The following is a 144,179-nucleotide window of genomic DNA, read 5'->3' on the forward strand; positions in this document are numbered from 1 at the left end:
TTTGTAAACAGTCAAGGAAACACAGAAAGGAACAATGAAGAGCATTAAAAAAAAAAAAAAAAGTGGCCCTAGGGAGTAGAAACAAGGAGAAGGAAGGAAAGACAGAAGTAGTAAGACACATAGAATCCTTGAACTCTACAGGTATGTTCTACGGGGCTTCCCAGGTGGCAACAGTAAAGAATCCTCCTGCACTGCAAGAGCTGTTGGAGACGTAGGTTTCATCCCTGGGTCAGGAAGATCCCTTGGAGAAGGGCGTGGCAACCCACTCCAGTATTCTTGCCTGAAGAATCCAATGAACAGAAGAGCCTGGCGGGCTACAGTCCATAGGGTTGCAAAGGGCCAGACACAACTGAAGTTACTTAGCACACATGCACATATGCTTTATACCACTAAAATCAAATGTTAAAAATAAATATTATTGGAGGTAGAGAAGGATGCAGTCAAAGAGACAGCAATCAGGCAGTGAAGAGCTTTGTATGCCAGTCCACTGCCTTTACAAGTTTTAACTGGTACATAATAGAGGCTATTGAACATTTTTAAAATAGGAGCGACTAATGATTATATTAGGATTTTGGAAACAGCTTTCCTGTAGTGATATCAGAAGGGATAAAACAAGAGGCAAAAAAATCAAGTAGATGTAAGTAAGCTAGGAAAAAACATATGTAAACATGACAGATAAAAAGTTACCATGTTGTCAATAAACCAGGAACTCTTATACATTACTAGAGGAAATGCATGAAAGTGTACAAACTCACAGTTATAAGATAGATAAATTCTGGGGATATAATATACAGCATGGCAACTGTAGTTACCAAAATTGATTTGTTTATTTCAAAGTTAATGAGAGAGTAGATCTGACAAGTTCTCATCATAAGAAGAAAATACCCTGTAAGTGGATAAGGTGATAGATTTTAACTCAACTTATTGTGGTAATTATTCTGCAATATATACATATATCAAAGCATTATGTTGTACACTTTGAACAAATACAAAGTTATACATCAATTATATCTTAAAACTGGGGAAAGAAAGATCAAAACAATAGAAACAAAAGACATAAACAGAAGTTTCAGAAAATGAGAAATAGAAGTGATAAAGAAAATAGAAAAATATAGAAGACATTCAACTCACCATTAATCCCAAACATAGAAACAAAATAAATATCATTTAACCAAACAAATGACATAAACAATGACAAAAAAGAGAAAAATCTGGCTTTAATGAAGGTAAGGGAACTATCAAACAGTTGTAGGGAGTGTAAATTGCTATAATCTTTCTGAAAGAGGGGCAAAAATACTTAAATCAAGAGATTATGTGTGGTGCAGAGTGCATTCCTCTTTCTATCCTAGGTTTCTGCCCTTCCACAATTGCATTTTGCACATGGCTTTGGCACAGCAGTGCAGTAAACCTACCCCAGCCTCTTAAGATCTCTCACTGCAGCTTCCTTTGACTGACTCATCTTCTATTGCTCTAATTCCAATTTTCAGGATATGAGTTGATCAGCATTGTTTGTGTGATATACATTCCTGGTTGAACACCTTGAATGAAGACAAAGGAGGTTATTAGGTACAAATCTAAGCACCTACTCTTTCAGGTTGTCCTGTGGGTTGGGGAAATTTATCAACAAGGCAGCTGAGGATTGGTAGTTACCTGAAATAGCACTTGGAGATTATGTATTGTGAATGTCTAGTGGTTAGGAAGACAGACTAGGGGCCAAACGTTTCTACCACTTACTTTAGCTGGGTGACCTTTGGCAACACTTAACTTCTCTGAACTATTTCCTCAGTTGTGAAATGGAAATAATAATAGCCAGCTACATGATAGCCATCTACATTGTTGAGAGAACAAGTGACTTATGATAGGCGTTTTTCATCATTTTTACTGTAAACAATCTAAGAGAAAAATGATATTGGTCTAAAATACAGTGTAGGGAATGGAGAAGGGGGACGGTGCAGAAAGGAAAGCTTAGCTAGACCCTTGGCCCTCCTTGTTTTCCTTTAAGTGTAGCTTTAAAGCATTCACACAAAAAGAGGAGTCATTTCACTTGGTGTCTAATATTTATATGTAAGTTTATAAAAATTCCCAAGGGAATATACATTTCTGCGAAGACAAACACATGATAATTCCCTCAGGAACTGATATTTCACAAGTCTACATTCTGAGTAACCTAAAGTGATCTCTCCTGAAATATTTCAGTCTTCAAAACCTTCAGTATAACTTTTATATTGCTTTTTTAATGCTCAGACTATGTGTTAATGTTGTTTCTTGATTCATAATTGACCCTAAATCTTGCTCAGTCTTCAGAAAATGGTTAGTCATACTGATACTTTTAGCAGGTACCCCTGTTTCAGGGACCAGAGGGCATTTGATCCTAAATGAGTAATAATATAATGCAAACTTCATGGAGGTTGCTCTTTGTCAATTCTCCCATTCCTTTCAAATATTTCATTTATTTTCAGAGTTAGAACAGTCTCCAATTTGCCTTTAGCTCCTGGCACTCATGACCTGTATGTTTTGACTCCACTCTTCCCTAACTCTCCCAGTCACAATTATATGCTTTTATCACTCTCTTCCCAAAGTTCATTCCCCTAAGCCTGTCAATGTCCTCTGCCCCAAGTCCTCAGGCATCCATGTGCTTCTCCTGAAAGGTGCTGCTGAAGATTATCTTAGAGTAATAGTTCTTAAAGTATTGTGGATAGTTTAAAATTGTGTTAAGATTGTGGATCCCCTTTAAGGTTTGGCTTCATGACTAGAAGTGTCAGATTCATTGCTTAGAACAACATTTATTAGAAACAACCGATCACTCAATTTTCTTTATATCTCACTGAAGGGAAGTTGTATTCATTCAAAATTTCCACGTGTGCCTCAAGTTATAGAAACTCACTCCAGCCAGCCAAAGAAACCTAGGCTACAAAGATGTAATGTACAACCCAAGAGCAGAGAGGTTCACAGGTCTCAGAACTGAACAGTATTCTTTTAACCCCTCCTTTCTGCCCATTCGTTTTACTTCTTTTTCTCATATTTGCTAGCTCTCATTTTCCCATCCACCCCACCATCCTAACTAGCTGTCACTCTTGTAGACATAGTGGAAATGTGGCCGTAAAGGACCATCCAATACTGAAAACGCATAGAAGGGTCACTGATGCCTCAATTGACACCCATTCCCCAGCCGTGTCCAAGAAAAAACCACCTGGATAAGCAGACAAGGTCAAATGCAGTAGTACCACTGGTGCTTAGGGCAGCACCTTCAGTGAGTGGGGCAGTGTCAACAGGGCAGAACTCAAGAAAGAGTGGCTGATAAGCAATCAACCCGAAGGCTGCACCACTTCCTTTAAAAGTAATAACCATTTGGGGAACCGTTTTGCATCTGGAATGTGCAGCTACTAGGTTGCTGCCCTCCTCTACTGATCAATGGAGGAAAAACTCCTTTGGACTCTGTGGGAGAGGGAGAGGGTGGAAAGATTTGGGAGAATGGCATTGAAACATGTAAAATATCATGTATGAAACGAGTTGCCAGTCCAGGTTCGATGCACGATACTGGATGCTTGGGGCTGGTGCACTGGGATGACCCAGAGGGATGGTATGGGGAGGGAGGAAGGAGGAGGGTTCAGGATGGGGAACACATGTATACCTGTGGCAGATTCATTTTGATATTTGGCAAAACTAATACAATTATGTAAAATTTAAAAATAAAATAAAATTAAAAAAAAATAAGTCACATCAAATTAAAATATTTTTATTTTCAGAAAGAATATGTAATATTTCCTACATTGAGTTTAAATTGTTACTAGGGAAAAAAAATAAGGCTTTATTAAATAAATAAAATGGAAAAGAGAAAGACTTCTAGACTGCAGGATAAAATGGCAGACTGAGAACGTATATTTATTTTCCTTTCCATGCTCTCAAAATGTTAGAAGATGCGTTCATAAGCACAGTCAGGTTTGGATGGAGAGGCAATCCACAGACCAGATATTTTGCTGACAGATGAACTATGCTGGGCAGATGAAGCCATAGTTCAGAATAGGAAGAGAAGAACAGGTGTCAGCAATTGTAGAAACTGTTCTCTCTAGAGAAACTGTGAGAAGCCTGAAGCTAAAAGTTGGCAGGCTTAGAGAGAAAGAAATAATGATAGAGAAGCAATCAAAGGAAATAATTAAAAACTGCCCACATCACTGCAACTTGGCTCCTCCCAACAAACTCCCATTCCCATGTGAATGGTCAATGACGGCTCTTGCATGTTCAGTGAGCATGAACCAGAGGACTATTTTCTAAACAAGCTAAATCAGTTGCTTGGGAACAGCCAGTGTTCTATGTGTGGGATGCTGTCCCAAGATTAAAGTTGTCCTTATTTTGTCTGAGGGAATCCTGTGGAAGGTATGCTTGCCTGCTTCTCATCTACATACCTTAAAATGAAATTTTTGTTTAGCCAACAACACCACATATGAGCATGCACGCACGCACACATGCACACGCTGAGCTCTGCCCTCCTGGATAAGGAAAATGTTTGATGGCTTGATAAAGAAACAAATCCACAGCAGAAGGAACTTATTATAGCAACTTAACCTAATCAACATTGTATTTTATTCATAAGGATGAATGGAAACCTAATTATCATGAGACAAATGGGAAAAATCATCAGTACAAAGGAAACTATCAAGAAGAACAAGCCAAATAGCTGATGCTGGAGAAAACACAGATAACAAGGAAAAAATGTGTGTGTGCAAATACACATAGATAATAAGAAACACAGATAATAGTATATATACATATATACACACATACATATTATGTATATATCTTCAGTTCTGTTTGATAAGATAATAAACCCATGTAACGAGAATGAAATGCCATGAAAAGGAAATAGAGGATATCTAAGAAAAATGCCTTAGAAATTAAACATATTATTACTGAAATTGAAAGTTCAGCGGAAAGGCTGGCTGCTAAAGAAATCTCCTAAAATATATAGCAAAAAGACAAAGAGATGGAAAATACAAAAGAGCCAATTCCTAACAAATAAAAGTTTGAGAAAGAAAGAACAAAGAAAATAGAGGGGAAAAATATGTAGGAATTCAAAATCCCAGAGTTAAAAAGAGAGATGAGACTTCCTATTCAAAGGTGTCATCAAACGCCAAACAATGAATTTTAAGACCTACACCTAGACATATAATTATGAAATTCTAAAAAAACTAGAATGAAGATGAAATGCTAAGGGTCCAGAAAGAAAAATAAACTCAAGTAATAAGTTTCAGTGTACTAGACACTTCTTGTGTCCCTGCCCCTCAGCCACATCACAGTCCGTTGGCTAAGCGTGATTCCAGCTGCATTTGGAGAAGACATTCCATGGGAACTAGGACGCATCACACACAGACAGCATCCCAGCTCAAGCACACATTGTGTCTTTTTCTGCGGGTAAGTCTTCTCCAAGATCTAGGAGCCCTTGTGCTCATGCATAAGCATATTCCAGAGTATAAGACAGTTACACCCAGGAGCAACCTTACTAGCAGAGGAGCTGGTAAATAAGTGATCCAGCTCCCTGTAGTTCCAGAGGATAATTCTAAGTGGCATTATATGTCATTCTCAAAAAATCTTAGCAGACTCAAGCCTCTGTGACCCACAGTAGTGACCTCATTAATGCACCTTAAGATTGTTTTTTCTCCTTTTTTGTCTCACTACTCTTCTCCCTCAGCTCTGTTTCCTGGGATCTCACTGCAAATAAATGGCCTGCACCCAAGTCCTTTACTCAGACTTAGTTTGGGGAGACATGAACTAAAATTTTGGTGCTCACATGCCTGGTGACAATGATGAATGAGTAGTTTCAACAACCACAGCCAGACAGGAGCAAGGTAAGCATTACTACTAAGAAGAACTAAACTCTAAACCTTCTTGGCATTAGTTTTGGGACTATGCAATGGGACAGAAGCTGGAAAAGTCTGCAAAAGACCATTAGAGAAACCAAGAAGGACCTGGAGGAAGCTGTTAGTGAAGGTTTGAATACAGTGACAAAAATGAAAAGCAAAGTAAAAGGGCATTTTTTATGTAGAGACAGAAAATTTGGCATCGCCGTCACCTGCATTAATGAGGAGACTAGAAAGAGGACCCAGGGGAATTGTGAATGCCTGGGGAAATTTGAAGGCAAAATTTCAAACTTTAACTGGCTTCTTACCAGCTGCCTATGATATAAGAAGAGAAATAAAGCAAAGGAAGAATCTTTAAGTCTGTTTTAGCAGAATTTAAATGAAACATAAAGAGTCAAGCTTTAAGGTATCAAAAATAAGACTGTTTTTCATCTCTGATCCCTTCAGAAAAAAATTCTTATAATGTGAATTTCTTAAAAACAAAGATCAAGTCATATGGGAGTGTAAGTTCCTTGATATACCTCAGAAAGAACTAAGACAGTAACTGAAAGACAATTTCAGAAAAAGGGCCTTGTAGACCCTCTGTGTTAAACATAAAGGCTTCTAATAATCTGAAAGACATTGTCCACAGGGAACAAAAGATAGAAAAGACCCGGTCCCCAAAAGAGTCATGGGTGTCACTGTTGTCTGAAGCAAATTTCTCAGCATTGGCACTATTGACATATTGTGTCAGACAATTCTTTGTTTAAGGAGGCAGGAGGAGGCTGTTCTCATGTCCTGTGCACTGTGGGATGTTAGAGCATCCCTGGCCTCTACCAAGTAGTCACCAGTAGTATCCCTCTTTGCACTCTTGACAATAAAAGTTACTTCCAGACCTTCTAAATGTCACCTGGAGAGAGGAGATCATTTGAGAACCACTGATTTAAAGCACTGCAATATAATTGGATACACATAACATCAACAAAGATTTTAAAAGAATGGTATCAACTTGGACTTCAAGGGAGAGAAACAGGACAAAATTAAATGAAAGTCTGTCTTTGGCCGTCTATATAGAAACCAGTTAATTGCAGACATGGGTTATTTCTATGAAAAGGGCAAGTCTCTCACCAAAAGCAGGGTTTATGGCCAACCCCTTTGAATTTGGGCAGGCTGTGTGATTGCTTTGACTAATAAAATATAGTGCAAGTTATGCCATGCCAGGTTCCAGGTCATGGCCTCAAGAAATTGGCAGTTTTCACTTCCTGTCTCTTGAAAAACTTTTGAAACTCAGCTGCCGTATATTAGATGCTTAAGACATATGGAAATGCAATATGTAGGTGCACCAATCAATAGCCCCAGCTGAACACTAAGATAATAATCAGTGACTACTTAGCCATCTTGGACATCCAGGTCAGTTGTGTCTTCTGATGACAGTAGCAGCCTCTATCTGACTGAAACACAGGAGAGATCCCAAGGAAGAACCACCCAGCGAAGATAGTCAATACAAAAAACCATAGCAATAGTAAGGCACTGGTATTTGAAGCCACTAAATTTTACAGTGGCTTATTAAACAGTATTAGATAACCAGCAATCAGGGAAGAAGTTCTGGGTAATCACACTGACTTTTCAGAGATTAAGATTTTGGTTAATTTCCTCAAGCAATGTTGACCAGCTGAGTTGCTGGCCAAAGATGAGAAAAATCTAGAAAGCGTCCTAGAGGAAAGAGTTAATGAATATCCACCACAATCTTGGGAGCAGTGGCTGCACTAGGGACTACAGTTTGTTTCACTAAAGACACTAAATGTGGACTTCTATAAAGATTTCAGCTGGTAATTACCTTGAAATATCAGAAACAGAGTGAACTTATTGTGGAATATCAGGAAATCTTTATGCTGCAAGGAGTGAACCTGGTGCACTGGTCACCCTCCATCAATTCACATGTGATTTAATTCTCAGCTGCGATAGACAGTTCCATATGGAATCAAACATCTAACATCGACAGCATCACACATCATGCATGCATCTTTTGTATTTTGCCTCAAAATCTTCTCTGACATTGTAGGAACTTGGAAGAATTGACAGAACAAGTGGTAGCAGTAAGTGGAAGCTTAATGCATCTAGAAAGAAACAACCAATGAGGATTGGTAGCCTGCATATTAGTTTTCCAGCCTCCTGTTCTCCAGGTGGAAAAATCTGGGCAATATTATGTACATTTTTCAGGAGATGCTGCAGGAATTGAGCCCTGTTGCTCTTAGTAGCTACTTTGGAGAAAGTAAAAAGTGAAAGTAAAGTTGCTCAACCATGTCCAACTCTTTGCGACCCCATGGACTGTAGCCTAGCAGGCTTCTCCGTCCATGGGATTTTCCAGGCAAGAGTACTAGAGTGGGTTGCTATTTCCCTCTCTAAGGGATCTTCCCAACTCAGAGTTCAAACCCGGGTCTCCTGCATTGCAGGCAGACACTTTACCATCTAATCCACCAGAGAAAGTACCTGTAAGTTAAATTTTCTTCCTTACGAAACTCACTCTCCTCCTCTCTGACTTCTGATACTTTCAATGGATAACAAAATAAACTACCTATAGCTAAGCCTTTCCCTTATATCCTGCTTTATCAGGAACTGAAGACAATCAGATTGGTAGCAGACTTTTTAATCAGCATTTCTATATATAAAGAACCTAGATTTCTGGGCCTAGCCTATTATCAAGCATGAAAGCAAAACATATTTTCTGATATGCAAAGATACATATTGCTTACCTCCTATGAAACTTTCCTCAAAAAAAAAAAAATTAAAGTGGTAATCTAGAAATTTTTTAAAGTATTCTCAGAAAGTTCTTCATCAGATTTGTGATTTGCAAGTATATTCTCTCAATTTGGAATTTATCTTTCATTATGACTTGCTTTTGAACAAGGATCTGAATACCTACTGACCTGTCTCTTGCAAGATTCTCATTCTTTTTGGTATAATATATGATTACACACCTTCTCTGTAGATCTATTCAGAATATTTAATCTTGAAGTAGATTATGTGTATATAATCATTATATTATAGAAGCCCTTTCTTCATTTGCCATTTTGAAATCCAACCTACAAGCAAAGCACTGTAAATTAATTTTAACTGAATTCTATTAATTACTGACTTAATAGAATAGAAATGTTACAAACTGGAAAATATGGTATACAAAATGATGGTTGGCTGGCTGGTTTAGTCGCTAAGTCATGTCGGACTCTTGTGACATGATGGGCTATAGCCCATCAGGCTCCTCTGTCCTTGGAATCCTCCTTCTTCTGTGGAATTCTCCAGGAAGAATACTGGAATGGGTTGCCATATGTGGTATACAAAACTGAATAGTGAAGGTTGTGAGGGGTATATGGAGAGTGATAAGGGGGTCTTTCATTTTAATTGTATTTATTTATTTATTTTTAATTAAAAGGAATCTTAATTTTATCCTATTTCATAGTGATATATCTTTAAATAGTTCTAAAACTATGAAACAAAAAATAAAGACTTAAGTATCTTCAGTTCAGTTCAGCCACTCAGTCGTGTCCAACTCTTTGCGATCCCATGAATCGCAGCACACCAGGCCTCCCTGTCCATCACCAACTCCCAGAGTTCACTCAAACTCAGGTCCTTCGAGTCGGTGATGCCATCCAGCCATCTCATCCTGTCATCCCCTTCTCCTCCTGCCCCCAATCCCTCCCAGCATCAGAGTCTTTTCCAATGAGTCAACTCTTCGCACGAGGTGGCCAAAGTACTGGAGTTTCAGCTTTAGTATCATTCCTTCCAAAGAACACCCAGGGATGATCTCCTTTAGAATGGACTGGTTGGATCTCCTTGCAATCCTTAGTGTCTTAGTAAGCAGAATAATTGAAAGCAATAATATTGGTAGCAAAACTTAGGAGGCGATGAGAGATCAATGTTAGTAGATATGAGTTAATTCCTCATCAAATGAAAATGTAATAGAATAGAATGTGCCGTCCCAAGACATTGTCTCAATAGAAAAATATTAGCAATAATTTTTTGACATATGATACAATTTTAAATTGCTCAAACTTCTATGTGCATGTATTAAATAAATATGCATATGTACATTTATATTAAAATATAATTCTATATTATGGATAGTTAGAAGAGTGTAGGAAACTGGAACTTCCCCAGCAGTCCAGTGGTTAGAACTCTGTACTTTCAGGGCCGGGGGCATAGGTTTCATCCCTGATCGAGGAACTAAGACCTTGCATACCACATGGTGTGGCCTAGATGAATAAATAAATAAAATTAAAAGCAACTTAAAAATTTTTTTTCCAAAAAAAGTAGTGTGAGAAAGTAAAAAAAGGATAAAGAAACAGGAGTCTTGAGGCGAGAAGCACAGAGAAAAAATGCAAAGAAAGTAAAAGAAAGACAGGTCCAGGCAGAGGGAAAAAAAACAGTAAAGAAAAAAATTTGGACTGACAGAAACCCAGTGTAAAAAGGAACATCAGTAATGGAAACTGACTTCCGTGGAATAATATTGTCAACTTGTGGCCTTTTAAGAGATTGCAAGTAGAGAATTTTTGGAAATTTTGAAAAACTGCAGAAATCGCATAAAATGCTTTGTGTCTGAAAAAGCAAGGATCCAACTTTCTTTCAAAGTGAAATGCCACTACTTTTGAGAGACAATTTTCAGTTACATGAAAAAAAAAAACAGAATATACCTTTTTATCTATTCCTTTAGAATCAAATGCTGGTGAGTTTACTTATTCAAACAGAACATTTAAATTATTCACAGAGGCTACCATAATCAAACAGTAGAGAATTCCTCTGAACACTCTGAACACTTGACTAGACTTTTTCTGCATAATTGTTGGGACAAGAGCCTTTCCAAATATCTCCTTTGTAACTGTTAGCAACAAATTCCACAAATACATCTCTATGCTCATAAATACTTGCCATACCTCTAACAAGCACCTGCCTCCCAAGCTTCAGTAGTCCTATCAGTGTGGTATAGGAAGAAAAAGAGACAATGTTAACTTAATTTTACCATTTGAACTAAATAGTAAGTACCTTTTGAACCTAGAGTTGGAGAGTAGATTTGTGGTATGGGTTGGGAGGAGCAGGTAAGGAGAGGAGCTGATAGGGGAGAAAAGAAAAAGCCAAGAGAAGGAGACCCTAATGCTAATGCTATCAGTTCAGTTCAGTTCAGTCCCTCGGTCATTTCCAACTCTTTGCGACTCCATGAACTGCAGCACGCCAGGCTTCCCTGTCCAGCACCAACTCCTGGAGCTTACTCAAACTCATGTCCATTAAGTCGGTGATGCCATCCAACCGTCTCATCCTCTGCCGTCCCCTTCTCCTCTCGCCTTTAATCTTTCCCAGTATCAGGGTCTTTTCCAATGAGTCAGTTCCTCCCATGAGGTGGCCCAAGTATTGAAGCTTCAGGTTCAGTATCAGTCCTTCCAATGAATATTGAGGACTGATTTCCTTTAGGATTTATTGGTTTGATCTCCTTAAACTCCAAGGGACTCTCAAGAGTCTTCTCCAATACCACAGTTCAAAAGCATCAATTCTTCATCACTCAGCTTTCTTTATGGTCCAATTCTCATATCCATACATGACTACTGGAAAAACCGTAGCTTTACCTTTGTCAATAGTGGCGGTAGTGGTAAAGAACTCTTTTGCCAATGCAGGAGACATAAGAGATGCAGGTTGCATCCCTGGGTCAGAAAGACCCCCTAGAGGAAGACATGCCAACCAACTCCATTATTCTTGTCTAGAGAATTCCATGGACAGAGGAGCCTGGAGGGCTTCAGCCCATACAGTGGCAGAGTCAGACACGACTGAAGCAACTTAACACGCTCACACAATACCTACCACATTTATTTGCCCATATATATGAAGGAATTATACAGACCAATAAAGAAAAATATATGAATCCAATGTAAAATATCAAAAGAAACAAACAGGCAGTTGACAGAAAACAAAAATCAACTACTAAATTTTATATACAAATAGATGTGCAATCAAGGTAAGAAAGAAGTAAGTGAAGATGAAAACTAACTATAGATACTACTTCACATTTCTAAAAATAATGTCTGAGAAATAACAATAAATGAGAATTTTCATATTACACAACTACTTTTAGAGCAACTAGCAATACCTAGCAATTCTAAAGATTTTATACCTACTACTCAGAAGGCATACTTATAAGTATATATTAATAAACAGACAAATGATCACACATATTCATAAGGAGATAGTCCAAAAAAAAAAAAATAGCAAAATCAGTTAACAACTTAAATGTCTATCAAAAGAATAGGCAAATGAATTTCAACATAATCATATATTAAAATATTAAACAACAATGAATGAATTCACAGCAACTGAATATTCAATATGGATAAAGCACAAATATTTGGAACAAAAACCTATATACTCAATAATTCTATTTATACAGAGATGAAAACATGAAAATCAGACTATATACTATATATATATATATCAAGCAAAACTATAAAGAAATAGATGAAAAATATTAAAATTAAAGCAATGGTTTACTGGGAAATAAACTGATTCAATTATTTTTTCAATTATTTATTTCTTAAATAGATAGTAAGAACATGCATGTTCCATACATGTAACATAAAATTCTCCATGCAATATTTCATAACTTAGATAAATGAGTAGAAAATCAGTATATATATATTTTTGCATGAGAATTAAATCTGTGTAACAATGAAAAAAGCGGATGACTTGGCCTCAAAATCAGTTTCAATATCACCTCTTTCTCTGCCTCTGAAATCTGGTCAACATTTAATACCTGCTTGTTTTTAAATCTTGGTAAAGTTTTTTTTTCTTGTTGTTGTTGTTGTTGTTTTTACCTCTTCAGGCCTGTTTAAGAAGACCTATGAAAGGACAAGATCAAAGCATAGGCAAAGACTTTAGCTTTTGATGTAAGAAGATATTTCTTCTAAGGAAGAAAAAAAAAACATAGTTTTGATACATGCAGTTTGAACTACCTAGTCTACTATTTTTTGCTTGCTGAGAAGAAAACACAATGAGAACATCTTAAATAAATGGCTTGCATTATTCATTTCAGTATTATTTTCATTTTGTTGTAATGAACTGCATGTGTGATCATTATTTCTCATTTTCAAGGTCTGCAGTGAGTACTGCTAAGTCAATTTGTGGATTTAAGTAGCAGGCCAACTACATCAAATACTGCTGGGGCACTGAGTAAATTGAGGAGACAAAAATGTCCATTTAGCTTGCCAACACGAAAGCCACCTCTGACTTTGACAAAGCAGTTTTGATAGAATGGTTGAGTGGGAAGCAAAGCTGAGGAAGAGCTGAAAAGTAAAAAGAAAGTGAATGAAAGGAGATTGAATAAGTTTAGCTATGGAAGAGCAAGAAAAAGTATAAGCTGGTAGCATGAAGGCTGTAAGAGATTCAGGGAGGATTTCTTGTTTTACTTTTAATGGGAACTAAAAGAATATGTTTTGTACTGATCCAGTTGAGTGATAAAAGTTGATGGTATGGACGTTCCACCACTATCTCAGATTCAACATTTCAAATACTGAATTCATCATCGTCCTACCCCTTCCAACTCCCTCCAGTTAGCCTGCCCTGCTCTCATCCCTTAACCAATTTACAGAAGTCCCACTTACTGCTACCTAAACTAAAAGTCATCCTAGACTGCTCCACCTCTAGCATTTTCCACATGCAATCCATCACTGAGTGATACAAAATTTACCTCCTAAATTATAAATGTCCTTCTCTTCCCCATCCTACTATCAATGTTCTGATTCAGACAACCACTGTCTCTCAGATGCACAATCTTCACAGCTCCTAGTTGATCACTCTGGCTCCAGTATTACACTGTAATATCTCCTGTCTATATTGCTGCCTCTGTTGTTGTTGTTTAGTCACTAAGTCATGTCTGACTCTTTTGCAACCTGGTAGACTATAGCATGCCAGGCTCCTCTGTACATGGGGTTTCCCTGGCAAAAGTGTATTGGCATTTCCTTCTCCAATATTGCTGACAAGTCACTCTCTAACATACATGCCAATCATCTGCTTAAAATTCTATGATGGTTTCCCAACAATAAAACCTAATTCCTAAGTTTAGTTTACTGGACATACCATCACTGTTCTTAAGCAAGAGTCCTACTTATGTATGCTGGCTCATAATATATTACTTCAAATCTTCAATTTTTGGCTAAAATTTCCCGATTTGACTTTATTATTACTCTTTAAAAATTCAGCTCAGCCTTCGTCTCGCCCTGGTAGATTTCCCCTCCTCACCTTCACTATTATGAACTCTTCCTCTACATCCCTATGGTAGGTAGAACTCTAAAATGGTCCCTCAAGATTTTCTGCCCAACTCCCAGGACCATGAATTTGAAGAGAATTCATTCAAGCTCTGACCATGTTAATTAATAAAAGGATTTTACAGATGTAATTAAGCTTCTAATTAGTTGACCATGAGTTAATCAAAGGAGATATTATCCAGGTAGGATATATGAGCCTTTTAAAAGCAGAGTTTTCTCTGAATGGCAGTAGAAGAGGAGGTCAGAGAGATTCCAAGAATCAGAAGGATTCAATACACCACTGCTGACCTGAAGATGGAAGGGGCCGCATGATAAAGAACACAGGAAAGGCTCCTGACTGACAGCCAACAAGGAAACAAGAACTTCAGTACTGCACCAGTAAGGAACTAGATTCTACTAGAAACTCAAATGAGACTGAATGTGGATTAGTCACTAAACCCTCCATATAAGAGCCCAGACTGGCTGTTACCTTGATTTTTGACCTTCTGGGACCCTAAACAGAGAATCCAAGCAAGCCTGTCCAGGTATCTAACTGATAGAACTGGACACTGTTTTAAGTGTGCTAAGTTTGTGAAGATTTTTTAATGTAGCAATTGAAATCTAATGAAACTCCATAGTTATATATCCATGTTTGTGTTGGCTGCCTTGCATGTTTTATTTATGGTGCTCTCTTCCTAATTAGTTTGTGCGCTGCTTGGGATGGAAATCATGTTTAAATGATATTTGTATTCCCAACACCTAGCATTCAGTTCAGTTCAGTTGCTCAGTCGTGTCCGACTCTTTGCAACCCCATACATAGTAATTGACATATAGGGTAGGAGATGTTCAACAAGCATATATGAAGTATCTTAGGGGAATGTTAATATATCAGTTGAGTCCTGTGAGAAGCAAACACTGAGACAGAGCTATAAGCATGATGAATATGTGGATGTGGGCAGGGATTCAGGCTTATGAAGCTAAACGAGAGAAGGTGGATTGATCTTGGAAATATTCAGACATCAATGCATATATGAAAAAGTCTTGTCCAACTCATAGCAATGAGTCTGGAGCTCCAGACCAATATGCACCCTTTAGAGGAGTCCCCTGTTGGGCAGAAATGACCAGGCCCAGTACCTCTAATCTACTCAATCGTGGGTCAGGGGCTGCCTAGGAAAAGCATTACCTTGGCCTGAAAGTTAAGATGGGTCCTGATGGTGGCAAAACTAGAAGTATCAGTTAATTGTTCCTCTTGCAAGTGAACAGTATGTTTTTTCCAGAAGGAAGATCTAAACATACTCCACAGCTACCATACTCTATGAAAGATGACTCTCTCTGAAGTAAAACATAAAATAAGCTCTACTTATCAAAGTGGAACTATGAGGTTTTCTTCCAGAAAGAATGCAATAAAGAAAGGACTCCAAAATAATAGTATTCTCAAATTTAGTTAAGAATCAATCCACTATTTTACAATAAAAGTTGCAATGATCACACTTGCTCCTGATATTGATGGTTGTATTTTTCTTAAAGCAGAGAATTATTAGTCAATTATAACCTTCTCAAGGTTTTGGTGAAGAAAAATATTTTCACCTCAAGGGCATATCTTCAGCTCAGAGAAAATTTTGTTTTAATAAACACCAGTGATAACTTGTAAAGGAGTTTAGTTTTCTTAACATTGTTAAAATGAAAGAGAAAACTCTGTTTTCTTAGATCATTCTGCCTGAATTCACATATCTTTGTTCTTACACTGTTTTTCTTATTTGTTTCAACAGTTCTTATTCGAAATTAAATAGGGATGAATTCTAAGCAAAACTATTCAAAGCTTCTATTATCATTTCACAAGTGCCAAAAAGAACTAGACATTGCTCTTTTTTTTAAGAGGACTGAATATTTCAGAGACAAGGTGGTCTGGCAATACACTAAAGGAAGAGTTATTTTCCAACACAGCTGACAAATGGTGTTCTTTGACGATTCTCATGTTTGAAAGTATCGACTTCACATCAGGGGAAATGTGACAATTAAGGATATATTTTTCCCAAATATTCTACATTTTTGTTTATGTATATGAGTGTAAAAATTCCCATTGCAAATTGTTCTTAGAAATATAGTTTTAGATTTAATTATATCAAATGACGTTTTCCAAACCATAAGGCTGGATGAGACTTAATGTCTTTTGATATCCTTAACAACACTGGTTTTCTCTTAAATCTCCAAGATCTGCCTTGGGGATTGGGACACATTCTAATTGGGGTGTTGAGGTTTAATTGTATCATATTATGGTCAAGAGAAGGCAATGGCACCCCACTCCAGTACTCTTGCCTGGAAAATCCCATGGACGGAGGAGCCTGGTAGGCTGCAGTCCATGGAGTCGCTAAGAGTCAGACACGACTGAGCAACTTCACTTTCACTTTTCACTTTCATGCATTGGAGAAGGAAATGGCAACCCATTCCAGTGTTCTTGCCTGGAGAATCCCAGGGACGGGGGAAACTGCTGGGCTGCCGTCTCTGGGGTCGCACAGAGTTGGACACGACTGAAGCGACTTAGCAGCAGCAGCATTATGTTCAAAGATATGTACATAAAGTTTTAGAGGGATTTGTTAGATTAACACAATTTTTAGAGGTGTAATAATTCTAAGAAAAATCTACCTTTAGTCTCATTTACCAGAATTCATTCTAATTCTGGCTGAAATTTCCTACTTTCTTACTAATAAGCAAAAACTGCACACCAAAAAATATTAAAATATCCATTTAAAAATATCTTTTCTGCATCCATAATCAACATTAAAGACAGAAGCCTAGAGCTCTGTGAGTCTGTGACAAGAACTCTTAACTGCCCTTCCATATACCACATTTTCTTAATCTGTTTCTGTTCCACCCCTGGGTGACCAGTCAGTCTTTCATCCCTCAAATCTTAGCATCTCCTTATGTGTGCTCACTTTTAGCTGATGGTCTTATTTATTGTTACTTGGAAGAGTAAGGTCATCAAAAGTGGTTTTTCACATACTGTGATTTCCATATCTATCAACTGCCTGCATTTGAGCCCTTGTTAGGTATACTGCCTTCTCTCCCATTGCTACAGATGAACAGTCTTACTTAGCTCCTCTGTGAGCAGAACTTCCAGTGAAGCACTAGCTCCCAAGAAAATTATTCACACTAGAACATAAACTCAATGTTTTATTTGCATCTTTTTTAAGGCATCTTGATCTCACAACCTTTCTGGAAAATACTCTTTTCAATAGGAAAACTCCTAAGAACATGTTCTCCCTATCTACCTTCTCTCCTGTTTTCCTCTCCAGACTTTTGTTACCACTATACCAAAACAGCTCTCATGAAGGTTAGCATTGTTAAACCAAATAATCAATTTGCAGATCTTACCCTATAAGCAATATTTTGTCATTGTTGACGTATTCTCAGACACCTTCTTCACTTATGTTTTAGGACATTCCTCTTTCTTGGTTCTCCTCCCATCACACTAGCTGCCTCATTTTGGTCTTTTTGCCATTTCCTCTTCATCGCCCATGTTGCTAATGTTGGAGTACCCAGGTTTCAAGGCCTTGGATATTATCTCCTCTACCGTCTATACACATTTCTTAAAATACCTAATCTATTCTTGAGGCTATAAATTATACCTCCTATCCTGATCTCTCTTAGAAAATTCAAGACTATTATGTCCAACTGCTTACTCCCAACCCACACTTAGATAGCTAATAGGAATCTCAAATGTACCATGTGTAAACTGAATTCTGATCTCATCTCTTCTTGAAAATTAATCTTTCCGAAATCTTCCCCAGTTTCAGTTCACAGCAACCTCACTTTGCTACATGTGTCCAAAAAACCTGGAGTAACTTTGATTCTTCCTTTTTTTATACTCTCCATTAACCCATCAGCAAACCCTGTTGACTCTATCTTCAAAATACATTCAGGATCTGCCATTTTTCCCACTTCAATTGCTACTCTCCTAGTGCAAAGCTACCAACATCTCACCACTGAGTTACTGTAATAGACTTAACTAGTCAGCCTGCATCCACTCTTGAACCCCTGCAACTTATTCTCAACCTAAGAAAAATCATATTTCTTCTCTGGTCAAAACCCTAAAATAGTTTCCCACCTCACTTCTATCTGCCAGGGTGGTCCAGAGAAACAAAATCAATAAAACAGAACAAATTATATAGAGAACTGGAACAAAATGAAGAGATTTCTTTAGGGTTATGATGGAAGCTGACAAGTCTGAAGTCTATAGGGCAGTCTAGCAAGCTAGAAACTCAGACAGGAGTTGATGTTGAAGTCATGAGGCTGGCTTTCTTCTCTCAGGAAACCTCAAGGTTTGTTCTTATGGACTCTCATTTGATTGAATGAAGTCTGCCACATTATCAAGGACAAACTCCTTTAAAATCAAGATTATAGGTGCCAGACGCCATCTACAAAATACTTCAACAACATCTAAATTAGTGTTTGATTAAATATATAGGAACTATAGCCTAACCAAGTTGACTCATGAAACTAATAATCATATCCCTCAAAGCCAAAAATCCTTAATATTGCCTTAAAAGCCCTGTGTACTCCATCACTGTGTTAGCTCTGACTTCATCTCTTTTCACTCTCTCTCTCTCTTATTCATTCTGCTCAGCCACTTTGGTCTCCTTGCAAGGTCTCAAGCTCATCAAGTACATTCTTTCTTTAGGAACATTGTTGTTCCCACTGAAATATTATTCCCCAAAGATTTAAAAGGCACCTCTTCACTTGGCTCATATTTTGCTCAAACATCACTTCCCTCTGTTGCTTTCCTGATTTATTATTTTCCATAGCACTCATCACAATCTGACACATAATGCACTTTTGTGCTTATTTATTTATCATGTATTCATCATGTATCTCTCCTCATTAAGATAAGCTCCAGTAAGGCAGGGATCTTTGTTATATTCACTGAGGACAGTGTCTGAAACACAATAACTATTCAATAACCCCTTTTGAATTAATTTTTGTTTTAAAACACATCATAGGAATTTCCCTAATGAGTACATTGAAGTTTTTCCAGTGAGTGCAGTGAAAGTGATTGGAGTGTAGATTTATAAGCCTGAGCGCTAATGTGGCTCTATCACATACCTTACTTCCTCTCTGATAAATCACCTCCCTACTTCAGGACACAGACTGCCCCAACAGCCAAACAAGTGAACTGAATTAGGTTCCTCCCAACCAAGAAATCTCACCATGTTTCTTTCCTCTATATCTTATTTAAATAGGACCTCAAGAAATACTACAGGTCAAGAAGTTGGAAAAGTCTATACATCTCTCATAAGGGAATTGCCCCCTACTTGAAGCATAGATGATATAAATTAATATCTACATGGTATAGGGACCTATTTATGCCAGCCAACTAAAAACACCTTCCAGATGCTACCCACCCCCACTGCAATGTTATAAACACAGATTTCTGTAATGGCCTTCACACTCGGAGGGCCTACCACATACTTGAGAAGCTGAAGATAGATGGTGAAGGTCCATCTCTTCATAAAGACACCACTTCTTCTTCCTCCAAACCTGAAAACATTCTGCTCTTCTGATTTTATATTTCAGTTCCCCTGCTCCAAGATCCCTAAGCACCTACTGTCTTTCTGGAATAAAGCAGCAGTTACATATAAGTAATCACTTTGTTTAGAGCTATCCCAAAGTCTTGTGAATTCCATCATCATAGCCCTGCAGGTGCAAGAAGCCCTGCCCTTCTTCATAGAAAGTAACAACCAGTGTCACTCATTGACAGTTTCAGCAATCTTCAGTGACCCAATTTTCCTCTCTCCCTCTCTCTCATTCAGACACAGAATTATGAGCATTCATTGGCCATAAGATTTTAAATCAATGCAGTCAATACTTTACAATTCTGAACCACAATCAATAAAAGAGGCCTGTACAACACTGCAGTGCATCTTCTTTTGCCTGGGAAACTTTCTTTTCTCATAAGAGAGAGAAAATGAAGAATCTTACACAATAAATAACTCAGATGTTGAATCTCCCTAATCCTTTCAACATTAGAAAAGGAGCCATGTCAGTTATAATCATAGTATGAATTTTTACAGGGTTTTACTGTCACTAGCTTAATAGTAGATTCAATTTCTAAACTTCCCAGAAAAAAAAGACTCAAAGCTAAGATTCAAAAGTTCAGCTTAATTCTAACTGCAGTCATAGGCACAAGTAAATTGGTGCTAATGCAAAAGAAATACACAGAGAGCAATTAAGGGAAAATCTAAGAATGAACATAGCCACAAACGCTTTAATTGAAGTTAATCTCAGATTAAAGAAAACCATTATGTGAACAAGGCAAATTAAAACAGTTATTAACAATGCAGATGTGCTTGACAAGCCAGTCTTAGCCTTTCAGGCAATGCAGACCAGTCCTGTGAACTCTTGCCTCTCTATCTCCATCACACCATTAAAAAAAAAGTAAAAATGCATATTTTCAGTTTGAAAAAATACATTGATAATTCTAAATTAGTTTTCACTCTCACCCTTCAAACTTACATAGATGGAATTGGTAAATTTGAGGCTCTAGAGAAATATTTTATTTTAATTGGAGGAAAATTGCTTTACAATGTTGTATTGGCTTCTGCTGTACAATAATGTGAATCAAGATATATTTTTAATGCTGAAAACTAACTCACTTCTCTCTAGTGGGCTTCCCTCATAGCTCAGTTGGTAAAGAATCTACCTGCAATGCAGGAGACCCCAGGTTGATTCCTGAGTCAGGAAGGTCCTCTGGAGAAGGGATAGGCTACCCACTCCAGTATTCTTTGGCTTCCCTTGTGGCTCAGCTGATAAAGAATCCTCCTGCAATGCAGGAGACCTGGGTTCGATCCCTGGGTTGGGAAGATCCCCTGGAAGAGAGAAAGGCCACCCACTCCAGTATTACAGCCTGGAGAATTCCATGGACTGTATAGTTCATGGGGTCACAAAGAGTTGGACATGACTGAGCAACTTGCACTTCACTCTCTCTAGTGTCTAAAATGCCCCCAACACTATTGCAAATTCCTGGCCATTTTTGGATGCCCACTAAAATCAAGACCTTATCCAAGACCCATTACATACATAATTTCAGCTCAATACTGTAAAGACACTGCAAGGTAGGCATTATTATTCATATGTTATGGATTAGATACTTAGGTTCAGAAAGGTTAGGACAATTTACCTATGGCTATACAACTAATTAGTGAGAAAGCTCAAATGCAGACTTTGGTCTATCAGAATTCACAACTGATGCTCTTTATACTGCTCTGCATAAAAATGAGTTTCAGTTGAGATTCAGTGACAGCGTAGCTTTAAAAAAAAAAAAAAACTATGGGATGCTGGGACTCTCATGGAAGGACTACAGCTGAAAAGTCTTTCACCTCCTTTCCCAGATTCCAGGAAATCAGCGCCCAGGTCCTAGCTAAAGGCACAGTGAGATTGGCAAGAAAATAAAAAACAACCTTCCTGGGCCTAGGTATTGAGGACAGGGTTGCTCAGGGGTCAGAGAATAACAAAAAGTGACATTTTGGTCAACAAAATAGGCATCACGGTTCCCACACCTGTGCATTTCAACATCTTGCATCCATTTTTTTTTGACAATGTAACCAAGAGATTGACCCATGCAGAGTACTTCAGAGTTCAGTCCCCGGGTCAGGAAGATCCCTGGAGAAGGGAATAAAATCCACTCCAGTATTCTTTCCTGCGAAATCAAGACATGGCCAGAAGATCCTGGCAGGCTACAGTCCATAGGGTCACAAAGCATCAGACATGACTGAGCGTCTGCACACACGCAGCACACACAAACAAGTTCATGGTTTTAGTGCTTTTCTGTCTGTTCATCAGTTCAGTTCAGTTCAGTTCAGTTCAGTCACTCAGTCGTGTCCAACTCTGAAGATGCAAAAATTGGGGGCCATTGAAATTATTTATATTAATATCTAAATATGCATCTAAACCATCTAGAGCCAATATCCTAAGCACAGAATGCTTCCTGGTTTTTTCCACCCTGAATTCCCCTCAGTGTATAACTTTGTTGGGCAATTGCAGTGGTGAAGGGTCAATCTTTGGAGAACTGGAATGGCAGGCAACCTTGTCTTTATTCTACTCTATGGGGGATGATCCGTTGCAAAATTGTATCTTCAAAACACCCTTTATACAAGAAGAAACTCAAGTGTAATTTTACTTTCCTCCAAACCCAAAAACTAGTAAAGTAAAAGTGAAAGTGAAGTCGCTCAGTTGTGTCCAACTCTTTGCGACCCCATGGACTGTAGCCTACCAGGCTCCTCTGTCCATGGGATTTTCCAGGCATAGTACTGGAGTGGATTGCCATTTCCTTCTCCAGGGGATCTTCCCGACCCAGGGATTGAATCCGGGTCTCCCGCATTGTAGACAGACGCTTTACCGCTTTACCCTCTGAGCCACCAGGGAAGTCCTAAATCAAGCTATAAATAAATGAATACAGAATAATACAAAAGAAACAATAGCTTTATTTTTTACAAAAGAAAGATGACTTGCTGTGTGATTTTAGTATCAATATGAGTCTCTCAGCTCCTCATTTCAGTCACATTGCTATTCCTAAACACCTTCTATGTAGAACTTCTGGGCTCCCACTGAGGAGAAAAGGCAATCTATGTTTGATTTCACATCTAAAATTAAAGTTAAATCAATAGCATCTGTGTTAGTTTCCTATTACAGATCTAACAAATTACTTAAAGCAACACAAATTCATTATCCTATAGTTCTGAAGGTCAGAAGGGCCTTACTTCATATAAAATCAAAGAGGCAGCAGGTCTGCACTTCTTTTCCATTTCCTTGCCTTTTCCAGCTTCTAAGGGCCACCCGCAGACCTTACTCAGGATCCCATCTTCTGCCTTCAAAGTCAACAGTGTAACATCATCATCCAATCTCTTTCTCTGCCTCTGACCATCATTTCCACATGCCTTTTCTTCTTTTAAAGATGTTTGTGCTTACATTGGGCCCTCTCAGATAATCTATGAAAAATTGCCCAATATGAAGTCCTAAGCTTAACAACATCTACAAAGTTCCTTTCCCATGTAACCTAACATTCACAAGTATCTAAGATTAGAACAGGGACATCTTTGGAGGGCCATTATTATGCCTAGCACAGCATATTTGTCTGGATTTTATATTCACTGATCTGGAAATAAAGATTTAAAAGAGTTTATAACAGAACACGCTATTGCCTCTTCTGTAAGAAAAATGATGATGAGAGTACTTTTAAATATCAAAGTTCTTAGTATGATTCCAAGGAGCAAAACTCTTCAGTTTGACATCTAAAAAAATGGTTTACGTTTGGGGTACATAATGTAATAAACCAAAACATCTCTGATAAGGGGAGAAGAAATTCTACTGTAGTAAAAAAATAAATATAAAATTGGAGGCCAAAAGATACAAAAAGTGTGTGTTTGTCGGGGGTGAGGTAGGGATTAGGGGTGGAGGGCGAGTAGTGTATATTACCATTGAATGACGCACTGGCTTGAATTTTAGGCTCTTCTGCTTACTAGCTAGGTGACTATAGGTAAGTTACTTAAGAAATCAATGCCTTAGTTTCTCACATGTTAAATGGAGACTGTTTCAGTATTATAGCCATGTTTCAAGGTGGTTATGAGAATTAAAGATCATGCCACATAAGTACCTATCACAGAGCTTGGTCCAGTGGAGTTGCTAGGTAAGTAGTAACTGCTCTGTTTCCATTTCTTTTAGCTCTGTTATATAAGGAACTCCCCATGCAAGGATGTTTTCCATTATTTGGTTAAATGTACGACATTTCTACTCCTGAATGGAGTCCAGCTTCAGAAGAATTCCTGCAGAGCTATAACTCCTTCCATGATAATACTTTATAAGACTGCTTGATGAACTGCCCAATAACAAATTAAAGAAATGGTCAAGTTTTGACAATTAAATTACACAAAGCTTCAAATGCCACAGTCACAAAACTGAAAACAGACAACTCTAGAATGCTAACTCAGGTAAAGGAACGCCAACAGGAAGATTTATCATCTGTAGGATATCAAAGAGGACTTAAATAATTTTCTGACTTGAGTTAGAGGTCAGTTGAATAAATAAAGAGCTACATAGATCTTACAATGTGAATATAATTGCTAATCTCTTTCTCTAGTTTCTTTCGGTCATTAAGTACTTCCTGACACCACCTCACCAAGTCAGCATTTGAAATGAAAAAGTTCCTGACCTAGCTGATCATGACAAGTTACATCAATCCTCAATTAAGCTGGGATATACAGAGCATATCTTTTTAAAAATTGAATGCTAAATATTGAGCAGATAATACATTCTTAACAGAAATCTAAAACAAAGCTAATTACAAACAAATATAGGATATTATTTTATAAAAGAAAAAATATTTACTGTTGCTTATAGAAAACACTCTTATTTTTATTGTCAAAATGTCTAATGCTGGACTAACAATTCAACAAAACAAGGTAGTCTCTAATAGGAAATATATCAAACATCAAAAAAGGGGATGTAATAGAAAAACAAGAACACCTTCCTGGTGTGGTATCTGCAACATATATCAAAATGTGTATGCTGCTGCTGCTGCTAAGTTGCTTCAGTCGTGTCCGACTCTGTGCAACCCCATAGACGGCAGCCCACCAGGCCCCACTGTCCCTGGGATTCTCTAGGCAAGAACACTGGAGTGGGTTGCCATTTCCTCCTCCAATGCATGAAAGTGAAAAGTGAAAGTGAAGTCTCTCAGTCGTGTCCGACTCTTAGCGACCCCATGGACTGCAGCCTACCAGGCTCCTCCATCCATGGGATTTTCCAGGCAAGAGTACTGGAGTGGGGTGCCATTGCCTTCTCCCAAAATGTGTATATTTTATTCCAAAATCTATTAAAAATTCTACTTGTAAAGTTTATACCCTCATTAAATAGTTATGTAAATTGCAAATTCCATCTACAAGCTTTCATATTCATGAACATAATATATCAAAGAAACAATGATTTGCTCCTTAATACCATTTCCTATGAGGAAACGACCTTTTGGTTTCCTGTCTTATTCTTGTGAAATTTGAATGAAAACCAGAAAACTTTTAATGTCTCAAATTTAAAATAACAGCTAGAGATTAAGTGACGTATATATACTGTCAGCCAAGGCAAAGGAATTCTACCTGTTAAATCACCAGAGAGTCAGTGCATGCTGCCAAAGGCCTCTTAATTTAATCAGTGTGATTTCATCAGAGTCTGGCAATGAAAAATCAGAGTTTATATTCCTTTGGTTGCTGAAACAATGGGGTTTTAACACCTTCATAGAATTGAATCTTCAAGGGATTTATGATGGGAGCCTTTAGCTATCTACAACTCCAAGTTTTTGAAGTTGGGAAAACTATTAAAATAAGAAGAATGTAAAACGGCAAGTTTTTTGATGTGAGGCCTTTGCAGCAGGGTATGGTGTTAAATGAAGCTAACCAATTTCCACTTTGTAGTTTTGATAGATGTCCAGAGGGCTTTTTGAAAGAAAAACAAAATGAATGAAACAAAAGCTGAGTGATCATTTCATCAAGGGACCCTTGGTTTATACTGTAGTTCAATTTAGGCTAGTCAATATCAGAAAACTCAAGAAATATAAAAGAATTTCTCCTCCTCAAAACTCATTTCATCTCTCATCCAAGAGCATACCCTAATGTGCATTTTGTCATTTTTTCTGAAGTTGTACTCCTCTTGTATTGCCATCCAAGAGAAAATATTACTATGTCCATCATCGATAGAAGCTTTAATCCATGACTTTATACACAGACAAGTGTGTTTCACATACAGTAAATCTACTTAACAATTGAATTAGTTTACAACACATATTTCTGAGCATCTATAGCGTATTATGACCTAAGCTAAGTTCAAAGAATAAAACAATGAACCAGATGGATATACTCTCTGCTCTCATTGAATTTATAGTTTACATGTTGGAAAAAAATAAACAACTAATTATTCATTTCAATGTGATAAGCATTGTGAATCAGAATAGGGTACCAGGGGAGCTTTTAATATATTTGACTCAGTGGAGTCTCAGAGAATGATTCATTGGATATATGAGCTAATTTTGAAGGGTGAATAGAATTAACACGGAAGGTAGCTGGGAGAATTAGTTGGGGAAGAAGGAAAACTATTCATGCTAACAGAACCCAGAGTGGATTGAAGTGTTGAAAGTTTGAAAACTGAGAGAAAACCAGCATGGGGACAGCCAAAAGTGAGGAGGGAAGACCATGACATAAGAAAGAGAGAGAAATAGCCAGAGGTTAGATCATGGCAGACTTGGAAGCCAAATCAAAGATACACGTTTATCCTAATAAAAAGAAGAAACCATTGAAAGGTGTTGAGTGATACATTGATACAATCCGACTTGTGTTTTTAATTGGTCACTTTGGCTGCTATGTGGAGAATGGATTAATTACTATTAATGAAGCAGTTATTTCTCAAAGATTCATGAATTTCCCACACTGTACAGTAATAGTGAATCAAAACAAACATGAATGCAAAAGTTAATTTAAAAAAATGTGCACCAAAAAAATATAAATCCAGAGACTGTAACTGTGATTTGGTAGAATACCACAAAAACTGTCTTGTTCAAATAACTACCTCTGTCTTTCCCAATAGCATACATATTTCAAGGCCACATTTATTACCTGCACTTTGTCCATAATTTATCTGCAGCACCTGAAACTGTGGTTCGCAATGGCAGATCCTCACTAAATACTTACTAAATGAATGAATAAAGAAGAAAGGAAAGTTATTTCCACTTTATACCAGTGGTAATTACATTCCCCATTCACTTGATGATTTCCATAAATATCTTCTTTCTATAGAGTCTTCCTCTTCCACCATTCCTACAGTGTACCGCAGAGGGAGGTAATAGAGTTTTGTGACAAGATGAGCACAGTGCTAAGTGATGTCAAATAATAAAATGTAATAGTCAGAAGAAAAGATAAACTAGGGAAACACAAGATACAAAGAGAATGAGTTAGGTTAGGACATTAAATCATTCATCTAATGAGGTTTCAGACCAATTAGGGCCTGGTGACTCATAGCCACTGATGATAACTCTGCTATTGTCTGGGTGTTTATACTCTCCAGAATTCATATGTTGAAACCCCAACCCCCCAAAAATGATGATATTAAGAGTCAGATATTTTGAGAGGTGATTAGGTCATGAAGGCAGAGCCCTTACTAATGGGATTAGTGTCCTTATAAAACAGACCCAGAGAGATCCCTCAGGTCTTAAGTCTCATAAGTAATTATAGTAAAAAGACAGCAGTCAGGGAAGCAGATTCTCACCAGACATTGAATCTGCTGGCACCATGATCTTACACTTCTCAGCTTCTCTGGAACTGTGGGAAGTGAATGTTGTGATATTGTTGTTACAGCAGCCCGAAAGATCTCCCCGACCCAGGGATCGAACCCAGGTCTCCCACATTCCAGGCAGATGCTTTAACCTCTGAGCCACCAGGGAAGCTAAAGTGACAAAGGAAACATCAAACAAATAAAAATAGAAGTATCATTTTCAATTTAGGAAATGCAAAACAAAAGCAGGTAGAAAAAAGCAAACATGATGCATCTAACAAAATCCAAGAATGTGGAGAGAAGAAACAAAGATACCACGGTGAAGAGAAAACACAAAGCAAGACAGCAGATTTTCAGTGGAGACAGTAAGTATAAATGTGCTTAAGTTAGTTCATCTGTTGAGAGATATTTTCAAATTTGTTAAAACAAGCTAAGCCTCTTGATGAAAGTGAAAGAGGAGAGTGTAAAAGTTGGCTTAAAGCTCAACATTCAGAAAACTAAGATCATGGCATCTGGTCCCATCACTTCATGGGAAATAGATGGGGAAACAGTGTCGGACTTTATTTTGGGGGGCTCCAAAATCACTGCAGATGGTGACTGCAGCCATGAGATTAAAAGACACTTGCTCTGTGAAAGAAAATCTATGACCAACCTAGACAGTTTATTAAAAAGCAGAGATAGGACTTTGCCAACAAAGGTCTATATAGTCTAAGGAAATAGATGGGGAAAGAGTGGAAACAGTGTCAGACTTTATTTTGGGGGGCTCCAAAATCACTGCAGATGGTGACTGCAGCCATGAAATTAAAAGATGCTTACTCCTTGGAAGGAAAGTTATGACCAACCTAGATAGCATATTCAAAAGTAGAGATATTACTTTGCCAACAAAGGTCCATCTAGTCAGGGCTATGGTCTTTCCAGTGGTCATGTATGGATGTGAGAGTTGGACTGTGAAGAAAGCTGAGCACCGAAGAATTGATGCTTTTGAACTGTGGTGTTGGAGCAGACTCTTGAGAGTCCCTTGGACTGCAAGGAGATCCAACCAGTCCATCCTAAAGGAGATCAGTCCTTGGTGTTCATTGGAAGGACTGATGCTGAAGCCAAAACTCCAATACTTTGGCCACCTCATGCGAAGAGTTGACTCATTGGAAAAGATTCTGATGCTGGGAAGGATATATATAGTAGTCCAGAGAAAAACATCTGATGATAAACTAATCTAACAAAGGAGTAGGGAAAACACATAAATTTAGTTTTCATGGTCAAAGAGGACCTCCACATTTTCCACAACATTTTATTTCTAGAAGGAAAACATAATCATGTAAAGATCTGGTTTCAAACAGATTATAAATTACTTTATAGCTTATTGAACTTTGAGCAATTATAGACAGTATAGAGAAAAGAGACAGAGACAGACTGAGAAAGAGATTTAGTAAGAATGGGGAGTGTTCTTCTTCAAATAGGGGGCTAGATGAGGCATCTCTGAGGAATCAGCCTTTGAGCAGAGGTCTGAATTAAGTGAGAAAGTTGACTATTGGGAAAACAGGGAGAAGTGTGTGTTAGACATAAGGAACACAAACACAGTGGCCCTGTGGACAGCATGGTATGTTAGAGGAAGGGCACGGAGAGTAGAGGGGTAAGCAGGAGAGGTGAACGTTGGGACTTTGTAGCCATGAAAAGAAGTATACATTTTATTCTAAGAGTTACAGTAAACAACTGGAGGACTTGAACAAGGAAAGTACATGATTTACATTTTGGTTTTCTTTAAATAAAGTTTACTATAAAATAATAATGAATTTATAGGCTGTTGTAAGAAATAATACAATGAGATCCCATGTACCATTTACCCAATTTTCCCCAATGGTAACATCTTGCAAAACTACCGTACTGTATTACAATCAAGATATGGACAATGATACCACCAAGATATAAAACATTTCCATCACAAGGATCCTTCATGTTGCCATTTAAGAGCAATATATCTTCTCCTTTTAACCTGGCAACCGTTAATCTGGACTCATAATCTTGACATTTCAAGATATTACAGAAAGGAAATAATATAGTATGCAACCTTTTTGGATTGCATTTTTTCCCTCTGTATAATTCTCTGGATAGTCATATAATTTGTTGAGTATAATTAATAGTTTGTTTCTTTCATTGCTGAGTCATAATCCATGGTTCAGTTCAGTTCAGTCGCTCAGTCATGTCCGACTCTTTGTGACCCCATGAATCGCAGCATGCCAGGCCTCCATAATCCATGGTAGTAGAGTTTAAACACTCTCCTCTTAAGAACTAAGAGAATTAAATCCTGTATAATCCATGTAAAGGTTTTTGTGTGAATACACGTTTTCATTATTTCAGGATGAATGCCCAAACATACAACTGGTGGGTTGTAAGGAAGTTGCATGCTCAGTTTTTTTTAAAGAAACTGCCAAATTGTTCTCTAGAGTAACTGTACTATTTTGCGTGCCCACCAGCAATGTATGAATTACTAATCTTCCTACAGTCTTGTCTGCACTATGTGTTGTCACGGTCTTTAGCCATTTTTAGACATTCTCATGGGTGTGCAATGATATCTCATGATTTTAATATCCATTTCCCTAATAATGATGATGATGAGCATCCTTTTTATGTGACTATATTTTCATCTGTAAGCTCTCCAGAGAAATGTTTGTCTCGTGTCCATTATCTAATTGAGTGTTTGTTTTACTATTGAGTTTTAAGGGTACTTTATATGTTGATCCACTAATTCTATGATGGGTATATGGTTGGTAAATATTTTTTCCCAGTCTATTACTTATCTTTTTATCCTATCAACAAGTGGTTGTTTTTTGTTTTGGCAGAGTAAAAGTTTTCATTTTGATGGAGTTCAAGTTATCAATTTTTCCTTTTATGAATGGTTCTTTTAATATAAATTTAAAGAACTCTTTGCCTAATGGTAGAGCTCAAAAAATTTCTTTATTTTTTCTAAGGATGTTATCATTTTACATTTTCAATTGCTAGTCTTTTGATACATTTTGAGTTCATGTTTGTATAAGATGTGAAGGTATGAGACACAGATCAAGGTTCTTTTATTAAAAAATGGATATCCAGTTGCTGCCATTGCTGAAAAGACTATCCTTCCTCCATTGAATTTTTTTTGCAGTTTTGTCAAAAATAAGTTGGAACTACATTTGTGGGCATAAATCTGGATTCTCTATTCTGCTGCATTGAGCTCTGTGTCTATTTCTCCACCAATACCATACATCTGCTGCTGCTGCTGCTGCTGCTGCTAAGTCGCGTCAATCGTGTCCGACTTTGTGTGACCCCATAGACGGCAGCCCACTAGGCTCCCCTGTCCCTGGGATTCTCCAGGCAAGAACACTGGAGTGGGTTGCCATTTCCTTCTCCAATGCATGAAAGTGAAAAAATAAAGTGAAGTCACTCAGTCATGTCCGACTCCTAGCGACCCCATGGACCGCTACATGACCCTCCACCCATGGGATTTTCCAGGCAGGAGTACTGGAGTGGGGTGCAATTGCCTTCTCTGATACCATACATCAGGACTGTGATAACACAGATATTAGATTTTTTTTGTTATAGTTCTGCAGATCATGGAGGTGAGCTGATTTTTCTAGTCTCTTTTCTCATTTTTTGCTCACACTGAGAAATTTCTATTGTTCTGTTTTCAAGTTCATTAAAGCTTTTGTATTTTTGCACCATTCTGCTGTTAAGCCAATTCATTAGCTTTTTTTAGAATTATAGCTACTGTACTTCTTAGTTCTATAATTTCCACTGGATTCTTCTTCATATCTTCTGTTCCTTTATGAAATTTATTGACTTCTTTGCTGAGACTTTTGTTTGAGTAAGTTAATTAGTGCTCACTAAAGCATTTTCTTTGGCATTGCCTTTCTTTGGGACTGGAATGAAAATTGACCTTTTCCAGTCCTCTGGCCACTGCTGAGTTTTCCACATTTGCTGGCATATTGAGTGCAGCACTTTCACAGCATCATCTTTCAGGATTTGAAAGAGCTCAACTGGAATTCCATCACCTCCACTAGCTTTGTTCATAGTGATGCTTTCTAAGGCCCACTTGACTTCACATTCCAGGATGTCTGGCTCTAGGTGAGTGATCACACCATCGTGATTATCTGGCTCGTGAAGATCTTTTTTGTACAGTTCTTCTGGTATTCTTGCCACCTCTTCTTAATATCTTCTGCTTCTGTTAGGTCCATACTATTTCTGTCCTTTATCGAGCCCATCTTTGCATGAAATGTTCCCTTGGTATCTCTAATTTTCTTGAAGAGATCTCTAGTCTTTTCCATTCTGTTGTTTTCCTCTGTTTCTTTGCATTGATCACTGAGGAAGGCTTTCTTATCTCTTCTTGCTGTTCTTTGGAACTCTGCATTTAGATGCTTATATCTTTCCTTTTCTCCTTTGCTTTTCACTTCTCTTGTTTTCACAGCTATTTGTAAGACCTCCCCAGACAGCCATTTTGCTTTTTTGCATTTCTTTTCCATGGGGATGATCTTGATCCCTGTCTCCTGTACAATGTCACGAACCTCATTCCATAGTTCATCAGGCACTCTATCTATCAGATCTAGTCCCTTAAATCTATTTTTCACTTCCACTGTATAATCATAAGGGATTTGATTTAGGTCATACCTGAATGATCTAGTGGTTTTCCCTACTTTTTTCAATTTCAGTCTGAATTTGGCAATAAGGCGTTCATGATCTGAGCCACAGTCAGCTCCCGGTCTTGTTTTTGCTGACTGTATAGAGCTTCTCCATCTTTGGCTGCAAAGAATATAATCAATCTGATTTCCGTGTTGACCATCTGGTGATGTCCATGTGTAGAGTCTTCTCTTGTGTTGTCGGAAGAGGGTGTTTGGTATGACCAGTGCGTTCTCTTGGCAAAACTCCATTAGCCTTTGCCCTGCTTCATTCCATATTCCAAGGCCAAATTTGCCTGTTACTCCAGGTGTTTCTTGACTTCCTACTTTTGCATTCCATCCCCCTATAATGAAAAGGACATCTTTTTTGGGTGTTAGTTCTAAAAGGTCTTGTAGGTCTTCATAGAACCATTCAACTTCAGCTTCTTCGGTGTTACTGGTTGGAGCATAGACTTGGATTACTGTGATATTGAATGGTTTGCCTTGGAAACGAACAGAGATCATTCTGTCGTTTTTGAGATTGCATCCAAGTACTGCATTTCGGACTCTTGTTGACCATGATGGCTACTCCATTTCTTCTAAAGGATTCCTGCCCGCAGTAGTAGATATAATGGTCATCTGAGTTATATTCACCCATTCCAGTCCATTTTAGTTCACTGATTCCTAGAATGTGGACGTTCACTCTTGCCATCTCCTGTTTGACCACTTCCAATTTGCCTTGATTCACAGACCTAACATTCCAGGTTCCTATGCAATATTGCTCTTTACAGCATTGGACCTTGCTTCTATCACCAGTCACATCCACAACTGGGTATTGTTTATGCTTTGGCTCCATCCCTTCATTCTTTCTGGAGTTATTTCTCCATTGATCTCCAGTAGTATATTGGGCACAATTGCACTCATCTCACATTCTAGTAAAGTAATGCTCAAAATTCTCCAAGCCAGGCTTCAGCAATACATGAACCATGAACTTCCAGATATTCAAGCTGGTTTTAGAAAAGGTAGAGGAACCAGAGATCAAATTGCCAACATCCGCTGGATCATCAAAAAGTTAAGAGAGTTCCAGAAAAACATCTATTTCTGCTTTATTGGTTATGCCAAAGCCTTTGACTGTGTGGATCACAATAAACTGTGGAAGATTCTGAAAGAGATGGGAATACCAGACCACCTGACCTGCCTCTTGAGAAACCTGTATGCAGGTCAGGAAGCAACAGTTAGAACTGGACATGGAACAATAGACTGGTTCCAAATAGGAAAAGGAATACTTCAAGGCTGTATATTGTCACTCTGCTTATTTAACTTATATGAAGACTACATCATGAGAAATGCTGGGGTGGAAGAAACACAAGCTGGAATCAAGATTGCCAGGAGAAATATCAATAACCTCAGATATGCAGATGACACCACCCTTATGGCAGAAAGTGAAGAGGAACTCAAAAGCCTCTTGATGAAAGTGAAAGAGGAGAGTGAAAAAGTTGGCTTAAAGCTCAACATTCAGAAAACGAAGATCATGGCATCCGGTCTTATCACTTCATGGCAAATAGATGGGGAAACAGTGGAAACAGTGTCAGACTTTATGTTTTTGTGCTCCAAAATCACTGCAGATGGTGACTGCAGCCATGAAATTAAAAGACGCTTACTCCTTGGAAGGAAAGTTATGACCAACCTAGATAGCATATTCAAAAACAGAGACATTACTTTGCCAACAAAGGTTTGTCTAGTCAAGGCTATGGTTTTTCCTGTGGTCATGTATGGATGTGAGAGTTGGACTGTGAAGAAGGCTGAGTGCCGAAGAATTGATGCTTTTGAGCTGTGGTGTTGGAGAAGACTCTTGAGAGTCCCTTGGACTGCAAGGAGATCCAACCAGTCCATTCTGAAGGAGATCAGCCCTGGGATTTCTTTGGAAGGAATGATGCTAAAGCTGAAACTCCAGTACTTTGGCCACCTCATGCGAAGAGTTGACTCATTGGAAAAGACTCTGATGCTGGTTGGGATTGGGGGCAGGAGGAGAAGGGGATGACAGAAGATGAGATGTCTGGATGGCATCACCGACTCGATGGATGTGAGTTTGAGTGAACTCTGGGAGTTGGTGATGGATAGGGAAGCCTGCTGTGCTGCAGTTCATAGGGTCACAAAGAGTCAGACACAACTGAGTGACTGAACTGAAAGCATTTTCATGCTTAAACTCTTTTTTCAGGTATTAGTAATCATAATATCTCTGCTTGGTGTTGGCATCTATTGGGTATCTTCTTTATTTCAGGTTGAGAACTTCCTTGTTCTGCAAATAAGGAGTCATTTTTATTGAAACCTGGACATTGTGGATGTTATGTTATGAGACACTTTATCTTAACTGTCTTCTATTTTAGCCAGCTTTCTCTGAAACCACCCTGCAAAGAAAGGAGAGGTGTTGACTCATTACTGCCAGGTGGAGGCAGACATTCAGGTTCCTCACTCAGCCTTCATATATGTCCAAGATGGGGGCTAATTGGTACTGTTAAGCAGAGGTTGAAATTCTATCCCCCCAGCAGAACAAACAGTGATAACTCTCTAGTGGAAGAGATGCTGCATTGTTATTGTTACTCCCAACCTAGGTTATACTGACACTGACAGTGTTCCCTATTTCTCAGGCATCCATGAAAGTCACATGGGAAGATCATGAGCTACCAGAAAGCGTCCAAAACTCAAGGAAAAAATCTCTCCCTTCACCCATGGTCTCTTGAACAGTTCCATACTCGACTCTGGTGTGCCGCTAAAATGATCCGAAAATCCAAAGTTACAGTGAGCTCAGCTCACTGCCAAGTAAGCACTTTCCTGAGGCAGGTCTTAAAATACGCTAATAGGAATGTAAAAACACTAAATTTATTTCACATCCATAAGACTCATACTGGAATATTCATCTTCAGCTGTGGATTCCCATCTTAGTGTTTAATTTAATGAAACCAAAGGCATCTGAATAAAAAGTTGCAAATTTTATAATAAACAACTGCTTGTCAAGATAATTTATTACTGGTACATTATATGCCAGAGGATGTAATTTTATGCAGTTTGGATGCAAACATCTAGAACTATTATTCACATCTGCATTATCTACTCTGTCTTTGCTCCTCTCCTGAGATGATTCCCTGAGTTCTTCATTCCCTCAGCAGCTGTGAGAATTAGTAAGGAGCTGATAGTCTCTTACTTTTCTAAGTCCCCAATTGCAGACTTATTAAATAGCTTTGTAAAGACTCAGCAAGTCTGGTAGATAACTAAGGCAAATCAACATACCTCAGTAAGGCTCCTCACTCCACAGTGGACACTGAGACCCAGGAAAGATAAGCAGACTATCAAGCAATCCTTAACTATCACTATCCTTAACTATCATTTCAGTTCAGTTCAGTTGCTCAGTCGTGTCCGACTCTTTGTGGCCCCATGAATTGCAGCACGCCAGGCCTCCCTGTCCATCACCAACTCCGGGAGTTCACCCTAACTTATGTCCATTGAGTCGGTGATGCCATCAAGCCATCTCATCCTCTGTTGTCCCCTTCTCCTCCTGCCCTCAATCCCTCCCAGCATCAGAGTCTCTTCCAATGAGTCAACTCTTCACATGAGGTGGCCAAAGTATTGGAGTTTCAGCTTCAACATCAGTCCTTCCAATGAACACCCAGGACTGATCTCCTTTAGGAGGGACTGGTTGGATCTCCTTGTAGTCCAAGGGATTCTCAGGAGTCTTCTCCAACACCACAGTTCAAAAGCATCAATTCTTCGGCGCTCAGCTTTCTTCACAGTCCAACTCTCACATCCATACATGACCACTGGAAAAACCATAGCCTTGACTAGATGGACCTTTACTTAGAACTAATTGCTGGGAACATTTTCCTATCAATACTTCTTTCTCTGGTCACTCACTTGTTTTCTAGACTGATTTGTGATGTAATTAATTCAATTCCCTTTTACAAAAACTGATGAAGATAAAGCTCAATCTTATCACCACTGGAATATAATTTAGATGTGGTCTTTTAGTTAATGCATACCACCCTTATAGCAGGGAAGAAGGATGTTGCTTTTGCCCTCCCCAACTTGCTCTCAACAAACAAAATGAGGAGACAGTGGGGCCATGAAACTAGGCCCAAGCAGATAAATGTCCCCACTTTTGGGCCATTATCTTTGTGTCTAGGCCCCTACTGTGTCTTCTCCAGTTGGCCCAATCTTCTTCCAGGAACCACACAAGCATGTCCAAGGGTCTATACTCCTAAGGTTATATCAATGATGTGACCTTAGGTACAGTTAAGGATGGCTTTAAACAGAAAATGTGGATGGAGGAGTCCAATAATTCAAATTTGAATTTGGTCCTCCGTGTAATTATGAAAGTATATTTGTTTAAAAAAGGAGGATAGAATATATTTTATTTACCAGTCTGTTGGCTCAATTTATAACTTCTAAATATTTAGACATATGGCAAATAGGCCTCCATCTGTATATTTCTTTCTAGGATCTTATAACTAGTAGAATTAAACTCTAGGCTAAATCTTTGTGTGGTAGAAGTAAATGTCTACAATTATTTGCTAATTATGCATGACAGGAGTTGGTTCCAATGAGAGTATCAATATAAAAATTCCAACTGTGTATCTTTAAGATCCTGGGAAACATAGGATAATTAAGAATGGAAGAGAGAGAAGTATCTCTATAAAACCTGGGCATCAGAAAACACTTTAAGATTATGGGAGTCCTATCTTCCAAGAAGGATTCCTTCACCCCCTACCCCAAATGAGCCAGGTACCCACATCCATGAAATCATTGAATCCTGTCCTACCATAGCACTGTAACTATGTGCTATAACTACTTACATGCCTACATCCCCCACTAGACTGAGTTCTAGGACAGAGATACTATTGATCTGGTTTACTACTTTATCCTGAATACCTTATCAGGTATAATGTACAAAAGGTATTCAATTAACATAATTTGAATGACCAAATTAAAAAGTGAACAAATATTCAGTCTCTCACTCATGTCCAACTCTTTGTGGCCCCATGGACTGTAGCCTGCCAGGCCCCTCTGTCCAAAGGATTCTCCAGGCAAGTATACTGGAGCAGGTTGCCATTTCTTCCTCCAGAATATCTTGCTGACCCAGGGATTGAACCTTTGTCTCCTGTATCTCATGCACTGCAAGCGGATTCTTTACCTGCTGAGCTATTGAGAAATCTGTTCTATCCTAACAGATAAAAGAGAAAATGGAAAACTGACATTTTCAAATCTTCAAATACTGGGCAATGTGAGGAATGCACTCCTCAAAAAATGGGTAGGAACAGGTTATAGCTAGTAAGAAAATACAAATTTGACTCATCAGAGAAATAAACTCTGGAGCAAGAAGTCACAGTATTCTGATAACTAGAGTGAAATTTTCCAGTTTGAGAAAGCTTTAATGAGTTCCCTAAAGACAAGACTGGAGTCTAATCCACCTCTGTACACCCAGAATTGAATGCAGTGACTGTACTGTAGTAGGTACTCAAAAAACTTTTGATGAATAACTAGACTAAGATACTTTCCAAGAAAAAAAATGTACTAAACTCAATTTCAATGTTATATAACCATTGGTCAGAATACATGCTCTAATAAGCACTAAAATTCAGTCAAAAGATACATTTTGATTGTGTAATTTTTATCTTTAAATGTACTGGATTGTAAAGTCCATGATGGTAGCTCATGTGTATAAGGAGTATGAGCACAAAGATAGTATTTGTTTCCAATATCATTTATTTAAATGATAGTGTTCCAGTTATCTACAACTGTAAAACAAATCCCCCAAAATTTTGTAGCTTAAAATCACAATAACCATTCTATTATCTCTTATGATTTCTCTGGGTCAGGTATTTGACCAGAGCACAGTGTAAAAAAATTTGTGTCTTTTCTATGATGTTTGAAGTCTCAGCTGAGAAGACTTAAAACACTTAAATAACTGAATGACTGGAAGGCAAAAATCATCTAAAAGCTCATTCATTCATTTTTCTGAAGGCTGCTGCTAACTATAGACTTGGGCCTTAGCTGTAGGTTTATTAGAATTATCTGCCAAAATACTTAGCATAATTTCTCATGGTTTTTCTGTTTCTTTAGAGCATCGAGAGAGGGTTCTAAGAACAAGTATCCCAGAAATAGGAGGCAGAAGCTCTATCACCATTTGCTGTTTGAATTCAGAAGTTATATAGCTTCATTTCTGCCAGTCACAGGTCCACCAAGACTCTAAGGAATAGGGTTAACATCACATTATACCAAAAGCATAAAGAATAGGTGATCTTGTTGCTGTCAACGTGGAAAATGCAATCTGTTGCAGTCCACCCTCTGGCCACTATAATTCACATCTCTCAAGCATACAAACCACTTCCTTTGCCACCATAGACCACCAAGTCTAATCCATTACAGAACCAGCTCAAAGTTCATGAGAATCATCTAAATCAAGCACATGAGGCTCCTTAGCTGAGATTCTTCAACTGCAGCTTCTTAAGCACCCTTTATTTCCAGCTGGGAAGGCATTAGAAGTCATATTAGGCATCAGTAGATTATCAGAGCAGTGCCTTTCCTGCAAATGTCTCAGGCAGCAAGAGTGGAACAGGCATGGAACAAACATTCTATAACTCTCATTCAAAAAGGGAAAAAGCAGGAGGCACACAGTGGTCAGTAGTCACTCAGTTCAGTTCAGTTCAGTTCAATTCAGTCGCTCAGTCGTGTCCAACTCTTTGCAACCCCATGAATTGCAGCACGTAGTCACTAGTTAACTAGTAATTCTGAAATCCATCCTGATAATTGTCATTTCCTTAATTAAAACATAGTACTACTTCTTAGGAATGATTCTCCACAACTCTTGGTTCTGCCATATGAATTATCTTCCTTTTATGTATAAGTCAGCTCATGTTTGCAGCTGAGTAGTTTTCTTGAGATGTATCGTGTTAGAAATTGTGGGAAAAGGGACCAGAAGTCTCTTTTACTTGTACTCTTTCTGTCCCTTTCAGTCCAAGCTGGTGGAGCCTCCATGAAATTAAAAATCCCATGGGATTTTCTATGACTCCTTTTAGTGTTCATTCATTTCATTAGGCAAAAGCTATAACCACAAATCTCTTCTAGATGAGCTTCACTACCTAGTCCTCCTTGAAACATTGCAGTGGTTCAACAACTGGAAGAATCTTGAAGCCTTATTACTTCACATAGATCTGTAAGGCACACCAATGAAGTCCTTAGAGAGACTTTAGTCTGTCGAAAGAGTCTATGAAGCACCACTTTAGATCTTTCTGAGGTCTTAAAAAAAGGTTATATGTCATACTCTCGGCTTTTTCTTTAGACAATATTTTCCTAACAATGATGTGTATTTGACCTGTATTAGGAAGCCTTTTCTTAATTTTAGAATCATTTCAATTTGGAGAGGTGGGAATGAAAAATAGTTTTATATTTACACATAATTCCTGGCTTCTCATTTTTAACAGCTTGTTTTTTAGCTTATCTTCTTCTTTTAATATTGTATCGTGGGTGGCAAGAATTTCAGTGACACTTTCAACATTCTCCCTGCAAAGTTATTTAACTAGATCATGGAAGTAATTAGATACATACACTATTTTCCATATACTGCAAGTGACAGTGTCAACAAACTTTTTGTCACTACATAACCATGATTCCTTTAACTCTAGTCTCTGATAACATTTTTTCTTACTGTCCTTTAAGGCCTCAAATATACCTTTTCTATGGTCTTTAGGTACCCATTAGCTCATTCTTTAGGGTCCTCTAGGCTTCACTTTACAGTCTTTCCAAAGTCTTTCCAGCTTCCATCTGCCACCCAAAGTCAAAGCCACATGTTTTCATTGCTTAACTGCTCCTTCCAGTACCCAAATCTGTTCTGGTTTTCTGTTACTAGGCAAATGTCTTATGGATATTTATTATAATATCTATGGATATTTATTAGATCTCACAATTTCTGTGCATCAGAAATTTGAACACACCACAGACACGCCGGCTTGTTTCTGCTCTATAATGTCTGAAGTTTCCACTGGGAAGACTCAAAAGCCGGGGGCTGAAATCAACTGAAGCTTTGATCACTCAGGTATCTTGATATTAATGCTGGCTATTAGCTAGGCCCTGGGCTAGGATTATCAGTCAGAATGCCTATATATGGCCTATCCATATGATTTCTTCATCTCCTCACAGCATGATTTGTGTTCAGTCACTGAGTTGTGTCTGAATCTTTGTGACCCCACAGACTGTAGCACACCAGGTCCCTGTCCTTCACCATCTCCTGAAGCTTGATCAAACTGATGTCCATTGAGTCAGTGATGACATCCAACCATCTCAACCTCTGCTGTAACCTTCTCCTCCTGCCCCCAATCCCTCCCAGCATCAGAGTCTTTTCCAATGAGTCAGTTCTTTGCATCAGGTGGCCAAAGTATTGGAGTTTCAGCTTCAACATCAGTCCTTCCAATGAATATTCAGGACTGATTTCCTTTAGGATTGACTGTTTCATCTCCTTGCAGTCCAAGGGACACTCAAGTGTCTTCTCCAACACCACAGTTCAAAAGCATCAATTTTTTGGCACTCAGTTTTCTCTATGGTCCAACTCTCACATCCATACATGACCACTGGAAAAACCATAGCCTTGACTAGATGGACCTTTGTTGGCAAAGTAATGTCTCTGCTTTTCGATATGCTGTCTAGGTTTGCCAGAGCTTTTCTTCCAAGGAGCAAGTATCTTTTAATTTCATTGCATTCACCATCTACCGTGATTTTGAAGTCCAAGAAATAGTTGTCACTATTTCCATTGTTTCCCCACCTATTTGACATGAAGTGATGGGACTGGATGCCATGATCTTTGTTTTTTGAATGTTGAGTTTTAAGCCAGCGTTTTTTACTCTCCTCTTTCACCTTCATCAAGAGGCTCTTTAGTTCCTCTTTGGCTTCTGCCATGAGGGTGGTGTCATCTGCGTATCTGAGGTTATTGATATTTCTCCTATCAACAGTGACTCCAGTTTGTGCTTCATCCAGCCTGGATGGCTCCAGCATCATCAAGCTGGAAGTTGGATGAAGTTGCACAGCGTGGTGATTGTGTTCAAAGAATAAGCTGTATTTCCTTTTATGACCTATCTTTGCAAGTCACATAGTGTGACGCTTGCCTTAGTCAAAGGTATGCCCCAATTTAAGGAAAGGTCAGATGGTGACTGCAGCCACTCAATTAAAAGACACTTGCTCTGTGAAAGAAAATCTATGACCAACCTAGACAGTTTATTAAAAAGCAGAGATATTATTTTTCCAACAAAGGTCTACATAGTCTAAGCTATGTTTTTTCCAGTGGTCATGTATGGATGTGAGAGTTGGACTGTGAAGAAAGCTGAGCACTCAAGAATTGATGCTTTTGAACTGTGGTGTTGGAGAAGATTCTTGAGAGTCCCTTGGGCTGCAAGATCAAACCAGTCAATCCAAAAGGAAATCAGTCCTGAATATTCGTTGGAAGGACTGATGCTGAGGCTGAAACTCCAATACTTTGGCCACCTGATGCGAAGAGCTGACTCACTGGTAAGGACCCTGATGTTGGGAACGATTGAAGGCAGGAGGAGAAGGGGACGGCAGAGGACGAGATGGCTGAATTGCCTCACCGATGCAATGGACATGATTTTGAGCAAGCTCAAGGAGTTGGTGCTGGTCAGGGAAGCCTGGCATGCTGCAGTCCATGGGGTTGTAAAGAGTCTGACACAACTGAGTGACTGAACTGTACTGAACATAGACAAGCTTCCCCCCTTGCCCTAAGGGCATTTCTCCCTTGTTATAGTTTCTCCTTATAATATATCATAAGAAATGCAGGTATGATAAGAGAACTTGTTGTAGTCATTTTGTTATATAGAATCTGCCACACATACATAGTATTAAAAGAAGACTAAGATGTCTATGCTTACATGCCTACAAAATTCAAAGTGTAATGATATCTTAAGTCCTGTATCTTAAGAATCTATATTTTATATATATGCATTTTCTTTTTGATTTAATGCTATAAAGAGGATTAGCATTTGATAGCCTCTATCAAACAGCCTCAGTTTACACACAAATATAGTAGGGCACAGAGAGTTAAAATAACTTGCCTAAGTCACTAAACTAATTAATAGTCTTTTAACTTCCAGTAGAGTTACTAAGTCACTAAACCAATTAGTAGTCTTTTAACTTCCAGTAGAGTTCTCTTCAGGGAACCCACTCCAGTATTTTTGCCTGGGAAATCCCATGGACAGAGGAGCCTGGAAAACTGTAGCCCATGGGGCCACTAAAAAGCTGGACACAACTTAGTGACTAACAGCAACAATGAGTTTTCTTCCCATCATATACACTGTTGCATTAAAATTCTTGAAAAAAAATATTTTCTCATCAAGAGATCTATAATACACAAATCATCAATAATATTGCCGGTCTTTCTGAGAAGTTTAAAAATGCAGATGATAGCTAAACTATAGATATATATATCTATAGATATATGAACTATTAATTTATTACAAAGGAGCCAAGAACATACAGTGGAGAAAAGAAAATCTCATCAATAAAATGGTGTTAACAAAACTAGAATGTGCATGCCTGTTCAGTCATGTCCAACTCTTTGCAACCCCATGGGCTCTAGCCCTCCAGGCTCCTCTGTCAATGGGATTTTCCCAGCAAGAATACTGGGATGGGTTGCCATTTGCTCCTCCAGGGGACCTTCCAAACCCAGGGATTGAACCTGCATCTCCTGTGGTGTCAGAAGAGGCACACGTATAAAAACTATAATTAAACCACTCACACCATGAAGTGAAATGAAGTGAAAGCCACTCAGTCATGTCCAACTCTTTGTGACCCCATGGACTATATAGTCCATTGGATTCTCCAGGCCAGAATACTGGAGTGGGTAGCCTTTCCCTTCTCCAGAGGATCTTCCCAACCTAGGGATCAAACCCAGGTCTTGCGCATTGCAGGTGGATTCTTTAACAATGGAGCCACAAGCAAAAATTAACTTAAAATGAATTAAGGACTTAAGTGTAAGACCTAAAACCATAAAACTCCTAGAGGAAACATAGGTGCTAACCTCACTGACATTAATCTTAGTGATTTTTTCTGGATCCAATTTCAAAGGCAAGAACAAAAATAAATAAATGGGACTACAATGAACTAAAAAACACAGCAAAGGATAACTATCATCAAAACAAAAAGGCAATCTACTGAATGGGAGAAGATATTTGCAAATCACACATTCAACAAAAGGGTTAATATCCAAAATATATAAAGAATTCATACAAAAACAACTTAAATAATTTAACAAAAAATACAACCTGATTTAAAAATATGAAGAAAATCTGAACATTTTTCCAAAGACAGGTGGCCAACAAAAACCAAAAGATGCCTAACATCACTTTTATAGAAATACAAATCAAAACCACAATGAAATATCACCTCATATCTGTCAGAATGGCTATTAAAAAAAGACAATAAACAAGGGTTGGTGAGGATGTTGAGAAAAGGAAACTTTCATACACTGCTGGTAGGAATGCAAATTGGTGCACTACGAAAAACAGTATGGAGCTATTCCACATCTGGGTATATAGAACCCAGTGTTCAGGGCAGCATTACCTTAAATAACCAAGATATGAAAACAATCTAAGAATCCATGGATGGATGAATGAATAAAGAAGATGAGCTATGTATACACAATAAGATACTACACAGCCATTAAAAAAAAAAAATTGGAATCTTGCCATTTGCGACAACACAGATGGAAGTAAGTCAAAAGATGGAAGACAAAAACCATATACTTTACTTCTATGTGAAATCTGAAAAAAAGAACAAACAAAAACAAATCATTAGCACAGAGGACAGTTTGGTGGTTTCCAGAGGCAAGGAGGTTATGAAGCTGGTAAAATGGATGGAAGTCAAGCATACAGTTCATAAAGTTGTAGTGAACACAAATATCAGATCATAATGTTGTACACCTGAAACTTATATAATGTTATGTATTTATTTTATCTCAATAAAAATTAATTTTAAAAGTTTTATCATCTTATAATTTTATAGTTAGAATACAATACAAAGTCACATTTCCTTATGCAAAAAGCTAGAATTTAACTGGTATCTCTGGACCAGCCACAGAAGTTAGTTAACAAATAAAACTTGTTTTAAACAGAAAGGATTATAAACACTTCCCTTATCTTTCTTTCTCCTTCCTCAGTGCAAACTCTGGTTACCTGTGTTTCATCTTACCGTCTGCTTTTAGGACTATTTAGGCATTTTCCCTCTGGTAGTACCACTGAGATGTTTCACTGGAGAAAGCATGGGTGGATCAGCACTGCCTAACTGATTCCTGAGTAAAATCTTTTCAAAAACATACAATTAACTGATTATTCTTTGTGAACTACTACCATCAATAATCTAGAATTGAATTATTCATTCTCAAAAATAATAAAATTAAATGAAAACATTCCTATTGTGAAAGAGAAAAAAAATACAGACTCCTTTTTTTATTAAAGTAATTTCATGTAGCCCGTGTGAAAGTTGTAGGAATCTTTAAATATTACAGTAAGCATTCAGCTCAAGCAAGACCCTCAGGTGTGTTAAGCTGCCATCTCCATTTATAGTAACAGGGGCATGCAAGGCGAAAAACATAATTACTCCAAATTTGTTTTTAGACATTTATTGACCTTAAGAGTTCAGAGTCTATAAAGTTGCTCTCACCCAAAACTAATCACTGACACTTCATAACTAGAATGCTGACAAATTTGCACTCAGCTGCTGTCAAAGATTGCATAATTATATTTAAGGCACTTTCTTCTAGAATGCTTCATATATTTTGATAACAGTGTTGGAGTCTAATTTTAAAGGTGTTCATTTGTCAAAAGAATATTTTTCAAATTCTAATTTCTGAAAATAGTGACATGAATATTTAATGCAAATGAAACGTATTAACATGCAATACTGCCTTCAGTCTTTAGAAAGGAACATGCTATTTCTCATTCAAAACTATGCCTCTAATAGGCCTGAGCTCAGACTGTGAACTATAAAAAAACTTTTTATTTAAAATAGACAAAAATAAATAAAAATAAAATAGCTGACAGCAATAACTTCATACATATTGCCGCTTACCCATAAACATTGGACTATTACCCTATTTTTAGAAAACATTACCAAAAATATTTTATTCATATTTTTACTTAAAAAAAAGCAGATGCCAAAAAATACCCATCTATACTAATACATAACACAATTTTTAATGTAATAAAACTAGTCATCCAATATACTTATCAGTCAGTATCCACACCAGATACTTTTTTAGCCCCTAAACCAAATTAAGAAAAATCACTTAATGGAGAAAGAACCATTTTATCTGTATTGATACTTTACAATTTTAATCGTGAGTTCCTTGGGCAGAATTGTTGGCTTTTTTCTTAAGTGCTTTACAGTTTTGTTTTTATTGTTGCTATTAACGATTTTTATTTGGATTATTAATTCTGTATTCCCTGGTTTGTTAGGTTCACATATAGGAAAGTAATTACTCTTGTATGTTGAAATTTTATCTAGACACCTTGTTGAATAAGCATATAAGCTTGAGTTCTGATCAGTTTGTCAGCTGATTCTCTTGGATTGTCTATGTGACAATCATCTTCTGCAGGTTTTTCAATTACGTTGTTATTGTTTCACTCACCAGGTCTCTGGTACCTGTTAAATAGCTACAGTAATAATGCCCCTTCTTTCTTGTCCCTGTTTTCAATGGGAATCCCAGAAGTAATATTTAACAGGATACAAATGTTTATAGATTTTTATAAAAACAAAAAACAAAACAAAAAAACCTTCAACATAATGATTACAACCTTTCTAGTCCTTGTTTGCTGAAACATGCATTTAAGTTTTATTTAAAAGGTTTTTTGCATCCTTTAAAATGTCACTATTGTGAATTGTATTCACACATTTTATTGGTGTTGATCCATGTATTTTATTTCCGGTATAAACATTGAATGTTCATGATATATTTTAATTTCAATGCATTATTTACAAATGTTCTTTTTCAAAATTATGCATCTATATTTACATATTTTCTTCTGTGAATCTACGTATTATCGTCTCTTTATAAGGTTTTAAAATATTTTTACTCACTCTTTCTTGCCTTTTATTGAATCAGTCAACTTTTCTTTGTTCTTTTATTTTTACTAATGGTTGAAACATCTATGTCTCTTTTTCTAGTAATAACTTCAACTTTTAAACTACTCCTTTATGAGTGAGTGAAGTCGCTCAGTCGTGTCCGCCTCTTTGCGACCCCATGGTCTGTAGCCTACTAGGCTCCTCCGTCCACGGGATTTTCCAGGCAAGAAGACTGGAGTGGGTTGCCATTTCCTTCTCCAGGAGATCTTCCCGACCCAGGAGTTGAGCCCAGGTTTCCCACATTGTAGTCAGAAGCTTTACCATCTGAACCACCAGGGAAGTCCACAACTCCTTTATAATGAATTGTAATTCCATTGTTTCTAACAATGACCAACTAAACTGTGTAGCATAATTTTCTAACTAAAAGTTAAGAACATATTTATGCTTTTATTTATCATCCCATTTGCCATGTTGATATAACCTGGAAATAGTTAATTATAAATAGTTAATTTTAGAAAAATAATTCTAATTTTTTTATAATTTAAAAATATAATTATTTTTTCTAAATAATTATAGTCATTATATACTTAGAATTTATGGTAATTTTTACTAATAGTTGCTTATCAGTGCTTCAGTATCCTTATTCTTCCTCTTGCATCTAAATTTGTCTTCTTGAAGGAGAACATCTAACAGTAATTCAGTCTCTATGTAATACATTTTCTGAAACATTCTATGTACAAGTCAACCCTAGTTCTCTCATACAACTGAATGATCAGATAAAGAATTATACAAAGTTACTTACCTTAAATATATTTTTCTATTATCTTTGTGCATCTATTTAGTGAACTTTGAGTTGAATTTCAATTTCAACAATATTTCCTAGAAAAACAGTCTCTTTTAGTCTCCCTCTCTGGAAGCTTTAGGATTTTATCTTTGTCCTTGGTGTTCTAAGATTCATTAGGATGGGGAGTCCTCTGATAGCTTTCTTCAAATCCTGCTCAGTCCTTGCAGCGGGTATGGGTTTTAACCTGAAGACACAACTCTTTCCAATTTTAAGAAATTTTTGACAGTTCTTTCATTTAATAATACTTATTACCTGCACTCCACTCTCTTCTTCTGATCTTTCAGTAAATGAAGTATGAGACAACTTTCATACTTTTCACCTTTTTCTTTTGTCCTGAATTCTGTAAAAATTCCTCAGTTCATTTTTTTTTTTTTGTACTAAACTCAGTTTTCAACTTTAGAGACCACTCTGTTATTCTTAGTCCATCTATTTTGCTATTGTGTGATTGATCAATTTTTATTCTCCATATAAAATATTTGATTAATTTTTAGGTATCAATATCTTCTTACAACTCCATGTGTTATTAAATATGCTCTAATAAGAAATCCTTTACTCCGTCTTTTAACAACTCTGTTTCTTTGGGCTTAAGTTCTGTTTACCGCTTCTGTTGTATCTCTTTTATAGTAATGAATTTCCCTGAATATGCGGTGATTTTTTAATTATGTGTCTCTTTCAAAAGGGGAGACCCTCTGTTAGGATGTTTGTATGCAGCACTTCATTGTTTTTCTTTGCTATACCAAACTCCTGCTTCTGCCCTAGGGATGAATTTATTGCTAACTGACAGAACAGCTAATAGAAAGATAAGCTTTATCGTGTGATTCACAGGCTGTCATCTTTAGCTTTCTAAGGAGAATTTGAGGGCACTTTTGGCCCTCAAATGAAATAATAAGGTAGAAAAGACCATTTACTCCCTTTGGAAGCCAAAAACAATTTCTTAGAGAACTTTGGGTAGAATAATATCACCACCAGATTCTAGTACCAAAAAAAAAAAAAAAAAAAATTAGCAGCTCCAAAAAATCCTGCTATAAAAGAAAAAATCATGGTGGGAATGCGACACTTCAGATGAAAGTGAAAGTGAAGTAGCTCAGTCGTGTCCAACTGTTTGCGACCCCATGGACTGTAGCCTACCAGGCTCCTCTGTCCATGGGATTTTCCAGGCAATAGTACTGGAGTGGATTGCCACTTCCTTCTCCAGGGGATCTTCCCGACCCAGGGCAGGTTTTTATTTCATAAAGTTGTTTTCTTTAGGCTACTCCATGAAAAGAAGTTTGGTAGGAACAATGACATTCAGAACCTTTGCTCCTTGCAGAGTCATGAATAAAAAAGCAATTTCAATAGGAACTGTTCTAAAATTAGATAAGATTTAACTTTGCAAACGACACTAGATCAAGTCATTTAATCTTTATGATCTTCCACAGACATTTAGAAACTAAGATTGATCATCAGATCAGATCAGATCAGTCGCTCAGTCGTGTCCGACTCTTTGCGACCCCATGAATCGCAGCACGCCAGGCCTCCCTGTCCATCACCAACTCCCAGAGTTCACTCAGACTCACATCCATCGAGTCAGTGATGCCATCCAGCCATCTCATCCTCTGTCGTCCCCTTCTCCTCTTGCTCCCAATCCCTCCCAGCATCAGTCTTTTCTAATGAGTCAACTCTTCGCATGAGGTGGCCAAAGTACTGGAGTTTCAGCTTTAGCATCATTCCTTCCAAAGAAATCCCAGGGCTGATCTCCTTCAGAATGGACTGGTTGGATCTCCTTGCAGTCCAAGGGACTCTCAAGAGTCTTCTCCAACACCACAGTTCAAAAGCATCAATTCTTCAGTGCTCAGGCTTCTTCACAGTCCAACTCTCACATCCATACATGACCACAGGAAAAACCATAGCCTTGACTAGACGGACCTTTGTTGGCAAAGTAATGTCTCTGCTTTTGAATATGCTATCTAGGTTGGTCATAACTTTCCTTCCAAGGAGTAAGCGTCTTTTAATTTCATGGCTGCAGTCACCATCTGCAGTGATTTTGGAGCCCTCCAAAATAAAGTCTGACACTGTTTCCGCTGTTTCCCCATCTATTTGCCATGAAGTGATGGGACCGGATGCCATGATCTTCATTTTCTGAATGTTGAGCTTTAAGCCAACTTTTTCACTCTCCACTTTCACCTTCATCAAGAGGCTTTTTAGTTCCTCTTCACTTTCTGCCATAAGGGTGGTGTCATCTGCATATCTGAGGTTATTGATATTTCTCCTGGCAATCTTGATTCCAGCTTGTGTTTCTTCCAGTCCAGCATTCCTCATGATGTACTCTGCATATAAGTTAAATAAGCAGGGTGACAATATACAGCCTTGACGTACTCCTTTTCCCATTTGGAACCAGTCTGTTGTTCCATGTCCAGTTCTAACTGTTGCTTCTTGACCTGCATACAAATTTCTCAAGAGGCAGATCAGGTGGTCTGGTATTCCCATCTCTTTCAGAATTTTCCACAGTTTATTGTGATCCACACAGTCAAAGGCTTTGGCATAGTCAATAAAGCAGAAATAGATGTTTTTCTGGAACTCTCTTGCTTTTTCCATGATCCAGCGGATGTTGGCAATTTGATCTCTGGTTCCTCTGCCTTTTCTAAAACCAGCTTGAACATCAGGAAGTTCACGGTTCACATATTGCTGAAGTCGTAGTAACATGCATATCACAAGATTTTGTGAGCACCAAATAGATGAATATACCTGATTTTATTTTTCATAAACTGTAAAATCTAAAAAATCATTGGCCATATATGCAGTCCTTTACTATAAAAGAGACTACACACGCTATTGATTATTAAGTCAATTTGTAATAAAATTGTGAAATTTACTTTTTATTTATAATCATCTCTTCCTATCCCATCTCTTTTTCATATAGAGATGAATAGTTAAATAATATTCCTTGATGTTCTTAATATCCCAATCTGAAGATTCAATTATAAATCATGTGTCTTCTTCATCCTTGAACATAAGAATCTCTTGAGTTGCTTGTTACATGAATAATAGTTTCTAGGTGTTCCTCTGGAGATTCAGATTCAAGGAGGGGCCCAGACAAACATTTTTTCACAAGCAACCAAATTAAAATTTGTCATCATGGGTATGTGGAAAACACTGGCCTAAAGTAATGAGCCGTAATGGTTTTCTAAGAGTCACAAATTCATCTTCATCTGGTGCTAATGACAAAAGGCAAAAACACTATAACCCGGAAGTCAACGGTCCCATATTCGTCTAAAGTCCTCTGTATGCTCTCATCCTAATGAAAGATAAGTTAAATCTGCTTAGAAGAAACCATGTTCAGGTCTTCTAATCTGTGTTACATTTATATTATCTCAGGTGTGTGTGTGTGAGTCACTCAGTCATGTCCCACTTTTTGTGACCCCATGGACCATAGCCCACAAGTCTCCTCTGTCCAAGGAGTTCTCCAGGCAAGAATACTAGAGTGGGTTACCATGCCCTGTTCCAGGGGATCTTCCCGATCCAGGGATCGAATCTGGGTCCCCCACATTGCAGGCAGATTCTTTACCATCTGAGCCACCCTGGAAGCCCTATTATCTCATGTAGGTGGCATTAAATTCTATTTTCTAAGACTTTCAGGTAAAAAATAAATAAATAAAAACATTTCCCTCCTTTGTGATAACCCATTCCATTTTTTTCAACTATCCAAATGCTCACTTATTAAAATCTGACTTAAATATTTAATGTACATAAATTTGTTGATAGTAGATCAGTATTGCCACTAGAATGTAGAGAATTTTATCTCAGATCTTAAATAAGTTCATAAAATGTTCCCCAAATTAAAAACTATTCTTCACCATCCAGAAGCTCATATCTTGCTAAGACAGGTCAAAGAGATCAAAGAATAGGAAAAAAAAAAAAAAAAAAACCTGAAACCGACATCCACCTAAACACCTCTACAAATGTGCTTTCAATAATACATGTGGGGTTGGGGGCTGTGGAAAGGAATGCAGGGAAGAGGGTCATGTTTTTCAAGAGACAAATGATTAGCATGAAAGATTCATACTCAGACCTTTAAGATAACAGAATAGCTTGGGTCTAGAAAAAATTGAGCAACTGTTTCTGAAATGCTTTTATTTATAATTTCATGGACAGTGCGTTGTGCCAAAAGATGTCAATGGAAGGTATTTATTCATCTGCATGATTGTCTTAAAGTCCTGCCTGCCACAGACCACTAATGAATATGAAGAACATATTTAAGGTTCAGCAATTTTCAGATAGCCTAGTGACAAACAACCTTGACTAAATTTGCTCTCAAGGCCCTTTTTAGAAGGATAGAGCCCCTGACATGGTGCCAGGCTTGCTGGCACAGGATGGAAACTGCCTTGATTGTGCTCTTGTCTGCTAAAAAGCCTAGGCCATTGCATCCAGCTCCTTTGTCAATAGAAGCCTCTTCAACGGCGTGGTGTGAACCAGCCATTCTAAGAATGCCTGCTTAAATCTTAGAACGATGAAAAGAGAAAAGTAGACTGATTTGGCATTGAGACTTGTGGAACGAGAGACAACATTAAAGTTTAAAATATTCATTGATATGCACACATAAAATTTCATTTTGTGACTTTGGTTACTGCACTTTTGATCTCTTTTAGTTGGAGATCTCTTATACAGCTAGATATGTCAACTTGTCACACATTTACGGAAAGATCCATGATTGTGGCCACGATAGCTATTCATTGTTAAAACTGTCTTGTATTATGATATATAATACACACAATGAAAAGTGCAAAAAAGTACAAATGTATAGCTCGGTGAGTTATCACAAAATCAATTTCTGTGTAACCATCACTAGGTCAACAAAGAACACTGCTAACCCTGCAGAAGCCCCCTTGTAACCTCTCCCAAACACTGTGCTTTCTCATCTCCCCAAAGAAAACCACCATCTTGACTTCTAACACTACAGTTTAGTTTGACTATTTTATAAAATTTTTATCAATGAAATTACACAGTATAGACATTTTTGTATCTGACTTTTCTGGCAAAATTAATTGTGAAATTCATCCCTATTGTTGGCTGTGATGGTAGTTTCTCCATTTCCATTTCTATAGAGTATCTCATTGTATGACTATAACACACTTATTTATCTATACTACTGCTGGATGGACATTTATGTGTTTTCCTGTTTAGGACTATAATACATAATGAGGCTACAAGTATTCATATCCATTGGTGCAAACATACACACACACATACACACACACACACACACAAACACTTTTCTGCTGGATATACTTATCCAATTTCTCTAAGGAGTGAAACTGATGGATCATAAGATATTTAAAAGATCAGCTTTAAAAGACACTACTAAGTACTTTTCCAAAGTGGTCACATTATAGTCCCAGAAGCTGTATACAAGAATTCTTGTTTCAGTCATGAAACCCAGTCCAAAATAAATGTCAAAGTTGAGAAGAATTTCCACTATTATTAAAATCTGAGCACATGGAAATGTTGAGAGAAAAGTTTCATTAGATATCTGAAGGCATTCAATAATACTAATGGCTAATGCTTATATACAGGACTTTGTGCCAGACACTGTTTCACTGTTCTAAGAAATACATATACAATGCAGTCTTCACAACAACTCTATGAAATACGTACTACTATTATATTATTATTCCCATTTTACAGATGAGGGAACTAGCATAGGAGGTTAAGTAAATTGCCCAGGGTCACCTCAGTCAGTTCAGTCAGTCAGTCATGTCTGACTCTTAGTGACCCCATGGACAGCAGCATGCCAGGCTTCCCTGTCCACCACCAACTCCTGGAGCTTACTCAAACTCATGTCCATTGAGTCAGTGATGCCATCCAACCATCTCATCCTCTGTCGTCCCCTTCTCCTCCCGCCTTCAATCTTTCCCAGCATCAGGGGCTTTTCCAGTGAGTCAGTTCTTAGCATCAGGTGGCCAAAGTATTGGAGTTTCAGCTTCAGCATCAGTCCTTCCAGTGAATATTCAGGACTGCTTTCCTTTAGGATGGACTGGTTGGATCTCTTTGCAATCCAAGGGACTCTCAAGATTCTTCTCCAACCTCGCTTGTAAGTATTCTAGCTGGAATGTGAACCTCGGCAACATGCTCCCAAAACCCATGTTGTTGAACTACTATCTGGTACATTAACAGAGGAATCATTCACAAAAGTCAATGTCCCTGCAATTGATATCAACCATTAGCAGCACATGTTTGAAGTAAGAATATAAATATGGGTTAGTATTTTTCATAATGGCTTATAATGGCTAATTGAAACAGAAAGCAGGCATAAGCTGAGACCAGTCTTTAAGAAGGATTTTAATTTTAGGACCCAGGTACATAGTCTTTTTACTGCTTTTATAAAATCCTTTGTTTAGACATTCAAACATTAAATTCAAATTTAATGCTAAATTTAACATTACATTTAGAAATTCCTTCTTTTAGGCCTGCAAATGTGCATTATCTAAAAAACACAGTCTTTGTAATCAAGAAGACATAAAAATAAATGCCTTTCACTTGACAAGCTAACTGTAACAAATGATAATAATGATGATAATAAAATTCTAGGTCTATGTCTTTCTCATGCTGCTCAGGTATCATGCACACACCCCTGCAACCTGACTATCTCGATACCCTCAGTCACAGATGATGAACCCCTCTCAAGCAGCAAAACCACTATTTCCAGTCAAGTTCTCTCACACACCACCCTGATGAAATGAGTCTGTGTTGTAAGTTAGCCAAGCAAGTGGTGGTGCTAAGTACTCAAATAACACTGGTTCCAGTTAGTATGACACCCTTACTCTCGCCATGCATGAACATGAAATGCTAATCAGACTCAGATTTTGATTCGGAGAGCTCCAACTCCACCAACTCCCCTAATTCTCTCTGTTCCCCAGTGTTCATTCAGCTTTCTGATGGTAATCAGTCTTATAGTTTCAAGCCTATGGAGGCCCAAGGAGATCAAACACTGTCAAAGAAGATAGGAATTGGACAACGTTCTTGAGTTCCTCTAAGTGAAATAACAGTAAATGAGCAAGGGGAGAAGGTCTCCTTCTGTGGAGCTACCTTCATCTGAGAGGTTGTGACTCCATCTGTACGTATACCTTTCTATGCTTTCCAATTGAAAATGCACCATTTCTAACCAGCATGCTAGAAAACAAATGCAATGATTATAAAATAATTTGCAAAAGTATATATTGCTCTAAAATATTCAAGATTTATTTCCTTTCTTGCAGAATAATAAGTCCCTATTATACACACAATAGGATATTTCAGATACATTTTGTTGCATATTTGGCACAATTTTGAATATACATATTGCCTCAAAAGCCATTTACTGGAGCCTTCATAAAAAACACTTTTTAATCTTACATACAACAGCATAAATCCCAAGTCATTTTTATGAATTCACTAAAGTTGTATTCAAATAGAGTAATTATCCTTAAGTATATAAGCTTAAAATATGTAAAGAATATTTATGTATTAAAGCTGGTAGGTTCTGATTGCCTTTATTTTGATGGTGAGTTACAAATTCTCTACATTTAAAAGAAAATGTGTTTTCAAGCCCCAAAGCCAGAAATCTTTTTAAAACATATTGAAAATGAAGTCATATTTCCCTGGTCCATTTCAGTATACAGTACTTGGTAAAAGAAATACTCCAAAGTGGTTTGACTTCATAACAGTAATTGCTTAAAAACTGCCCCAAGGTTAGGCCTGGCATTGCAGATTTTGTCTGGTAGCCAATTATTATGGTTCTGTTAATGCTCTAAAACACAGTCTATAATGGAAATGCCAACTTCTCTGTAGTCCATATGAATGAAATATCACAAATTAAAGTATACAGTTGATATGCAACTTCTGTGAAATATGATGATTGCACTCCGGGAGTTGGTGATGGACAGGGAGGCCTGACGTGCTGCGATTCATGGGGTTGCAAAGAGTCAGACACGACTGAGTGACTGAACTGAACTGAACTGATTTGCCAATATAGTTTCAAAATATATGTGAGCAACAAGAATTGGTGTGAATGCTTAGGGACTACAACTAAAAGTATTATTCACTTCCTTATAATCAATCTTGTATTATATTGTAGCATTTAGTTCATTACAAGCTACATCAGAAAGTAAGACAGCCTTCTCTAACTCAGTGACATACAGTGACTATAATTATTACCATACACTAAAATTATTTATTAGGGGCTGGTATATACCTATGTGGGCTTCCCACGTGGCTAGTGGTAAAGAATCTGCTTGCCAGGGCAGGGGATGTAAGAAATGAGGGTCGGGAAGATCCCCTGGAGGAGGGCATGGCCACTCACTCCAGTATTCTTCCCTGGAGAATCCCATGGACAGTGGAGCCTGGTAGGCCACCGTCTATAGGGTCGCAAAGAGTCAGACACCACTGAAGTGACTTAGCAACAAGCACATATACCTATGCATTCTGTGATTCTTAGTAGACATTTTAAACTGTAATTAATAAAAGAAGTAGAACTTGAAAGAGAGATGGTTCTTCCAGTGAGAAAAAGTAGAAATGGCAAGAGAACAGTATCAGAAGACGGTTCACCCACTTCAAATTCTGAATGGTAATAAAAGCATGTCCTACCACCTGCCCTAGCAGTTCCTTCCACAGAATCAAGGACAAAGAAACAGGAAGATTACTGGGGAAACAACATCCTGTGCAAATTCCCCTTGCCTCTTCTGCTATCTCTATTCTGCCATTTCAAAGGGTGACAAGATCAATCCAAACATGTGTCTAGACAGCATCCAAGTGATACCAATAAGTCCGGGGGGCACTTTCATTTCCCACTGTGTTGTAGTCAAAGTGCAGAGGGTCTTAAAATTCTGGGGAATAATTTATATAATATAATAAAACATGTGCTACAATTGGATACATGTATATGTATAGCTGAGCCCCTCTGCTGTCCATTTGAAACAATCACAAAATTGTTAACCAGCCATACTCCAACACAAAATTAAAAGCTTTAAAAAAATCATTAATCTGAATCTTTAATTCTTTTCTGGAAACATACTTTCCACACTGAAGAAATGCTTGAAATCACAGTATCATTTCCTATTCTACAAAACGCTGTCAATCAAGGAACTAGTCATCATCAGATGAATTCTAGCCACTGTGGAGGTTTGAAAAAGGGTTAAATATGTGATCTCTAAAAGTAAAGAATCATATCTGGTTGTTTAAAAAGAGACATACGAAAGTAACTAGAAAATAAAGTGTAGTGTGCATTAGTACACACAAGGATGTTTTCAAACTATACTTGCTTTGGGAATTTAACAAGGAATGGAAGAGCTTAGTCTCTTCCATAATAAGCTTAGTCTTACTGAAGGAAATATATGTATTGGACTGATTGGTGGAGAGGCAAGAAAATATTTTGTGTAGAAGGGAGACCATTTGGAAAATGGTACAAAATGGGAATAAGCAGATAACAGATAGAAGTGAGATGTTTATCATAGTACCTGGTTAATGGAGAGTGTTAAGCACGAGAATCTGTAGGGACACCCACCAAAAGGACTGAAGTAGGAAAACGCAAGCTGCAGGCTTTACCATAGATTAACCATGAACACAGTGGAGGGTAATAAGAAACTAATGATCGCACTGAGTACTTTAAATGTATACAACACTCTTAAAACAAGCTCTAGAGTGAGTGTGTCTTGACTGGACCCCCAGCAACTCTACTTACTAAGGTACCAAGAACAAATATCTAAAATCCTTGTGCAGCAGTTTTCTTACCTAAAATTTTTGTAAAATAAAATACATAGCTCATTGGGTTATTATGAAAATTAAATGAATTAATACAGATTAAAAGCTTGGAGTAGAGCAGGCACATCATAAGCAGTCAATAAAATTAAAAAATACTATAATTTTATTATTATTGAGAATTATATGTATACATTGCATATTCACACAGGCACAATTTTTTACATTAATTTTCTCATTTTGTAAAAACTATTAACTTGAGGATAAAGGATTGTGAATTTTTCGAAACTAAATCCAGTTTGTAAGGTTCAAGTCATAGAATAGACATACGATAGATATTTCTTGAAGAAAAAACAATATGGAAAGAGAGAGAAAGGCTAATATTAGATATTGATTATTAAGCTAATGGAAAAAATTCATGAGGGTAAGAAGATTGCATTAATGACTTTGATCCTCTCAGAACTTAGAAAAATGCAATGAACCAATGCCCCCAATGTATTCCAAGGAAATGTATGAAAAATTTCTGAAATTATACACAAGAGCAAACTTACAGCTTAATCATGCTAGGTCTCCCCAGAAAGATGCAGAATCACATAGGACATTCAAGAGAAGTCAAGAAAGCTGAAGAGACAAACCAGAAAGTGAACTCTTCAAAGAGAATAGAGTCCTGAGTTTTTAAAAACATATAAAAGGAGAGACAGAGATTTTATGTGGACAAACAAATACTAGGGACAGTTACTTAGAGAAGAGAGATTTCACACCCTCCACAAAGGTTAGAGGCACACATGTGTGTATGCGCATGTGTCCCATATATTTCAGAGCAAAGTGAACAAACAGCATATAATAATGAATGCGTCTTGACAAGAAGCCACCAGTGAGTACTATAAATGTGGGAGACATACCTCTTAGGCCAAAACAAGGACATGAGAATATGGAGGAAGAATGTAGATGAGACGGAGACTGTCTCTGAAATACTTCTTATACACATGAACTTACTGTCCAAAATTCCAGTGAAAGTAATTTCAATACAAGGAGCTTGGCAGCATGGCTGAGATGGCAGGTCACCCTGATATGCTGCTGGCTTAAATTTATTAGATGCTATTTTCTTTCGATTCAACTGCTTAGTACATGCTCAGAATTCTTGGAAAAAAGTGGTATATAAAAACAAAAGAAAGGCAAATGAGTCAGTATAATTTTGCAACAAAATCACAAACAAGGGACTTTTCTGACAGTCCAGTGATTAAGACTCCGTGATTCCACTTCAGGGGGCATGGGTTTGATCCCCTAGTCTGGGATCTGAGGATCTCTCATGCTGCATGGCAGCAGCCTCCCCCCAAAAAAAATCACAAACAAAAAGCAATTATTTAGAATTTTAATATAGTTAATATAGAACCTCTGTGGCAGAGTTGATCAACCCAGAGATTACCTATGTATACAAAGACAATAAAAGAGTCTGAAATGCAGTACTTGGGTGCAGCCTCAAAAATGACAGAATGATATTGGTTTTTTTCCAAGGAAAGCCATTTGACATCACAGTAATTCAAGTCTATGCCCCTAAAAACTGCTACTAAAGAAGTTGAAGTTATCAGTACAATAAAGACCTAGAAGACCTCCTAGAACTAACACCAAAAAAAGATATTCTTTTCATCATTGGAGACTGGAATGAAAAAGTAGGAAGTCAAGAAATACCTGGAATAACAGGCAAGTTTGGCCTTGGAGAACAAAGTGAAGCAGGGCAAAGGCTAACTGAATTCTGCCAAAAGAATGCACTGGTCATAGCAAACACCCTTTTTCAACAACACAAGAGATGACATTACACGTGGACATCACCAGATGGTCAATACCAAAATCAAATTGATTACATTCTTTGTAGCCGAAGATGGAGAAGCTGTATACAGTCAGCAAAAGCAAGACCTGGAACTGACTGTGGCTCAGATCATCAGCTTCTCATAGCAAAATTCAGGCTTAAACTAAACAAAGTGGGGAAAACCACTAGGCCAGGCAGGTATGAATTAAACCAAATTCCCATGGATGGAGGAGCCTGGTGGGCTGCAGTCCATGGGGTCACAAAGAGTCGAACACGACTGAGCAACTTGACTTTCACTTTTCACTTCCATGCATTGGAGGAGGAAATGGCAACCCACTCCAGTGTTCTTGCCTGGAGAATCCCAGGGACGGGGGAGCCTGGTGGGCTGCCGTCTATGGGGTCGCACAGAGTTGGACATGACTGAAGTGACTTAACAGCAGCAGCAGCAGCAGCCCTATGAATATGCAGTGGACGTGACAAATAGATTCAAGAGACTAGATCTAGTTAACAGTGTGCCTGAAGAACTATAGGCAGAGGTCAGAAGATTGTACAGGATGCAGTGAACAAAACCATACCAAAGAAAAAGAAAAGCAAGAAGAAAAAATGGTTATCTGAGGAGGTTTTATAAATAGCTGTAGAAAGAAGAGAAGCAAAAAACAAGAGAGAAAGGGAAAGGTACATCCAACTAAACGCTGAGCTCCAAAAAATAGCAAGGAGAGTTAAGATGGCCCTTTTCAATGAACAGAGCATAAAAACAGAGGAAAACAACAGAAGGGGAGAGACTAGAGACCTCTTCAAGAAAGGGAACATTATGCCCAAAGAAGGGCACAATAAAGGACAGAAATGGTAGAGATTTAGTAGAACCAGAAGCAATTGAGAAGAGATGGAAACAACACATGGAAGACCTATACGGAAAAGATCTTAATGAACTGGAAAACTACAACGGTGTGGTCAGTCACCCAGAGCCAGACATTCTGGAGTGTGAAGTCAAGTGGGCCTTAGGACACACTGCTGTTAATAAAGCTAGTGGATGCAATGGAATTCCAGTAGAGCTATTCAAAACCCTAAAGGATGATGCCATCTAAATGTTGCATTCAATATGTCAGCAAATTTGGAAGACCCAGCAGTGGCCACAGGACTGGAAAAGGTCAATACTCATCCCAATTCCCAGAAGTGTAGTACAAAGAATGTGCCAACCATCGGATAATTGCATTCATCTCCCATGCTAGTAAGGTCATGCCAAAAATCTTGCATGCTAGGCTTCAGCATTATGTGAACCAAGAACTTCCAGATGTCCAAGCTGGGTTTAGAAAAGGCAGAGGAACCAGAGATCAAATTGCCAACATTCACAGGATCATTGAGAAAGCAAGGGAATTCCAGAAAAATATCTACCTCTGTTTCATCGACCATGCTAAAGCACAGAAATAGTGACAGATTCCCTCTACTTGAGCTCTAAAATCACTGTGGACAGTGAGTGCAGCCATGAAATCAGAAGACAATTGCTTCTTGAGAAAAAGCTGTGACAAACCTAGACAGTGTGTTGAAAAGTAGAGACATTACTCTGCCGACAAAGGTCTGTATAGTCAAGGCTATGGTCTTCCCAGAAGTCATGCACGGTTGTAAGAACAGGACCACGAAAAAGGCAGAACACCAAAAAATTGATGCCTTCAGAATGTGTGCTGGAAAAGACTCCTGAAAGTCCCTTGGACAGCAAGGAGATCAAACCAGTCAACCTTAAGGGAAATCAACCCTGAATTTTCTTTGGAAGGACTGATGTTGAAGCTGAAACTCCAGTATTTTGGTCACCTGTTGCAAATAGCCAACTCATTAGAAAAGTCCCTGATGATGGGAAAGATTGAGAGGAGAAGGATAAGAGGGTGTCAGAGGATGAAATGGCTGGATGGCATCAATAATGCAATGGACAAGAACTTGGGCAAACTTCAGGAGATGGTGAGGGATAGAGAGGCCTGGCAGACTGCAGTCCTAGGGATCGCAAAGAGTCAGACACGACTAGGCGACTGAGACAAATCTATTATGAATTTATGTCAAAAAGATATGTGTGAGTCAATAATCTTATCATTCTATAGATGCTACAAATTGTGACTTCACAAGCACTGTATTTGCAGATGGTTCCCTAAAAAGAAAAGAGGTTTTGGTGGTGATGGTTTGGTTTAGAAGGGAAAAGTTGAACAAATCCTTGTTTAAATACTCCAGTGTTCTCTCTTCAATAGAGTTTCCCTGGTGGCTCAGATTGTAAAGAATCTGCCTACTATGCAGGATATCCTTTGGAGAAGGGAATGGCAACCTACTCCAGTACTATTGCCTGGAGAATTCCATGGACAGAGGAGCCTGGCGAGCTACAGTCCATCGGGTCGCAAAGAGTTGGACAGGACTGAGTGACTAACACACCCACATGCACATCCCTTCGATCAGGCTTTCCAAGACACTCTTACAGAAAACAGGGCCCAGCAATCACTCTATCAAAAAATTTGTATACTCATTAATTTCCTTAAATTTCCACTTATTTTCTTTTTTACCCAAGGGAATATCAGGCCCATGAAACAGAGGACAGTATTTTGAGAGGCAGTGAAGCATAAAGATTAGGAGTACAGATCTGAGAATGAAACACTGCTTAAGGTCTCCATGTCTTGGTTTCCTCACCTGGAAGTGAGTTAATAAGACAACTACCCTTTAAAATAGATTCTCAGTCGTGTCCAACTCTTTGTAACCCTGTGGACTGTATCCAGCCAGACTCCTCATCCCCTTATTTTGCAGATGGAGCAAACTGGGATAAAGATAAGTACACTGCATTGCCTATAGTGACTGTTCTTTCCATCATATTATCTGTTTTTGAATTAGATATAATTCAAACATATTAAGAAATTTCATATATTAGTTTCCTTTATATTAAATATCATGGGATCAAAATGTGGAACTGAAAGAGTCATTCATCTCCAAGTTTCAATAATATAAAATAGCTCCTCAGTCTTGCCCAACCATATGGAAATAAGAGGCACAGATGTCTCAAGCAGTGTCAAGGATGGTGGCAATGAAGCAGTGTTCTTTCCCTACACAAGGACAACTGGTTTCTGTATAAATTCACTGTACTTCATTCTTGAATACTTAAGTCAATTTGTGCAGTAATGTAGCAGAGAGGTTGAAAGCATCAAGGTCTATCAGACAGACTTTGGAATGCATTCCAGTTTCACCATCTTTCAAGCCTAAGATCCTAGACAGTTTAAACACTTGTTAACTTTAGGACCCCAACTCTCAGTTTCTTCCTCTACAAAATCAGGATAATTTGCTACAAAGAATTTTTCTGATTATTGAAAGAGTTAACATTTGTAAAATCATTTAATACAATGTCTGACAACTAGTAGCACACACCAATGATAATTATCATGATGTGCAGAAATCCATTCCTCTCAGTACACTGTAATCATACAATGACTATATCTGCATATAAATATTCATACCCACACATATATTATGAATGAAAACTTGTTCCATCTGCTAAATCATTTATTTTTGTATCTCTATGGAAATTACAGTTTGAGTTACAAATTGAGTTACCACATAAGAATTTCACATTTGCAAAGCATGAATGAGACCTGTTATTATATAATCAGAATTAAAGATTAAATTTTGTAAAAGCTAAATTTTGAAAAATATTTACAATGTCAGGATAGCCCCTTAAAGCAACTCATTAAATAGCAAAATTTTTCTCTGCCTTCTTAAGAACAGTATAACCAAATTTCACATTTTATCAATTACTTACAATTATCATTATATCAATTATACATGCCATAGCTGCTCCTGATGTGGGATATAGAGAGTAAGGAATATGAACTTTAAGACATTCTCAGACACTTGCTTTCTATATAAAGCAAATGACTGGCTTGCCTTTTGCTCATCTGCATTTTTCTTATGAAATTGCAGTGAATAATGTTGAGCTGTCTATCCTTCAGGGCAATAGAACACCGCTAGCTTTTTGAAGAATAGATTAATGAATTAAAGAGTGAAGTAATCATCCCTGAACTATTTTACTTGCCCTCCAGAAAATTATCTTCTTTGCCTGTGCTTTCAGTATCTCTTGAGTTGTCAGCACCATTCAAAACATTTCTTATGATTTCAGCATGGATGTCACTTCAGATCATCCGCATTGCTTCTCATACTGTCCTCTCCACGCCTGAACCAAATGAACAAACTTGACTATAATTTTGAATTAATGTCTGCAATAACTCTCAGCCCTATAACAGGTGTGAGTTCCAAGACACTTTTGTGCTTATGGAGCTATTGCTTTCTCCACCCCAATCTCCTGAGTTACTTCCATGGGGATGGAAAATTGCTTCAAATCCTGATTTATATCCCAGTTTTCTGACTAGGATTGGATCTGACTCCTCAGCTTCAACAATCATAAGAGGGTTCTAAAACAATCTGATTTTCCCTAGGAGTTGGACCCTCTGTCCATCCTGCCAACAGCTGGCTAGAATTTTGCTTCAGCCCAGATGGTCTCCCACACTCCAGAAGCCACACAATCCCCTCCACCTGTCTCCATACCACTACTGCAGGAAACTCAGGCGGGGGGACCACAACCCCATGATTTGAATCTCAGGATATCAATTCAAGCCCAGATGGAGAACAAATTTGCTACATCAACTTGGATCACAAATCAGATTCCTGCCACCACCTCATAGGCAAACCTGCTGCTGAGAATGTTTCCAAGCCCTAGCACTCCCTGCTCTAACTTATTTTTCTCCTGCTGCAGGCCAAACAATTGAGAATTCATCATGTGTAGGACATGACCTGTCCTTGACAATTTATTACAATAACTACCTTTGGCAGCCTAATGCTAGCTTCTTTCTATCTTCTCTCTCTTCTTTCTCTCTGGTATGTTTCATTAAAACAATGTCAATGAACAGTACCTTCAGATGTATCCAGTGTTATTCTAGGATACTTTGGGCTCATTCCTAATGTCTTATCACCAAAATAAAATGAGATTCTCTATAATTATGATACTGAGTTAAAACAATGAAATCTGTACTGTTCATGATGTTTAAAATCTGTTTGTGATGCACTGTGATAGTTCACTCCTCCAACCATAACAAAATACCATAGACTAGGTTGTGGCTTAAGCAACAGAGATGTATTTCCTCACATTTGTAGAGGCTGGAAGTTCACAACCAAGGTGGTGGCAGGTGTGGTTTCTCCTGAGGCCTCTCTCCTTGATTTGCAGACAGCTACCTTCTTGCTGTGTCCTTTTCTCTGTGCAAGTGAATCCTTGATGTCTCTCATGTGTCCAGATTTCCTCTGATAAAGGTACCAGTCATGCTGGATTAGGGCTCACCCTAATGGTCTTATTTTAAATCTCAAACACTGCCTCACTGTATTTCACAGGGAACTAGATACAATATCTTATAATAACCTATAATGGGAAAGTCTTCCCAGATTGTGCTAATGGTAAAGACTCTGCCTGCCGATGCTAGAGACTCAAGAGATGTGGGTTTGATTCCTGGGTCGGAAAGATCCCCTGAGTAGGTATGGCAACCCACTCCAGTATTCTTGCCTGAAAGATTCTATGGACAGAGGAACCTGGCAGGCTATATAGTCCATGGGGTCACAAAGAATCGGACATGACTGAGCACATGCATTCTAATCTTATATTCAGTCTGGAAATTATAAGTCATCAGAGAGAAGCTAAGTGTTCTGACTGATGTGTGATGACGCATGACCTTTAAAGAGTAATGCAGTGGCCCTTTTGACTGAAGCATGAGACACAGTCACCAAGAAACTTTCAGTGTATAATGCTGAACAAGCAATCCATGATTTATAAAGCAAATATTATGCCAGGCTGGCACATGCACTCTTGGAGAAGTGATCTTCTGCTAAGTCATGGCACTGCAAAGAGTCTGATACAACTGAGTACAACTTTCTTCTTTATAATGGAAAGAGATATGAAAAAGAACATATACATATGTATATTCATATATACACATGCACACACACATATATATATGCCTGAATCACTTCATTGTATACCTAAAACTAACACAATATTACAAATCATCTATAAAGTGAAGAAGAACTAAAGAGCCTCTTGATAAAAGTGAAAGAGGACAGTGAAAAAGTTGGCTTAAAGCTCAACATTCAGAAAACAAAGATCATGGCATCTGGTCCCATCACTTCATGGCAAATAGATGGGGAAACAGTGGAAACAGTGGCTGACTTTATTTTTGGGGGCTCCAAAATCACTGCAGATGGTGATTGCAGACATGAAATTAAAAGACACTTACTCCTTGGAAGGAAAGTTATGACCAACCTAAACAACACATTAAGAAGCAGAGACATTACTTTGCCAACAAAGGTCTGCCTAGTCAAGGCTATAGTTTTTCCAGTGGTCATGTATAGATGTGAGAGTTGGACTATAAAGAAAACAGAGTGCAGAAGATTTGATGCTTTTGAACTGTGGTGTTGGAGAAGACTCTTGTGAGTCCCTTGGACAGGAAGGAAATCCAACCAGTCCATCCTAAAGGAGATCAGTCCTGAGTGTTCATTGGAAGAACTGATGTTGAAGCTGAAACTCCAATACTTTGGCCACCTGATGCGAAGAGCTGACTCATTTCAAAAGACCCTGATGCTGGGAAAGATTGAGGGCAGGAGGAGAAGGGGATGAAAGAAGATGAGATGGTTGGATGGCAGCACCGACTCGATGGACATGGGTTTGGGTGGACTCCGGGATTTGGTTATGGACAGGGAGGCCTGGCATGCTGCAGTTCATGAGGTTGCAAAGAGTTGGACATGACTGAGCGACTGAACTGATCTAATACTTCAATAAATGAATAAAATGCCTCATTAAGTCTCTATATTCTAATTCAGTCACATCCTGAGGCTCTGGTGGTTAGGGCTTCAACAAATTTCAGAGGGAAGGACAGACAGTTTAGCCCACCAACACAAATGAAATAACATCCTCTTCTTAAGATCTCCTTAGTATACTGCTTAAAAGAAGGAGTAACCCAAAAGAGTAATAGACCTCTAGTCCCTTAGGCTGCAAGGAGATCCAACCAGTCCATTCTGAAGGAGATCAGCCCTGGGATTTCTTTGGAAGGAATGATGCTAAAGCTGAAACTCCAGTACTTTGGCCACCTCATGCGAAGAGTTGACTCATTGGAAAAGACTCTGATGCTGGGAGGGATTGGGGGCAGGAGGAGAAGGGGACGACAGAGGATGAGATGGCTGGATGGCATCACTGACTCGATGGACGTGAGTCTCGGTGAACTTCTGGAGTTGGTGATGGACAGGGAGGCCTGGCGTGCTGCGATTCATGGGGTCGCAAAGAGTCGGACACGACTGAGTGACTGATCTGATCTGATCTGATCTGATCTGAAGAGGCTGAAAAACTATTTCAAACTTTTCATCTTGACCTCACTGGAAACCGGTGAAATAATATGGACAGGAAAAATGAGTAAACCTTTATATCTTTTATATTAGTCAGATTTGAGGGTCTGGCTTCCTGAAATGGTCTGGACAATAGTGAAAATAGTTACTGTACTTTGATAAAGCTCTAGTTTTTAAGTTGTCCTTAACTGATGCTTCAGAAAGAAATATCTTGGTCTACTCATGTACTGTGCGATAGTTTGAGCATTCTTTGCATTGACTTTCTTGGGGATTGTAATGAAAACTGACCTTTTTCAGTCCTGTGACCACTGTTGAATTTTCCAAATTTGCTGGCATATCAACTGCAGCACTTTCACAGCATCATCTTCCAGGATTTGAAAGAGCTCAACTGGAATTCCATCACTTCCACTAGCTTTGTTCATAGTGATGCTTTCTAAGGCCCACTTGACTTCACATTCCAGGATGTCTGGCTCTAGGTGAGTGATCACACCATCGTGATTATCTGGGTCATGACGATCTTTTTGTACAGTTCTTCTGTGTATTCTTGCCACCTCTTCTTAATATCTTCTGCTTCTGTTAGGTCCATACCATTTCTGTTCTTTATTGAGCCCATCTTTGAATGAAATGTTCCCTTGTTATCTCTAATTATCTTGAAGAGATCTCTAGCCTTTCCCATTCTGTTGTTTTCCTCTATTTCTTTGCATTGATTGCTGAGGAAGGCTTTCTTATCTCTCCTTGCTATTCTTTCGAACTCTGCATTCAAATGGATATATCTTTCCTTTTCTCCTTTGCTTTTCACTTCTCTTGTTTTCACAGCTATTTGTAAGGCCTCCTCAGACAGCCATTTTGCTTTTTTGCATTTCTTTCTCTTGGGGATGGTCTTGATTCCTGTCTCCTGTACAATGTCGTGAACCTCCATCCATAGTTCATCAAGCACTCTGTCTGTCATATCTAGTCCCTTAAATATATTTCTCACTTCCACTGTATAGTCATAGGGGATTTGATTTAGGTCATACCTGAATGGTGTAGTGGTTTTCTTCACTTTCTGCAATTCAGTCTGAATTTGGCAATAAGGAGAAAAGAATGCTCAAACTACCAAACAATTGCACTCATCTTGCACACTAATAAAGTAATGCTCAAAATTATCCAAGCCAGGCTTCAGCAATATGTGAACCGTGAACTTCCAGATGTTCAAGCTGGTTTTAGAAAAGGCAGAGGAACAAGATATCAAGTTGCCAACATCCGCTGGATCATCGAAAAACCAAGAGAGTTTCAGAAAAACATCTATTTCTGCTTTATTGACTATGCCAAAGCCTTTGACTGTGTGGATCACAATAAACTGTGGAAAATTCTGAAAGAAATGGGAATACCAGACCACCTGACCTACATCTTGAGAAACCTGTATGCAGGTCAGGAAACAACAGTTAGAACTGGACATGGAACAACAGACTGGTTCCAAATAGGAAAAGGAGTACATCAAGGCTGTATATTGTCACCCTGCTTATTTAACTTATATGCAGAGGACATCATGAGAAACGCTGGGCTGTAAGAAGCACAAGCTGGAATCAAGACTGCCGGGAGAAATATCAATAACCTCAGATATGCAGATGACACCACCCTTATGGCAGAAAGTGAAGAGGAACTAAAGAGCCTCTTGATGAAAGTGAAAGAGGAGAGTGAAAAAGTTGGCTTAAAGCTCAACATTCAGAAAACTAACATCATGGTATCTGGTCCCATCTCATCACTTCATGGCAAATAGATGGGGAAACAGTGGAAACAGTGGCTGACTTTATTTTGGAGGGCTCCAAAATCACTGCAGATGGTGATTGCAGACATGAGATTAAAAGACTCTTACTTCTTGGAAGGAAAGTTATGGCCAACCTAGATAGCTTATTCAAAAGCAGAGACATTACTTTGCCAACAAAGGTCCGTCTAGTCAAGGCTATGGTTTTTCCAGTGGTCATGTATGGATATGAGAGTTCAACTATAAAGAAATCTGAGCACAGAAGATTTGATGCTTTTGAATTGTAGTGTTGGTGAAGACTCTTGTGAATCCCTTGGACTGCAAGGAGATCCAACCAGTCCATCCTAAAGGAGATCAGTCCTGGGTGTTCATTGGTAGGACTGATTTTGAAGCTGAAACTCCAATACTTTGGCCACCTGATGCGAAAAGCTGACTCATTTGAAAAGACCCTGATGCTGGGAAAGGTTGAGGGCAGGAGGAGACAGGGATGACAGAGGATGAGATGGTTGGGTGGCATTCCTGACTAAATGGACATGGGTTTGGGTGGACTCCGGGAGTTGGTGATGGACAGGGGGGCCTTGCATGCTGTGGTTCATGGGGTTGCAAAGAGTCAAACATGACTGAGCGACTGAACTGAACTGAACCTATGTACCTGTATGCTTGGCATATACTACAATCGATTATATTCCTTTAAACATTTTAAGGACCACTTCAAATTGGCAGATGTTTTATGTTAGCCTGGAGTATGGACAAATAGCAGATGACTCCTGTAAGCAGTGTGTTCACTAACAACTACCACTAGGATAAAATTTGATAACATCTGAGAAAAAAAAAGACTCATTTTTCTACTGATAAAAAAATCAGAAAATGGTCAGTATTCAAAAATAAATTCTATGAAAAGACTCATTTTCAATTTATGGTTTTTAAGGATTGATTTTTCTCCCCATTGGCTATGCCACTTAGAAATGCTAAAGTTTCCCATCTCTGCATTCAGCCCTTCCAGAGAGGGCTCTGGGTAATCTTAGATATGGAAGACCTTTAGAATTTACCCAGTGGGAAGGCTCCTGTGAGACAGCTGGCACTTATCACCTGCATCTGTTACCACTGCCACATAGGCTGCAGGGATACATGCCTGGCACATGGCCCACGGAGAACCAAGAAGGAGGAGGAGACTTCCCTGATGCTCTTCTCTCCCACCAGATTCCTGAAGCTTGCTCCATTATTAGTGCTGCTCCTAGCTCCTGGTCTCTCCTATTCCCACTGCTTCTCTCATTTCAGCTCTCTGCTAGACTCAGCTTCTCTTTTTTGTTTCATCCTCAGACTGCAATGATTTCATAGCAGAACTCTGCACCCTGGTAAGAGTGTATCTGTAGAACAAATTTCTTGAATTGGACTTGTGGGGACAGTTCAATACTTTTTTAATATGTAAAGAGGGTGATGCACTAAGAAAACCCTTTGTTTTCCCCTGACTAGCGAAAGAGCACAGGTTTCTATATTACTCTTAAGTTTTGTTAAGAGCATTTGTGGTCATGGGAGGGGTGAGAAACAGAGGAAAGTTCAAAAAGGAAGGAATATCAAGAAAAAAGGTGAGACGGCACTGGAAGGTTTTCAGGCAAATGAGGACAGTTGGTAGGGAGGAGAAGATTTAAACTATGCCCAAGCACAGTGACGTTCACTTCCAAAATTACAACTGTCTGCTGATTGTGGCTGAAAACCCACAGCTCTTTTTTAAATCTTATTTTCACCATCATAGTCTTCTCAGGCTGGCATAATTACCTTTTGGAGTTTCAACAGCATTTGGCAAAACTACAGCACCTCAATTTCAAAAATGTTTGATTTCCAGAAAGAAATCTAAAGTCTCTTATTTTTTAATAAATGCAGGTGGTTAGCTGTGAACAACTAAATTTTTACCTGAAGAGTGGCATAATTAACCCAAGCATGTTATATTCCCATTGTTAGATGTTCTATTGCTGATTTATTTAGAAATCAGGCTTCATTTAATAATAAACTAGAATTTGGAATTATCTGTTCATAATCCTAGCATCATGGCAAATGCACCCAAGGTGCCCGTTCACAGAATAACCTTCTGTTGTGCTCACTAGATTTCACCCTGCAGCAGGTGACAGATGGACCACATAAGGAAGAACATCGGAGAAAAGAAAAAGGGAAACCATCAAAGCAGATATAGTGCGCCTTTTTAAAATTAATTTATCTTTTGATGTCTTGTTCACATAAGGAGGCAACAATTTATGACTATTTTATGATAAATGTGGTAAAGTAGTAGGCTCCTTGATCTCAATGATAATGGTGAGCAGGTGAATGGCTCATTGAGGCTGCAGAGGAACAGGTGGTCCTTAGATTGTAGACTCAGAAGTTTAATGTATCAGCTCAGTTGGGGAGAATCTGCCTTGGCAGAGAGAGGAAATGTAACCAAATTCCGAACAGACTGCTTTATAAACCCGTTGCCAACTGGTTAACTTACAGTGAGAAACATACTTTTGAATGAAAAAATAGTTTCCTCTAGAATGAAGGCTTTAAAAAAATAATAATGTTTACCAAAATACAACTAGATCAGATTGGACTCAGAGCAAAGTGGGTTGACATGATAAAAACAATAGCACCTGCTCACAGAGTCTCTGTTACAGCTACTCAACTCTGCCTTTGCAATATGAAATAGCCATGGAAAAGGCAAGAAATGGGCAAGGCCATTTCCACTAAAACTTCATATTCTAAACAGGCAGCAGGCAGGTTTCAGCTCAGGTCTGCACTTCAAGTCATGCATGATCATGTATGAGATTCATCAAAACTCCCTGAGGTTAATATTATGCATTTCATGGGTGAAAAAACTGAGACTCGGAGAAATTAATCAACTTATTACCTGAAGTGACACAGGTAATGATGCTAATGAATTTTTCAAATCAGAACTTCCTATTCCAAGTTGGATTCTGCTACATTTAAGCTGGCTAGTCTAGGGGTAATTTCATGGAGGCAATAGTAAAGTCTTAATTCAAAAGATTTTTCTTCTAATCTCCAGGTTATTTACATCAGTTTAAATTATTTTCCCAAGAGAAACACCCAACATTTTAATTCTCAAACTATTACTTTTCTATGAATATTTGAGTATTTACTCGCTGTGGTTCAGTTGCACAGAGAAAATAGCTTCTTAAATTCTTTAAATCTGCATTTATTTTTTTTCACAACTTTGAATCACGAATAGATTTTTTTTTCCCCCATTGGCTGCCTAAAATATTTTTCCCTCTTCTGGTTTCAACAAGCCTTACTTAGACTTTTCAAAGTAAAACTCCCTATTCAGTTTAGTTCAGTCACTCAGTCGTGTCCGACACTATGAGACCCCATGAATCGAAGCATGCCAGGCCTCCCTGTCCATCACCAACTCCCGGAGTTCACCCAGACTCAAGTCCATCGAGTCAGTGATGCCATTCAGCCATCTTATCCTCTGTCGTCCCCTTCTCCTCCTGCCCCCAATCCCTCCCAGCATCAGAGTCTTTTCCAATAAGTCAACTCTTCACATGAGGTGGCCAAAGTATTGGAGTTTCAGCTTTAGCATCATTCCTTCCAAAGAAATCCCAGGGCTGATCTCCTTCAGAATGGACTGGTTGGATCTCCTTGCAGTCCAAGGGACTCTCAAGAGTCTTCTCCAACACCACAGTTTAAAAGCATCAATTCTTCAGTGCTCAGCCTTCTTCACAGTCCAACTCTCACATCCATACATGACCACTGGAAAAATAATAGCCTTGACTAGACGGACCTTTGTTGGCAAAGTAACGTCTCTGCTTTTGAATATGCTGTCTAGGTTGGTCATAACTTTCCTTCCAAGGAGTAAGCGTCTTTTAATTTCATAGCTGCAATCACCATTGGCAGTGATTTTGGAGCCCAAAAAAATAAAGTCTGACACTGTTTCCACTGTTTCCCCATCTATTTCCATGAAGTGATGGGACTGGATGCCATGATCATCATTTTCTGAATGTTGAGCTTTAAGCCAACTTTTTCACTCTCCACTTTCACTTTCATCAAGAGGCTTTTTAGTTCCTCTTCACTTTCTGCCATAAGGGTGGTGTCATCTGCATATCTGAGGTTATTGATATTTCTCCCGGCAATCTTGATTCCAGCTTGTGTTTCTTCCAGTCCAGTGTTTCTCATGATGTCCTCTGCATATAAGTTAAATAAGCAGGGTAACAACATACAGCCTTGACGTACTCCTTTTCCTATTTGGAACCAGTCTGTTGTTCCATGTCCAGTTCTAACTGTTGCTTCCTGACCTGCATACAGGTTTCTCAAGAGGTAGGTCAGGTGGTCTGGTATTCCCATCTCTTTCAGAATTTTCCACAGTTGATTGTGATCTACACAGTCAAAGGCTTTGGCATAGTCAAGAAAGCAGAAATAGATGTTTTTCTGGAACTCGCTTGCTTTTTCCATGATCCAGTGGATGTTGGCAATTTGATCTCTGGTTTCTCTGCCTTTCTTAAAACTAGCTTGAACATCAGGAAGTTCACGGTTCACATATTGCTGAAGCCTGGCTTGGAGAATTTTGAGCATTACTTTACTGGCGTGTGAGATGAGTGCAATTGTGCGGTAGTTTGAGCATTCTTCGGCATTGCCTTTCTTTGGGATTGGAATGAAAACTGACCTTTTCCAGTCCTGTGGCCACTGCTGAGTTTTCCAAATTTGCTGGCATATTGAGTGCAGCACTTTCACAGCATCATCTTTCAGCACCTCCACTAGCTTTGTTCATAGTGATGCTTTCTAAGGCCCACTTGACTTCACATTCCAGGATGTCTAGCTCTAGGTGAGTGATCACACCATCGTGATTATCTGGGTCATGAAGATCTTTTTTGTACAGTTCTTCTGTGTATTCTTGCCACCTCTTCTTAATATCTTCTGCTTCTGTTAGGTCCATACCATTTCTGTCCTTTATCGAAGTTACTCTTTTAAGGTAAATGTCCATCTTTTGGTGTTGGATAAGACTCTTGAGAGTCCCTTGGACTGCAAGGAGGTCCAACCAGTCCATCCTAAAGGAGATCAGTTGTGAGTGTTCATTGGAAGTATTGATGTTGAAGCTGAAACTCCAATACTTTGGCCACCTCATGCGAAGAGCTGACTCATTGAAAAAGACCCTGATGCTGGGAGGGATTGAGGGCAGGAGGAGAAGGGGATGACAGAGAATGAGATGGTTAGATGGCATCACTGACTCGATGGACATGAGTTTGGGTAAACTCTGGGAGTTGGTGATGGACAGGGAAGCCTGGCATGCTGTGGTGCATGGGGTTGCAAAGAGTCGGACACGACTGAACTGACTGAACTGAACTGTCCATCTTTCAGATTTAACCCCTTACTCCTCTCAAGTTCATGTGTGTATGAGAGGGTTCTGACCTTGTCCTCATAGAAGCGGGTGAAAGACACATGAAAGGATGGTAGAGAGATTAATTCCTCAGATCCATGAGGTATCACCTGGATCTCTATAGCCTCTTTTCCAGAATACATGGAGTAGTCTCCTCCTTGATTGGTGACTGCTGTTGGGCAACTGGCTGCATTATGCTTTGGGGGTGACATGCTAGCACCCCTGGTAAAAACCATAGCACCAACATTTTCACCCAGGCTCAAAGTTCTTACCTACTCTTGATCCCAGGTCTCTGTTACCCACCAGCAATTTCAACATCTCTTCATCATTTCATTGAAGAAATCCCAGCAGACTCCATATAGCGGCCTTATGACAAGGTCGGGCATAATGACCCTGTGCCATGTTGAAATCATCTGAAGTCTAAAGGCTCAAATGCTCATGCAGTCTTGCCAGAGAAGCATGATCAGCCTGAGTGGACTCAGCCTCCCCAAACCCATGGGAATATATCAAGTCAACTCCTTTTTTTTTTCAAATTCAGGCAGATAATAAGAGCCCTTATTCCTGAGCTAGTCACCCTCCTCTCTCTTCTCTCTTCTGCCTTCCTCCACCAGGACAAGCAACATTTTTCTTCTCTGTCTCTCTCTTCCTCTCTCTCTGTCCCTACTTGATAAACACCACCTAAAACTGGAACTCTGCAATCAGGTTTTATATTATGCATCATGAAAAGATAAAAGAATCTAGAAAATCCTGTTTTACCAAAGCCAGGCTTTCAAGTCTGTTGTCTTCTGTATGCTTCTATCTGTGTTGTGTCAGAAGCTGAATATTAATTCACTCTCTTCGATTTCCCCTTCAGGCATTCTTAATCCCTCCCTGAGGTTAATATATTTCTAAAATTAGCTATGAAATTAAATGCAGATGTAACAAACACATTTTAAAAATATGAGTTCTACTATATGCCATTATAGTATTTTCCCACTATACTGAAATATTTTCATATACCTAAAATATTTTTAATTGTTCGTATTTTGAATTGTGTGATTCCTGATGACCCAAAGAAATAAATCTGTATTTATTTCCAAATGGAAAGGTGTGCTCCAAAAAGAATACAAAATTTGAAAATTTATGGATTCTTTTAACAGCAATAATAGAGAACTAACTGCAAAGTTCCACTTCTTCAATAGATTGTATTTGGATTCTAGTCCTCACTCCATAGACTCTTGAAAATAAGAGGGACTCTTGCAGATTAGAGGTAGGGTATATCTAGAAACTATTATGTCAGACAGCCCAGGCAGCTGTATAATAAGAAGTTTACTTGGGACACTTACATTCCCACACCCTAGAATTCAAGCCAATGAGTTAACACTTGACAATTCTATAAAATCTAAAAAATCAAAATTTCAAGTCTCTGAGTGACAAGAGGTCAACCTTCTTGTGTTAATAACCTCCTTAACTTTCTAGAGTCAAGACTAAAATAATTTCCTCTTATTCCTGACATCATAATAACCATCTTCTGTGATCCACTCTATCATTTAACTATTTTATAGGTGGAAAGTTTACTCTGTAACTTTAATTTTTCAAATCTCTTTTCCGGAAGCATGTTAATTTAACCCATTTAAGCATGTTAACTTAATTTTCTTTATTAAATGAATAAATCAAGCATAATCCAATGATGAACCACACACATATTTTATCATCTGTCCATGTGCTATAAGGAACTGGCATTACAATAGTTCCATAAGTTTTAGAAGAGTTCACTGCCATTATCTCAAATCATTCATCTGCTTACATTGCTTCCACAATTTCTTTGGTTCACCACATAAAGGATTATTATAGTTTTTTTTATTCTGCTCTTCTCTCTCTCTTTACAAGTCCAATTCCAAACGTAAGGGACAGAATTATTACCTTATAGGCTAAGAATTTTATAATTTTACTGTGAAGGGTTCTTTGGGGAATCCTGTGACTGTGTTATATTCAGACCTGTGATGTGAGTCATGTAGTAATGAGGGGTTTGCCCTAGTTATAATCCTAATTAAAGTTTTCTCCATAGCTCCTTTTTTCTGACCCTTTAATCATTTTTGTGATATTTGAGCCTTTCCAACATTCCTATGCATTACATAAACTCAACAGTCTCTAATGGTTTGATTATTGCTTTATATTTTGCCCAAATGTTCTGACTAACCACTGATTTCATTTTTGTTTCATTACTCTTTTCCTGCTTGCTTTTGATAGGTATTTGTTGGACTGTCTATTAATTTCTATACCAAACTTTATTATGAACTCTCATCTCATATTTACTCCTGAATTTACACCTTACACTGTATCTTGAAAATATAACCATCTATTTTAAGTCCTAGAAACAAAAGATAAGACACCAACATTACATGTAAGCTACTGATGATTAAGCTATTTCTGACTTAATTCAAGTTGTGGTATTTGGAGAATTTATGTTGTGACACAGTTTTTGAACCTTTGGATGTAGCATGGCATATCAAATACACTTTTTTTAAGACAGTTTATTGTCTCCTGATCATAAAAGAAATTTATTGTGAGTGAATATATGTATACATATAACTGATTCACTTTGCTGTACAGCAGAAACTAATGTTGTAAAACAATTATACCCAATAAATAAATAAATACATATATATAAACATATATGTGTGTGTGTATATATATATATATATATAGAGAGAGAGAGAGAGAGAGAGTTAGCAGGTGTTACTTTCAATTGAGTAGCTAAACTGCCTTATTAAAGGGCCAAGAAGAACAGTAATTTCATGGGAACAAATCAAGTTGCACAGAAAAAAATTCCACTTTCTGAGGAATCCTAAACACTTTTAGACCCTGCTGTTCTTAAGCAGATACTGAAACACCTGACCCATCTCCCACTCTCTTCCACATTCCTTTTCAGGGACTAGGACTTGTGAGGTGAGGTAGTACCTCTCTTCTCCCTCATTATTTTCTTAGAGTTCTTTTGCACTTCTCACAGTAGAGCATCCTTTCTGCCTTTTTAATCATCTCAGGCTATTCAAGCAGACACGCCGCTGGTATTCTCAGTGAACAATGGATAAGCATTAACTGGAATTACGTGAATATTAGTATTCATTTTTTTTCTATGAAAACAGAAATAGAGTCAGTCTCTTCCACCACTAAACTGCCAATGCCTAGCACAGGGTCTGGGTCTATGCCATCTGCATACGAGTTTGTTACATGCTTCACAGTGTGATGCTAGTCACATGCAAAAAAGTAATTCTTTTGATTCATGTATAGCCATATATGCACTACATTTCTTTTAATAATACAAGATGTTTTTATTCTTAACATTCTCAACATTCTCATTTATAAAATCTCTCCTACCTTTCTTTCCCTTGGTGACATGATTTTATGAACAGAAAAGGAAAGTCATTCTGCTTTTTCACATCTGCTCATTGATTCAAACTCACTCATTTCAGTTTTCTCATCAACAAAATGGTGCAAATAAGAAACAACCTCTTCCTCATAGTATAGTTATGAGGATTAAATGCAGCAATGCATACAAAGCATTGCTTCAGAGCAAATTTATTGAAAAATGCCTACAGGGCATTCCTAATGCTCAATAAACATCAGTTGCCTTTTTTCTCCTTGTTTTATTCCAGTTACCAAAAGAAATGTCATCTTTTCTACAACTATCTCATTAGGATAAAATGAGATTCTCTATTTAAACTTTATTCTCTGCCTAAGAAAGTAACCAGAGTCACCAGGTGCTAAACCCAAACAGCAGTTGTACAGGTGATGGAGAGTTGAAATCAGCTCAATAAATCATGAAAGAATACATAGTTTAACAAAGAAGAGTTTAATTAGAAACTGTAGTACCTCCATCTGCTTCAGTATCTTTTATTGAGTCCTGATTATTACTGCCTGAGGCAGATAAGCTTTAGACTAATCTGAATGAAGTGAGGTGTGACATTAATTGTTACATTTGAACTCTTACTAGATTAGAAATTGTGCAGCTATACAGATACCATATAATGGCTTTCAGGTCCTCTTTTAAAACCCTCTATTTTCAAGAGACTATTCCATCTAGGATGTTAGAGTTCTGTTAAAAATAAATCTTGCACAGAATAAAACATTCCCTGAGCCTTTGTTTCATGTGAAAGAAAGGAATACAGCTCTACTAGACTAGTGCATAGCCAGATGAAGTTCATGTTTACCTTCACAAACGTAGACTACAGACATGAAAAGACTGTCTTTTGCCATGAAAAGAAAAAAAAAAAAAAAAAAAAAACCTCTCTGGAAGAACCAACAAGGACAGAAGTCAATTCAGAGAAAGCAAAAAAAAAAAAAATTAACTGACATTTAGTAAGTACCAGTCACAAAAACCTATATTGGTAGGAATTATTATTCATATTTAATAGATAAATAGCCTTGTGTAGATTAAGTGGAACTCACACAGCTAACAAATGGATGAGCAGAGATTGCAGCTCAGCTGGGTTGGGATATTTTCCCTTTCAAACATGGTTCATTCTACAACTCCTCCTTGTTTTATGAGCAAAAAACTCAAGAGGACTATTGCTAGTATCAAACTGAAATTACAGATGAAAAGTGCTTTCAGGGCTGAAAGATCTTGGAGACATCTAGTAGACATATGGACATACCCTGATTCAGTTTCTCCATTAGTAAAATGGAATGTTACGAAAATAAAATTGGTGAAGTCTTAAGGATGCTTTAGAAAGTCAAAGTATTATAATGCATCTTGTTTCTATTCATGCTTACTTATAATAAAGAGGCAGAGAGCAACATCCTGAGACCCTCCTTCCTTCCCTCATACCTCCTTACTGCTCTCCCTATGATTCCCTACAGATTCTCACGTACATATACTTGAAGACAGTGAAGTCCTTAAAACAAATTTTCAAAAAATAACAAAAGAAGGTGAAGAGAAGGACATTTAAAGTCTTCAAGGAGGAAGGAGCCTGTGTTTCATATCTCGGGGTAGTGTTCTCAGAACTCTTTCAGAACTGCAATAGCATTACTTATTTGATTTATAAGATCCTTAAGAGCAGAGGTGGTATCTTAAGGTTCTTTGTATTCCCAGCACATTAGGATCCCTAGACTTTTGAAAGAGAAAAACGGAATTATAATTTATAATTAAGAGGCCAATAGGTAGAGAGAAACCAGAAAATTACGGTGTTAATAAAGGCAAGAAAATATCTTTTTTTTTCAGGAAGAGAATAGTGTCAAACTCCAACGTGAAGTCAAATAAGATATATAGGGGAAAAGTGCCTAATATATTAAGCAACAAGGAGAACATTGGTAACCTCAAAAGCAGTAAATTTGTTCAGTCTTCTAATAAGGCCATATTTCATTTATTGAAACAATGTGTTTAAATCATCTCATAACTGAATTATGTGAAAAACCAAGACGCCATATTGAATGCATTTATCCATTCAGCAAACACAACTGAGCACTCACTAGTTCTGGGCAGTAGGGATAAAATACAGATAAATATCATGGACTTTCAGGTCCCATTCATCTAATTAATCGTTTTTCTTTTTAAACTTTTATTTGCATCAAAATCATTTTGAGAAGCCTTTAGAAAACATAAATTCCTTTGGCTTTTTTTCCCCATTAGTCAATGAATTTGAATCATCTATTGTAAGACCAAGGTATCTATATTTTTATAGGCTTCAAAAAATTCTAATGCACGTGCACATGTGCTAAGTTGCTTTGGTCATCTCCAACTCTTGGCAACCCTACGGACTGCAGTCCACCAGGCTTCTCTGTCCATGGAATTTTCCAAGCAAAAATACTGGAGTGGGTTGCCATTTTCTATTCCAGGGCATCTTCCCAACCCAGGGTTGGAACCCATGTCACTTATGTCTCCTGCATTGGCAGGTGGGTTCTTTACCACTAACACTACTTGGTGTTTTAAACCAGTAATACATCATCCCTCTAACAGTGATAGTTCAGTTCAGTCACTCAGTCATGTCTGACTCTTTGCTACCGCATGGACTGCAGCACACTGGGCCTCCCCATCCATCACCAACTCCCAGACCCTACTCAAACTCATGTCCATTGAGTTGGTGATACCATCCAACCATCTCATATCCTGTCGTCCCCTTCTCCTGCCTTCAATCTTTCCTGCATCGGGGTCTTTTCAAATGAGTCAGCTCTTCGCATCAGGTGGCCAAAGTATTGGAGTTCCAGCTTCAGCATCAGTCCTTCCAATGAACACTCAGGACTGATCTTTAGGATGGACTGGTTGGATCTCCTTGCAGTCCAAGGGACTCTCAAGAGTCTTCTCCAACACCACAGTTCAAAAGCATCAATTCTTCGGCGCTCAGCTCTCTTTATAGTTCAATTCTCATATCCATACATGACCACTGGAAAAACCATAGGCTTGACTAAACAGACCTTTGTTGTCAAAGTAATGTCTCTGCTTTTTAATATGCTATCTAGGTTGGTCATAACTTTCCTTCCAAGGAGTAAGCATCTTTTAATTCACGGCTGAAATTAACATCTGCAGTGATTTTTGGACCCCCCCAAAAATAAAGTCAGCCACTGTTTCCACTGTTTCCCCATCTATTTGCCAGAAGTGATGGGACTGGATGCCATGATCTTAGTTTTCTGAATGTTGAGCTTTAAGCCAATTTTTCACTCTTTCATCAAGAGGCTCTTTAGTTCCTCTTCACTTTCTGCAATAAGGGCGGGGTCATCTCCATATCTATGAGATTATTGATATTTCTCCAGGCACTCTTGATTCAAGCTTGTACTTCTTCCATCCCAGGCTTCTTCCTTTTCCTATTTGGAACCAGTCTGTTGTTCCATGTCCAGTTCTACCTGTTGCTTCCTGACCTGCATACAGATTTCTCAAGAGGTAGGTCAGGTGATCTGGCATTTCCATCTCTTTCAGAATTTTCCACAAGAGTTGTGGTACTAACAGTCATAAAGTAAACATAAATCTATGGCTTCTGTTCCTATCTCAGCAAGATGGAGAAATAAAGTGGCCTAAAAAGTCTCAAGTTGAAACATCAGATAGACCGTCATACACAGCTGACCTTTCAAGAAAGGAAAAGAGACTTCTACTTCTGGATAGAACATACAGGATGAAAAAGACTTTGGTCCTAATGTATTCTGGATGTAATACATCCAGAAAAAAATAAATAAAAGTCATATCTTCAATGTGACAAACAAGTTCTGATAAACTGATAGCCTCCATATCTAGAGGCAGGTATATAGTCTAGGAGCAGCTGAAGCCCAGGTGGCACAGTGGTAAAGAATTAGGCTGGCAATGCAGAAAATGCAAGAGACACAGTTTCAATCCCTTGGTTGGGAAGATCCCCTGCAAGATGAAATGGCAACCCACTCCAATATTCTTGCCTGGGAAAGGTCCGTGGACAGAGGAGCCTGGTGGGCTATAGTCCAGGGGATCACAAAGAGTCAGAAATGACTAAGCACATACACACAGCTAAGGAGAGAGATGCTAAAGATGAAGCAATGATGTGGGAACAGGAGAGGTCAGATAAGCCTTGAATGATAGTGTCAAATGAACTGGAGTATAGAAAAGTCCTAAGTATGAGAACAAATTGCTAAGCCTGACAATTCTCTCCACCAATTCTATCCTCAAATTTTTGCAAATAAAGTTTCAGTGGAGAAAGGACTAGAAACATAATCCATGCATTCTCATGATTACTGGACTGCTGAGTCCTACCAGTATAGAATCCAAAGATTAAGCAACATATTTGGAGCTGCAGCCAACTCACTCCCAGCTCAAATGTTTATGAGATTTAAACATAATGAACCCAATCTAGTAAAAGCTGTGACCTAGTCTCAACTTAACAAAGGGAAAGAATTCAGCTCTCTGGACTACAGAATAGATGATATAGTATTTCAATCTTCCCTTTTTATACACAAAATCTGGAACAAATTCTTAAAAAGGCAGGAAATTCAAGTAACAAAGAACTGACTATACAAGTAGAAAATAAATAGGATGATGATAGATATACCAAAATCATACTGATACCTATGTTAAATGTAAATAGACAAAATATTCCAACTAATAGTCACACATTGTCACACTGGATTAAAAAGTCAAGAACCAACTGAATATTGTTTCCAAGAGACATATTTTTAATTTAAAGATATAAATAGATTAAAAGGAAAAGATACAATAATCATTTAAGAAAACAGAAGTAGCCATATGAATATATTAATACAAAATAGACTTTAAAACAAGTGCTACCAGAGAAAAATAGTTCATTTTGTAGTGATAAAGTCATTTTATCAGGAAAAAATAATCTTAATGATATAAACACCAGGTAACACAACATCAAAACACATGAAGCTATCAATTGACAACATAGGGACATAATCTTGCCAATGGACAGAGCAAGGGTTCCAATGAACTACAAGTTAGAGCTGCTGCTTAGGCATTCTGGAATTGTGTCCAGGGACCAGCAAGCAAGGAGTTACTACCATTTGTCCTGGGTAATTAACCATGAACAACAGGAGGAATAGAGATGGTTTTGCACAATGGAGAGAGGGAAGAATACATGTGGAATCCAAGTGAGCCACTTGGATGCCAACTGGTACTTTTTGCCCTTTGCAGCAATAAATGAATATAAGCAGCAACACTGGCCTGGAAATAATTACCAAAGTTTCAGAGCCCTCTGAAAGGAAGATTTGGGTCACAATCCCAGGTAAGCCACTAAGAGCCAACAAGGTAAAAGCAGAGGATCAGGGAAATTTGGAATGGAGAGAGGAAATAGTTTCAGCCCCAATATCAACTGCAACTATTAGGCTGTACCTTATCTCGCTAGGGCTTCTCTGGTGGCTCAGACAGTAAAGCAACGTGGGAGACCTGGGTTTGACCCTTGGGTCGGGAAGATCCCCTGGAGAAGGAAATGGCTACCCACTCCAGCATTCTTGCCTGGAAAATCCCCTGGGCATAGGAACCTGGTAGGCTACAGTCCATGGGGTCGCAAAGAGTCGGACATGACTGAGCAACTTCACGTTATCTCACTAACCTGCTAAATGTCCTCTCAGGAAGATAAGCCCATGAGAATCATGGAGTAGCTAATCCCTAATCTTGTATGGAGAAGCAGATCTGTGTGATGTAAGGGATAGATTATGACAGTCATAAAAAATGTACCACTCAAATCTCCAACTGTAGGGACTCCAATTGACTGCCACCCTCAGCTGCTATGCTTTGAATTTACATCACTGCATCCTAGCCAAGGGCATGCTGCAACTGCGCTGCTCCCAACCACTGACTTAGCACAGAAGGGATGCTAAAGCAAACCCATTCCAGTGATCTAGGACATCTAGGACAGACTGTCTTGGCACAAAGACTCTACATTGGCCTTGCCAAAACAGTCACAAAACTGCACTGCAATCTAAGGCTTGCTTCCTTCCTTCCTTCTTTCCTTTTCTCCTTCACAGGGTTAGATGTATCACAATCAGATGTTCAACGTGCCTCTTTCAGCTACCTTCTCATTTTTTATCACAAGGGGAAATTTTCCAATAAATCTTATGAATGACCAATGCCATCTTGTCATCTGTTTCTCAGATGATTTATATCAATGCTGAATCTTAATAACATTTATATAAAATTTTGTTCAATTAAATTAAATTGTAAGTTTGATCATTTTTATACCAATAGTAACTAGGTTTTCTAGTGTCAGCTAGACCATAATTTTCAAGATCTTTAGGTATCATAATAACTTATACTAATATTATCTTGAAGTTACCCATTTATAATCCAATATTAATTATTGGGTACCTAGATGATTTCTATAAAGGACTGATTACTTTCCACTTATCACTGAGGATAATTATTCATTTATATGCATTTGCCTATTATTATATGCCATATAGTAGCTTTATCTTTTGGAGTACTTCATAAACAGGTTTATTTTGACACTTGAAGGTTTAAAGGAATATAAAGTTTTTTCCTTTATTCATGTACTTTGGTACTGTTCAAAATTCTTCTATGTTACATAGAGTTCATAATTATCTACCATTCAGTTTTCCCTGAGAAATAGAAAGTGAAAGTCACTCAGTCAGTTTGACTCTTTGCAACCCCATGGACTATACAGTCCATGGAATTCTCCAGGCTTGAATACTAGAATGGGTAGCCGTTTCCTTCTCCAAGGGATCTTCCCAAACCCAGGGATCAAACCGAGATCTCCCACATTGCTGGTGGATTCTTTACCAACTGAGCCACAAGGGAAGCCCATTCATTTGATTTTCCCTGAGAAATAGAAGTTAGCATCAAAAATGTTAAATATGTAAAATGAAATTTTTAATGTAACAAAAAGATCATACAGCTTAATATCAAAATAAACAAGCAAACAATCCAATCAAAAAAATGGACAGAAGATCTAAAGAGACATTTCTCCAAAGAGGACAAACAGATGACCTGAAAGCACATGAAAGGCTGCTTAATCTTGCAAGTTATTAGAGAAATACACATCAAAACTACAATGAGATATCATCTCACAATAGTCAGAATGACCATCATGAAAAAGTCTACAGTTAACAAATGTTGGAAAGGGGATGGAAAAAAGAGAAACCCTCCTATACTATATGTGGGAAGGCAAATTTGTCAGTCACTATGGAGAAGAGTATGGAGTTTCCTTAAAAAAAAAAAAAAAACTAAAAATGGACTTACTGTATGATCCTGCAATCCTGCTCTTGGGCATGTGCTAAGTTGCTTCAGTTGTGTTCAGCTCTTTGTGACCCTATGGACTGTAGCCTGCCATGTTTTTCTGTCCATGGGATTCTTCAGGCAACAATACTGGAGTGGGTTGTCATGCCCTCCTCCAGGGGATCTTCCCAACCCAGGGATCAAACCTGCATCTCTATGTCTCCTGCACTGGCAGGCAGGTTACTTACCATTAATGCCACCTGAGAAGCCCACTCTTAGGTATATATCCAGAGAAAATTCTAATTTAAGATACTTGAACCTCCATGTTCACAGCAGTACTATTTACAATAGCCAAGACATGAAAGCAACCTAAATGTCCATCAACAGATGCATGGATAAAAAACATGTAGAATAAATATATACGATGGAATATTACTCAACCATGAAAAAGAATGAGATAATGCCATTTGCAGCAATATGAATGGACTCAAAGATTACCTTATTAAGCGAAGTAAGAGCAAATAAAAAAGGATGTAAAAATCCAAATCCAAAAATCCTTATCAATTTTTTAGGCTAAAGTCAATGCTTTAGACTTAGTTGGTCTATTCTGTATGGCTCAAGATTTGCAAAGAAAATGCAATAAAACATATATAGTTGATTAACAATAATAGCTCAGTTGGTAAAGAATCTGCCTGCAGTGCAGGAGAACCCAGTTAGATTCCTGGGGTGGGAAGAGCCCCTGGAGAAGGGAAAGGCTACCCACTTCAGTATCCTGGCCTGGAGAATTCTGGGCTTCCCTTGTGGCTCAGCCAGTAAAGAATCCACCTGCAGTGTGGGAGACCTGGGTTCGATCCCTGGGTTGGTAAGATTCCCTTGAGAAGGAAGAATTCCATAGCGTAGCAAAGATCTGGACATGACTGAGCGACTTTTACTTTTATTGATGCATCTTAATAAGGAATTAAACCAGATCTAATGAGACTAGACATTGTTGTGATCAAGAATAAGCTTTAGAGATTATCTACAGTCACAGGTGATTAGAGGGAGGAATACTGTCAGGAGAAAAAAAAATTCCAAGACTCGGAGATAAATAAAAGTGTGTACCTAGTATCCTTTCAGTGGAGTGCTAGGCATTGCCTAGTGAACCCTCTAATTATCTGATTCTACAGGAGCATGCACCTTTTATTAACTTTCTATTGACTAGGCAATTTTATAACTTTATAGTGGTAGTGATTAAGCTGCAGAAAACTGATAGCCATGCAAAGGATTCCTAGCAATAAAATAATTCCTATTCATAACAATATAAGTCAATTTTCTTTAGAAGAGATGATAAATCTTTATAACTCAAATTCTCATATGAACCACTTAAAAATTCTCACTGGTTACTTCATTCATATGTTGAATAATAATTCTTGACATATGTTTATTTTAAAATATATAGGCAATACAAAGGTGTATTTGTAACATAGCTAATAAGGAACTCATATGGAGAATATATAAAGCACTTCTAAAAATCAATAAGAAAAACACGAACCAAAGGGAAAATAAAGAGGCAATTAACTTGAAAAGATTTTTCACAAAGAAGATACACACACACATGCACATCTATTCATTCCTCTGCTGCCCACCCTCATGAGGTCTGACAGAAAGCAACAAAGTTCTGTAAAGCAATTATCCTTCAAAAAAAATTTAAAAAGAAAGAAGTAAATCACCAACTATTATTCTATATTTATTATAACATGCAGGTTTTTCAATGATTATCTCCCTCTCCAAAGAACTGTGAGTACCTCACTTATCCTTTCCACCAGAAGCTAAATGCTTCCTTCTCGCCATGCTTACCTCTTCTTTAATCAGCTGATTCAAGATTTAGTCTTTTTATTTATAACCAAAGTAGCAAATATAATCAATGACATGTATCTGAATTACCTGGAGAAAGTTTTACAAAATATATCAATACTGGAATTTATATCCACAGTCCTGGATATACTTATGCAATAGGACTGAGATGAGTCTCTGGCAGGAATGAATATTCTTTAAAAAGAGCTTCTTTCTCCCGAAGTTACTCTGATGCACAGCCTGTGACCATCAAATGAGATCTATTTGCATTTTCCAGGACACCATGAAGCAAGATATCATTTATAACAACACTCTGAAGCTATTCTGAAAAGTAACTTTCTGCAATAAATTCTGAATAAAAAACTGTTAACCTTTAAGGTGGTATCTTTCAAAATTCTTTTTTGAAAAAATTTTGAAGCAATATACACTCATTATAGGATATTGAAAAAATACAGTTGTTATTTCTTTCTTATTATTTTTACTTTTTATTCTAATATATATATGTTCATGTGTGTATACACTTTTTGCTTAAATAATTAGATTATGCTTTAGAAATCGGTTTATTCTTCACTTTTTTTCATGTACTATTATGTTGTGGGCATTCTCCAATGTCTTTATAAAAATCTACCAACACTTGAATTTTTGTTTTATAATACACTATAAAGACATACTATGATTTATCTACCCAGTCTACGTTGTTGAACATTTAATAATTTTGATTTTTTTACTGAGATAATGATGTGAGATCCTTCAGTGTAAATCTTTGTACTTATTATTATTTCTTCAAAAAATAAAAATAAAATTGTAAAATACTATACCAAAAAAAGTATATGAATAAATACTCTAAATGAAAAAAAGAGAATCTCAGGAATGGAATTAGTGAAGGTGAACATTTTTAAAGCCTTCATTCCAGAGTTATTGTATTAAGGTTCTATTATTTATACAGATCTTTGGTTCCTTATGGAGGTTCACTACCTTAGAATTTCTACACTCTTTTATAGATCATTATGAAATATATGGTCTTAGAACACTTTCATCTTTATAGACTAGAATGGGGATCCAGGGAAGTAAGACACCTGAACTTGCTTCTCTTCATTACAATTTACTTGCTCTGTGGTCTACAGCAATTCACTGGACAATTTTGTTGAAAAACTGCCTCAAGGTTCTACAGAGTAAGGGAGAATGAGAAAGTTATACCCACATTCTCTTGAAGATTAGAGTGTGTGCTCTGAAATTCAAGCAGACAAAATGAGATAAAAAATGAAGAGTTGAATTTAACACACAAGAGCAAACAAGTGACTAAATCACCTTAGGGATGAAGCTACAAATAATTACACTTAACATATCTGCAGAAATTTCCAGAAATTGAGCCACCTTGCTGTCTTTCATAAGCAAGCATTTCTTTTCTGTTTAAACACACACAATTTTTCACTTAACAAAGCAAATTCATTTTAGAAAGTTAATTCCACAATTATTTTTTGTCTAACTTTTATTTAAGGCTACAGGTTATTTCTTTTTTTCCTAATTCTTTTTCTAATGTTCATTTAAAGTTAATAAAGGAAACAATTTAATTGTTTTTAAAGCACTAACAATAAAAAGCCACCTGAAGTGAGCTAATCTGCTGCAAGCACAGAGGAGCCTATTTGAAATGGAACATCTTTTGTAGTTTTAAATTTTATATAATCTTTTGGTCATATACAGAAGCCATGCATTCTGAAAACCTTTCTGAACCTTTTATATGTGTCCAGCTCTATGTCAGACAAACACGTAGAAAACTGTAAGACAAATGATCTCTCTTCAAAGGGTTCATAGCACTGTGAGAGAGATAAACATACATAAAAATAATTACAGTGCCATAGATAAGGGCTACCAGACTCGAGGAAACATTTAGACTGGAATAAATAACAAATTGAGCCTACAGTCAGCCTATGGTATGGAAAAACTTCTCAGAGGAAGTTACTTTTAAATAGATGATAAAATAATAAGGCTTCACAGCAGTGAAAAGAAGAAACACACTAAAAGCAAAGATAACACATTTCATTAAAAGAACACAGAATTACAGAACATGGACTATATATACTGTGAATGATCAGAAAAGTCTGATTACATAAGACTTTTGTATTAAAATACATTTTCTCATTGTTTATCTTCAAGTATCACTTCTCCACTGGAATCCTAAGAGGTTATTTAGTACTAGAAATTATTTAGTACTTTTGTACAGATATTTCTGCATAACTCTCTTTAAACTAAAACAGATTTTTCAATGAAATTGTAACAAAAACATGAAAAAAAAAACAATTATTCAATGATTGTGCTATAACTAGTTAGGCAGTGAATCTCAGGATTTGAGATGGTTGTCACAAGAGCTGAGTAACTGAGAAGAACTCATGAAGCTTATGGTACATAAAAGAGACACTTTCCCCATAGGTCAGACCTACTGCTAGGAGCAGCATTTCCAGGAGAGCTGAGCAGAGTACAGAAGAGCCTGGAATCCTTCCCGGGTCTCAGTAAATTTCTGATCAGGACTTTGATCTCCTTAGAGTGCGGCATGATGCAAGTACAAAGTATTTATTATGAACTTTTCACAGAAAACCTCTCAGAAAAATTTAAGAGCTGAACATTAAAATCTCAACTTAGCAAAACCGCATTCTTTATTTTTTTTTAATTTTATTTTATTTTTAAACTTTACATAACTGTATTAGTTTTGCCAAATATCAAAATGAATCCGCCACAGGTATACATGTGTTCCCCATCCTGAACTAACAGCCTGCTAAATTTAAAAAATATTAAAATGTTATGAGCAATTAACATCTCTCATACTTATGTGGTATTTCTGTACAAATGCATATTAAATATTCAGGTGCATAATGGCTGGCAGCGATCCAGGGCTCTGCAAAACACAGCACATTGGCAGCCACCATTTTTCTGCATCAGCAGAGGCTGCAATTCAGAGACTACCAAATTCTTCTCTCCCTCTCCGTGTGCTTCTATTTGGTTCTTTTTCTCTTCCTCCCCACTGAAAATCACATTCAATGATTTAATATTTATACTTTATTAAAATATGTTAAACTGATTTGGGGATGCTAGAACTGCACACTTCCTTCCCTAATATTTTCTAGAATGATGGATTAGCAAGAAAAAAAATTATCTAGAAAGAAGGGAAATCTAGCCTACCAGATATGGAATTATAGAAAGCATGGTGGAAGGTTAGAAGGAAGGAGCACCTTCCAGTAGTAATCAGTTCCTACTTTCCTAGAGCAGCTTTCCTCTCAAATGGCAGTAGCAAGTTATCTGAAATTCCCAGACTGAGGAAAAGATCTGATGCTTAACAAGAATTCATCTTGTCCTCTGTTGCATGCTTTGGTACATTTAGTCCTCATAACAATCTTAAAAGGAAATATTGCACCCATTTTTCATATGAGGAAGCTAAATATCAGGGAAATTAGGTAAAATTCATTGCTAGTAACTGATCGAATTAATCTCTGTAGAACACTAAAACACATTATTTTCCTCATTTGGGTCACCTCACATGAATTTGTCCAACTTTCAGCACCAACCTCACCCTCATTGTTTCCTCACAGACATATCCAGATGAAATTCACCATGCATAGATTACTGATATCTGTCCCATAAAGATTCAGTTTGTAGTTATCTTACTCTCTTCTCTTCATCCAGGTCATAATAAATCTATCCCATATCGTCACCAGCAGAGCCCATTAAAAATTCCCAGGAAATAAAAACAGAATCTGAGTAATAAAGTCTAACCTTTTCTTTTGTGCTTAGTCTAGTTTCACTTGTTCAAAGGGTGCCGCGAGCAGAGGCCTCCAGCTCAACGCTTCAGACAAGAACTCCGTGAGGAAACCCAGACACCACAGCACCTCAATTTAAGACGGCCGCGGGCCATGTGCAGAGAGGCTGCCGTCTGGAGCACTGACTCAGGAGAATTCTGCTCTCTCCAAACTGAGGAGATCCCTAGAAAGCAGCCCTGCCCACGGCCTCGTTTGCTGGGGAGGGACCGTGGGCTATTGAGCATGCGTGCTAAGTCGCTGCATTCCTGTCTGGTTCTTTGCAACCCTATGGACTGTAACTTGCCAGGTTCCTCTGTCCGTGGGATTCTCCAGGTAAGAATACTGGAGTGGGTTGCCATTGCAACTCAGGGATCGAACCAGCATCTCTGTGTCCTGCATTGGCAGACCGGTTCTTTACCACTAGTACCACATCGAAAAACTGTGCTCTAGAGCAGGGATCTCCAACGTCTGGGATCTAATACTGCCTGATAATCTGAGGTGAAGCTGATGTAATAGTAATAGAAATAAGTGCACAATAAATATAATGCGTTTGAATTATCCCAAAACCTTTCCCACTCCCTGGTCTGTGGAAAAATTATCTTTCACAAAACCAGTCCCTGGTGCCAAAAAGGTTGGAGACCACTGCTCTAGAGCAGGAGCTCACAAGCATCTTTTCATTCTCTGATCAAAGAGTAAAGCCTTCCTTTCCCTCTAAACTGAACTTGGTCTCCTTCTTTTGGCTCAAAAAACACACCAGGCAGAAGGAAGCTTGTTGAAGACTGACTCAGGAGGTTCAGTAGCAATTGGATTTTTTAATTAAAATCCTAGTCCAAGTTCACTTCAAAGGAGCAGACTCTTTCACAGTTCATTCCAATCAAGAGAATCATCAGAAATATGTTCAGTGACCTATGCATTTAAGCTCAACTCTTGCCTGTTACTTCTGAAATCTTTGAAAGTGAAAGCCACTCAGTCATGTCTGACTCTTTGCAACCCCATGGACTATCCAGTCCATGGAATTCTCCAGATCAGAATACTGGAGTGGATACTTTCCCTTCTCCAGGGGATCTTCCCAACCCAGGAGTTGAACTGGGGTCTCCTGCATTGCAGTCAGATTCTTTACCGACTGAGCTATCAGGGAAGCCCTCTGAAATCTTTATCCATTGTTTACTGTCATGAAAAATATATTGTAATAATACAACCCAATCTTCTCCTACAACATGAGCATGCCAATGAGATCTACCACTTCAAGTGACCTCCATTCTAACCAGATCTTCACAAGTGGTCTAGATGGTAAAGACATGTAGGCAGATTATATAGCATTTAGTTGTTTTGTTTGTTTTTCAATATATGTTCATGAAGAATGTTGGCTTAAAAACTTAATACTTGTTTTTTATCATATGTAATAATCATACAGCAGTTATAATTGTTACATAGTAATAATAGTATTAATAACTATTACCACTTATTGAGCCCTTATGTGTCAGGAACTGCTCTAAACTGCTCTAAATTATAAGAATCAGTTCAGTTCAGTCACTCAGTCATGTGTGACTCTTTGCGACCCCATGAATTGCAGCACGCCAGGCCTCCCTGTCCATCACCAACTCCTGGAATTCATTCAAACTCATATCCATGGAGTCGGTGATGCCATCCAGCCATCTCCTCCTCTGTCATCCCCTTCTCCTCCTGCCCCTAATCCCTCCCAGCATCATGGTCTTTTCCAATGAGTCAACTCTTTGCATGAGGTGGCCCAAGTATTGGAGTTTCAGCTTTGGCATCAGTCCTTCCAAAGAACACCCAGGATGGATCTCCTTTAGAATGGACTGGTTGGATCTCCTTGCAGTCCAAGGGACTCTCAAGAGTCTTCTCCAACACCACAGTTCAAAAGCATCAATTCTTCGGTGCTCAGCTTTCTTCACAGTCCAATTCTCACATCCATACATGACCACTATAAACTCATTTAATTCTTAACACAACCCTACAAAGATAGATGTTATTTTCACCCATATTTGTTCAAATGAAGAAAACAAAGTAAGTTTTATGGATTAATTTGTCTAGGGGAACAAAGTCAGTAATTAACAGAGATGACTCTTGATCCCAAGGAGACTGGCTCCAAATGCCAAGCTTCTCACCCTGCCCTTTACCACCTGTGCGAGGTTGACTCCAGGTGAAGAACCACAGATCACAATTCAGGCCTTTCCAAACTCATTCTCCCTCTGCTAAAGTCACTTTCTGAGTACTTTTAAAAGATGGTTTTAGATCTGCCTCATGCGGATACTCAAATAATTAAATATTTGAATGCAAATATTTAAAGATACACTATTAGCTTCAAAGTATTAAATGAAGATAGTCACCCCAGAAGAAACTACAGTATAACCAACTCAGCAAATGTTTCTATACAGAGCAGTAGTCTAAGTTCTGTGGTTCAAGAAACATTTCCTCTTCGGAATCTTTATGCCTCCACAGTGCCTTGAACTTGGCTTCACAATTATGCTAATCATATTGCATCAGATTTATTTATTTATTCCCTTGCTTAACTGACTATATTGACCAATTTTGAAATCTACCTGTTTTTCTACTCCATACACTAATCTGGCAATGTCAGACACAACGTATTAGTTGAGTGAATAAACAAACAATGTCATTACTCTCAGAGGTTTATGTTATCATCTTAAACATAGTAATAAGTGTTCTATTTCAAAATTAAATACTATTAAAATATAACTTAATACATTGATATTCTCAAGGATTACAATGAAGAGATTTCTGAAAGCTTGCTAAAATTTCTATTTTTTGTGTGTGAAAATAATTCACATTTCTGCTTTTCTTTCTTTTTTTTTTAATTTTGCTATGCTGGGTCTTTGTTGCTTCATACGGGCTTTCTCTAGTTGTGGCAAGCTGGGGCTACTCTCTTGCTGTGGAGCACAAGCTTCTTATTGTGGTGGCTTCTCTCCTTGTGAACCACAGGTTCTAGGGTGCATGGCTTTCAGGAGTTGCAGCATGTGAGCCCAGCAGCTGTGGCTCCCGGGCTCCAGAGAACAGGCTTAGTAGTGTGGCACACAGGTCCAGTTGCCCCATGGCATGTGCAATCATCCCAGATCTGGGATTGAAACCGTGTCCTCTGCGTTGGCAAGTGGATTCTTTACCACTGAGCCACCAGGGAAGCTCCAGATTTTCAATTCACCTGGTTTTATTATAACATTTTAAAAGAGGAAAGCAAAGTATTTTTACTGGTAGTTTGAATTCTATGATTTTGGAAAATATGTGTTTGTGGGGGGGGGGGGGCACTGAACCTGAAAAAAATATGTATTTTTTAAATTAAGACAGGCTAAATTCTAAAGTTTCCTTGAATTTACAAAATATTCTCTTATAACCAACACATATTTGATTATAAGTAATCCTAGTGCATTTTTTAATGTATTTTAATTTTTTTTTCTCTTAAACTTAGGTCAATTTTCAGCAACGTCTTTCTGAGAAAATCCTGCTGAAGGATTGGGCAGTGAGGGCTGAGTGAGAATGATCTCCCTCTGTGCTTTGGCCAGACTTTCCCATGATTTCTTACAACCCATCAAACATCCAAGACACCAAGATTAAATCAGAAAGAACTGACATATATGTGTATAGCTACCATATTCCAGGAACTATCTTTGTTTTTTAAATGGATACTGTATTCAGAATTGCTGAATAACTTCTCATTTCTGATTTCTGGCATCCAACGTAGAATTAGACTACTCACAGCAGTGTATTTCAAGGCTGTCTTTAATTCTTCTGATGCATTAGCTTTGCAGGTAGATCAGTTTAGTTCAGTCACTCAGTTGTGTCCAACTCTTTGTGACCACATAGACTGCAGCATGCCAGGCCTCCCTGTCCATCACCAACTCCCGGAGCCTACTCAAACTCATTTCTATCGTGTCGGTGACACCATCTAAACATCTCATCCTCTGTCATCCCCTTCTCCCACCTTCAATCTTTCCCAGCATCAGAGTCTTTTCCAATGAGTTGGATCTTCACATTACGTGGCCAAAGTATTGGAGTTTCAGCTTCAGCATCAATCCTTTCAATGAATATTCAGGACTGATTTCCTTTAAGATGGATTGGTTGGATCTCCTTGTAATCCAAGGGACTCTCAAGAGTCTTCTCCAACACCACAGTTCAAAAGCATCAATTGATGGCTGATTTTTCTCCTGCACTCTTGAGAAAAGTTGTATGATAGTTTTAAGGCAATACAAAAACAACTCAAGAAGCAGGGGACACAATTTTAAAAGTAATGGACAAAGATTCATGGAGGAATATTTTGCAAAGAATCAACTTTTAAAATTAGGAAATAAATCTAAATAATACATTAATGTCTTGTGTTTGCCTGAAAATAAATTGAGAAAACTCACAAAATATATTGTTGATGTATTTTTTTTCTCTAACCAAAATAAAAATAGGTGATAAGAGATTTCTAGTCTCCTGAATAATCAGGATTTTGAGGACAGATAATTGTATTTTTTAAAATATCTCATAATAGTATATCTGCTTTGGAGTAACAATAAATAAAAATGAAGTTAAAAATAAAAGTAATGGGCTGAGGTTCATCAGAACAAGTAGCTGCTTTTTTTTTTAATTTAATTTTATTTTTTTTTAAACTTTACATAATTGTATTAGTTTTGCCAAATATTTGAAAGTAATTTATTTTGAAAAAATATGTCAAAGTTGGAATAACATTTTTTTGCTTAAATTTATTTTTTTTTAATTTTATTTTATTTTTAAATTTTTCAGTATTGTATTGGTTTTGCCAAATATCGAAATGAATCCCCCACAGGTATACATGTGTTCCCCATCCTGAACCCTCCACCCTCCTCCCTCCCCATGCCATCCCTCTGGGTCGTCCCTGTGCACCAGCCCCAAGCATCCAGTATCGTGCATCGAACCTGGACTGGCGACTCGTTTCATACATGACATTATACATGTTTCAGTGCCATTCTCTCAAATCTTCCCCCCCTCCCTCTCCCACAGAGTCCATAAGACTGTTCTATACATCAGTGTCTCTTTTGCTGTCTCGTATACAAGGTTATTGTTACCATCTTTCTAAATTCCATATACATGTGTTAGTATACTGTATTGGAGTTTTTCTTTCTGGCTTACTTCACTCTGTATAATAGGCTCCAGTTTCATCCACCTCATTAGAACTGATTCAAATGTATTCTTTTTAATGGCTGAGTAATACTCCATTGTGTATATGTACTACAGCTTTCTTATCCCTTCATCTGCTGATGGACATCTAGGTTGCTTCCATGTCCTGGCTATTATAAACAGTGCTGCGAAACGTAAGACCAGAAACTATAAAACTCCTAGAGGAGAACACAGACAAAACACTCTCCGACATACATCACAGCAGGATCCTCTATGACCCACCTCCCAGAATATTGGAAATAAAAGCAAAAATAAACAAATGGGACCTAATTAAACTTAAAAGCTTCTGCACAACAAAGGAAACTATTAGCAAGGTGAAAAGACAGCCTTCAGAATGGGAGAAAATAATAGCAAATGAAGCAACTGACAAACAACTAATCTCAAAAATATACAAGCAACTCCTGCAGCTCAATTCCAGAAAAATAAATGACCCAATCAAAAAATGGGCCAAAGAACTAAACAGACATTTCTCCAAAGAAGACATACAGATGGCTAACAAACACATGAAAAGATGCTCAACATCACTCATTATCAGAGAAATGCAAATCAAAACCACAATGAGGTACCATTTCACACCAGTCAGAATGGCTGCGATCCAAAAGTCTACAAGCAATAAATGCTGGAGAGGGTGTGGAGAAAAGGGAACCCTCTTACACTGTTGGTGGGAATGCAAACTAGTACAGCCACTATGGAGAACAGTGTGGAGATTCCTTAAAAAACTGGAAATAGAACTGCCTTATGACCCAGCAATCCCACTGCTGGGCATACACATTGAGGAAACCAGCATTGAAAGAGACACATGTACCCCAATGTTCATCACAGCACTGTTTATAATAGCCAAGTAGCTTCTTATCTTGGCCAACTGGTTCCTAAGTGTGTGGTCTTCAACGAATCTCTCACTTCTCTGTGTCAAGAATCCCTTCCCCATAAACAGGGTTCTAGGATTCATTCATTTATCCCAGGTGTTTATTTTATACTTACCATTTGCCAGGCATTATATATAAACTTCAGAAATGTAGCCTTTACTTGTCTAACTAATAGAAATAACTTGTTCTTTTAGGAACAGTTAGAAGTTACTTCCAGTTAGATATTACTTCCAGATACCCAAAAATCCTGTCAATTACCCATTCTTTGCAAGGCATCCCCAAGGGAATTATACATACATGGAGTAACAAATAAGAATCAAAACATAATTGTTTTAATGAATTAGAAGTGATGATAACAACTAAAAATTTTAATCACATAGTATGTGTCAGGACCCACTCTAAGCATTTGGCCATGCCATGAAGCCTGCAGGATTTTAGTTCCCAGACCAGGGATCGAACCAGTGCCCTCTGCAGTGGAAGCATGGAGCCCTAACCACTAGACCACCAGAGAATTCCCAGAAAACTTCTATTCTTATCTCCATTTTTCATAAGAGAAATCTGAGTTCAAAGAGTCAAAGATTAACTGACTCAAACAGCTAATAGGTAGCAAAACTCAGATCTGAACCCAGGATTTGAATCCAGAACTTCTGGATTCAAACATTTCCCCATATTGCCTCCTGCAACAAGATAAGGGCTCAATAATTCAATTCAGAATTCCCTTGTTGGAACTGATCTAATAGCTTGTCCTTGATGTCCACCCTATAAAACTAAATCTGTTTCTAGGTAGAAGGTAAGGATTGGGGAATTAACCCTCCTACTACAAGCAAGTAGCACTACTTTCAGGGTTGCCTAAGGCAACAGGTCGCGAAGAGTCGGACACGACTGAGTGACTTCACTTTCACTTTTCACTTTCATGCATTGGTGAAGGAAATGGCAACCCACTCCAGTGTTCTTGCCTGGAGAATCCCAGGGATGGCGGAGCCTGGTGGGCTGCTGTCTATGGGGTCTCAGAGAGTCGGACACGACTGAAGTGACTTAGCAGCAAGGCAACAGGATAGATATGTTGTCCTATTAAGACCAATGACAACTGTGCTGCCTGTCTCCTCCGGCTTCCTAAGGAAGGAACTCTGAGGCCACTGAGACTATGTCCCTATTCTCTGCTATCAGCCTGTATGGCACACTGCCTAGAAAGATGACCAACAGTATCCTCTGCTCTTTGGTTAGGAAAGCCTTCTCTTTCTTCCACATTTTGTCTAGAGAGAACTGAAAGCATGCCTGCATTTTGTACGTATTTGTCAGTATGTTCTTTGTATGAAGTGCGTTCATATGAGGAAAAATAAGTGTCTCTGAATACTTCTCCAACAACCACACAGTTCTTAATTCAACTAACTGGAATCTACAAACTTGTGGAGGAATAGACTCAGAAGAGTTGGCTAGGCTTTCAGCATGAGCCCTGGCTCAGTTATCCCCCTCCTTTATATTCCCAGAGGTGGTAAAAATAAAATAAAGTAAAAGACAAGAAATAGCAAAAATGACTGAACCCACCACTTTGCCCAGCTATACAGAACATAACTACATGATTCTTAACACAGGGATCTGCCCACTTGTAAATTTGACTCACTGGATAGTTTTATCTCAAGCCTGTGGATACAGGAATGGCTAAGCAGAAATTGAAGCTTTCTGGTACACAGAAAAAAGAAGTGTTCCCACTCCTACATATATGAAAAAAGTACTCTTTTTTTCTTCATAAAGATTTCTTTTTTATTATCTTTTAACTTCATAACAGTAGTATAAGAAGATGGCTATCCCCATTTACACATAATACAATTGTGGAAAATATCTCCTAAAACCTCATTCCAAGTCACATATTCTTTGTTATAGAAACCAGCACACATTCCACCTATAATTCCTAAGACTGATCTGATATTAATATATATGCGCTATATGTTTAAACCAATAGAGATTTATGAGAACCTGTTTCAATTCAAATACTTCACTCATTGACACATTCAAGACACGGAATGACAACAATAAAATGAATACAACAAAGATCCATATAGTCAAAGCAATGGTTTTTCAGTAGTCATGTACGGATGTGAGCAGTGGACCATAAAGAAGGCTGAGCACCAAAGAATTGATGTTTTCAAATTGTAGTGCTGGATAAGACTCTTGAGAGTACCTTGGACAGCAAGGAGATCAAACCAGTCAATCCCAAATGAAATCAACCCTGAATATTCATTGGAAGGACTGATGCTGAAGCTGAAGTTCCCAATACTTTGGTCACCTTATGTGAAGATCCAACTCACTGAAAAAGACCCTGATCCTGGGAACAATTGAGGGCAGGAGGAGAAGGGGGTGACAGAAGACGAGACGGTTGGATGGGATCACAGGCTCAGTGGACATGAGTTCGAACAAACTCCTGTTAGTGAAGGACAGGGAAGCCTGGGGTGCTGCAGTTCATTGGGTTGCAAAGAGCTGGACATGACATAGCAACTGAACAACAAAAATGAATAAATGTGACTATACTTGTCCCTTATTTTACATTTGAGCATGTTCTAGAATTTCACTGTGGATTTGGAGTTTGATTGATTCAACTCAAGGTAGAAACTTTATTTGTGTCTGGGGTCTACCCTTTATTATTCATCCTATGAAGAACCAGACTACCACTGAAGAGAATGCCTGCTCTTATTTAATTCTACATTTTTACTCTGAATTGGATTCTCGATGTCCCAGACTAGCATCCACCTAACTGAACTGGCTTCTAGATTTCCTCCAGATCAATAATTCTCAGTCATCATTTTTGGAACCATATGTGACATATTCAGGTATGTGTTAGCACTCAAGCTATCACACTGCTGCTTTAGAATTCTTTTATGTAAAAGCTTACCGATATTGTAGACAGACATTTTAAAAAAGATATTAATGACTGTAAATGTGGCTACATTGTCAATGAACGTACACAGTTGTGTTAAATTAAGGGAAGGTAACCCAGTAATGGAAAAAGCACTTTTTTCAACATTTAGTTGCATCAGACTTGGACATATCATACTTTCCTTTATAAGTTAAAAAGCACATAATACATTTCAGGGATAATTATTCCAAATGTCTCCAAAAGAAGAATACGTATAGTATTTTTTCCTCTGCCATAGCACCTAGTGTTCTTGGTGAATCAAATATTTATCCAAAAGACAAGGCTAAAATCTAAATGATATCCTTGATTTCTCTATCCCCTTTATGACTCATTTATACTGATTAACTCTCTGTGCCACACACACACACACTCCTCCATCCTCATTACCATTGCCATTTACATTCTCATCATCTTATTCAATCATCTCATAATAATTTATTGACCACTTTACTATATTGAGCCAAATAAAATGCTTGTTACTGGGTTCACAAAAAATAAATGAAAAAAAGCAGATATCAAAGTATAGTTGTGAAAACAGATGCATAATCAAACAATTAGATACAGCATGTTAAATACTTGAGAAACTTGGAGAAGATAAAACTGATTTTCCTTGAAGGACTCAGAAGCAGATATATGGTTTTGAAGAATACTAGACTGAGTTGCCATTTCCTTCTCCAGGGGATCTTCCTGACCCAGGGATCAAACCTGTATCTCCTGCATTGGCAGGTGGACTCTTTACCACTGCACCACCAGGGAAACATAGCCTATTAGCAGTCATGGCAGTAAGTGGATTTTGGGTTAACTCTTTTAACATAATTATTCTAACATTCCCATAACAAAATGGTCACATCAAAATATAAAAATAGTTTTACTTATTTAGTTCAACTAATCATTCTTAGGAGGATGTTATGAATCAAGTACTCTTTTAGGTGCTTAGAATATATCAATGAAGAAAACAGACAAAGATCCTTGCCTTGTAGAGTAAGAGAGGTGAGAGAGATAATAAACTAATAAAAAAGGAAATTAATACATTACAATATCAGCATAATTAAGAAGTTGAAGAGGTAAAAGAATCAAGTATGCTGGGTTTGGGAAGTGGGGACGTTTGAAATTTTTAATGTTGTTATAGGATGGACTTCACTGAGAATATTATAAGATATGGGCAAAGACTTAAAGGAGCTGAGGGGGTATCAGAGAAAGGGTGATGCCAGTTTAAAGGAACTGCCAGTTTAAAGGTTCTAAAGGGAGAACTCACCATGTTCAAGAAATAAAAAGGAGATCAGAATAGCTGAAATAAGAGAAGCGAATAAAAGAATAGCGCAAAATGAAGACAAAGTGTATGAGGGACAGATTATTTGAGACATTGGTTGATATTAGAAAGATGTTAGACTTTATTCTGAATGAAACAGGAATTGATTACAGAATTTTGAGCAGAATGACATGTTTTAACTTGCTGTCTTGAGAAGGAGAAAAGGGAAAGAACAGAGATCAAAGGAGGGAGGCAGATTCTGAGCCACCAGGGAAGCCATAGCTCTGAATGACCCAAAGGTAGAGAAGAAAGCAAAAGGGAAATTAGAAGGTATTCTAAAATGAGTGAAAACACAATATATTAACATTTTTTGAGATACCACCAAAGCAGTATTTAGAAAGTTACAGCCCTAAATGCCCAAATCAGAAAAGAAGAAAGATCTCAAACCAGTGACTGCAACTTCCAACTAAGAATGTAGGAAATAAAGATCAAAATGAACCTAAAGGAACCAAAAGAAAGGATATAATAAAAACCAGAGCATAAATCAATTAAGTAGAAAACAGAAAAATAATAGAGAATATCAATGAAACAATAGCTAATTATTCAAGGTCAATAAGATTAATAGATCTATAGCTATTCTGACCAAGGAAAAGAGAGAAGAAACAAATTATCAATATCAGGAATAAATGAAGTAAACTACAAGTTTTATTTTTACAAGCATACCATGGTAATGTCATGAAAAAATTTATGTCAATAAACTCACCAATTTGGGGTAAATGAAAGTTCCTTAAAAAACTAACCACTAAGTCTCACTTAAGAAAAAAATATTCTGAATATCTCTATATCTATTAAAGAAATTGAATTTTTTGTCAAAAAACCTTTCCCAAAGAATACTACCAGACCAGATGACTTCATTGATGAATTCTTCTGAATATTTTAGAAAGAAATAATACCACTTTCATATAAATATTGCTTAAAGTTAAAATACTTCCCAATTCATTCTAGGAAGCTAGCCATAGATTGATACCAAAGCAGACAGACATTGCCAGAAAAGAAAAGGATAAATCGACATCCCTTATAAAAATAGAAATGATAATTCTTAACACAATTTTAGCAAATTAAATTCAGCTATATATAAAAAGAGAAATATCATAACCAAAAGAGATTTATCACAATATTTGCAATGTTGATTTAATCATTCAATGTAATTCATCACAGCAACAAACCAAAATGGAAAAACCATATGATCAATTCAAAAGACACAAAGAAAGCATGTGACAAAATATCCATTCTTGATAAAAATCCTCACAAAACTAGGAATAGAGGGAATTTTTTCAACTTCATAAAGAGCATCTACAAAACATCTATGGCTACCAATATACCACATACATAACAATATACTAAATAATGAAAGATAACTTGCTTTTCTTCTAAGATCAGGAGTAAGACAAGGATGTCTGCCCCCATCTCTTCTGTTTGACACTGTACTGGAGGTTCTACCCAGCATAAATCTTCTAGAAAATTAAATAAAACTCATGCATATTTTTAAAAGAACTAAAACTGTGATTACTCATGGATGACGTGGTCATGTTCTTGGGAAATCCAATGAAATGTTTAAAAAAAACACTAAAACTAAGTTTAGCAAGGTCAATATACAAAAGTCAATTTTATCTCTGTATACTAGCAATGAACAGTTGGTAACTGAAAAAAAATGCCGTTTGTAATAAAATATATAAATATATAAGAAATACCTAGGAATAAAGGATAAAAAAATCCAATACCTAGACACAGAGAACATATAAAATGTTGGTGAGAGAAATTAAAGAAAACCCAAATAAATAAAGAGATAAACCTTATTCTTGAGTCATAAGTCAGTATTTTTAAGACATCAACTTCCTTGGAATTTGATCCTTAGATTCAATGCAATCCCAGTTAAAATCCTATCAAGTTTATTTTTTTCTTTTTTGTATAAATTTACAAAGAAGAACAGATGAACATATTTTGGCATATCCACACATCTGAATACTAGTTAGCAATATAAAGGAATGAATTGTTGATATATGTAACAAAAATGAATCCCACACTAATAATGTTGAGTTTAAAATGTCAGACAAACTAGAATACACATTATGTTATAAAAACTATAGAAAATGAAATATACCCTTTAATAATGGAAATCAAAACAATGGTTGCCTGGATATAGGTGGGTAGATGGGGAATTGTGAGGGGAAGATTTTAGTGGGACACAGAAAATTTTAAAGGGTAAACAATATGTTTATTATCTTAAATTTGGTAATGATTTCAAGAGCCAGATATTTATGCCATAATTTATCATTTGTACATTTTAAACATCTACAATAAACAATTTATTGAATATCAATTATAACACAGTACAATTGTGTTTTTTTTTTAAATAGTATAGACTGCTGATGAAGTGCTATTTTTAAGAAACTAAGTGGGAAGGTAATCAAGAGGAGAGCAAGAATGAAATCTGTAAAGATAGCATTAGATAGGAACCCAGATTAAGCACAAAGGCATAAGAATATGAATACAAGAGTTGGCAGGTGAGTAGATGCAGTTGTGGGAGTCCTTACAAGTTTTCAGGTGTTTCAATTTTCTCAGTGAAATCGGAAACATTGTCACTAACTGAGACAGGAGGTGGAGGACAAGATTTGGGAGGTTTGAGGAAAGAGGGAGGAATATGAAATAGTAGTTTAGGAGAGCCTGTAGTTTACAGAAATTTAGTATGATTGTCAGGTAGCATTAAAAAAAGAAAATCTGCTTGATGCTCATGGCCATCAATTTAAAGTAAGATGGTTTCTCCAGTAATCATGGATGTGAGAGTTGGACCATAAAGAAAGTTAAGTACAGAAAAATTGATACCTTTGAACTGTGGTGTTGGAGAAGACTCTTGAGAGTCCCTTGGACTGCAAGAAGATCCAACCAGTCCATCCTAAAGGAAATCAGTCCTGAATATTAATTGGAAGGACTGGTGCTGAAGCTGAAACGCCAATACTTTGGCCACCTGATGCGAAGAATTGACTCATTTAAAAAGACCCTGTTTCTGGGTAAGACCAAAGGAGGAAAGAGAAGGGGACAACAGAGGACAAAATTGTTGCGTGGCATCACTGACTTGATGGACGTGAGTTTGAGCAAGCTCTGGGAGTTGATGATGGACAGGGAAGCCTGGCATGCTGCAGTCCATGGGGTCGCAAAGAGTCAGAAATGACCAAGCGACTGAACTGAACTGATTCAGCATGTTTAGGTATGTTTTTCCAGTCAGTGGACAGGGCAAGCATGGAGTAATCAAAGTGCTCTTTTAACTAGAACTGTGTTCTTTCCAAGTAAGTTCAATGAAGCAAGCAAGAAAGAAAAGAACCGAGCATGTGTGCAATAAGCATCTATAATGATTGCTCACAGAACTCAAGCCTGGTAAGAGTGGAATGAATGAAATTAACATATTGGAAGGGCTGTAATTAGCGATAATAATATGGTATAGAGAAACACCATACGAGAGTTGAAATAGGATAAAGGACAAGATCACTGGAGGACAGAATGTTGAAAGGATCATCAAATTGAAGCTGAACTCAAACAGAATTAAGGTAGGAATGATGTTGGCAAAAACATCAAGTAACCAGGTGCTAAAATCTATGAAAAAGGAAGGAGAACAACCCAGAAATCGAGATGACAACAAAATAATAGAAAGTGGGTGATATAATCGATGACAGAATATTCCTCCTCAGCTTCAAGAATATGATAACTATGAGAAAAAAACTATCAATAGCTGAAAGACCTAAAGAGAAAGTTGTGTGTTAAGGGCCGGGGGATGAGCGTGTGAATGAGCAGGTTTCCATTAGCTCAAAAAACCATGATCCAAATGTTTCAATAAGAGCATAGTCACATACAGAATATTTGCTGATGCTGAACTATGATTTTTAGAAAGTACAACAAAAATATTTCAGGAGCTGAAGATAGGTGGGAAAAGGGAGCTTAAGATTCTACAAAGCCTTATGGAAAACACTGGAACTAAAGGATGACTCATACTACAGAGTCCCCCTTGCGTGCCTGTGTGTGTGCTAAGTCACTTCAGTTGTGTCCGACTCATTGCAATCCTACGGACTCAGAATCCTTCTTATTGTCCAACAAATCAGGGATAGAAGGCATAAGATTTGTCCTGGTGGACTCAAGGTCAATCATGCTGGTGACAATCTGAGTTTAGAGGTAGGGAGGGTTGGCTATCTGGAACTTTCTCTTAACCCCTCACCATAGAGTCAAAGAAGTCTCCAGAGTGGAACCTCAGTCTTGGGACTAAGTAGGGAACAGTCTTTGGGAAGGCATGGCCTCAAGTCACAGTGTATGGGTTTACCTTCGAACCTTATTAGAAAAAGGGTAAACTTACAGCAAATATGCTGATTCATCTTCAACCATTTTTGTAAAGTCCAAGATGTCTAAAGAGGCCAACTAATGTGAAAAACGATCAGTCCTAAACTGTACTGAATCTGGACTTTCATCCTGTCTCTCACAGCACCTTACAACTCGGGACTTTATCCTATCTCTAGGTGTTTAGGGAATGGCTGACAGCACCAGTCTAAGAGGAGGAGAAAGAATGTCTTTCTGCACATTATTTGATACTTCTAAAAACAATTTAAAGTAAAACATTTTCACATTTTAGCCTGCATCAAAATATCCTATATTTTGAGGTGGCTCTCCTATATTAAAGGGTAGCTATCAAACCCTTCATATCCTAATTTCCTACCCCTTCTATTCTCACCTTTTATTCCATCTCCCCCTCTCCATACACACTTACCAAGAACCATCATGTTGCATAACTCAAACTTTCCAAATCCATGACACAATTTTATTGATTTGGACCTTTGCTTATGCTACCTCTCACCCTGGGTACTGCATCCCCATCCTTTCATCTGCCTGATGTACTCTTACTTCAACCTAATTCAAATGTCCCACCTCTCCTGGGAAGCCTTCCATTGTGGTCCCACATCATATGCTCCATTCTCAGTGCTGTGCCCTGCTTCATACACACTACTCCATCAGAGTGTATTACACAACATGCTAACTCTTCATGCACTTGTCTTTCCTGCTGGTTACTGAGTTCTTCAAAATCAGGAGATACTATTCAACTTTATACTACAAGGGCCTCAAGGGCTTTGTTGAAGTGACTTGAATATAGTTTACTATTAAATATTTCAGAATAGGTAGTGTTGACCAAAGTTAGTCAAATGAAGTTCAAGTTTTATAAAAAATGTGATTCATATTCACTTTTATCAAAAAATAGTTTATTCATATTTCTAAAAATATTATAAGGAAGTGTTTCAAAATTTTCATAAATAGAATCATTTATTTTATTTTATAATGATTAGTTTAGTCATCCCTGTAGTATAACTAGAATTAGGAGAGTCAAACTAGCTAGCTTATAAAAACAGTTGGTTTCAGTGAAAAATCAAAGGATAAAATTGTACTCTGTTATCAAGGTGCAATAAAACTATGCACCTAAATAGCACAGAGGAAGCAAAAGGTTAACTGGAATTTAAACCAAACCCCATTTTAGTAGACTAAGCCTTAATCAAAAGGTGGAACTCAGCATTAAACACTACAATAAATATTACTATATGAGATCCTGGTTTGTAAAAGTATGATAAATCAGAGTACCTTTATTAGAATACAAACAAAAAGTATGATAAATCAGAGTACCTTTATTAGAATACAAACAAAAAGTATGATAAATCAGAGTACCTTTATTAGAATACAAACAATTTGCAGGATATCAGAATACAACAAGCTGAGGCATAGAAAGAATTTGGTAAGGCATAGTTTACAACATGGTTCAAAATGGTCTTACAGAGTAAAAGCGTAAGTCAGATGCAATATTTCCAGGGGGACTAATTAACAACACAGTGTTGGCCCAATCCAGTTCAAGTATGTGGACATTTCAGGAAGTCACCTCAGATTTTAAAACCTGTTGGAAACTGAATTCAAGTGCAACATCATGCTAAATCAAATACCCACTGAATGACAATAAATATAGATCTGCAGAGGTTTAATTTTTAGGAATGAGATTTTATTTGAAATTAAATTTATATTTTATCATTTATTGTTGCATTAACAGGAAAGTTAGTGCATAATAATGTCAATAATTTATTTGAAAGTCAGTAAGAAGAATTGCAAGTTGTCAACCCTTTTAAGAGCTTATGCCAGTCATAATGACAGAAACAATTCACAGCCTTCTTTGCTGGACACTCACAGAATGTCCAAAATTGACATGCTAGGAAATTCTATTTTCTTTGAACTTATAGTTTATCCCAGAAAATTGGTGTTTCATACCACTGGGATAACAAAGAGCTGCAACCTTTCTATACTGCTTTCTCACTTCAAAGCATGTGATCCATATGGCATCTCCATCCTGAGAAAGGCTTGCGGAAGAAGTGAGAGGATAAGATTGTTCTCAAGTAGACAGAAATAAAAAGTGACTTATCTCTCTCTCAGAAAAGATCAGCCTCTCATTTCACTGACACTGTATTTCCCACAAATGTAAAATTCTGTGTGTTCTTTTAGTCCATCTAAAAACAAACTTCTTACCAAACTGCAAATCATTAGCATTGGCATTTATGAAGTCTGAGATTTGCATAACTATGTGTAGAATATTGATAATAAAATATAGACAGTTCTCTCTATAATTACATTCACATATTAATTTTTTTAATCATAGAGAGCATCACACAGAGATGATTACTGCAATTATCTCAACAGTTGCTACAATCAGCAGCAAAAGCAATGGCCATGAATACCCACAGTGTGACCAAAACACCCAAACTCACTACCAGCAGTTAATGCAAAAAGAGTTAGAAACTACCACCTGCCGCTCACTGCCTGTTATTTCTAATAAAAGAATGCATGAAGAATAAAAGGCTGACCTGAGGAAGCTCAGAACATGTTAGCTTAAAACTTAGAAGAACCTGGGTTCTCATAACCTCAAACCTGCCCTGCACATGCTGCAGCCTTCTCTTCTTTCCTCTGGCTTCAGCATCATACTAACATTGCTTCCTACTGATGATTTGTACCCTGAATCATGGTGACTGCTGTATTATCAGTGCATGTGGTATAATTTGAGATTATCATATTAGCAGTTCCAAGAAAACAGCTGCTGATTTTAGAATTTTACCTTTAAAATTCTTTAAAAATGCACACCTACAACACAGATAATTTCCCTTTTCCCTCTAGTGTAAGTAGATAAGCTAGAGCCCCGATGTCCTGTCAAGGAACTTATTATTGTCATAAAATGCAAGGGTTCCAATCAATAATATCTCAATAAATAATAATAAATCATATTATTAATCAATAATAAATCAATAATTCCAATCAATAATATGCAGAAGAGCAGCTCAGTGTTCCCACTCATGATGGTCAACTCCACGATGCCGACAGAAAAATTGATAGAGGCAAAGAGTTCATAGTTCAATGTGCTGGGCTGATGCTAGACTCGCCACCCAAAGTGACAGGAGACTGACACCCTCCACAGCTGCTGAGTCAGTAAGTGAAGCAGTATGAAAAAAATAGAAGGGACTCCCCTCAGCCTATTAGAGCGTATTAATTTTTGGCAGATACTCTGACTTTCTATCTCTGCATGAAAAGTCCTAAACTCTGAGCCATGTTATTATCCCTTGACTATGATCTTCACTTGGACAGCAAAGAATCTTAAGTAGTAGAGCTCCTCCTAAATGAAAGCAATTTAAGTTGCTATTAAATATATTGTGGTAGAAAGGTATAAGAACATACCTAAATATGCCTCCAGTTGTTTTATATTTGCCACAGGGAGATGCTGAAAATTATAATTATCCATATGAAAACTTTATAGTAATAGAAGGTTTCCCAGGAAAAAAGCAAGTATCTATCAACCTGACAACATTACACTTAAATTATCCCAAACTACCCCTTTTTTAACCAAACTGAGGAATAAAATATTTGAATCCATTTATCCTAACAGTAAACATGTGTCTTTAATTGTTTTCTTAAAAGTCTTATTAACATTGTAACACAGGTTGAACCTCATTTCTATGAATATTTTATAATGGAAAATATGGCTCATGTAATTTCTTTTTCTACTTGGCAGCAATTGGTAAATTGAGTTCAAGATCTTCAGCTATTTAGCAATTATTCTGCTGCTGTGCTTCCTGTAGACAATGGCACAATAAGGTAGAAAGAGGCATTAGAAGCACGGATAACTAATAGATCTACTTTGGGAAGTGTTTAAATCATTATTAACCTCCCAAGTCATCGATTTTTTTTTTTTTTTAGATTGTCTCTCTGGAGTACAATGGTACAAATGAAGCTCAAGAACACACTGTTCACCTAATAACCAGAACTAGAGAAGTAATCTAGTTTAATTCAAAATTCAAACCCAAACACCTCTCTAAAGACCCTAAGAATAAGGCATTCTGAGGAACACAAAGGAAGCTGCGTGCCTTAACAAGCTATCACAAATAGCTGGAATACAAGTTCCAAGTGATTTCACTGGAGTGCAGAAGAAGCGTTTAAAAAAAAAAGTGAGAGATCATAGTTTTTGCAAAAACAAGAAAAGTTTTGTGGCGGATTTGACAATGGGAATGAAACTTGGCACAAAGGGTTGTTCTACAGATTTGTTTAGCTGGTAAATTATTTCTCAAAATAAGCATGAAGAGAAGATAATTCATATGAATGAATTAAACTTTTAGTAGTCCATGTAATCTTATAGGCAAAGAATGGGCAGAATCATTCAATTCCTGTATTTAATCTTCCTCTTCCTTTATCTCCAAGTAATACTACCTGGTACACATTGTTCTGTTTATTTTTTTAATCTAGCTGAATATATTTGAATGGCTAAATATATTTTTATATATTTATACTATAGAATATTACACAGTAGTTTTAAAAAACAGACATATTTACCTGCAGTTAGATGAATAAATTTCCAGAATACATGTTGAATGGAAAAGCTAGTTGTTGAAATGTTACATATCATATTACATATGTCAAAAACACTAAGAAGTACTTGTTATGATTTACATAATTCTCTTTATATAAATTCTAAGACCCTAATGCTCAGTTAGCTTGAGGGCTTCCCTGGTAGCTCAGACAGTAAAGAATCCACTTGCAGTGTGGGAGACCTGGGTTCAATTCCTGGGTTGGGAAGATCCCTGGAGGAGGGCATGGCAACCCACTCCAGGATTCTTGCCTAGAGAATCCCCATGGACAGAGGAGCCTGGTGGGCTACAGTCCATGGGGTTGCAAAGAGTTGGACATGACTGAGCAACTAAGCATAGCACATCTTCCTGTAGACAGCACAGCACTAAGCTGTAGACTTCCTGTAGACAGCACAGCACTAAGCACTAAGCATAGCACAGCACTCCAGGAAATAAATTTGAAAACCCAATGGAGACATATCCTAACATTACAAGTTTTCATACCCAGGAGCAGTATTACCCTGAGAGAGTCAAGAAGACAAGGACCTCCAGAGAGGGTGTTGCTCATTCACTATACCTGAATACAGTAGCCAGGAGTACCGTGAAGCAGAGGGTATTCCCCGCCCTGCATATGTGTCATTCAGCTCAGCTCCTGACCGGTGCTCTAAAAACACTGGCAATATTCACTGAGAAACTATGAGAGACTATGAATTTCCTGTCTTGAGTTCTCAACCTCATTCTCAGAACTTGCAAGTACACTGATTATCAGTATCCAAAGAATGTGCTATGAAATAAAATGTTACTAATCAAAAGTTACTAATACCAGGTAGCAGGAAAAGAGAATGATTAAAAAGGTGTTGATAGACCATAGCAACTCCCAAATATAATGTACAGAAGTCCTGTGATCTCCATTCAGAAAACAAGTTTGGAAAAGTGCAAGAAACCATGACTCTGTCTTGAAGAGTCACATACATGCATATTTAAACGCATCATAAAAGTTCTGAGGAGTCATGCCATAACATGTCGAATTACCTAGGGGTTCATTTAAAAGTTAGTAGAGAAAAATAAAGACTGAAAATCATTGTAAAACTATGAGCCATTCATACCAATTTATGGTATATTGTTGTCCTATTTTGAATCAGGTGGCAGAGAGGTCTAGAAGAAACTTAAGATCATAAAACCTCATTAATTTGTTCTTCTAAACTTAAGATAATTTGTATTCAGTTGATTGTAAAGTTTCCTTTTATTTAATGCATCAGAAAAGGGCTTGCTAAGGAAATGAAAATCATATAGATTACAGAGATAATGTTTATCCTTCTTAAACTATTCAAGTACTTGAAATCATTTGCATATAAGCAATTAATATTCTCAATACAAGAGACACTTATGTATTCATTAGAGTAATTCCTATGGGACTACTACTTGGCAAGGCTTTGGGTATGATTAAACATAAATTATATTATATATAAATGGCTAAACACAAGCATCAAACATTCAGAAAAGTTCTATTTATTAGCCAATTAATAGAAGATTGTTTCATTTCATTATTTCTAACTTCTGATTGTGAAGATGCATATTCACTTGTCAGATCAGAGATTACAATATGTCCTTTATACTTCTGAAAATTTAAGTTCAGCTTTCTCTGCTACTGCTACTGCTGCTAAGTCTCTTCAGTCGTGTCTGACTCTTCAGTCTGTGTCTGACCCCATAGATTCCCTTATTTCAGAACTTTGAGAAACGTTTACTGGCCTTTCTCCACTTATCCTGAACCAGTCTTCCAAGAACCAGTCTTCCAAAGAAGTGCTGCAGAAGCAGCCTGCAAGGAATGGAGCCTCAGTCAGGCTCCACCAACTCAACAACACATATGTGGCAAAATGATGAGTTGGTGGTCCTGAATGAGGCCTTCTCAGCAACGAAAAGACCCTCTAAGATGTCCATGGGAAGAGTAATCTACCTTACTCAAAATACCATTTTAAAAGAAAGATCTTGAATGCTTAGTGTATTTAAACTTTAATGACAAATCCTCAGAGTATTCTAAGTATAGAAGAGAATGACAGGAAAGAAAAGACATGACTAAGGTTGAAAAACATCAGAGAGAGTCTAGAAAGAAAAGCAGAAACTGGGACTAAATCAAACTAAACACACACCAAAGCAGCTATTGAACTTTTTAGTTCTACAAAGATGTACATTTTGTCAAATGAGAGATCAACTCCAAAAAGCCTGACACAAGGTCTCACATATTTAGCTGTTCAAAATCATTTCTTCTCTTCTTGGGCATTAACTCAGAGCAAGTTTTCTGGAAAATCTGAAAACAAAGCAAAAAATAACACTTTTGCATTAACCATTCCCTTTTCTCCCACCCTCCCCACCACCTTTCCCTCCTTCCTTCCTTCTTCCTTCCCCTTCTCCCTTCCTCCCTTGAAGATATGTCTCCCTGAAATGGAAATCGTGCTGCATCTCGAACCTAATGATGAATGAAAGCACCACAAAGTTGGCTTTTATATCAGAAAAGGGAATAGACCCAAAGAAAATTGTGTCATAAATAAAATTTGTGGAAGTGACTTGTAAGTTATAAATGCAAGCATTATTCTTCTCACCCAGGGGGCATTCAATACATTCCTTATGATAAAGAATTCCTAAGTGTTCACTAAAATTTTAATATCTTTCCTGTCACTTATTACTGACAGATGCCATAGGGCATTTTGTCTAAAATTTAATAAAGTCAACGCTCATCAAGAAATCAATTAAAATGCAAGCTGCCCGCAGGCTGACTCCTGCCCTAGGTGACGAGGATGGTGCATTCTCCTCAGACCAAGCGTATCTCTGTGGTGATTAAGCAATTCTCAAAAGTTGTGAGTATCCCAGGATACCACTCATGACCATCACAGAACACTAATTTGTTCTTCCAAGCAGAGTGCTATACCAAATTTTATTCATGCTACCCATCATTTCTCTTCCTCAAAACATATTAGGGGGTGATGACAATATTGGCATTTTAAGGGAAAAATTAAAGAATTTTTTTACAGAATTATAACCAATGACTGCATACAAATGACACCCAAAGGAAACAATGAAATACCTGTGTTCTCAGTCAGAATGTTTGCTGCTAATAAACAAATAGCAAAAGGATCTTAGGCAACACAAGTGTTCTGATATGAGTGTAAATCATCATCGCTAGGTTACAAGATCCTCACATAATATTTGCATAGCACTTGACATTTACAAAACACTTTTATATATATTCTCAATTTGTTATCAAAGCAAAACTATAAAGCTGTATTTTGCTATTGCCAATTTAAGCACAAGGATATGAAAACTGAAAGAGGATATATGACTTGTTCAAACTCAAGGAACCAAGCAAAGGCAACACTGGATTCAAACTCAGAATGTAACACTCCAGGTAAATCTACCTGTCCCATTCACTTATTCTGTTGCCTCTGTACAACTCTGTAAGACATTAGAAACTGTAAAGATAATGTCACGCACAGTACAAGTTCAGCAGTCTTTAGAATAAAGAGTTCAGTAGTCCTAGACTTCTGGATTGAGAATTTTGATTGGGTCCATTCAGCATGAGAATAAGTGATAAGGCCCTCTCTTTGGTCCCAATTCCTCTGCATGGAAACCTAAGAGGTTCAATTTTATCCAGCCCATAACACTTAGGGCCTATGTTTAAAATTAAAAATGTTCTGCTCCTCTAGGCTTGGTTCAAGTGCTGAACATGTGACAATGCAGAATCCTGGGCCTCATTCCAAGCCTATTAAATTAGAATCCACATTTTCAAAAGGTCCCAGGAGATGCATATGCATTAAAATTTGAGGACCAAAGCTCTGGTATAAATCTCCCTGGAATTTACATTCTAGTAGACTCAGGGTCCTGCCACTGTCAGAAGCTTAGGACTATGGGCCAAATATCTCCTAATTTTATGGTGATTAGATGTAACTCTAAATTCAGTTTCTCACTTGATACTCACATCTGCCTCAGCATGTTTCCCTCTCAAAGGAATAAGAAGAACACAGTGGTCAGCCAGAGCAAATAAAAGACAAGCAGAGTTGAAGCTAGGTGGCTTGACATTTTCTGCAATAGAATACTGAAAAGAGAGCATTAGAGAATTGGCAGAATGTTTTAATATATTAAAAATATCTCTGTTCAGAGAGAATGGTTTCTTGCTTAACGAATTCCCTTATTACCAAAGGAGTGAAGTGCTACATGTCGGTCCCAGTCTTCTACAGCCCTGACAAGCAGCATGGACTAATCTGTAAGCGTCAACAAAACATACTACATGAGTCATCTGGAAGCTTCAGTATATACGTCAACATATACTTTACATCTAATTATGATATACTTTCTAGATGATGCATATTATTGTGAAATGGTAATCTGCCTAAGGAAAACAAATGATTCAGAAGCCTGCATCAGGTTTCAAAAGTTTCTATCATATATAACTAGAAGTCAACGATAATTTTGGAGATTTGTTCTCAGAAACTGAGATTGTGGGCTTAGGAAGAAAGCAGGCATCTCACATTGCAATGAAACTGTGAACAATCAGGTGGAGCATCAAGTCCAAGTGAGCACAGCCTGAGGAACTGATCAAATCTGGTGTCAACTGAACACCAACCACATGGAAGATCCAAAAGGAAGGGTGCTGCAGTTAACTAACCACAGCTGTACCTAGACCCCGACTGATGCCCCACCTGGCATCAGAACCCATTTTCTTAGCAACAAGTGAAGTCCATTCTAACTATAACTGCTCACCATGAAAACAACATGGCTCAACTCAAACAAAATCCTGCTGCAACTGTAAAATAGAAGTTCTGAAAGAAAAAGCAGATCCTGGAATTCCCTAGTGGTCCAGTGGTTAGGACTCTCACTGCTGGGGGCCTTGGGTTCGATCTCTGATTGCGGAACTAAGATCCCACAAGTCATGTGGCTGGAAGAAGCCTTGATTGATATTAGGCAATTAATTAATACTTGTTTAAAGATCATGAATGAAGGAATCAATGAAACAACAACAATGGAGGCAGTGATTATTGTTAATCCCATACCAGCTTTCTAGCTAGAGTCATCTCTTCTGCTCATATGTTGAAGATATTTTCTTTCACAGCAGCAATGAGGCTCACCAAAGTCAATAACATGGAAAAACTTTTATCTTCCAAGCATCATGCTGGAATGGGTAGCATACACAGAATGAATGATACATATTGTTTTAATTGCAGCCAATTTTAGTACACTTAAGTATAATTTGCAATGCAGGAAATTCAGAAGTAAATTTATATTTGTCACAATACTTCCTAAAGCCAAGCATGTGTCTTGAAGGAAAGAAGCAAAGTTTAGCCTGTAATTAAAGGAAGAATTGCAAGCCAAGGCACATAAACGTATCCTTACACAGTATAAAGAGGAGTATTGATGAGCACTCTCGTCTGCTGGGGTCATACATGTGTGCTAAGTCACTTCCATCATGTCTGACTCTTTGGCGACCCCATGGACTGCAGCCCACCAGGCTCCTCTGTTCATGGGATTTCCCAACAAGAATACCAGAGTGGGTTGCCATGCCCTCCTCTCCTAGAGGATCTTCCAGACCCAGGAATCGAACCAGCATCTCTTAAGTTTCCAGCAGTGGCCGGAGGGTTCTTTACCACTAGGGCCTCCTGGGAAGCCCTTTGAGGTCATATCAGCACACAATTATCCAGATCTCCAGATATGGTATTACACAGATAATATGAGATCCATATCTCATATCTATTGATCTCATAGTTTCTAAACATTAAATCTTTCAAGAGCTATCAAAAAATTCAGGATTGGAAAACTTAATATCAAGAAACACTTACTGAGAACTTGCTAAGTATAAGGCACTCAGGAATATCAGTGGTAGAAGTAAGATATCTGCATTAGCTATAAAAACAACCATATTCATGAGTGCTTCTTTTATGCTCCATTTAAATCACTTTTGAAATTACATTTTGGTTGGAGAAAATGATATCCTCACTACCACTTATGCATTTTCACATGAATCCAACTATATCAGTCACAGGATAGTCCTTGTTAAATAAAGAATAATTAGTTCCTTTTCTAAAATGGATGCAATAATTCAAAAGAATAGTAGCCATCATCTCTTGGGGGAAAAGTGAATTAGCAAAAGGAAAGTCTGTCGGAACATTCAACACGTGATATTAGTAATGCAGTAAGAGGTAACCTCTTTGGGAAGAGGTTAGGGTTGAAATGGAAGACAAATTTACCAGAAAGAAGCAGCAGAACACTGGGTGTTTCTCTATTCACGAGAATAATTATGAGGACAATGTATTATGATAAAATATCTGTAGCTCCTGTGCAAGTACATCAAGAATTACCAAATTAGAGCAAGTTTATGCTTCATCCAGGACAGTGTTCAGCCTCTAAACACGGTAGTTAGTAAATGTTTACTTGTTGAGTTGAAAAGGAAACCAAACACCTATCCCTAAAGCTGTACACTGCATATCTAAAGTTAGTCCCCAGTGCAGTATCTTGTGCCACAGCAAGTATTTTTGTGAAGAAAACTGTTTAAAAACCTGTTGGCAGAAAATCCAAGGTACAGAAAGTATGCAAACCTAGCCAAAAAATTTTTAAATGTTCTTCATGTTATGGGTGTATTGTGAAAACATGGAAAAGAAAAAAGGAAACAGAGGTGGGGAAAGAAAGGCAAAAATGGAGGGGAGGAAAACAGTCATCCCTATGCACTCTAGTGTCCCCTGAATTTCTAAATTAAATTCAAAATGAAAGTTTCCAAAATAAAAAAAATGCCAACCAATATGACTGTTAACAACAGCAAAATCATCTCTATTACATATTCAGCTTTTTTTTTCCTAAGCTTAATTCTAGAGACTAAAAGTGTGACCACAGAGGACATAGACTTGAAATGAAAATAATGCCTTTATTAAATATATAAAGGTGAAGCACATCCCAGCAAAAGAAGATGACATTGCTGAAAGGATTAACTTTGAAGTGATAAGGAAAAATGAACAGGGGAGGAGAAGAAAAGAATTGGAGGAAATGGAGCAGCAAGAACATTATTTCATGTAAATTAAAATTAAATGTAAAGGGATGACAGTAGTTCTGATCTTGTCAGGCTGAGATATTTTGGTGGCAGACAGTAATAGGAGAATTATAAGCAATTTGCAAACCACGGGTCTGCAAGCATGCACATTTCTCCTCTCTTATGATTATTAATCAAGTTTTTTTTTTTCCACCAAGAAAAACAAACTCCCAAATATCAGTTTCATGAATCCCTGCCAAAATCAGGAGCAGTCTGGTCCCTGCCAGTGACAGACAGCCCCTGCCAACCACAGGCAAAGTTTGGCAATGGCTACATTGCCTCTGATGGTGCTTCCATTTGAAACGTGCTTCCTGGAGCTGTGTTTCAGACAGGTGCAGATTGCCGCCCTCTCCAGGCTTTCTCACTGAAGCAGCAAATGTCCCCTACCCCCTCCCTGTCCTGGGTATAGCCCTCTGGCCTGGGGTTGTTCATTCCACAGATAGGATCCCTCCCTCACTCAACTCTCTTTCTGTAGGTCCACACAACAAGGGTCTGTTCCTATCTCTTCTCCTCTAATAGTTGATACATCATCCTTATTCTGTGCCATGAACCTTGACATATATTAATACAGTAAAATTATTTCATCCTCAAAAAAAAATTTAATCCTCAAAACCACCTTATGTGGTTTGCACTACTATGACCCTCACTTTACAGGTGAAGAACCTGAGCAAAGAATGAATAATGACTCAGCCAAGTTACACTCCTAGGAAAGAATCTGAACTCAGGGAAGTCTAAGTGCAGAGCCAGTCCCATTACTTCATGGCAAATAGATGTGGGAAACAACAGAAACAGTGACAGACTTTATTTTCTTGGGCTCCAAAATTGCTGTGGACAGTGACTGCAGCCACAAAGCACAAGCTGGAATCCAGATTGCCAGGAGAAATATCAATAACCTCAGATATGCAGATGACACCACACTTATGGCAGAAAGCAAAGACCTAAAGAGCCTCTTGATCAAAGTGAAGGAGGAGAGGGAAAGATGGCTTAAAATTCAACATTCAGAAAACTAAGATCACGGCATCTGGTCCCATCACTTCATGGCAAATAGATAGGGAAACAGTGGAAACAGTGAGAGAGAGACTTTATTTTGGGGGGCTCCAAAATCACTGCAGATGGTGACTGCAGCCATGAAATTCAAAGATGCTTGCTCCTTGGAAGAAAAGTTATGACCAACATGATTGATTGATTGATTGCCTTCACTCAGCCATATCTAACTCTTTGCAACCCCATGGACTGTAGCCTACCAGGCTCCTGTGTCCATGGGATTTTCCAGGCAATAGTACTGGAGTGGATTGCCATTACCTTCTCCAGGGGATCTTACCGACCCAGGGAAGATGACCAACCTAGACAGCATATTAAAAAGCAGAGACATTACTTTGCCTCCAAAGGTCTGTCTAGTCAAAGCTATGGTTTTTCCAATAGTCATGTATGGATGTGAGAGTTGGACCATAAAGAAGGCTGAGCACCAAAGAATTGATGCTTTTGAACTGTGGTGTTAGAGTCCTATGGACCACAAAATCATCAAACTAGTCAATCTTAAAGGAAATCAACCCTGAATATTCATTGGAAGGCCTGATGCTGAAGCTGAAACTACAATACTTTGGCCACCTGATGCATAAAGCCAACTCACTGGAAAAGACCCTGATGCTGGGCAAGATTGAAGGCAGGAGGAGAAGGGGATGAATGAGAGAATGAGATGGTTGGATGGCATCATTGATTCAATGGACATGATTTTGAGCAAGCCCCAGGAGATGGTGAAGGACAGGGAAGACTGGCATGCTGCAGTCCACAGGGTTGCAAAGAGTCAGACAAGACCAAGCAACCGGACAACAACATGAAAGTCTGGTCCCAGAGAGTCCTCTCTTGTAACAATGGAATTATATAGCACCTATTTCTTCCATTCAGCATTATTTATTTTAGCATTATTACATGCAAGCTACTGTGCTAGAAGCCAAAGATGAATTTAAAAAGATACAGCATTTTTTTCTTGGAAGCTGTCAACTTGGGGTGACAGACAAAGAATAAGTGACCCAGCAGTGTCACTACAGTGGAAGTGTTCTAAGGAGAAAAAAACACGGTTAGAGAGAATAACCAAAACAATTGAAAAGAGGATCATGCATTTCCAGGACCTGAGGGATGAGAAGGCACCAACTATACAATGGAAAGAACATGGGCAAAGGCCCAGAGGTAGGGAAAAAGCTTCCCATTTCTGGGAATGTAAAGGAAAGTGGTGTGATGAGAGCAATGTGGATGAGGAGAGAAATGGGTTTCCATTAGAAAGGGAGTAAATCAGGTGGTGCAAAACATTACCGTCTATGTAGGGAGTTCAGTTTTGAATGTGTTATATATACTCGATTTTGAGCCTCCACCTTTGTGTAAAATCAAAGTATGACTTGACTAGCCCAAAGTAGCAGACAATAATAGAATCCTCAGAGATATTTGGCAATCTGGGAGACATCTTATTTTCCTAGGTGAGGGCTCTGACGAGGGAATTGCCAGAACTACATACCACCGCCCGGTGTGGCTGCAAAACACAAAGCTTATTTCTGAGAAAGAGCCTGAGGCAACCAAACCAAAATCAATTTTTTGCACAGCCAGGAACGGCTTGAAAGAGAAGCCCAATGTCACTGGCTACTAGAATCATGTGGAAGAGCTGAATGGAAAGCCCTGAGATACCTTACAGTGATAACATAGACCATACTGCAGCAGAGAGCTCTGCATTCCCCCACCAGATCATAACAGTGATACTTTCAATGACAGCAGCAGGGTGCAAGACCTAAGACCAGACAGCATGGGTGACATCCCAGTTCATGGATGGCTGAATGGAAAAAGGATATCTTGGACCAGATACCTCCCTCTGATGCCAGAACATGGATGCCACTTTGAGGAGAAGGCAAGGGAAGGAGGAAAATTCTGAGTTAGTTCAGTTTACGTCTAAAACTGATAGAGAAAGCAAGAAGGTGATAGAGTTTATCTGGAAAATTACAAACAATGTTTTACCTTTAAGCAGAATATGAATTAATGAGTTTTGAAATGTAGCTCTATTTCTTCAAATACCTAAGCAAACTTATTTGGAAATTTTCACTGACTATAGTAGGAATGGCTTCCTGGCCTTTACCAACCAGTTCCCTTCACAGTTTTCTAGGAGATTCTGCAAGGGGTTTCACAGGGGGACATAAACATTCAGTCTATAACATCCTCTTTTTTCTCCTTCTTTTTTGCCTCTAACTCTTTAAGGTAGACTTTAGATGGTAGCTTAAATATTAGTTCCTCATTCATTCATTCAAAAAATATTTATGCAGAGCCTGTTATATACTTCCCTGGTGGCTCAGTGGTAAAGAATCCGCCTGCAAGACAGGAGACGCAGGTTCAATCCCTGGGTCAGGAAGATCCCCTGGGAAAGGAAATGACAACTTACTCCAGTATGCTTTCTGGAGAAATCCTATGGGCAGAGGAGCCTGAGAGGCTACAGTCCATGGGGTCACAAAAGAGTCATATACAAAGAGCTAAACAACAACAACATTATGTGCTAAGTCCTGGTTCTAGGTTGCAGGCAAAATAGCAGAAAAGGAGAGGAATAAGGTCATTAAGCTGACACTTATTAAAAACAGGGAGCAGGAGTGTATGCCACAAAAATCATTAACCATGTGCAATGCTTAAAATAATCCTGGGTTATCTGATATAGAACAAATGGGTAAGTACCATAGTCGTTTCTGTAGTCACAGCAGAAACTAACTTCAAAATTGGAAATCCCATTATACCAAAGTCTATTATTTACATCATTCTACCTTTTATTGGATTGTAATATCGCTAATAGTTATTTAGTTGTAACTCTATTTAACTTGCCACATGAAACCAATTAACAGTGTGGTATAGGGAGCAGTACAGTGGATTAAAAAGGTCAGAGGCTTCAAAGTCGGGAGTTGAGGTCTCTAATCCCTGATCTGCATTCTGCTAGCTGTGTGCCCTTGGTTAAGTCATTTGACATGAAACCTCACCTTACCCAACTTCAGTATAGGAATAATAACATGTAACTCAAAGTTTTGTTATGCATATCAAAATAACAATAAAATTAAATATTATATGTTTGTTTGGTTTGATTATGGAGTCTCAACTCATTGAATTGTAAATCTGAATCATTTTACTGTTTTCCCAAGTAATACCAGTCAAGTGTCTCCTTTCAACCCCATTCCATTCAGGTACAAGCTTCTTACAGATCTCTCCTTCTGCTTATAACATTTTTCAGGATGGAAGTGTCTCCTTTCAACCCCATTCCATTCAGGTACAAGCTTCTTACAGATCTCTCCTTCTGCTTATAACATTTTTCAGGATGGCTAAGATTCTCTCATATCTTACAATTTTCTCTCTTCCACAAAAGCAGGACACATACTAAGAGGAAATGACTGGCAGTGGGGAGGAAGGGAAGTGATCTCCAGAGACATCTCCTCCTTCTAAATTTCAGGGGCAGTAAAAGGAGGCTTGGAGACAACTGACCACTAAAGTGATCACAATGCCTGTGACAAATCCACCATTCATTCTCTTTCTTCTAGTTGTTGCTATTTCCCTAGAACAATGATTGCTTATCAATACCACCTTTGAAATCGAGATCCAAACGTTGACTCTCTGTAGGTTCTTGGAGGGTACTTTGGGCCTCCTCCTGCATGGTCCCTCAGTTAGGAGACCAGGCTGAAGCTAAATTTATTCCTCCACACCCCAACAGCCACAGCTGTGGCCTCCTCATCCAGAAGTTGCCACACTGCCCAGGTCACAACCACCATAAGCAGTGGTTTTCCTTTACACAGAAGACTCAAATATTCTTACCAAACGTTGGGAATAGAGCTGAGCCTCTGTCACTCCACTCACAGACAGCTCTGTCATCTCTCTTCTGCCCTCTATCCAAGTCCAGAACCAGCAGGTAGTAGGTGGGCTCAATGGAGAGTTGCTTTCAGGACAAAGCACATCAGCTGAAAAACTCATGCATTCACTCCCAACAACCCCCTATTACTCCAACGTCAAAGCCCCCCATGGCATCACCCTCACGTACAATACCAAAATCCTTATCATAAGAAGCTTCTAGTCATAGCAAATTCTCACCCACACCACCACACAAGCCATGTCCCATGCCATTCCCACCCCTTGCCTCACTATCTTCTTTACAATCATCAAACATGCCATGCTACTCCTCACTCAGTTACAGACAAAGAGCACTCAAGACAGAGTTCTGAGGAACACCAATATTTTGTGGTAGGTTAAAGGAGGTGGTTGTTGGTGGTGTTCAGTTGCTAAGTCATGCCTGACTCTTTGTGACCCTGGGGACTACAGCACTCCAGGCTCCTCTGGGTTAAAGGAGAAGACAGCAAAGGAAAAAGAGGTGAAATATCCAGTGAGGAAGAAAGAACACCAGGAAACACGATACTGCAGAAGCCAAGTAAGGACTGTGTCTCTAAGTAAAGTGAGTCCTCGACCATATTAAATGCTGCTAAAATGAAGCCCCAGAACTGGTCTTTGAATTTGACCAGCTGCAGGAGACTGGAGACCCTGAAATAAATGTTTTAATAGAGTAGTGAGGACAGAAGGCAGACTAAAGTAGTATAAAGGTGAATACGAGGTGAAGAATTAGATAATCTTCAAGATAATAATACTTGATACTAGGAATAATATTTATTGGCACTTAAATTATTTTAATTTAAAGTGGACGTACTCTTTGCCAGATACCATGCTAAGTGCTTTACAAGCATTTTCTCATTAAGTCCTCACAGTAACACTATCAGGCAAGGAAACTTAAATCTAGAGGAAGTTAAGTAAATTGTCCCAACACAGCTAAGAAGCTGTGGCTGACGAGTGGCCCCCAATGATACTCAAGTCCTAATCACTGGAACCTCTAATGTTACTTTATATGCAGACATAAGGATGTGAGGTGGGGATAACCAGGGTTATCCAGATGGGCCCTAAATGTGGTCAGAATTGTCCAGAGAGAGGCAGAGGGAAAACCGATACAGGAGAGAGAAGACATTCTTGTAGCCTCAGCAGAGACTCGAGGATGCTCCTCCACTGACTTTGAAGGGAGGGGCTCTCAGGCCACAGAATGCAAGGAACGAAATGCTAAAACCATAGGAATGCAAGGCCTCCAAACGGAGCACTGCCCTGAAATTAAGGACCTTAATTCCAGCCCAGGAAACTGCTTTCAGACTTCTGATCTCCAGAACTATAACAGAATAAGTGCACGTTGTTTTAAGCCACCAAGTTTGTGGTAATTTGTTATGGAAGCCATAGGAAACAATGGCATGGAAAACAAAGAGATGGCAGGAAAGGAAAGAAAGGAAGAGAAGAGAAAAGAGAAGTGAAGGGAGGATGGGGGAAGCAGCGAACACGTGGAGAGGGAGAGAGGGAAGAGAACAGGACAGGACGGAATAAGACTGCAAATATTCTTGAAGTGACAACAGAGCAGAGCACAGCACCTTCATGTCAGGGAATATTATCCCAACTCAGACTGAGCTGGCGTTTGTCCCACAGCTGAGAGTTAGCTCCAGGGGATTAAATCACAGTGCAGACTAATCTATAAATCCTGTGGCATCATAACTAAAGTGAAACCAGACTGGCATAGGCCTATACTTTGGAGGTCGATTGGTTCAGTAACTGTTGGTGGTGGTTACTAAATGGAAATATTACAGAGCAAGAGATGAAGATTAAAAAAAAAAAAAAAACTATAAAAAAGCAAAAACGACTTGTTTCTGCATCAGCAACTCAAGCATGGCCTTAATTTACCTTTTTTTTTTTTTTTTTTTTTGCCAAGTCACATAGCACCCAGGGTCTTAGTTCCCAGCCTAGGGATAGAACCCAGGTCTCTGGAAGTGAAAGTGTGGAGTTCTATCAACCAGGGAAGTCCCTAATTTGCTTTTTAAGATATATTCTGCCAGGTTTTTTTTTTTATCTTGTTATTACTTATTACTGGATATCAGTTGCTATAATTATGTTGAGACGTTCACTTAATATGCTATAATAAACTACTTTCAAAAAGCAATTTTATAAACTTGAATATCTTATTTAATTTCATGTTTAAATAATTCACTGGCATATATTAATCAGAAACAACATCTCAAAAGATATTCCTTTGAGATAGTTAATACAAAGAAAAGAGGTTTAGAAAGAAAACAAATGATTTGGATGCCTAAAACTATCTCTCAAACAACTTGAGACTAACGGCAACTTCTGTCCCTTGGAATCAAGGGTGTATCTGAGAATGAAGTAGACTGAATCTATAACCCTGACTCGCTGCGCTCACACAAGATTCTCTTCCTAGTTGAGGTTAGTGTTACATCAATTTTTCCTAAGGAAATTAGATACTTCATTTTGAAGTTCTCTAAGATTTGGAAGAGATTAGAATAGAAACATGTGGAGTCCATATATAGATTTTGAATACACACAGAACAGTAATTTTCCAAATTTGCTAACGAGTAGTCCTCATATTATAGAGTTGAAAACTATATTTTAAGGGAGAGTAAAGAATTAGCAGTGATGCAGGGGAAGGTACATTGGTGGGAAGAACCGCATTTAATTCAGTTTCTCCTTTTCAAAAACAGAAAGGGAAATAGCAACCAAATAATACAACCTGAAAAGGTCTTTGTGCTGAAATCCATGTAGACAGCATTATTCTCCCTTCTGAAGATTTATCCCCCTTCACAAAAGGGCAGGAGTGCTCTCAGTTTCTGTCACCCAAAGGCACGAGTAACAGTGACATCTAGTGGCATATGGTGATATAGGATGGCGAATCAAATGCTCAGCAAGAGCCAAGAGCAAAACCTGGGAACCATAGAGCTACATTCAAGTTTCCTGATTCATGTGGCAATGAAGCTGTATTCCAATGGAATCAGTGAGTCCCTTCACTGGGAAAATGACATTGTCCTGGGTCAACATTTGGAAAAGTCACTCAGTATTCATTGCTGGGGAATGCGAAGCCAGTAGTCAGATCACATCACCTTGGTCTTGGAATTGGAGAGGTGGCAGCAGTATTACCAGGATTTTTTTAAAAAGCATTATCAACATGGATCCAAACAGGTTATGCTTCTCAGATAGGAGAAAGGCAGCTGAATATACTTCTGAATGCCAACCCTAAAAATCTATCCAAAGATATTCAATTTCACTTTTCTTTCTTGTGTGTCTCTACAGACTATTTTCTCCTGTCAACAGAAGAGGCCACCTCGGGCTGTCCTCTAACAGCTGACGCTGGCGCTCCGTCCTTTGGCTCAGACCTATGAGCTGCACCACTCTGCCCCGCTCTGCCTGGGGTGCCAGCCACAGCATTCTTTTGTCTGGTTTCCAGGTCAATAATCTCTCCTGGCATCTGCCTATTTCACCCCTTCCATCCTCCTCCCCCTCCATCAAGAAATTTAATTCCAAGTTGGCAGGCAGAAGGTCAGAAATCTTTGAAGGCCACAATTTCCCTCACCCACGCTCGGGGCTCGCCTCTTGCACATTCTGCCAAATGCCAACTTACTGCTCTCCCTCCTCTGTCACATCCTGCATCTCTGCCATGCCCAGGCTGTCACCTGACTCTTGCTCTCACATCTGCTTTCCCCCCCGCTTCCTCAGCAGCAGGGCTATCTTTTAATAGTAACATCCTGCCACGTCTGTCCCAAAGGCCCAGCGCATCGTGTCATCCATCCTGGGACCAGCAGCCTCTTCAGAGCTATCGACTCTGGGACTTGCCTCTGTCAGAGGTGTTGAGAGGCCTGGAGCTGGCCCACAGCACCTGGGGGAAGGAGAACTGACAGTCCCCCGAAACCCACACAATCACACCTCTGCAAAGTGGACCAGGTTAAAGCAAAAGACTGCAGGCTGGAGTGACAGAAAAGACAAAGGACAAAGCCACACCGAACCCCAATAGGTGACAGTTTTATTTCTTTTTATATGTCGAAATGACATATTCAGGACTACTTTAGAACAGTCTGTTGGCCAAAGGAAAAAAAATTAAATATCTGGCATGATTTTTGCCCACCATAAAGGAATTTTTTTAAACACATGCACTGGGTATTTTACACCTTTTTTGTTTTAGAGAGGGGACCATGTTACTGTTTAATTTTGAAAATACAAATCGTACGGAAATGATATCCTGAAAAACTAGGATTTTATCTCACTTGTTCTTAACTTCTTATAACCATTATGTCATCACTATCAATTCTCCCCCAAAAGAGAAAAGATACCTGAGCTACCTACAAAAGGAGCTAAAGAAAACAACAGCAGGAAATTCGCTAGTGGCCCAGTGGTTAGGACTTGGGGATTTTGTGCACTGGGCCTGCGTTCAATCCCTGGTCAGGGAACAAGCCATGTGACATGATCAAAAGAACCTAAAACCAAAAAAGAGAGGGAGAGATCAGAAGGCAATTATTATCTATGATAAAAATATCCACTGAGCAGAAGTTGAAAATATGACTCCCAAATCTGTGAAACTAGGAAAATGTTTAGTTGTAGCAACTCAGAAAAGATGGATAAATCACTAACTAGTAAGAAAAAAATGAAGTTACAAAAAAGTTTTTTTAGTATACTTTAGAGATACTATTATTTTTGTGTCACACTGCTGTACACAAAACATTGTGTCGTATTTAAACTGGGGTATACCATATATAGGGCTTCCCTCTTAGCTCAGTCGGTTAAGAATCTGCCTGCAATGCAGGAGACACAGGTTCGATTCCTGAGTCGGGAAGATCCCCTGGAGAAGGAAACGGCAACCCACTCCAGTATTCTTGCCTGGAGAATCCCATGGACAGAGGAGCCTAGCAGGCTACAGTCCATGGGGTCGCAAGAGTCGGACACGACTTAGCAACTTAACTACTGCTGCTGCTGCTGCTGCTGCTAAGTCGCATCAGTCGTGTCCGACTCTGTGTGACCCCATAGACAGCAGCCCAACAGGCTCCTCTGGCCCTGGGATTCTCCAGGCAAGAATACTGGAGTGGGTTGCCATCTACTATATCATATATATTTTTTGGCTGTACTGGGTCTTCATTGCTGTGCATGGCTTTTTCTCATATATTACATGAAAGTGTTTTGCTCTTTTTTCTTTCAGATAGCAAAGCAGGAACCAACCTAACTTTTTCCTATTGCCAATCCAGTACTAAGTATACATCCATGTAGAATTTTTAAATATTAAAAGAATGTGACTGCAGTAAATAAATGTTTTAGTAAACTGAATTGTGTTCCCCCCACCCAAAATCCATATGTTGAAGCTATTAAGTCCAGTGTAGTGGTATTTGGAAGTAAAACCTTTGGAGTAATCAAGTTGAGAGGAGGTCATGAGGGTGCGGCCCCCATGACAGGATTAGTGTTCTTATAAGAAAGAACAGAGGGATGGCCATGCAATGAAAACCAGGAAGAGGGTCCTCACCAAGAACAAATATGCTGGCCCCTTGATATTGGTCTCCCCAGCAGCAATAACCGAGAGAAATGTCCGTGGTTTAAACCATCCAGTCTATTGTATTTTGTTACATCAGCCCTAGCTAAAATAGATGATATCTGCCTCATACACTTTTCCATTTATAAAATAAATATAGCCATAATCATGTAATCTTGACTCTGCACCACTAAATCACCTGATCTACCAAAACTGGCACACGATCAGGAGAAAAGGAAACATCTGTCCTTAAAAGGAAACAGGTAAAGAACGGAGTTGGCATCAGAAACATTCTTTCCCAGACTGTGTAAAAGGAAAAAAGAAAAGAATACATATAGAAACAGACAGAGATGAAGAACTGAGGTCTGGAAAGACTGACAATGATTACAAGATTAAGACCTCACGGGGTTAGTATTTGGAACTTGCTTTGTCCTCGCCGTGTTTTTTTGTATTGCCTAGAAGACATTTAGCTTGGGAGGACAGGAAGCCAGTCTGTCATTCAGTGACTAATACTAAAGAGGTGTATGGAATGAACAGGCTTCTGCAAACTGAAAGAACCATGGTAGGTTTCTCCACCTTTACACTGTGAGTGATGGACTGATGGTGAGTGCTTGCCTAAGGCTGCAGCTCTCAAAGACATCTTTCATTATTCTTTTAAAATTGGTGCATCAAAAAATAAATAAATAAATAAAAGTGGTGCGTCAAAATAATGCTCTGACTCCAAAACAAAGAATTCATTGAAACTGGTTAACAGTTTGGCTATAAAAGAAACCACCATTCCAGTGTACCTGAGTTGAAAGCCATTGCTTTCTGGTTATGTAACCTTAAGCCAAGCACTTAGCCTCCCTGAACCTCAGTTTCCATCTTTAATCTAGAGATAATACATGTCTGCAATCTCTTACCTGATGTCCTTAGGACCAGATTTCAGAGTTTTTTATTATATAATGTAGTACATATACTGAATTTTATGCAATACCCATAATGTATGAGACAGCAGTTAGTAAGCAAACATATTGATAACCTTCAGCAAAATGATGTATTGATAACCTACTAGATGAGAAAAATAAAAGTTATTAATACTAGTTTTATGGTGGTTCAAATCTGGTGTTGTTACCAAAATTACAAAAAGAACTTTCCAATTTAGAGCTTTCTGGGTTTTTTATTTTGGGATGGGCAACTCATAAATATATTCATCCTAGAGTGACTATGAGGAATAAATGACCTATGGAGGATAGAAACTCATAAGGTTATGTAGGATGGATTATAAATGAGAATCTAAGGAATTCTAAGGAGCCCAAGTATAAGGGAAATCTCTCCTGAGCATAAAGTCCCTCTCCAAAGATAACCAACACTCAGTTGTCAAGTGACCTGAGAGGCACACTGAAGGTACATAGACTCCCTGGTTTCTATCTTCCATTCAGTATTCCCTTCTTCAGACCCGTATCTTTAAGCCCTGTGGGAGCTGGCTTTTCTGCAGCTTGGGGAAGGGAAGCACATATCAGTGTTTTCTTTTTTAACACTCTGCCCACCTTCTAACTCACTTCTCCCCCTTCGGGCCCCCAGTGAATAGGAAAGAGCTTTGTGCACTGGTTTACAGTTTTTAAAATGTGTTGCCTCCACTGACTTCTTTAATTACTACAGCAGCTAATGAAAGGCCAGTCTTAACCTACTATTTGCAGTTAGTATCAGGATCTAGTTTCCAAGCTTTCTATATCCCCTTCAGGTGAAAAGCATCATCACAGGATCCCTCCCTGGGTCCAGAAGATCTGTCTCTTCTCAGTTCAAAGCCCATGTCCGACTTCCCAAGCAGAGTTTTTATCTCTAATCTGAAGAATGCCTCCAATCCTGCCCAGTGACTCATTTAAAACTATCCCACACACGTCGCCTCGTCAATCCCCCTAGGAATCCACCTTTCCTGAATTCTATCACTATGGGTCTTACAACAGAAAATTGCTTTACAGTTTTAGCAGCAACGGCAGCCATTCAACTACTACTGTGAGCAGAGATCTGCTCTTTCATAGTTCCTGTGCATCTTAACAAAAGTCACAGACACAGATAGATCTTAAATCTATCATTTATATGCTCAAAATCACTACATAGAGGTGTAGCTTGTTTTGACTCTAAATTCTAATTTTTAAAAGCCCTGATGACACCTACTAAGATAAGGGTTTTGGAGAATGAACAATTACTGTGGAAGAATAACCACCCACACAAGTATCTTATGACTTGGACATTATATTTCTTAAACATCTTTTTTAAAAGAACATCGTAAGTCAGGACAAGAGTCATCCTTTGAAGTATTTCAGTAACTAATAACAGGCCTTTACAGTTGCTATCACTTCTGTTTAAATTTAGAAATCAACAATTATGTGCATGCACATGTGTGTATATGTTCCTGTGTATTAGCACATGGAACATGTAAGCTTGATGCCACAGTGTACTTAAAAGCATTAAAACATAATCTATTCCTATGTTGTTGGAAAAGAATATTTTTAAGGTAACAGTTATCCAAGTATCTCTGACAAAAAAAGATTACTTGTATTATTATTAATGTTTCAGCAATTTAACCATATTCTTATTATTTCATAGGCCATAATTCTGATCTGATACCAAATTGCACCTGTGAGCCCACTGTCCTTGTACGTGCAGTGTGTGCAGATTCCTTCCTTATGTTATATAACGCAGTACTATATGGGCTATTGGGCCTCAAAACACCAGGTGGCAAACACTTCGAGGATTAGAGATGCTGTTACCATGGGGACAAGATGCTGGTCCTTCTCAATGCAATCAACACACTTCCTTTTTTCAGAAAAACTATTTCCACAGGAAAATAAATGAGCTCAAAATTCTTAAAGCTCTGTATTTAATAGTGACAGCAGAGCTGGGCAAGCAATGGAGAAACATTTAGGAAGCCTTGTTTTCCAAAACTTATTTCTGATTTTTGTTCTTCTCCCTGGCTAGTACTAGGTGACGGGACCAATTTCAATGATCTCAGGCTCCACTTCTCAAGTGTCTGTCCTATGTGGTAGATTACTAAGTGGCCATAGATCATTTTTCTTCCTTTTCCTATATCCATTTGCACTTGACTTTGCAGCTCTTGCCACAAAGAGTGAGAATCTATTCCCACATTTCTTGAATATGGCCTCATGTCATGTTTGTCTGGCCAACAGAATGCAACAGAGCTAAGAACATTTCAGTTCCATGCCTTGGGTCCAAACACCTGCACTCTTCCACTTTCTTTCTTAGGGTCCTTCCCACTTCCTTGTGGGCTATACGAGGAAGATGAGAGACACTGGCTTAGCCCTCTCTACTGTCACCCAGTCTAAGCCAGCCACCACCCTCAGAAGCAGACCCACCTAGCTGAAAGACAACTGCCTGCAGACACATGACTTGGCCCAGTGAGACTAAAAGAATAAACGAACCCACAGAGTCATAAACGAAATAAACTTAAGAGTCTTAAGCCACTGAGTTTTGGAGTGGTTTATGTAACAAAAGGAAATCATGTACCATACGCTTCTTTATTAGTTCTGTCAATTTTGAAGGTCATATGCAGCTAGATTCTTAAAACCAAAGACTAGTCTGGCGTGACATGTGCTGTGCTTAGTTGCTTAGACATGTCTGACTCTTTGCGACCCATGGACTGTAGCCCACCAGGCTCCTCTGTCCTTGGGGATTCTCCAGGCAAAAATACTGGAATGGGTTGCCATGCCCTCCTACAGGGGATCTTCCCAACCCAGGGATAAAACCCAGGTCTCCTATATTGCAGGCAAATTCTTTACTGACTAAGCCACCACGGAAGCCCAAGGATACTGGAGTGGGTAGCCTATCCCTTCTCCAGGAGATCTTCCCAACCCAGGAACCAAACTGGGGTCTCCAGCATTGTAGGTGGATTCTTTACTAGCTGGGCTACCAGGGAAGCCCTGAATACCTATTAAAAATCCCAAGCCAGTATGCACAAGCATAAACACATACATATATTCCTCACTCTGACAATATAGACAGCAAATAATTTCCTGTCATATATGAGTTCAGAGAAGTCTGAAAAGGAAATTTAACCCAGATAAACAATCCGTCCCTCTCAACTGCATATTTACTAAATGAAATCATCTTTGCTATCCCAAGTATTAATAGAAGATAAGTATACTGTTATAGATTTTATGGAGAACACACACACACAACCAAAGAGAAAATTCCATTAATATGTTCACCACATGCAAAGGAGATCATCATTCTTGTTTTATTTATCAGTGGTAGGTGAAATCTAACATAGTGGACAGTAAAGGGTTAAATTTAAAATATTTTAGACTTTAAAATGTTTATCTCTAAAGCAGCATTATTTTCCTGGAAAAAAAATCTGAATGTTGTTCTTCAAATTTTCTTTTCCCAACTCTGCATGCTCCCCTTTCCCTTCTCTTTTCCCAGCCATGGGGGCCCTAGAGCCTTGCATTGAGATGGTGATCTCACAAGGTAAAGGACCCAGAATCCTCATGTCACCCTCATGGGGGGAGAGCCACCCTGAAGAGCTGTCGAACACTATCTGATGTTGTATAGGAAAGAAATAAGTCAATGTACTGTTAAGATTTCAAGATTTGTAACTACAAGCCAGCAAAGTCCACCATAAAGAAGTTTTAGGGCATGTGGACGTACTGACAGGAATGGTCCTGCAGAAGGAGGAAATGGCATTGATGCAGGAGAGAAAGGGGACAACTTCAGGAGCAACTTCCTTGAGAAGGTGATCCTGAGCCCATTTTCTCAGATAAGACTACAGAGTACGTGAAGTTGGCATACTTGCTGACGGATGATCAGGGGGGTACTTTTTTGGTTACTACTATTCTGACCCTAAATCAAGGGATAGATCATTGGCTGAGACTGTGAAGGGGACTGCAAGTCTGAGGACTAACTGGATGCTGTAAAACAGTCTTCTAATGGAGAGAGAGTAAATGACTAGAAAATTGTTGAATGTGAGATGTTGTTCCCATAGGTACTGAATGAGTACTACTTTCCTCTTGCTGTTGTTTAACCCCTCAGTTACATTCAACTCTTTGCTACCCCATGGACTGCAGGACACAAGGTTTCCCTGTCTATTATCAACTTCCTGAGCTTGCTCAAACTCATGTCCATTAAGCCGGTGATGCTATCCAACCATCTGACCTTCTGTCATCCCCTTCTCCTCCTGCCTTCAATCTTTCCCATCATCAAGGTCTTTTCTGAGGAGTAGGTTCTTCACATCAGGTGGCCAAAGTATTAGAGTTTTGCCTTCGCCCTTCCAATGAATATTCAGGGTTATTTCCTTTAGGACTGACTGGTTTGATCTCCTTGCTGTCCAAGGGACTCTCTTGTCTTCTCCAACACCACAGTTTGAAGGCATCAATTTGTCAGCACTCAGCCTTTTTTATTGTCCAGCTCTCACATATGTACATGGCTACTGGAAAAACCATAGCTTTGACTATACGAACCTTTGTAGGCAAAGTGATGTCTCTGCTTTTTAATATGCTGTCTAGGTCATCGCTTTTGTCATTGTTTTTTTCTCAAGGAGCAAGCATCTTTCAATTTTATGGCTGCAGTCACCATCCATAGTGATTTTGGAGCCTAACGAAATAAAGTCTGTCTCTGTTTCCATTGTTTCTCCAACCATTTGCCAATAAGTAATGGGACCAGATGCCATGATCTGTTTTTTGAAAGTTGGGTTTTAATCCAGCTTTTTTCACGCTGCTCTTTCAAGAGACTCAAATTCCTCTTCACTTTCTCCCATAAGGGTGGTGTCATCTGCATATCTAAGGTTATTGATATTTCTCTTAACAATCTTGATTCCAGCTTGTGATTAATCCAGACCAGCATTTTGCATGATGTACTCTGCAAATAAGCTAAATAAGCAGGGTGACAATATGCAGCCTTGATGTACTCCTTTCCCAATTTGGAACCAGTCTGCTTTTCCATGTCCTGTTCTAACTGTTGCTTCTTGACCTGCATACAGATTTCTCAGGAGGCAGGTAAGATGGTCTGGTATTCTCATCTTTTTAAGAATTATCCAGAGTTTGTTGTGATCTACACAGTCAAAGGCTTTAGCGTAGTCAATGAAGCAAAGTAGATGTTTTTCTGGATTTCTCTTGCTTTTTCTATGATCCAATGGATGTTGGCAATTTGATCTCTGGTTCCTCTGCCTTTTCTAAAACCAGCTTGTACATCTGGAAGTTCTTGGTTCACACACTGCTGAAGCCTAGCTTGAAGGATTTTGAGTATTACTTTGCTACCATGTGCAATGAATGTAATTGTGAGGTAGTTTGAACCTTCTTTGGCATTGCCTTTCTTTGGGATTGGAATGAAAACTGATCTTTTCCAGTCCTGTGGCCACTGCTGAGTTTTCCAAACTTGCTAGCATATTGAGTACATGCCTTTCACAACATAATCTTTTAGGATTAGAAATAGTTCAGCCAGAATTCCATCATCTCCACTAGCTTTGTTCGTAGTGATGCTTCTTAAGGCCCACTTGACTTCACATTCCATGATGCCTGGCTCTAGGTGAGTGATCACACCATCATAGTTATCTGGGTCGTGAAGATTTTTTTGTATAGTTCTTCTGTGTATTTTTGCCACCTCTTCTTAATATCTTCTGCTTCTGTTAGGTCCATATCACTTCTATCCTTTATTGTGCCTATCTTTACATGAAATATTCCCTTAGTATCTCTAATTTTCTTTAAGAGATCTCTAGTCTTTCCATTGTATTGTTTTCCTTCTATTTCTTTTCTTTAATTTTATTTTATTTTTAAACTTTACAATATTGTATTAGTTTTGCCAAATATCAAAATGAATCTGCCACAGGTATACATGTGTTCCCCATCCTGAACCCTCCTCCCTCCTCCCTCCCCATACCATTCCTCTGGATCGTCCCAGTGCACTAGCCCCAAGCATCCAGTATCGTGCATCGAACCTGGACTGGCAACTCGTTTCATACATGATATTTTACATGTTTCAATGCCATTCTCCCAAATCTTCCCACCCTCTCCCTCTTCCACAGAGTCCATAAGACTGTTCTATACATCAGTGTCTCTTTTGCTGTCTCGTACATAGGGTTATTGTTACCATCTTTCTAAATTCCATATATATGCGTTAGTATACTGTATTGGTGTTTTTCTTTCTGGCTTACTTCATTCTGTATAATAGGCTCCAGTTTCATCCACCTCATTAGAACTGATTCAAATGAATTCTTTTTAATGGCTGAATAATACTCCATTGTGTATATGTACCACTGCTTTCTTATCCATTCATCTGCTGATGGACATCTAGGTTGCTTCCATGTCCTGGCTATTATAAACAGTGCTGCGATGAACATTGGGGTACACGTGTCTCTTTCCCTTCTGGTTTCCTCAGTGTGTATGCCCAGCAGTGGGATTGCTGGATCATAAGGCAGTTCTATTTCCAGTTTTTTAAGGAATCTCCACAATGTTCTCCATAGTGGCTGTACTAGTTTGCATTCCCACCAACAGTGTAAGAGGGTTCCCTTTTCTCTACACCCTCTCCAGCATTTATTACTTGTAGACTTTTGGATCGCAGCCATTCTGACTGGTGTGAAATGGTACCTCATAGTGGTTTTGATTTGCATTTCTCTGATAATGAATGATGTTGAGCATCTTTTCATGTATTTGTTAGCCATCTGTATGTCTTCTTTGGAGACATGTCTATTTAGTTCTTTGGCCCATTTTTTGATTGGGTCATTTATTTTTCTGGAGTTGAGCTGTAGGAGTTGCTTGTATATTCTCGAGATTAGTTGTTTGTCAGTTGCTTCATTTGCTATTATTTTATCCCATTCTGAAGGCTGTTTTTTCACCTTGCTAATAGTTTCCTTTGATGTGCAGAAGCTTTTAAGGTTAATTAGGTCCCATTTGTTTATTTTTGCTTTTATTTCCAATATTCTGGGAGGTGGGTCATAGAGGATCCTGTTGTGATGTATGTCAGAGAGTGTTTTGCCTATGTTCTCCTCTAGGAGTTTTATAGTTTCTGGTCTTACATTGAGATCTTTAATCCATTTTATTTTTGTGTATGGTGTTAGAAAGTGTTGTAGTTTCATTCTTTTACAAGTGGTTGACCAGATTTCCCAGCACCACTTGTTAAAGAGATTGTCTTTAATCCATTGTATATTCTTGCCTCCTTTGTCAAAGATAAGGTGTCCATATGTGCGTGGATTTATCTCTGGGCTTTCTATTTTCTTCCACTGATCTATATTTCTGTCTTTGTGCAAGTACCATACTGTCTTGATAACTGTGGCTTTGTAGTAGAGCCTGAAGTCAGGTAGGTTGATTCCTCCAGTTCCATTCTTCTTTCTCAAGATCGCTTTGGCTATTCGAGGTTTTTTGTATTTCCATACAAATTGTGAAATTATTTGTTCTAGCTCTGTGAAGAATACTGTAGGTAGCTTGATAGGGATTGCATTGAATCTATAAATTGCTTTGGGTAGTATACTCATTTTCACTATATTGATTCTTCCAATCCATAAACATGGTATATTGCTCCATCTATTAGTGTCCTCTTTGATTTCTTTCACCAGTGTTTTATAGTTTTCTATATAAAGGTCTTTAGTTTCTTTAGGTAGATATATTCCTAAGTATTTTATTCTTTCCGTTGCAATGGTGAATGGAATTGTTTCCTTAATTTCTCTTTCTGTTTTCTCATTATTAGTGTATAGGAATGCAAGGGATTTCTGGGTATTGATTTTGTATCCTGCAACTTTACTATAGTCATTGATTAGTTCTAGTAATTTTCTGATGGAGTCTTTAGGGTTTTCTATGTAGAGGATCATGTCATCTGCAAATAGTGAGAGTTTTACTTCTTCTTTTACAATTTGGATTCCTTTTATTTCTTTTTCTGCTCTGATTGCTGTGGCCAAAACTTCCAAAACTATGTTGAATAGTAATGGTGAAAGTGGGCACCCTTGTCTTGTTCCTGACTTTAGAGGAAATGCTTTCAATTGTTCACCATTGAGGATAATATTTGCTGTGTGTTTGTCATATATAGCTTTGATTATGTTGAGGTATGTTCCTTCTATTCCTGCTTTCTGGAGAGTTTTTATCATAAATGGATGTTGAATTTTGTCAAAGGCTTTCTCTGCATCTATTGAGATAATCATATGGTTTTTATTTTTCAGTTTGTTAATGTGGTGTATTACATTGATTGATTTGCGGATATTGAAGAATCCTTGCATCCCTGGGATAAAGCCCACTTGGTCATGGTGTATGATCTTTTTAATGTGTTGTTGGATTCTGATTGCTAGAATTTTGTTAAGGATTTTTGCATCTATGTTCATCAGTGATATTGGCCTGTAGTTTTCTTTTTTTGTGGGATCTTTGTCAGGTTTTGGTATTAGGGTGATGGTGGCCTCGTAGAATGAGTTTGGATGTTTATCTTCCTCTGCAATTTTCTGGAAGAGTTTGAGCAGGATAGGTGTTAGCTCTTCTCTAAATTTTTGGTAGAATTCAGCTGTGAAGCCGTCTGGACCTGGGCTTTTGTTTGCTGGAAGACTTTTGATTACAGTTTCAATTTCCGTGCTTGTGATGGGTCTGTTAAGATTTTCTATTTCTTCCTGGTCAAGTTTTGGAAAGTTGTACTTTTCTAAGAATTTGTCCATTTCTTCCACGTTGTCCATTTTATTGGCATATAATTGTTGATAGTACTCTCTTATGATCCTTTGTATTTCTGTGTTGTCTGTTGTGATCTCTCCATTTTCATTTCTAATTTTATTGATTTGATTTTTCTCCCTTTGTTTTTTGATGAGTCTGGCTAATGGTTTGTCAATTTTATTTATCCTTTCAAAGAACCAGCTTTTGGTGTTGTTGATTTTTGCTATGGTCTCTTTTGTTTCTTTTGCATTTATTTTTGCTCTAAGTTTTAAGATTTCTTTCCTTCTACTAACCCTGGGGTTCTTCATTTCTTCCTTTTCTAGTTGCTTTAGGTGTAGGGTTAGGTTATTTATTTGACTTTTTTCTTGTTTCTTGAGGTGTGCCTATATTGCTATGAACTTTCCCCTTAGGACTGCTTTTACCGTGTCCCACAGGTTTTGGGTTGTTGTGTTTTCATTTCATTCGTTTCTATGCAAATTTTGATTTCTTTTTTGATTTCTTCCGTGATGTGTTGGTTATTCAGCACCGTGTTGTTCAGCCTCCATATGTTGGAATTTTTAATAGTTTTTCTCCTGTAATTGAGATCTAATCTTACTGCATTGTGGTCAGAAAAGATGATTGGAATGATTTCTATTTTTTTTAATTTATTTCTTTGCACTGTTCACTTTAAAAGGCTTTCTTATCTTTCCTTGCTGTTCCCTGGAACTCTGCATTCAGATGGGTGTATCTTTCCTTTTCTCCTTTGCCTCTTGCTTCTCTTCTTTTCTCAGCTATTTGTAAGAAATCCTCAGACAATCATTTTGCCTTTTTGCATTCCTTTTTTCTTATTTTTATTTATCCATGTTCAGCTGTTTGGCCACACACTTTATCTAAGTGAAGACTTGGATTTGATCACAGTGGAAGTTTTGCCAAGCAGGATTTATAAAACATAATAAAAAGATGAGGCACCAGAAAAACAAAGGTGTAGAGAAGGCATGAGTATGGCTTTATTTCCAGCTGTTTTTGATAGGAAACTGGAGCCTCTGTCAGTTTCTTCTCTAGGTGACTATATAGAGCAGACTCCTTGCCAACCAATGTTGACCGTAAAGATTAAGTGAGAAGTGAACTTTCATTTTGTGAGAACCAGTAGAATTTTGGGTTGGTGTGCATGTGTATGTTTGATTTGTCACCATAATAAAACCTAGTCTCTCCTGATTTGTACACACTCCTTGATTCCACAATGTACAAAGCAAGAGCCAGGGAGGGAAGGAGATGGGAACTCATCAGAGAATGTGGTTACATTGAGAATACACAAATAAGGATCTTGGGGCTGCAAGATGGGCCAAGAGGCTTGGGTGAATTGAAGTGATTGAGAAAAGTGAAGATGTGGGGCTTGGTTACATTTTTGGAAAAGGTACATTGTTAGGTGTACTTGTAGCCTCCTTCAACCAGTCTCTCAGGCACACTGTGATGGAGAGATGGGGCCTGTGGTCAGGAGTGAGGGGCAGTGGTGAGAGCTCTGTGACTGGCTCCTACCACCCTCTACATCCTGGTGGGGACAAAAGAAGCATGTTACTGTTATTATATACACTTTTATTCTAACAAGGTATTTTCTCCTTCTTGGGCTTTCCAAATGATTCACATAGAGAATATATTAACCACCCCCAAGAAAGTCAAAACAAACATTTTTAGGAAGGCGAGGTGGAAGAAATAAAATAGAGGGAAAAAAGGAAATGGAAGGGAGGTACATGAGAATCTTCATCATAGTTGATAGAGTTCAACAGGATGATGAGATAATGTGTCACTTTTGTCTCTTTGTACTTTTCTGAAATTTTAAGGCTTCTGTAAGGAACTATAAGTATTAAGAGGTGGAAAATACATCATATAGTCAAAGATTCATTCTCTTCTTCACTAATTCATTTAATAAGTAATTATTTGTTTATTGAATAGTATATGCTGGGCACTTTCATCGGTGCTAGAATTAGAAGCTAAGAAATTATCCAGTACAATCTGTTTATTTGAGTGGTTGGAAAAACTCAGAAGAGATTATGAGACCACCTTAGATAGTTAGCAAGAGGACTAGAAAAATAGAGATAACCATCTCTGGTTCTGGACTCTTCTACTTTCACCATTTGAACATCATGTACAAGGTTGTGATTTGACCAACCATATAATCACAGCAGTACATCCCTTAGTGGACGGTCCTCCCATTCCCCTTTGATACACCATCCTCATGTTGCTCACTTATAAGTTCTGTTTTGTAAATACCATTTCTCTGTTCTGAAACTTTCAAAGAATGCTCAATTACCTCCAAACAAAGTTTGGATTTTTTATCCTGACATGTAAGGCCTTCTTCAATCTGATGTTTACATATTTCTCAGATATATACTTGGTCTGCTCATTGCTCACATTTGAAAAATAATAAATTTATCTATTATTTGAACCCTTTGGGCTCCATGACTAATCTTGGATTTTCTCTCATTATTTAGTAGTTTTCTCAACATAAATATGTAGCAGAAGGGGGAAGCAGCCAATAGATGAACACAATTGAACCCCAGACAATCAGTCACAAAGGCTTAAATTCTAGTTTAAATTCTAATTCATCATTTAACACGTATGCAATATTATGCTCCCAAATCACTGCAGATGGAGACTGCAGCCATGAAATTAAAAGACGCTTACTCCTTGGAAGAAAAGTTATGACCAACCTAGATAGCATATTCAAAAGCAGAGACATTACTTTGCCAACAAAGGTCCATTTAGTCAAAGCTAAGGTTTTTCCAGTGGTCATGTATGGATGTGAGAGTTGGACTATAAAAAAACTAGGCACCAAAGAATTGATGCTTTTGAACTGTGGTGTTGGAGAACTCTTGAGAGTCCCTTGGACTGCAAGGAGATCCAACCAGTTCATTCTAAAGGAGATCAGCCCTGGGTGTTCATTGGAAGGACTGATGTTGAAGCTGAAACTCTAATACTTTGGCCACCTGATGCAAAGAACTGACTCATTGGAAAAGACCCTGATGCTGGGAAAGATTGAAGGCAGGAGAAGAAGGGGATGACAAAGGATGAGATGGTTGGATGGCATCACCAATTCAATGGACATGAGTTTGGGTAAACTCTGGGAGTTGGTGATGGACAGGGAGGCCTGGCGTGCTGCAGTCCATGGGGTCACAAAGAGTCAGGCATGACTGAGTGACTGAACTGAACTGAACTGATATTAGTAAATAATCTTGGCCTCTTTGAAAACCCTGTATACTTCACAGGGCTATTGTTCATTTCTTTATTTATGAATTCTCATGTAATGAACTTTTATTGCATATTTATTACTCACCACAATCTATATTAGTTAACACGCTTTTATAAGAACAAGAAGGGCATAGTCTCTGTGCTCTTGGATCAGGATTGAAGTCAATAAGAGAGGAAAATAGCATGAGATTATCTGTGATTATAATTTTTAAGGAGGATATTAAAGAACTAATACTTCTTAGAACACACATTGGAAAATGCAGGTCTAGAAACAGATTAATCTGTGTGACTTGATACCTATCAATGAAAGGAAAGTTATGACCAACCTAGACAGCATATTAAAAAGCAGAGACATTACTTTGTCAACAAAGGTCCGTCTAGTCAAGGCTACGGTTTTTCCAGTGGTCATGTATGGATGTGAGAGATGGACTGTGAAGAAAGCTGAGCACCAAAGAATTGATGCTTTTGAACTATGGTGTTGGAGAAGACTCTTGAGAGTCCCTTGGACTGCAAGGAGATCCAACCAGTCCATCCTAAAGAAGATCATTCCTGGGTGTTCATTGGAAGGATTGATGTTGAAGCTGAAACTCCAATACTTTGGTCACCTGATGTGAAGAGCTGACACATTTGATGCTGGGAAAGATTGAGGGCAGGAGAAGAAGGGGACGACAGAGGATGAGATGGTTCATGGCATCACCGACTCAATAGACATGGGTTTGAGTAGACTCTGGGAGTTGGTGATGGACAGGGAGGCCTGGCGTGCTGTGGTTCAGGGGATCACAAAGAGTCGGACATGACTGAGCAACTGAACTGAACTGAAGGATAAATATTCTTGAAAATGTGGAAACACCATAAAAGGTTTGTTTTGTGGGTTAATAAGACAGTTTTCCCGGAGAAGGCAATGGCACCCCACTCCAGTACTCTTGCCTGGAAAATCCCATGGATGGAGGAGCCTGGTAGGCTCCAGTCCATGCGGTCACTAAGAGTAGGACATGACTGAGCGACTTCACTTTCACTTTTCACTTTCATGCATTGGAGAAGGAAATGGCAACCCACTCCAGTGTTCTTGCTTGGAGAATCCCAGGGACGGGGGAGCCTGGTGGGCTGCCGTCTATGGGGTCGCACAGAGTTGGACACGACGGAAGCGACTTAGCAGCAGCAGCAGCAGCAAGACAGTTTTCCTGAAAAGTGCTACCACAAAGTAGATTTTTTTTCCCATTTCAAGAGTGAAGCTGCCTATGCAAAGGATAAGCTTCTATTTTACTTATAAAGGAAACAAATAAATAAATGGACCAGGGAGTACATGAAACCAGTTGTTCAATGCCCAGGCCTCTAGAGTAAGCTATGTTAGAGGGCTGGCAAGTCCAGAGAATATAAACAGGGTGTGATATCTGGCAACATTAAAAAAAAAAAAAAAAAGGAAATGCACAACATACAAGAAAAGGAGATGGACGATGATGAAGCAGACAAGGGGAAATTCCCAAAGTGGAGGGCTGGAATGAGAGTGAGGTAAAGTAGCAGGATCAGGACACAAAGCAGTAGGGCATGGGGCAGAGAACTTCCTTCAGTGATTATGCTTAGGAGAAGAATCACAGAGATACACAGAAAGAGCAGTTAAGACAAGAGGCAGGAATGTTGATGCTTGGCAGAAACCAACACAATACTGTAAAGCAATTATCCTTCATTTAAAAATTAAAATAATTTTAAAAAAACGAGGCAGAAAAACTGAGAAACTGTAAAGCCACTGGAAAGCTGCAAGCCCTCTCAACATCTGCCCACTATACGCACCCCATTCATAAGAAAAGAACAGGAGATGGTGGATCAAAAGAGGAATGTTGATGAAAATAAGGAGATGATATGATTCAGCACAATTAAATTCACTGCCCAGGGTTGTTGCAGCAGCTGTAAAGAGTCAACAAATTGAGAATGTTGCAACAAAGAATAATTCTCAATCCCAGAAAGCAAGACTGAAATGTTGACATGTCCACGGATGGCTAAAGAGTATTTACCAGCTCTTAAAATGAGAAAAGATTATTAGTCCAACTTAAACTCAGCTTTATGTATTTTATGCTCCATTCAACTCCATAGAATCCAGTAAAAAGTTCATGCACAGTGTAAATATTCTTTTTTGCTGCAAGTCTAAAAAAAGAACACCAAAATGATTCTAACAAATGTCTAGTGGAATCCCAGTTGACTCCAATGATTATCTGATCAATGGCCTGGAACCCCAACCATGCCAGCCTACTTCCCTACCTACTGACAGGAAAATTTGAATGTAAATGTTCATGAGGCTATAATTAAATGATTGATGACCCCATACACACACACCAAAAAAAAAAAAGTGCTATTACTGATACAGAGAGAACTAGGAGTAAAGAGGGAGGACACTTTTGCCGATGAGGTTACCATGAGATCTTTCATTGTGTCTTTTCCAGGATGAAGAAATCCGGGCCATGAGCTCTTTGAAAGCAGGGTCGATGCCCACTCTAATGAGCACAGCCAACACACAGGACCCATTCTGAGAACACATACCTGAAGTTGTGGTATCTCTTGATTGAAGGGTGATTTTTTTTTTTAAGTGGATAATAATTTGTGAATTGTGCTTATTCCTCAAGTTGCACTAACCCTTTTTAAAAGACCAACGTGATCTCTTCCTACTCCTTTGATACAAATATGCTTATTGAGAATTTGCTATATCCCAGGCCGCACACTAAGGCCTGAGGATACAAAGATAAGAAGACCCTGTGCCAGTGTGCTAGGGCTACGGCAACAAGGCGCCACAGACCAAGTGGCTTAAACAAGACAAACATTTTTTCACACTTCTGGAGGTGAGAAGTCCAAGTTGAAAGTGTCTTCAGCTTGAATCCTTGTGTGGGTTGTGAGGGAAGGATCTGCTCCAGGCCTGCTCCAAGTCTCTCTCCTTGGCTTCACCCTGTATCTTCACCTGATCATTCCTCCACGTGTGCTTATGTCCAAATTTCCTCTTTTATTGGATTAAAACCTACTCTAATGACCTTATTTTAACCTCATTTCCTCTGTAAGGACCCTATCTCCAAATACGGTCACATTTTGAAAGCAGGACTTCAGCAGATGACTTTTGGCAGGGACATAATTCAGCCCATAACAGAAACGGTCCCTATTTCAGAACATTCGTATTTAATCATTCAGTGAAGTGCTCCCAGGAAGACCTGGGAAGGCAAAAATATTGTTGCTATCTACCACTTGCCTGACAGAGTTCTACTTCCAGCAATGAGCTTACCTTTCTTCTATTTATACTGAATTCACTGTAAGTTCTCTGTTAAGAGAATTCTAGCCCATGGGATCACAAAGAGTCAGACATAACGGAGCAACAACAAAGCTCTGCTAACTAGCCCCTCTGCCAGAGAATTAAAGAGAAATTCTGTATTTTCAAAATCCTTGTGGAAGTAAAAATCTTCATGGCTACATTTTGCCAAAAGATATGCATGCATGTCAGAGATAAAATAGTAGTGAAATAGCCAGGCAGGTCCAGTCCATAAAAAGCAAAATGGTTAACTGTATACTATCTACCCTTCTCCTTTATCTCTATAATTCTCACAAAGCAAGTTTATTCATCACAGGACTCTATCTTCTGTTCTTTGTTTCCAGTCTACACTGGGTCCCCAGTCTAGAATATAAAAACAGAGAGTCCAGTTGCATAAAAAATTTTCTGCTTGGATAATAAGGCTTATAAACCAAAGGCATAAGCATCTTAAAGCAAACTACTCTTAGTTCACTAATTCAATGAATGATATTTACACAGTTATTAAGAGCCATTTAGCTACCAAAAGACATTCCATTTGCACACAGCATTCCATTTCAGCCAAACTCATAAAGTGTACTCACTTGCTGCAGATCAGCTGCTCATAAAGTGTAGAGTCAATTTCTACTTCTGCAAGAGCAATGTCAAAAGAGGTAATGGAGGAAAACCTACAGTCTGAGCAAGCAAGCCAGCCCACTCTTTCATTTGCGTAAACATATGCATTAAAGAGAAACTTAAGGTCTATTTATTTTACAATTACAAAAGATAACAGAATTTTTTCAAGCTTTTTGTCCTGAAACCTAAATTTCTAACTACTCTACCAGATACATAATATTTAGTTGGTTGAAGATTGCTGTTCTTTAGTCATGAGCAAGCCCAAATTTACCAATGTTCTTTCTCACAACCAGATTCATTATCATTCTCTTAAGCCTCTTGTTCCAGTTAATACCATAAAGATCTTTCCAGTTACCCAAAGAAGATATCCTGGAATCATCTTTCACTCTTCTCTCTTCTTTACTTTCCATATCTATTCAGTCCCCAAATTTGTGCAATATTACTACTCTCATCCAACTTTATTGGCTTGCCATCATACGCCAGGATCTGAGCTAAGCACTGGGGAAATAAAGACACATAAGAAATGGTGCCTTCTACCAAATAGTTCATTTAAAAAGTTGAGAGGAAAGTCAGTTATCAACGACAGTGATAGGCGCCATGACAGACCATGTTTTGAGTGTTTGGGGAGCTCAGAAGCAATATTCTTGAAGGGAGTTTTAAAGAAAAAGACTTAGATAGGGACCAGGCTGGGGCTGGATGAGGAGGCGGGTGGCAGTGTAGAGATGTAATCTGAAGAACTGGAAATACACCCACATAAAGCGGCATTGAGAAACTACCAAACCCCAGGGTGGCTAGAGCAGAGCAGAGGTGGATTGGCAGGAGACAAAATTGCATAACAAAGCAGAGAACAGAGAGAGTATCTTGTGTTTAAGTTATGAGTGAGCCATTAAAGGCTCCTCAGTAGTGACACAATGAGGTTTCAGACACTATCAATCCCTGGTCAAGAACTGAGATTCCACATGCCACAACTAAAGATTCCACGTGCTGGACAAAAAAAAAAAATCCCATGTGCCACAATGAAGACCTAGCATAGCCAAATAAATATATTTTTTTTAAAAAAGGAAAAATCAAACTGAACAACACTGGTAGTACAGTATAATTGTTCATATATGTACTCTGGAAAGAAACAAATCTTAGTCTAAACTTATTAATGGTGTAAACTTAAGCAGGTTACCAAACCTAACTAAACCTCAAATTATTCATTGTGCAAATAAGATGAAAAATCAAACCTTTTAGAGCTATTGTGTAAGATAAATGGGCTCACATACACAGTTTGCACAGTAGCAGAAACACCGTATGCAACCAAAAGAGAGTGGCTATTTTCATACCAGTGCAGAATGATTTGCCTCTATAACAAACCTGCAGGGAACTGGAGAGGAGAGACCTGAACTGGGACGTCTAGGTCTATGTCTTATTATTATTTAACTTCACATAAATTAAATAAATTAAATTAAGGGCTTCACATAAATTAAATAAAGGGCTTCCCCAATAGCTCAGGTGGTAAAGAATCTGCCTGCAATACAGGAGACCCCAGTTCAATTCCTGGGTCAGGAAGATCCACTAGAGAAGAGATAGGCTACCCACTC

The sequence above is a fragment of the Bubalus bubalis genome, chromosome 1 (assembly GCF_019923935.1).
Source record: "Bubalus bubalis isolate 160015118507 breed Murrah chromosome 1, NDDB_SH_1, whole genome shotgun sequence".
NCBI classification, from domain to species: Eukaryota; Metazoa; Chordata; class Mammalia; order Artiodactyla; family Bovidae; genus Bubalus; species Bubalus bubalis.